This window comes from Lepidochelys kempii, chromosome 16 (assembly GCF_965140285.1).
Source record: "Lepidochelys kempii isolate rLepKem1 chromosome 16, rLepKem1.hap1, whole genome shotgun sequence".
Classification (NCBI taxonomy): domain Eukaryota; kingdom Metazoa; phylum Chordata; order Testudines; family Cheloniidae; genus Lepidochelys; species Lepidochelys kempii.
The window spans coordinates 6,653,578-6,797,756 of NC_136395.1; the positions used below are offsets into that span (position 1 = coordinate 6,653,578).

General features: G+C 47.7%; 1 long non-coding RNA gene across 1 annotated transcript; it reads right to left on the reverse strand.

Annotated features, from left to right (window-relative positions):
- Nucleotides 1-16,992: 16,992 nt before the first annotated feature.
- LOC140899148 (uncharacterized) lies at nucleotides 16,993-106,282 on the reverse strand. The gene is made up of 4 exons (XR_012155236.1): nucleotides 106,154-106,282; nucleotides 40,813-40,959; nucleotides 19,140-19,276; nucleotides 16,993-17,246 (listed from the first exon to the last, which is right to left on the reverse strand). It is a non-coding gene; the product is annotated as an uncharacterized LOC140899148 (long non-coding RNA).
- Nucleotides 106,283-144,179: the final 37,897 nt, after the last annotated feature.

A 144,179-nucleotide genomic window follows, 5' to 3' on the forward strand; every position in this document is an offset into this window, starting at 1 on the left:
CTATAACCTCACTATAACGTTACTGTAACAATTAGTATAACATCACTATAACAACCATGCTCAGTGTATTATGAGCTTCCGAAGACACCCAACATGACAAACTTTGTATTGGATACCACACAATCATTTTATAAAGATGAACACGGGGGTGTAGGGTGTTCCCCCGAAGTACAGAGTGTCACAATAACCATCTCTAGTTCTGTGTTTGTACAGCACCTAGCACAGTGGGGGCCTGGTCCATGACTGTGGCTCCTAGCACTGTGATAAAACAAATAACAGTGATTTCAAACACTTACTGTACTACAGTGAATACACCATCTACCAGCACCCACACACCACACAACAAAAACACTAACGCAGGAACCTATCCTTACAACAAAGCCCATTGCCAACTGTGTCCACATATCTATTCAGGGGACACCATCACAGGGCCTAATCACATCAGCCACACTATCAGAGGCTCATTCACCTGCACATCTACCAAAGTGATATAAGCCATCATGTGCCAGCAATGTCCATCTGCCATGTACATTGGCCAAACTGGACAGTCTCTACATAAAAGAATAAATGGACACAAATCAGATGTCAAGAATTATAACATTCAAAAACAAGTTGGAGAACACTTCAATCTCTCTGGTCACTCGATTACAGACCTAAAAGTGGCAATCCTTCAACCAAAAAACTTCAAAAACTAACTCCAATGAGAAACTGCTGAATTCGAATTAATTTGCAAACTAGACACCATTAAATTAGGCTTGAATAAAGACTGGGAGTGGATGTGTCATTACACAGAGTAAAACTATTTCCCCATGTTTATTTCTCCACCCCCCCTCTCTCTCCCCACCCCCGCACTGTTCCTCACACATTCTTGTCAACTGCTGGAAATGGCCCACCTTGATTATCACTACAAAAGGTTTTTTTTCTCTCCTGCTGGTAATAGCTCACCTTACCTGATCACACTCGTTACAGTGTGTATGGTAACACCCATTGTTCCATGTTCTCTGTGTATATAAAATCTCCCCACTGTATTTTCCACTGCATGCATCCGATGAAGTGAGCTGTAGCTCATGAAAGCTTATGCTCAGATAAATTTGTTAGTCTCTAAGGTGCCACAAGTCCTCCTTTTCTTTTTGAGGATACAGACTAACACGGCTGCTACTCTGAAACCTGTCATTATGCAAGGCACTGCATTTAGCCGTATGGAGTGGAAATCCATCAACTTCATGAAAAAACTCATACCGATACAGACATCATCTTCCTTTCCAAATGAAAACAGATGGACATCGTACCAAAAGGACTGAAGGTAAAAAATCCATTACAATCTACATATCACACAGACTATGCTGACAGCTTGTGCCACACGCTCTCAAAGAAACTGCGGAATCACCTGATCAACCTCCTATACAGCAAACAGGGAAAGATTAAGAATGAGCTCTCAAAACTGGATACTCTCATAAAAAACCAACCTTCCACACAAGCTTCCTCGTGGCTGGACTTTACCAAAACTAGACAAGTCATTTACAACACATACTTTGCTTCTCTACAAAAGAAAAGGACACTAAACTATCTAAATTCCTACATGCCACAAGGGGCCACAACAGTGGTTCCCTTAACCCACCCAGCAATATGGTTAATCTATCCAGCTATACTCTTAGCCCAGCAGAAGAATCTGTCCTATCTCGGGGCCTCTCCTTCTGCCCCTCCACCCCCAAGAACATGATACAGTTCTGTGGTGACCTAGAATCCTATTTTCGACATCTCCGACTCAAGAAATATTTCCAACACACCTCTGAACAACATACTAACCCACAGAGACCTTCCTACCAAGACTACAAAAAGGATTCTGGGTGGACTCCTCCTGAAGGTCGAAACAACAGACTGGACTTCTACATAGAGTGCTTCCGCCGACGTGCACGGGCTGAAATAGTGGAAAAGCAGCATCACTTGTCCCATAACCTCAGCCGTGCAGAACACAATGCCATCCACAGCCTCAGAAACAACTCTGACATCATAATCAAAAAGGCAGACAAAGGAGGTGCTGTCGTCATCAGGAATAGGTTAGAATATGAACAAGAAGCTGGTAGGCAGCTCTCCAAGACTACATTCTACAGACCATTACCCTCTGATCCCACTGAGGGTTACCAAAAGAAACTACACCATCTGCTCAAGAAACTCCCTGAAAAAGCACAAGAACAAATCCACACAGACACACCCCTGGAACCCCGAGCAGGGGTATTCTATCTGCTACCCAAGATCCATAAACCTGGAAATCCTGGACACCCTATCATCTCAGGCATTAGCACGCTGACAGCAGGATTGTCTGGCTATGTAGACTCCCTCCTCAGGCCCAACGCTACCAGCACTCCCAGCTATCTTCGAGACACCACTGACTTCCTGAGGAAACTACAATCCATCGGTGATCTTCCTGAAAACACCATCCTGGCCACTATGGATGTAGAAGCCCTCTACACCAACATTTCAGACAAAGATGGACTACAAGCCACCAGGAACACTATCCCCGATAATGTCATGGCACACCTGGTGGCTGAACTTTGTGACTTTGTCCTCACCATATTATTTCACATTTGGGGACAATATATATCTTCAAATCAGCGGCACTGCTATGGGACCCGCATGGCCCCACAGTGTGCCAACATTTTTATGGCGGACTTAGAACAACGCTTCCTCAGCCTCGTCCCCTAATGCCCCTACTCTACTTGCGCTACATTGATGACATCTTCATCATCTGGACCCATGGAAAAGAAGCCCTTGAGGAATTCCACCAGGATTTCAACAATTTCCATCCCAACATCAACCTCAGCCTGGACCAGTCCACACAAGAGATCCACTTCCTGGACACTACAGTGCTAATAAGTGATGGTCACATAAACACCACCCTATACCGGAAACCTACTGACCGCTATTCCTACCTACATGCCTCCAGCTTTCATCCAGACCACACCACACGATCCATCGTCTACAGCCAAGCTCTACGATACAACCGCATTTGCTCCAACCCCTCAGACAGAGACAAAAACCTACAAGATCTCTATCAAGGGTTCTTACAGCTACAATACCCATCTGCTGCAGTGAAGAAACAGATTGACAGAGCCAGTAGAGAACCCAGAAGCTACCTACTACAGGACAGGCCCAACAAAGAAAATAACAGAACGCCACTAGCCGTCACCTTCAGCCCCCAACTAAAACCTCTCCAACACAGAAGAGACGGCAGCAAGGCACCAGCAGAAGAGGGTCCACTGGCGAGAAGAGCTAATCCACAGCAGGAGGCGCTGGAGTGGTGAGTCACACCCCATCACAGACCTGTCATATAGATTTAACTGTAGGGGCCCATTTTTCAAAATCCTGGCCCTAGAAGATCTGCCAACTAGACATGGAGCCATTGATCACTACCCGTTGAGCCTGACAATCTAGCCGGCTTTCTATCCACCTTATAGTCCATTCATCCAGCCCAGACTTCTTTAACTTGCTGGCAAGAATACTGTGGGAGACCATGTCAAAAGCTTTGCTAAAGTCAAGGAACAACACGTCCACCGCTTTCCCCTCATCCACAGAGCCAGTTATCTCGTCATAGAAGGCAATTAGCTTAGTCAGGCATGAGTTGCCCTTGGTGAATCCATGCTGACTGTTCCTGATCACTTTTCTCCCCTCTAAGTGCTTCAGAATTGATTCCTTGAGGACCTGCTCCATGATTTTTCCAGGGACTGAGGTTGCGGCTGACTGGCCTGTAGTTTCCCAGATCCTCCTTCTTCCCTTTTTTAAAGATGGGCACTACATTGGCCTTTTTCCAGTCATCCAGGACCTCCCCCGATCGCCATGAGTTTTCAAAGATAATGGCCAATGGCTCTGCAATCACATCCGCCAACTCCTGTAGCACTCTCAGATGCAGCTCATCCGGCCCCATGGACTTGTGCTCGTCCAGCTTTTCTAAATAGTCCCGAACCACTTCTTTCTCCACAGAGGGCTGGTCACCTCCTCCCCATGCTGTGCTGCCCAGTGCAGCAGTCTGGGAGCTGACGTTGTTCGTGAAGACAGAGGCAAAAAAAGCATTGAGTACATTAACTTTTTCCACATCCTCTGTCACTAGGTTGCCTCCCTCATTCAGTAAGGGGCCCACACTTTCCTTGAGTTTCTTCTTCTTGCTAACATACCTGAAGAAACCCTTCTTGTTACTCTTAACATCTCTTGCTAGCTGCAACTCCAGGTGTGATTTGGCCTTCCTGATTTCACTCCTGCATGCCTGAGCAATATTTTTATACTCTTCCCTGGTCATTTGTCCAATCTTCCACTTCTTGTAACTTCTTTTTTGTGTTTAAGATCAGCAAGGATTTCACTGTTAAGCCAAGCTGGTCGCCTGCCATATTTACTATTCTTTCTACACATCAAGATGGTTTCTCCCTGTAACCTCAATAAGGATTCTTTAAAATACAGCCAGCTCTCCTGGACTCCTTTCCCCCTCATGTTATTCTCCCAGGGGATTTTGCCCATCAGTTCCCTGCAGGAGTCAAAGTCTGCTTTTCTGAAGTCCAGGGTCTGTATTCTGCAGCTTTCCTTTCTTCCTTGTGTCAGGATCCTGAACTTGACCATCTCATGGTCCCTGCCTCCCAGGTTCCCGTCCACTTTTGCTTCCCCTACTAATTCTTCCCGGTTTGTGGGCAGCAGGTCAAGAAGAGCTCTGCCACTAGTTGGTTCCTCCAGCACTTGCACCAGGAAATTATCTCCTACACTCTCCAAAAACTTCCTGGATTGTCTATGCACCGCTGTATTGCTCTCCCAGCAGATATCAGGGTGTTTGAAGTCTCCCATGAGAACCAGGGCCTGTGATCTAGTAACTTCAGTTAGTTGCCAGAAGAAAGCCTCATCCACCTCATCCCCCTGGTCCGGTGGTCTATAGCAGACTCCCACCACGACATCACCCTTGTTGCTCACACTTCTAAACTTAATCCAGAGACTTTCAGGTTTTTCTGCAGTTTCATACTTGAGCTCTGAGCAGTCATACTGCTCTCTTACATACAATGCAACTCCCCGACCTTTTCTGCCCTGTCTGTCCTTCCTGAACAGCTTATATCCATCCATGACAGTACTGCAGTCATGTGAGTTATCCCACCAAGTCTCTGTTATTCCAATCACATCATAATTCCTTGACTGTGCCAGGACTTCCAGTTCTCCCTGCTTGTTTCCCAGGCTTCTTGCATTTGTGTATAGGCACTTGAGATAACTTGCTGTTTGTCCTGCTTTCTTAGTGTTTCAGAGTAACAGCCGTGTTAGTCTGTATTCGCAAAAAGAAAAGGAGTACTTGTGGCACCTTAGAGACAAACCAATTTATTTGAGCATGAGCTTTCGTGAGCTACAGCTCACATCTGATGAAGTGAGCTGTAGCTCACGAAAGCTCATGCTCAAATAAATTGGTTAGTCTCTAAGGTGCCACAAGTACTCCTTTTCTTTGTGCTTTCTTAGTGTGAGGCAGGAGCCCTCCCTTCTCAAGATCTCCTGTTCGTGCTTCCTCCTGGTATCCCACTTCCCCACTTACCTCAGGGCTTTGGTCTCCTTCCCCCGGTGAACCTAGTTTAAAGCCCTCTTCACTAGGTTAGCCAGCCTGCTTGCGAAGATGCTCTTCCCTCTCTTCGTTAGGTGGAGCCCGTCTCTGCCTAGCACTCCTCCTTCTTGGAACACCATCCCATGGTCAAAGAATCCAAAGCCTTCTCTCCAACACCACCTGCATAGCCATTCGTTGACTTCCACGATTCGGTGGTCTCTATCCAGGCCTTTTCCTTCCACGGGGAGGATGGATGAGAACACCACTTGCGCCTCAAACTCCTTTATCCTTCTCAGAGCCACGTAGTCCGCAGTGATCCGCTCAAGGTCATTCTTGGCAGTATCATTGGTGCCCACGTGGAGAAGCAGGAAGGGGGAGCGATCCAAGGGCTTGATGAGTCTTGGCAGTCTCTCCGTCACATCGCGAATCCGAGCTCCTGGCAAGCAGCAGACTTCTCGGTTTTCCCAGTCACGGCGCAGATAGATGACTCAGTCCCCCAGAGGAGAGAGTCCCCGACCACCACCCGCCTCCTTCTCTTGGGAGCGGTGGTCGTGAAACCCCCATCCCTAGGACAGTGCATCTCATGCCTTCCAGTCGGCAGAGTCTCCCTCTGTTCCCTTCCCTCAGATGTATCATCTGGTCCACTCTCCGCATTAGTACCTTCTCAGTTGACTGGCTTTTTGTAACAGTCAGGCCCACTCAAGGCTCACCTGGAACAAAGCACTCCCAATTCACACTTTTCAAACAACCAATCAAGCACACGGTCAAAGTGTCCCCACAACAGACACTCAGATACTCACCAACACAGCCTCCCTAATGCAGCCCTTAGTGTACCTCCTCTCAGACAGATCCCAGGCAAACTCCTCTGTTAGCCTCTCCGCTCTTCTGGCCCTAGAGTCTATGAATCAGGGATACAGGGTACGGTGTAGTCCTTCTTTGAGTCTATGGCAAGAGTCTTTAAGAAGAATGCCTAGTACCTAGACATACTGAGGGAAGGCCAATCTTTTGAGCATAGCTGTAGGTTTAGAGTGGTGCCATGGTGCATAAGGGCTGTGTATTCAAATAAGAGCCCAGGAAGATTTGTTATGAATCCTACATCTGACAAATGGATCCACTGTTTTGTTCAGTGACCCGTTTGTGAATTGCCAGGTTTTATCCCTCACGAGGAAGTATCTGCTGAAGCATTCGGATTAATAATTTTCAGAGGCAGGGCTGTCTGCAGACAGTTCACTTTTATAATTTGCTTTTCCTCATTCATGCTGTGTGGCTGCTCATGAAGGTCATGGGGTGGTGTTTCCACCCACGGATTTGATTGCTGGATATTTCTTAACAGGGGAATAATGAATAACAAATTTGTGAAGCCGGGAGGACTCAGGGGCATTACCAGAAATCCCAGGGCCTCCTTAGTGACCACAACGGTTCAGGGCCTTTGCTTGATATCTCATCCCATACAGAATGGCCAGGAACACAGCACCCCTCCCACCATAGTGAGGGCTTGATTCCATACTAATTATGGCCCCAGGAAATTATGGGCAGGCTGCAGGGATCTGCAGGCTGAGGCCCTGAGATAAGGGCAAAGAAGGTGATGGGGCGACAGGGAAGTTGCCCAGGGAGATCTACAGAGGAGTCGGAGGGGATGCTGCAAGTGGCAGCCATCTTCAGGGTCCCTGGGCTGGGAAATGGTGGAACTCTGGACTGCAGCTGCCACTGAGGGAAGTGCCCCTGGAAGGGGGGAAGCCAGGGCTGCGTCACTGAAGAGGACACCACAGTCCTGGGAGACGTGGGCCCCAGAGCAGAAGAGACGGCAGCAAGGCACCAGCAGAAGAGGGTGCACTGGCGAGAAGAGCTAATCCCCAGCAGGAGGCGCCAGAGTGGTGAGTCACACCCCGTCACAGACCTGTCATTTTGATTTAACTGTACGTGCCCATTTTTCAAAATCCTGGCTCTAGAAGATCATGAAACGGGTAGTGATCGATGGCTCCATGTCTAGTTGGCAGCCGGTGTTAAGTGGAGTGCCCCAAGGGTCGGTCCTGGGGCCGGTTTTTTTCAATATCTTCATTAATGATCTGGAGGATGGTAAGGATTGCACCCTCAGCAAGTTTGCAGATGACACTAAACTGGGAGGAGAGGTAGATACGCTGGGGGGTAGGGATAGGATACAGAGGGACCTAGACAAATTAGAGGATTGGGCCAAAAGAAATCTGAGGAGGTTCAACAAGGACAAGTGCAGAGTCCTGCATTTAGGATGGAAGAATCCCATGCACCGCTACAGACTCGGGACCGAATGGCTCAGTAGCAGTTCTGCAGAAAAGGACCTAGGGGTTACAGTGGATGAGAAGCTGGATATGAGTCAACAGTGTGCCCTTGTTGCCAAGAAGGCCAATGGCATTTTGGGATGTATAAATAGGGGCATTGCCAGCAGATCGAGGGACGTGATCGTTCCCCTCTATTCGACATTGGTGAGGCCACATCTGGAGTACTGTGTCTAGTTTTGGGCCCCACACTACAAGAAGGATGTGTAAAAATTGGAAAGAGACCAGCGGAGGGCAACAAAAATGATTAGGGGACTGGAACACATGACTTCTGAGAAGAGGCTGAGGGAACTGGGATTGTTTCGTGTGTGGAGGAGAAGAATGAGGGGGGATTTGATAGCTGCTTTCAACTACCTGAAAGGGGGTTCCAAAGAGGATGGATCTAAACTGTTCTCACTGGTAGCAGATGACAGAACAAGAAGTAATGGTCTCAAGTTGCAGTGGGGGAGGTTTAGGTTGGATATTAGGAAAAACTTTTTCACTAGGAGGGTGGTGAAACACTGGAATGGGTTCCCTAGGGAGGTGGTGGAATCTCCTTCCTTAGAAGTTTTTAAGGTCAGGCTTGACGAAGCCCTGGCTGGGATGATTGAGTTGGGGATTGGTCCTGCTTTGAGCAGGGGGTTGGACTAGATGACCTCCTGAGGTCCCTTCCAACCCTAATATTCTATGATTATATGATTCTATGAAACCCTAAGAGCTAAATAGCATGAGTTCAGAACAAAGAAATCTTTCCAGACAAATATGATTGCTTTCTTTGGATACAATTACAAAATTAGTGGAAGAGGTGAATACAACAGATGTTTTCAAATATTTTTGTATTTTAGTACAGCATCATACACTCAGAGACTCTAAGTCCAGAAGGGACTATCATGATCATCTAGTCTGACCTGCTCAGCACAGGCCACAGAACCTCACCCACCCACTCCTGTAACTGGCACATACTCCAGTAACTTAATACCTGAGTTACTGAAATCCTCAAATCTTGATTTTAAAAAGGTACTTAAAGGTACAGAGAATTCATCATTACTCTAGTTCAAACCAGTCTAGTTCAAACCCTGCCCCACTCTGCAGAGGAAGAAGAAAACTCCTCAGGGTCCCTGCCAATCTGACCCAGTGGAAAATTTCTTCCTGACACCAAATATGGTGGTCAGTTAGATGCTGAGCATGTGGGTGAGACCCATCAGCTGGATGCCTGGGAAAGAATTCTCTGTAGTACCTCAGAGCCCTCACCATCTCGTGTCCCAACTAGCTGTAGGAGATATTTGCTAATAGCAGTCGCAGATGGCCCATATGCCATTGTAGGCAGTCTCATCATACCATCCCATCCATAAACTTAGCAAACTCTGTTTTGCTCCCACTGCTCCCCTTGGAAGGCTGTTCCAGAACTTCTCTCCTCTGATGATTAGAAACCTTTGTCTAATTTCAAGCCTAAAGCTGTTGATGGTCAGTGTATATCTATTTGTTCTTGGACCAGTATTAGCCCTTTACTTAAATGACTGCTCTCCCTTTTGGTGTTTATCCCTCTGATGCATTTTTAGAGAGCAATCATATCTCCCCTCAGCCTTCATTTGGTTAGGCTAAACAAGCCAACCTCCTTAAGTCTTTTCTCGTAAGGTAGGATCTCAATTCCTCGGATCATCCTCGTAGCCCTTCTCTGCACCTGTTCCATCTTGAATTCATCTTTTTTAAACATGGAAGACCAGGATTGCACACAGTATTCCAGATGAGGTCTCACCATTGCCTTGTATTACGGTAATAACACTTCCCTGTCTCTACCGGAAATACCTCACCTGATGCATCCTAGGATTGCATTAGACTTTTTCATGGCTGCATCACACTGGCAGCTCATAGTCATCATGCGATAAACCAATACACTCAGGTCTTTCTCCTCCTCTGTTCCTTCCAACTGATACATCCCCAGCTTATACCAAAAATTCTTGTTAGTCCCTAAGTGCATGACCTTGCACTTTATGCTATTAAATTTCATCACATTTCTGTTACTCCTGTTTTCAAGGTTGTTCAGATTTTCTTGTATAATATTTTGCTCCTCCTCCATATTGGCAATTCCTCCAACTTTGTGTCATCTGCAAATTTTATTAGCACACTCCCACTTTTTGTGCCAAGCTCATTAATGGAAAGGTTAAATAAGACTGGTCCCAAGACCAGTCCCTGAGGAACTTCACTAGTAACCTCCCACCTACCTGACAGTTCACCTTTCTGTATGACCCTTTGGAGCTTCCCCTATAATCAGTTCCCTACCCACCTTTACATTCTTTTATTAATCCCCATCTTCTCCCATTTAACTAATAATTTCCCATGTGGAACTGTATCAAATGCCTTACTGACATCCAGGTAGATTAGATCGACTGCATTTCCTTTGTCTAGAAAATCAGTTATTTTCTCAAAGATTGTGCCAGGTCAACCAGGTCAACCATCTACCTTTTGTAAAACCATGTTGTATTTTATCCCAATTACTGTTTACTTCTATATCCTTAAATACTTTTTCTTTCAAAATTTGTTCTATGACCTTCCATACAACTGAAGTAAAACTAATGGGCCTGTAGTTTCCTGTATCACTTCCTGCCCCCCCCCCACCTCTTCAATATGGGTGCTATATTTCCAGTTCTCCTGTCATAGGTTACGATCCCCCAAGTTTGCAGATTCATTAACTATCCTTGCAACTGGACTTGCAATTTCCTGTGGCCAGTTCTTTTAATACTGTTGGATGGAGTTTATCTGGCCCCACAATTTGGCTCCATTATGCTGAGTTTGGCTTCCACCTCGGATGTGGTAAATTCTATTTCTATAACCTTGTTCCCATTAGCTACCATGTGATTGCCCCCAAACTCCTCATTACCCTTATTAAAAACTGAAGCAAAGTAGTGGTCTAGGTGTTGGGCCATACCTACATTATCTTTAATGTCCCCCCCATCCTCAATCCTTAGCGGTCCCACTTAAGAACATAAGAATGGCCATACCGAGTCAGACCAATGGTTCAGTTAGGACAGTATCCTGTCTTCTGACAGTGGCTGGTGCCAGCTGCACTTCTATCCTTGTTTTCTTTTTATTTATGTGGCTATAGAACCTTTTACTATTGGTTTTAGTTTCCTTGGCAACATCCAACTATGCTTGGCTTTTGGCAGGTCTCACTTTTTTCCTACACTTTAGTTTTCCTTGCTGATCCATCCCATCTTCCATTCCTTGGAGTCTTCCTGCTTTCTCTTAATCACCTGTTTGAGATGCTTGTTCATCCAGTTTGGTCTGCGATCTCTCCCTATGAATTTTTCCCCTTGCTTGGAATGCAGGCTCCAGATAGTTTCTGGGATCCCTCATGGCAGATTCCCCCGGGCTGCCTGTGCCCACTGTGATAAGATGCCCACAAGGGCCATGGGAAACATTAAGCTGATCTAGCTGGAAGCTGTCACCTACTTGGAGAAACCCACTGTGCTATTTTCTCTGGGAAATGTAAACAAAACTCAGGAGACAGAAGGACAAACAGATTCATCTGGAGTGATTGTTGGGGTACCAGCAAAATGAGGGGCACAAGCCTGCTCTAGCCACAGACACGGGCTCTGCTTTGTTAACAGCCTTCTCAGGACCCCCTCCAGTGCCTATCTGCTCTCTGGCAAAAAACAACAACAACAACAACAACTAGGCGAAGCGGTAGCAGCAGGAGAGACATGACAAACTCTCCAAGCAGGGCAGAAAAGAGATTCAGGGATTCCAAGGTCAGAAGGGACCATTGTGAACATCTAGCCTGATCTCCTGTATAATGCAGGCCAGAGGCCGGCCCCAAGACAATTCCTAGAGCAGAGCTTTGAGAAAGCCCGGAGGAATTAGTTGTTAACGCTACCTCCAAGCAGTGCCATTGGAGGGCCTGTTGCTGGGGGATGCAGAGGGAAGCTTATTTTCTGTCTGGGGAATGGTTATGAAAACAAGGTCAAACCTTCATAAAATGGTTGAATTTGACTCTCTTTCTACATTAATGTCACCTACGTAGGGTTTTTAGTATATCTCACTCTGCTGTATTGAAAATGAAAATGTCCCTTAATAATGTGCACAGCAGACGCTAATCCTAAACCTTCATTGGGTAACAAGGGAAGATGCTCATCGTGAGAGCGAGGGAGTGCCGATGCAGGCTTCATGCCTGTGGCAAAATATTATCCCCAGCCACTTGGAACATCATTGCTTGGGGGTGGCCCACTGGAAGAGCCAAGGTCAGTGTACAATTTCCTGCAGCCTCCAGCTGCCCTGCCATGCCTGCTGGGAGCACTCAGTCCCAGGCAGGGGCAGAACTGGGGCGTGGGCTGGGGGTACCTTAGGAAAGGAATAGCTAGAGCATTCTGCTCAAACCGGAATGGGCAGGAGCCGTCACTGGGTCCCAGCCAGGGTTGTGGGCTAGAGCAAGGTACTGTAGGAGGCAGCCTCTGATCCAGACTATGGCACTGCGGCACAAGGAGCACACGTCACACTGGCGTGGAGTGGCCATACAGGGGACGGGTCAGCTCTACCTCTCCCCATGCACCTGCCTGATGAGGGGGTGGGCAGGAAGGGGAGCCACCCTGGAGGACTGGGGGGGAAATCCCATCTCTGACTTACTGCAGACAGTCAGCAGTCAGCCTCAGCATTGGAGGGCAGGAATGTCACTCAGAGCAGGGACGAAGGATTGGTTGCAGGGAATGGGCTGGCACAGGAGCAGGAATACATGCTTACACCTGACCATGTTCTGGTTGCTGCATCAGCAGCTGGGAGGAGAAGGTCTGAGCACAGCCCGAACCTGTGGTAAAGGGATTGGACCAGGGTGCAGGATGGGGGCCACAGCTAGGCTGCAGGAGGAGCCCTGGAGGAACCTTAGCTAGCACAGGAATCATGGGGACCCTAAGAGCATCCCTACCAGAAGGCAAGAGGGTCCCTGGTATGTAGCAATGAGATTCTTATATTCTGTACCTAAAAGGGGTCAAGTGATCTGTCAGTGGGATAGCTCAGTGGTTTGAGCATTGGCCTGCTAAACCCAGGGATGTGAGTTCAATCCTTGAGGGGGCCATTTAGGGATCTGGGGCAAAAATTGGGGATTGGTCCTTCTTTGTGCGGGGGTTTGGACTAGATGATCTCCTGAGGTCTCTTCCAGCCCTGATATTCTATGAAGACACTACCTATGCTTATGGGAGAACATCTCCTATTGGCATAGGTACTCTACCTCCCTGAGAGGCAGGAACTGGGTCAATAGGAGACGCTCGCTTGTCGACGCAGCGCTGTCTACACCAGGGGGTAGGTCAGGATAGCTCAGGGGTGTGGATTTTTACAGTCCTGAGCAGCATAGTTATACTGGCATATGTTCCTAGCACAGACCAAGCTGAAAGCAGCACGAATAGCAGAACCCTGAGACATGAAGCTGAGAAGAAGAGGCTCATGAAGCGCATGTTTCCAGGACAGCTTTTCCAGGTCACATTGTCATGAGTGGTTGCTCTAAAAATGCAACTCTGCATTTCCCAGCTTCTAAAATCCTTCCTGGTGTCTGCAGCCCCTTCCCTGGCAACCCACACCCCACTCGTTCCATCTCTATTTCCCTCTCATAACTTCTGCCAGCAGATTATACATGTCCAAACCTACCCCTATAGTTTGAAGTTTATCTGGCCCATCCTATTTCTTCCTACCTCTTCTCCTTCCCTTGGCACCCCACTTGGGCAGTGCTTTCCCACTCAGGATCCCCAGAGTTTTTCCTTGACTGAATCCTGTGGAGAATATGGGGAAGTGGGAGGATTTGGCCCTTTGTGCTGATTAATTTTTGCCTTGGAAGATGCATCTGCATTCAGGACTGCAACATATTTGTGCACCGGGATGCAGAGCAGGCATATCTGACCCAAGAATAATAATGTAAGCAGGTCTGAATGAGCTCTCTGCTGACATCTAGTGATGAGCTGAGGAAGAGGCCTTCAGGAGCTGATCTCATTTGCATGTGCACACCCACCCTGCCTAGGTGCTCAGCATCATGGGAATGCTTGCCCAAATGATCACTTTTGGCAGATGTTGGATCCCCAATCCCCTTGTTATTGGGGCAGGGGTAATAAAAGGTTGTGGTCCTTGTTGTGTGAATCAAGGGCAGCAGAACTGTGCTTCACATACCCTGATTGAGGGACTCACCCTGAACTAAATGGCACTCGCTAGGCAGGAGACACTGTTTCCAAAGCCTAGTGTGTTGTGGTTAGTGGGTTTTGTGTAAGGGTGTTAGAGATGGATTGGGTCTCTTTTAACTGTAATAATGAAGCTAATTTAGACTCAATTGAGAGTCTTGTTAGATAGTGCAAAGCTGAAATCACTGGTGCCTAGGTTTAAGTCTTAGACCTACTTTAGGATAGTTTCTCTGATGGAAGAGATTGTCCAGTATGTACTAGTAGTGAGTTTTCCCCACTAACAGCTGAAATACTTGAGAGCTGTGTTAAGTGGTGGGACCTGATGATATCCTGGCAGATTGGTGATTGGCAGGCAGGGTGGCCAGTGGAGAGGTATGGTAATTAGCTAGCAAGGTAGCTGCCTGACAAGACTGGAATGGAGTTCTGCTGAGAGGCGTGGCCAGCAGAGAGGATGAGAGCGGAGCCTGGTGGAGAGGCGTGGCAGTTGGTTGGTGAAGAGGAGTGGCGAGTGAGTAAGGTGCCTTCTTTCCCCCACCCCCCAGGGTGGAAGGTGAACTCTGTAGATGTACCTCTGAACTCTGGGTCTGCACTGACCAAGGACAGCAAGGGACAGTGAAGGGATGGGCATGTTAAAGGGACTTTTGGTTGCTGGACTTAAGAACCTGAGGGAAAAGGACACTGCCTAACTTACTTGGGGTGGGTATTTTGCTCATGATTTATGTTTATGGACCCTGTTTGCAGTATTTTCCCAAATTAATGCCGAGTTACTTCCCCCCATTTTATTAAAAGTTTCATTTCTACACTTGGGCTCTGCTTGCGAGAGGGGAAGTATTGCCTCTTAGAGGTGCTCAGGGGGTGGTGTGTAATTGTCCCAGGTCACTGGGTCGGGGCTTGAGCCAGTTTTGTGTTGAATTGTTGAAAAGAAACCCCTGGATACTGAACTCAGCCCTTGTTGCTGCCAACTCCGACTCGCAGAAAGGTTATAATAACATTACTTTAGACCTTAATTTTAAAAGTGGTGCAGTATCCCCAAGCACTGAAGTGATGCTGTTGTGGTGCATTGGCAGAGAGCTGCACATGCATGTGTGCAGACAAGTACCAGGAGTGGAATAGCAGTGAGGCTGCATGTCCAGTTTGGAGCATACTGGCATTGCAAAGGGTGCTGCAGGTCACAGTTTAGCTGCTTGGGAGCTCAGGATTGGAGCAGCAGAGGGAACTGCACAACAGGACTGGAATGCATTGACAAAGCTCTGGATGGGCATGCTTGGGACCTGGGCAGGGGGCAGGACTGGAATTGCAGGGATGCTGTGGCTTAGGATTGATGGACTCTGGAGGGCTGAGGGCCCAGGGCTGGAATAGCGGGAGTTGCTACATTTTGGGCTCTTGCCACACCATGCCCGTGTGCTAGCACCATAGGCTGCCAATCACCCACCTCCTCAGCATATGTAGCCAGCATCCTTGCCTGGCCACTGTATGAACCTTCTGCAGCACTGGGAGTGGGGTCAAGAGAGGAGCCTTCAATCCTGCCTTCCTAACCACAACTCTCAGTGGTGCAATAAAGTAGCTGACTAGGAGGAATAGAGGCTTGAAGCTGGGATCTCTCATTATCATGCTGGCACATGCCTCTTTTCACCTGATCCTGAAGCCTGTAACCCAGTGTTGGGCAACTTGCAGCTGTCAAGGTTCCTCCCCCACTCTGAACTCTAGGGTACAGATGTGGGGACCTGAATGAAAACCTCCTAAGCTTACTTTTATCAGCTTAGGTTAAAACTTCCTCAAGGTACAAATTAATTTTATCCTTTGCCCTCGGAATATCCACTGCCACCACCAAACTCTAACTGGGTTTACTGGGAAACGTAGTTTGGACACCTCTTTCCCCCCAAAATCCTCCCAACCCTTGCACCCCACTTCCTGGGAAAGTTTTGGTAAAAATCCTCACCAATTTGCATACGTGACCACAGACCCAAACCCTTGGATCTGAGAACAATGAAAAAGCATTCAGTTTTCTTACAAGAAGACTTTTAATAGAAATAGAAGTAAATAGAAGTAAAGGAATCACCTCTGTAAAATCAGGATGGTAGATACCTTACAGGGTAATTAGATTCAAAACACAGAGAATCCCTCTAGTCAAAACCTTAAGTTACAAAAAAGACACACAGACAGGAATAGTCATTCTATTCAGTCATTCTGTTCTTTTCTCAGCCATTTAAAGAAATCATAATCTGACATGTACCTAGCTAGATTACTTACTAAAAGTTCTAAGACTCCATTCCTGTTCTATCCCCGGCAAAAGCAGCATACCGACAGACACAGATCCTTTGTTTCTCTCCCTCCTCCCAGCTTTTGAAAGTATCTTGTCTCCTTGTTGGTCATTTTGGTCAGGTGCCAGCGAGGTTACCTTTAGCTTCTTAACCCTTTACAGGTGAGAGGATTTTTCCTCTGGCCAGGAGGGATTTTATAGAATCATAGAATCATAGAATATCAGGGTTGGAAGGGACCCCAGAAGGTCATCTAGTCCAACCCCCTGCTCAAAGCAGGACCAATTCCCAGTTAAATCATCCCAGCCAGGGCTTTGTCAAGCCTGACCTTAAAAACCTCTAAGGAAGGAGATTCTACCACCTCCCTAGGTAACGCATTCCAGTGTTTCACCACCCTCTTAGTGAAAAAGTTTTTCCTAATATCCAATCTAAACCTCCCCCACTGCAACTTGAAGGGGTTTTAAAGGGGTTTACCCTTCCCTTTATATTTATGACAGCAGCCCATGAGGGTAATTTGATTATGGGCCACGAGACTTTTTGCTGACGTTGACTGTCTGCAGGCATGGCCTCCTGCAGCTCCCAGTGGCCGCGTTTCACCATTCCCAGCCAATAGGAGCTGCAGAAAGTGGCAGTCAGCACGTCCCTACAGCCCCCCCCCCACACACACTTCCCGCAGCTCCCATTGGCCGGGAATGGTGAACCGTGGCCACTGGGAGCTGCAGGGGGCCATGCCTGCAGATGGTCAATGTCAGCAAAATGTCTCGTGGCCTGCAATCAGATTATCTTGATGGGCTGCAGGTTGCCCACCACTGCTGTAACCTGATGCTTCTGTGCTGCCAGAGGGACGCCACGTCTCCGAAGCGAAGAAACGAAGAGTTTCAGTCATGGAAAACAGCTCTGGGAGACTGATTTATGTCTGCGATGTTCCATTGGTAGCCACTTTGGTTGGATTTAGATGCCGGTTGAGTGCTGCTCAGGATGACATATGCGGCTGGAGAAAGGGAAAACATAAGAAGTATAACTACTGGGCAAGGAGCAGATTTCAGCAGACTGTAACCTGAGTGTGTTGACCCTTTTCCTAAGTAGCACATGGTTATTTATAGATGCAGTAGTTGGAGGGATGGGTGATGTGGCCTCCCTTGTGCTTCTTTCTGTTGGCTTTAGTCCTGAAGCATGTGTGCTGGATGGTCACCAGGATGAATGCCAGGCCAGATACACAAGCTGTGCTGCAGTTCTCCCTGGCTCTCATCCTGGGCAGCCAATGCTCATATGTGAAAAAACAAACACACACACACACACTCACACTCTTTCTCTCTCTCATAGAGATAGCGGGGGTGGGAGGGAGGCAGGCAGGAGGGCCAAGCCTCGAGGAATTTGTTAAGGACATGGAACAATTCCAGACTAGTCTCGCCTCAGGATCTGCTTTTCTAAGAACACTAATTAAGGGTGACAAAGGATGACTCCAAATCAAATCATCTCCAGGACAGCCAGACCAGGAGCAAAAGGCAGGAACTTTCATAGCTGTATGGTCTCAGGAGGGAATTGCAAATGCCAATTGACCAAGCCATGGGCTTCACACCCAGCTCCTGTGGTCTAACTTGCCTCCTTGGCTGAGTGTCACTGGGCTCTGCTGAAATGAGACCCTGACTTCACAAGCACTTTCCAGACTCTCTCTTTTCCCCAGCTCCTCTCACAAGCCCTGAGGAGCCTCCACATCTTCCTCTCTTGGTTCTCCCCACACTTTAGGTCCTGCGTGGCTGCAGCAACCATCTTTCTGGCCAAGTTCTCCTTTGGCAGGTCTCAGGGGAAAGGTGGCTCTTGGGTGGCTCTCCATGTTCCCACCTTCATAAGCAGGTAGTATGAGGCTCTCCAGATCTCCCTCCTCACTCACAGCCCTGCAGAGTGCCATCAACCAGTGCAGCCTGGTGTGGGTTGCAATTACAGTTGGAATCATTGTTGCCGTGGTATTTCAAAAGGGTGAAGGCTGTCCTGGGCTGGAAGGCTGGGCAGGGATTTGAGTGGGTTCTCTGCCCAGGCAGACTGGCCAAGTGGCATCCATGATACAATGGACTGACTGGATGAGCAAGGAGGAGCCATGGCTCCTGTGGGAGTGGAACCTGCAGGACAGGACGGGCGTAGGGGGTCTCCCCTTCACCCAGAGTGTGCTACTGAATCACTGGTTTAGCCAAAGGTGCCCCCAGCAGTGTGCTAGCTCCTGAGGAATCCAGGCTGCCATTGCAGGTCCAGGAGAGAGAAACACAACAGGAGTAGGAGAGTGTAAAAGGTGTGGCTGTGTTGCTGAGGCAGCTGTTAACTCCTGGGGTTGTGATGCAGCCACATGGAACATGTGTGCAAAGAGCCAGCTTTCAGGAAAGCACCAGCCAAAGCAGTGTAGCTTCCCTCTTCCCTCTGTTGGACAAGTGGAGACACCGGGCTTCAGACTCATCAGCATCTCCTCAGCCAGCGTGAGATAATATCAGAAAAATTCAATGTGAAGGGGAAAACATAGGAAGAAACCCTCTAATTAGCCTGCTGCTGAGCATACAGGAGACAGGAAATGGGTTGTGAGGAAGGAAGAGAGACAGTCATAAACTGTGACCCATGAACCCCTCAGTGCCAACTGGCAATGGTGTTACAAGAATATCCTGATTCTGGAAAGAACATTTTGGTTCACCAAAGACTGTTGTGTGAGGTCTTCAGTGAAAGCCAGGGTCATGCTGGTGGTTAATATTGGTGTGAAATGTATGTATAGCTATTATGTAAGGCATTATGTATGTACACTCTTTATCACAGCAGAGGTAGAGAAACAGGTTTTCTGTCCGACACAACCTGTCTCTCTGTAGAATACAAATTAAGCATTGTAGCTAACACAACTGATACTCACTTGATGAAATTATCAAAGGGATGTGAAGTCAACAGGGCAGCAGCACATAGGAAAACAAGTGTGTCCTGCCATTGAGTACAGACAATGACCTTCAGGGATAGAAGGAGAAGGCAAAGAGGATACCCCATATCCTGCACCTAGGAAGTAAACAGAAGTGCGTTTACATTCATGAAAATGGGTTTCAACCAACTTTGGTTGAAAATATAGCAGAGGACGTTGGGGGTAAGTAAATTTCTTCAGACAGGAGGGCTGTTAAGTTTAATCTCTAGAAAGTGTTATGATTTTGCTTTATATGTAGCCATTATCTTTTCTCACTATCTCTTGAATCTTTGATCCTAAACTTGTCAATGTTTTCACAATAAATATATCTCAGTGCTGTGATATTAAACCAGGTGCTGAACCCGAGTTAACTCATGCAAGTGGTGTGTGCACTGTTCCCTGGGGGACAGCAGACCTGGTATTTCTGTGATTGTTCAGTGAATACGGGGCCGGACATTACAGGGGAATGCTCCAAATAGGCTGGGGGGCTGGGGTGCACCTATTGCTAACATGAAAGGCAAAGTAAGGGCTGGCTGAGCTCCGAGGAGACTGCTCGGGTAACTCACAGACACTTGCTGTCATGGAGCTGACATCCAGTTAAGCACAAGCAAGTCTCTCTCATGCTGGAGGCAGGGGGTAACAAAATGATTGTCATGATTTTGTCATAACAAAATGGTACATCAGATGGACTGAGCATGCTCAATAACATCCACTGAAGCTGCTGCCCTCACTCTGTCTCCTCTCCCGCCCCCATCCCGAGGTACTGGTTGTCTCTGTCAAGAGCCGCTGGGTGGCAACAACTGTGTGAAGGGGGATAGAGAAGCCAGTGTTTGAGGAGTAGGAGGGGTGGGAGAGAGAGAAGATTGAAACCCATGGCCTGTGTTATACAGGGCATCCCTTTGGGCCTTAATATCTGTGACTCGCTGTGGGAGTCCTGATCTCACAGAGAAAAGTTACTCCCTTCACGTGGCGCACAGCCAGGGATTGGCTGAACCACCCAGGAGATTCATACCAAAAGAATCACTCATGGAGAACTGATGATTTGAACCTGTTCCGTTTTCCCTTTCCCTTTCCTCCCATTGGAATAAGCTGCTTGGAGAACTGTGCTTGGCTCAGAAGCAATGAGTGTTCTGTGCAAGGTGGGACTCTGTGTGTCCTAACGATGAATGCCCCACACCATCTGCTCCCATGTCCCTGCCCTGAGCTACCTGGAAACAAAACATCAGTTACAGCACCAGTCTCCACATGGCTGGGCTGCGTTAGCCTCTCCCACAGCCCATTATTCTCTCTGTTCAGTGATGAAGCAGCCTCAACGCCATTCCTACTTCCTGGCTTGAAGAGAGAAACAATGGACCCTGTATGGTCTACAACGAGCCACATGAAGCAGGGAGGAGCTTGATATGACTCCTACATCTTCATCTCCAGTCACCTAGTCCACCTTTCTACCCAGGCAGGTTTGGTCTCTAGTGAGTACTTATCAGCATTTTGTCTGAGTTGACTATAATCCCCAAGCCCACCCAAAACAGAATCCAGGTGTGAACAAACCGGGCTCCCCTCCCCTCCATCAGCCCCAGCCTCCGAGTAGCACGAGAAGTGTGAAAAGCAGAGACTGACAAATTTTTAGGCTCTTGCTTACTTTACAATATTGTACTAAAAGGCTATAAAGGTGACATATATTTTCTTTGGTAAGTTACAGCTTTGCGGCTCTTGGGTGAATGACCCAGCTGAGCCAGGTGAGGGATATTCGAGCACATCGCAAATGTTTATTGGGATGTATTTCGATACGCAGCTTTTATGACTCTATTTCTGGACTGGATCTTTAGATCTCTACAGTCTCTGTTTTCTGCTGAGACTGGCAGCCATTTGGGGCCAGGTTTTCAATCGACCTCAGCACCCAACACGTTGGGCTCCTGTGAAAAGCTGGCCAATCCTTTTGGCGTCTGAATTTGAGAGGAGCACATCTGGCATTCTGACAGTTGTGTTCAGCCTGGTGTGAAGGGTCACAGGGCAGACACACACTTTTCATCAAGATTTTACTTTTGATCTTTCTTGTTTTCTTTTTCTCCATCTAAAATAACAGCTGCTTAGGCTCCAAGTTGGTTGCAGTGTGTGAACAAATGCAACCCTAATGACACAAGCTTACGCAGAGACCCAGGTAAACAAAGACTGTAGATGAGGCCTCACAAAAATGCATTCACAACCTCCAGCTCAGAAAACAAAGTGAAACTCCCCACAGGGCCACCAGTGCCTGTACCCAGGGAGGATCCCCTTTAGTTCTCAGTATTCAGAGTAACAGCCGTGTTAGTCTGTATTCGCAAAAAGAAAAGGAGTAATTGTGGCACCTTAGAGACTAACCAATTTATTTGAGCATGAGCTTTCGTGAGCTACAGCTCACTTAGTAGCAGTGCTTATATCCGCTCTTTAGCCCTCTAGCCCCTAGAGAGGAAGGACAAGCAAACAGCCTCCAGGCCTGACGTGTTCCAGCCAGCAGAGTGCAGTGGTGCTAAAATACACATGGACAGTCCATTGCATTGACCAACTGCCCCAGCTCCGCCTCTCTTCTTTGGCAATTGGCATTCACTCCTTTACATCCAGAACTCCCCACCCTCAGCCTCAGCCCCTCTGTGTAGCTGGGTTTCAAAGAGATAGATACAAAACTGAGGCCTATTGCAGCAAAGAGCTAAAGATGACCCTGGCTCTGTGCAAGCACTAGGGGCCTGGACATCATAGTCTGAAGTTACCCAGGGCAATGGTGTGAATCAAGTCATGTCCATGTTGGTGTGTGTATTCCTGCCCAAGACATCACACTCCTAGTGCAGGCCCTGCTTCACTCCTCTCAGCAATGGTCATTTTGTGGACAGGGACCCAGAGCTTTTTTTATAATGCTGCTGCAGGTCTCTGTTGGGTTTGTAGAGTCCCTTGCACACAGGACTTGCCTTTCTTCCCCAGGTACAATTCTCTCTGTCAGAAACGGGGTCAGCTTACTCAGAAATCCTGTTTTTCTCTTTCTGTTTCCCAAGAACAGCAAAAGCGCTGCAGGGCAGCATGAGGCTCCCTGCCTAAGGATGAGTCCATCCCTGGGAGAACTGGACGCTCCATGCCCAGCAATGATCTATGCTTTCCGATGTTGCAGCGTAGGAGTCAGTGCCCAAGTGAGTCTGAAGATGAGATGAGACTTTCCTGGCTCAACTGGGCTCTGATTTAAAGTTTAGTTATCCAAGGAGATATTTTGTGGATCACTTCCCCAAACTTTGAAACTTGCAAGGACTCTGAGTCTCCCTGAATCGCCTGCATTAGAATCCTTTCTCTAGATTTCAAAATGGAATCTGCCGAATCCCCTGCACAGTGCCTAAGGACGTTTACCAGCGTGACAGGTTGCTGGAGAATGAAGTCCTCTGTTTATCCCCAGGACAGATATGACATGGGCACCACAGCTGGGCAGTGCGTGTCGCCTGTGTGCCTGTCTGGAGAGCGAGCACTCTGAAGGAAAGACCCTGAATTAGGGGCAGATTCCAGAGTGCACACAACCACCAACAGCTGGAACCATTCCTGTGGGGAGTATCTTATCTCCAGCGATGGGAACAATGAAGACCAGACCACAGCAACAAGGGAGAAGAGACCATGAGCCAAGAGGAGGGATTGTGGGCTCAGCACCTGAGAGTGAATCTGCCTCTGAAACGCCGTCGGAGACCAGGGAGCCCTGAGGAATGCAGAGTGGAGAAATCATTAAGACCCCATCTGCCTGAGATCAAGGAGCCTTTGCACAGCTCCTTAACTTTAGGTCTCACACCAAGGACAATGCTTGTTGCCAATCCTATCATAAATTATATGAAGATTTATTAAACAGGGAAAGGAAATTTGAGAGTTATTTACAAGGTTAAAACAAGCAAACAGACACGTGAATGAGTTACAGTCTTAAGTTTCAAAAGGTAATAGAGGCTTCTATCATCAGCAAGCTCTATATGTTCTTTAGGGCTAACCCAGGCTAAGCAGCTGGGGATATCTTGCTTATGCCTAGAAACCCTGCGCCCCCTCTCTCCGCTGCCCAGAGTTCAAGCTGCATAGATATATCTAGTTCTTTTTATTTGTGGGTTTTATCCCCCTCCTGCCATGTGCTCTGAGTTGCAAACTCAGCTGATGGGGGGAGTCCACTTGCATGACTCATCTTCATGGGGAGGAGAGCAGAACAACTGTAAGAGTCTTTAGTCCTTTTGTTGATGATTCCTCAATCCAGATGTGGGGAGTTTCCAGGTGTAAGATCCAACCAGAATCTGTTTGGTATGGAGGGGTCTCCTCTTTTAGGAAGGGTGTACACATTTCTGTAGAAGAGCAGCGCTTTACACTAGTTAATGCCTCTCTCCTGTCTGGTGATTTACAGTCACAGAGGCTCACACTACAGCCACTCACATATTATCTTTCAATATGTTACAAATGAGATTAATGCTGGCAGCAACTCACAAACATTCAATTGAGTCTAAAACTAAACACATTCATATAATTCTAATACCTATTTTATCAATATTAGATTCCAGCTCTGTATCTGTCAGTGTCCAGCGGAGACATGGGGATCATGGCATGAGCTGGTGCCTGGCCTGCCAGCGTCACAGGAGCTCCAAGAAATGCGTCCCCGCCCCTGTCGTCCCCCGTCCCCCCCCCCCACACACATACTGTGAGCCAGTCCGAATTTTACTTCAGCTCTTAATGCTCAGAGCGCCTTACCCAAAATGCTCGGATCAGGGGATTGAACATCAAAAAGCTGAACTATAATCAGGAGAATAAAGGTCACTTTACAAGGAAACATTTGTTCTCCATCCCTGCAATTTCCTTTCTCATGTATTATGTTTTCCAGGATGAATCTCTCATGTTTGATCACTGTCCTGGCTCAGGACTGATCATCACCCTCCTGACATACACACAGTCCAGATCTGAGAGCAGGTATATCACAAAATTATACCCTCGGAAGAAAACAGTGTTTTAAGAAGGAGGGGAGAAATCTTGGAACCACTGAAATCAATGGGAATTTTGCCACTGACTTCAGTGGGGCCAGGATGTCACTCTGTGGGCTAGAAATAAACTGAGGAGAGTCCCTGGGATTATAGGTTTCAGAGTAGCGGCCGTGCTAGTCTGTATCCGCAGAAAGAACAGGAGTACGTGTGGCATCTTAGAGACTAATCAATTTATTTGAGCATAAGCTTTTGTGGGCTACTGCCCACTTCATTGGGTGCATAGAATGGAACATATAGTAAGAAGGTGTATATATATATATATATATATATATATATACATACATACAGAGAACATGAAAGGTGAAGTAAGAGGCTAATTAATTAAGATGAGCTATTATCAGCAGGAGAAAAAAACTTTTGCAGTGATAATCAAGATGGTCCATTTAGACAGTTGACAAGAAGGTGTGAGGATACTTAACATAGGGAAATAGATTCAATATGTGTAATGAGCAAGCCACTCCCAGTCTCTATCCAAGCCCAATCCCTCAGACAAACACCTACAAGATCTCTATCAAACATTCTTAAAACTGCAATACCCACCTGCTGAAGTGAAAAAACAGATTGACAGAGCCAGAAGAATACCCAGAAGTTACCTACTACAGGACAGGCCCAACAAAGAAAATAACAGAACGCCATTAGCCATCACCTTCAGCCCCCAACTAAAACATCTCCAATGCATCATCAAAGATCTACAACCTATCCTGAAAAATGGTCCCTCACTCTCATAGATCTTGGGAGACAGACCAGTCCTCGCTTACAGACAGCCCCCCACCCTGAAGCAAATACTCTCCAGCAACCACACACCACACAACAGAACCACTAACCAAGGAACCTATCCTTGCAACACAGCCCGATGCCAACTGTGTCCACATCTTTATTCAAGTGACACCATCACAGGGCCTAATAACATCAGCCACACTATCAGAGGCTCATTCACCTGCACATCCACCAATGTGATATATGCCATCATGGGCCAGCAATTCCCCTCTGCCATGTACATTGGCCAAACCGGACAGTCTCTACGCAAAAGAATAAATGGACACAAATTTGACATCAGGAATCATAACATTCAAAAACCGGTAGGAGAACACTTCAGTCTCTCTGGCCACTCAGTAACAGATTTAAGGGTGGCAATTTTGCAACAGAAAAGCTACAAAAACAGACTCCAGTGAGAAACTGCTGAGCTTGAATTAATATGCAAACTAGATACCATTAACTTGGGTTTGAATAGAGACTGGGAGTGGCTGGGTCATTACACATATTGAATCTATATCCCTATGTTAAGTATCCTCACACCTTCTTGTCAACTGTCTAAATGGGCCATCTTCATTATCACTACAAACGTTTTTTTTCTCTTGATGATAATAGCTCATCTTAATTAATTAGCCTCTTACTCCACCTTTTCATATTCTCTTTATGTTTGTATGTCTATCTATATATATGTTCCATTCTATGCATCCGATGAAGTGGGCTGTCGCCCACGCAAGCTTATGCTCAAATCAATTTGTTAGTCTCTAAGGTGCCACATGTACTCCTGTTCTTTTTCCTGGGATTATAGGTGACATTAACAGTGTATAGGGAAAAAACACCCCAAGGAAAGGGTCATAACTATTTAATAATAATAACATTAAATAATATTCCAACCACTAGCTGGGTATGAATTGTTTCTATATTGCAAATAAAACTACAGACTTATGAACATACTAACAAATAGTAATCAAAAGCTTCAACCCTCAGGATAACTTGGGGTACAATAAAATGAAAAATAATCACAGTTTGTGGGAAAAACATGGGAATGAAGTTCTTGATCTAAAACACTTACTACAGATTAGCCAGAGAGCCCCAGTGACTCAGTGCTCACGAAAGCTTATGTTCAAATGACAGGTTTCAGAGTAACAGCCGTGTTAGTCTGTATTCACAAAAAGAAAAGGAGGACTTGTGGCACCTTAGAGACTAACCAATTTATTTGAGCATGAGCTTTCGTGAGCTACAGCTCACTTCATCGGATGCATACCGTGGAAACTGCAGCAGACTTTATATACACACAGAGAACATGAAACAATACCTCCTCCCACCCCACTGTCCTGCTGGTAATAGCTTATCTAAAGTGATCATCAAGTTGGGCCATTTCCAGCACAAATCCAGGTTCTCTCACCCCCTCACCCCCCTCCAAAAACACACACACACAAACTCACTATCCTGCTGGTAATAGCTCATCCAAAGTGACCACAGAAAGCCTGGATTTGTGCTGGACATGGCCCACCTTGATTACCATGCACATTGTAGGGAGAGTGGTCACTTTGGATGAGCTATTACCAGCAGGAGAGTGAGTTTGTGTGTGTGTTTTTTGGAAGGGGGTGAGAGAACCTGGATTTGTGCAGGAAATGGCCCAACTTGATTATCATGCACATTGTGTAGAGAGTTGTCACTTTGGATGGGCTATTACCAGCAGGAGAGTGAGTTTGTGTGTGTGTGTTTTTGTAGGGGGGTGAGGGGGTGAGAGAACCTGGATTTGTGCTGGAAATGGCCCAACTTGATGATCACTTTAGATAAGCTATTACCAGCAGGACAGTGGGGTGGGAGGAGGTATTGTTTCATGTTCTCTGTGTGTATATAAAGTCTGCTGCAGTTTCCACGGTATGCATCCGATGAAGTGAGCTGCAGCTCACGAAAGCTCATGCTCAAATAAATTGGTTAGTCTCTAAGGTGCCACAAGTACTCCTTTTCTTTATGCTCAAATAAATCTGTTAGTCTCTAAGGTGCCACAAGTCCTCCTGTTCTTTTTACGGATACAGACTAACATGGCTGCTACTCTGAAACCAGTGACTCCTGACATGTATGTCAGTACCAGAAGACAGCAAATGCTACAAATAGAAAATATAGTCAAGGAGGGAATGAAACAGCTACATCATCTCTAGGGCCTGATTTACTGCTTGCTTTGAGCGTTAGTGTGCAGGGGGAAAGGCTTGGGATCCTCACAGATAAAGTTACCATTGTCACTAGCTTTGATGGGAACAAAACCAAAGTTTTAAACCCAAAAGAGCAAAATTCCACACTGAGAAGCAAAAGCCGCTTACCTGGAGCTTGCACACTTTTCAAAATGGCCGAAGTACATGGATTTTGTTTATTTAAGAAATCTTTCCTTGTGTAAGCAGTGTCAGGATGAGCTCCACCCTGACATCTGGTGGTGAGGTGTGGCAAGTTGTGGAAAAGAACTTCAGGGGCCGATCTCATTTGCATAGGCACACCCACCACGCCTAGAATGAGACCATAGCTGCCCAAATGGTCACTTTGGCTGCTGTGGGATCCCCAGTGTCTCTGTTATTGGGGCAGGAAGAATAAATTGCTATTACCCTGATTATGGGAACTGTGCTTGGAACTGTACGTGGCCTTTTGTTATGATGGAGGGATTCACCATCAGTACACTGGCCATTTGCAGTGGTGTTGTGCTGGCTGGCTCCGAGGTTTGGGCTTCCCAAAACTCACTGGCAGCCTGCCTTTCTTCCTCCTCTCGGACCTCTTTTATCAGCTGGGAGTAACTTGGGGGATGTTCCCGTCGTTCTCTTAGCCGGAGATGAAGTAGAATCGGGTTCTGATACTGAGTTCCTCTTACAATTTGAGCCAGTCTGGTCTGATCCATCTGCTCAGCAGTCACTGCTCCCCTCATGATAGCTCTCTGAAGCAGTCTCTCCAGTCTCTGTATGTAGGCTGAAGCCTTCTCGCCCTTTTGTTGTCGGGAATTAAGGAACTTACAGTAGCTGTCTTCAGGGCCCTCTACGCTCCCAAAGTTGTGTTCAAGGGCCTCTAGGCAGTCCTTCACACTGACCCCAGGGTCAATGAGCTTCAGGGTGCGAATCACATCTAATGCTGGGCCGCCAAGGCTCTCTATAAGGCATCTTCGCTTTTCTGCATCTGGTACGGCCCACTCTTGCAGCATTTCAGTGGTATGCTCTAACCAGGGTTCAAACTCCTCCTCCCCAGCAAATAATCTTAACTTACGACAAGAGTCTGACTCAGCATGGGGAAGCACAACCTTTTCCAATATTTGCCCCAGAGCTTTTGTCCAATCATCAGCCGAGGCTGCAGCCTCTGAGCTAGAAGCTGCTGAGCCAGGGCCCAACAAACCTGACATATTAGCCATTATACAAACAGTAATTTCCTCAAAATATAAGCACAAACAAAAAAAATATAAATTGTTTCCCAATGTAGTGGATCACTCAACAGGTGCTTGCGAGGGGTACTGACCCAGGCGATCCCGGACGAGCCCCCAAAAATGTAACCCTTCTGCCCGTCAGAGTTGGCAGCAACAAGGGCCGGGTTCAATATCTAGGGGTTCCATTCCAATAACACAATGCAAACCGGCTCGAGCCCCCACCCAGTGACCTGGGACCAATATATACCACCCCCGCTGGGCGCCTCCAAGAGGCAATACTTCCCCTCTCGCAAGCACAGAGTCTGAGTGTAGCAAAAGTCTTTTAATAACAGAGAGAAACAATGTGGCATTATGTTGGGGAAACACCACCAACAGGATTCATAACACAACCCATGAGCAAAAACAACCCCACCCCAGGCAAATTGGGGCATGCCCTTTTCCCTTTGGTTCTTGAGTCCAGCAACCCCAAATCACCCAAAGTCCCAAAAGTCCAATGCCCCAAAAGTCTCTGTCCCTGGTCAGGGCAGCCCCAGAGTTCGAAAGTTTATCGGTGGAGCTTTACCTCCCAATCTGGGTGGAAATGGGACAGGGGTAAGAGGCACCTTACGTGATCTGAAGCTGACCGCCCCATAGCTCCATAGCGGCGCTCCGCTCCGCCAGCCGCCCCACGAACTCCTTCGCTCAGCTGCGCTCCGCTCCGCCAGCCGCCCCACGAACTCCTTCGCTCAGCTGCGCTCCGCTCCGCCAGCCGCCCCACAAACTCCTTCACTCAGCTCCACGGCCCACAAGCAGCTCCTGCCATCCACACACTGCTCCGCGTCGAACTGCTTCACCAGCCGTCCCGCAAACTGCTCCACAATATATCTTCAGGCTCCCCCACTACTTAACACAACACTCAGTGATTTCAGCTCTTAGGTGAATTCAGCTTATAGTAGGGGAGCCCCAGTGCTGGTGCACTGTCAGCCCAAAGTGAGCTCAGCAGCCTATAACTAGACTTCTAATGAAATCAAAATTAGCTCTGATATTCCACAGTGGAGAGAGGAGGAAGTGCAATCAGCATGTAAGGCCCTCACCAAGGGGCCCATGCCACCAAGTATTAATACTTGTCCCCAGCCTCTCTCCATTCACACAGTTTTGGAACCCATGACCCTTGCCTAGCGAGTGCTACTTAGTTGATGGTGAATCCCTCCATCATAACAAAAGGCCACGTACAGTTCCAAGCACAGTTCCCATAATCAGGGTAATAGCAATTTATTCTTCCTGCCCCAATAACAGAGACACTGGGGGTCCCACAGCAGCCAAAGTGACCATTTGGGCAGCTATGGTCTCATTCTAGGCGTGGTGGGTGTGCCTATGCAAATGAGATCGGCCCCTGAAGTTCTTTTCCACAACTTGCCACACCTCACCACCAGATGTCAGGGTGGAGCTCATCCTGACACTGCTTACACTTGTTATTTCATTCACTGATGTAATGTAGGGGGAAAGGCTTTCACTACAAATTATGATTGCGCACGGGGCGGGGGAGGTGGTAGACTCTCTCTTGCATCATTCTGCAAGAACACGGTGGTCACATTTCCCAGTAGTTCTAATTCCCTGTGGGTTCTCTCGAATTCTCACTAATTCGGGTTCCAGCAAGAGTCTAGGGCACTGCTTCCATACTTCGAAATCAGCTAGCTTTACCCGAGTTTCTTCAATATTCTGTTCTGCTAAATCAGCCTTTTTCTCCAAATCAGATTTTCCTTCAGATACGGAAGTGAGATTTTATCACAAGTGTTTTTCTTAAAGCCCCTGGCTGCTGGAGTCCTGTGAACACTGGAGAAGATGTATCTGGCTGATGAATCTTGCCCATATGCTCAGGGTTTAGCTGATCGCCATATTTGGGGTCGGGAAGGAATTTTCCTCCAGGGCAGATTGGAAGAGGCCCTGGAGGTTTTTCGCCTTCCTCTGTAGCATGGGGCACGGGTCACTTGCTGGAGGATTCTCTGCTCCTTGAGGTCTTCAAACTACAATTTGAGGACTTCAATAGCACAGATATAGGTGTGAGGTCTTTTTTAGGAGTGGTGGGTGAAATTCTGTGGCCTGCGTTGTGCAGGAGGTCGGACTAGATGATCATAATGGTCCCTTCTGACCTAAATATCTATGAATCTATGAATCTATGAATTTCAGCTTTCATTAAAAGAAAAAAAAAGGAGCCCTGCTGCTTGTGGATTAAAGCAGGAAAATGTGAGCCAAGTGAGATCCAAGGAGTCAGAAGGGAGCAGGCAAGTAAAAGCAACGTAAAACAGGTGACTTCTCTAAAAACATCTCCCAGACTCTAAGCCGATCGCATGTGTTTTTAACATAAGGGGCTGATGCGATTTTATAACCCACGCTTGTGGGTGAAGAGCTGTGTCAGGATTGCTCTGCATTGTGGTTCTGTGCTGGGAACACGTAGCTGGCAGAGCATAAGCAGACGGACCCTCCAGGAGGTTAAATCAGTGTCGAGACCAGGCAACAAAAAGCAAATATTGTTTCAGCTGCTTTGTCTCTATTTGCCTTCCTGCTGCTTCAGTGATGAGCCTCCTCCACGGAATTCCTGACCTACTGACGCCGCCCGGCCAGGCACAGACTCCACTGGCAGGGAATTACCGACAGCGCTAGCCCTCCTCTCATTGCAGGGGAAAGAGTTAGGCTCAGCCCTCTCCGCAGAAGGGATTTGTGGATTTCCTCATCCTGGGAATTGAGGGGAAAGTTTCTCTCCCTTCAAGTGACACCCAGCTCTTGACACATGGAAACCAGCTCCTCGGCTCCCCCTTGCAATATGGAAAAGGCCTTAGCACCCCAATCTGTCTGTCCGCCAACAGCAGCCAAACACCATGGTGCCCCATAACTCAATTGCATTTCCCACGATTTCACATGCTGGGCATGGCTCCACGCAGGGAGCCCGGAGCTGCTCAGCAAAGCCGAGGTGCTGTGGCAGCCCACAACTGTGTCACACTAGCCACAGGAAGGCAGCTTGTCCAGTCCCTAACATTTAGCCTCTGAGGTGACCTCCTTTCAATACTTAAACCTTTCTTCACTACAGGGCTTTATAAGGCTTCCTGCTTCCCCCTGCCTCCTCCCTGCAGCCTCTGTTCTCCTGGGATTCCCCACCAGTGGCATTTTAAGTTTTCTTGGGGCCCTGGGCCAGAGCAAGTGGGGGGTCCCTCCCCACCCCTTCAGCCTGAGGTCCCACCCCCATTCCTCGCTCTTCCACCTATGGCCCGCCCATGACCTCACATCATTCTGCCCCTTCCCCCGTGGCCTCACCCTGCTCCACCCAGGGTCCCACCCCATTCTGCCCCCCCCCCTGCATCCCTGCAACCTGTTTACTTGTTTCTGCCTCACCCCACTGGCCCCAAGACCAGAAAAGCTCTGTCCCCACTCCCCCTGTCAGGACACTGAGCCTTAGTGGGGAGTGAGAGCTCCCCCAGCCCTGAGGCCACGGCAGGGAGCCAGAGCTCCTCCAGTCCCAGGGCCACAGCTGGGGTCCAGGCGCTAGAGCTGCTCCCACCTCCTGGCACTTCTCCCAGGGAGCAGGGTCAGGGTACGGGGGCTTCCCCCACCCACCTGGCACTTCTGCAAGGGCTCCAGTCTTCCACCACCCCATAGAGGATGTCTTCTGGGGGCGGGGTGCCCATTTTTCCAGGCACCCCCAATTGGCCAGGGACTCTGGGAACAGACTCCATCAGCCCATTGGTTAATCTGTCACTGTTCCCTAAAGAAGCAGGATCCACCGCTTGCTGCTTGGGAGCTGTGACAGGTTGCCCCCACCCACTCCGGGGTGCCACCTAATGTACTGGGGTACCACTGAGCCTGCCAGTTCCTCCTGTCTGGGTTCCCTTACACTGCCTTGCTGAGCCAGACCCCCAAGCCTCCTCCAGCACACACGCAGGTGGGGAGCTGCCACACCCAGCTGCAGAAAGAGACAGACACTGAGATCAGCTCTGCGTGGGGAGACAGATCAGGAATTGCCCAGCACTCAAGTGCACACCCCCTCTGGAGTGTAAACCCAAAATTGTATTGTCTTGCGCTGCACAGAAAACTGTACAGCATAAGCTCATGAAATTTGCTCCCACCCTCAATGTGGAGGAAGATATGCACAGCTTTTTGGTTCCTTCCCGCCCCCCGCCTCCCCAGTTATGAATTGCACAAACTGGTCTAGAGAAAACAAACACACGTTTATTAACTACGAAAGGTAGATATTAAGTGATTATAAGGGATAGCAAACAAATCAAAGCATATTACTGAGCAAATAAAACAAAAATGGCAACTAGCATCTTCAGAGTTCTATTGTTCTCCCTAATGGCCCATCCAAGCTGATTGCTTTCTGTCTGGTGGGCATTCCCCAGGTGTAAACACAGTTGTAATTGTTACATAGTCAATATTCCTAACTTCACATAAAGAAATGATACATGCATTCAAATAGGATAATCATAGTCAGTATATCATAACCTTTCCAATGATACCTCACATGACCCATCTTGCATAAAACATATCTTAGTTATGCCATATTCCTATCATATATCATATCAAATATCATAACAATATTTCTATGAAGAATATGGGGCATAGTGTCACAGGAGCAATGCCAAGTAGCTTCATAGAATCATAGACTTTAAGGTCAGAAGGGACCATTATGATCATCTAGTCTGACCTCCTGCACAACACAGGCCACAGAATCTCACCCACCCACTCCTGTAACAAACCCCTGACCTATGTCTGAGCTATGGAAGTCCTCAAATCATGGTTTAAAGACTTCAAGGTGCAGAGAATCCTCCAGCAAGTGGCCCATGCACCACGCTGCAGAGGAAGGCAAAAAACCCCCAGGGCCTCTTCCAATCTGCCCTGGAGGAAAATTCCTTCCCGACCCCAAATATGGGCATGTGGGCAAGACTCACCAGCCAGACACCCAGGAAAGAATTCTCTGTAGTAACTCAGATCCCACCCCATCTAACATCCCATCAGAGGCCATTGGGCATATCTACTGCTAATAGTTGAAGATCAAATAATTGCCAAAATTAGGCTATCCCATCATATCATCCCTTCCATAAACTTATCAAACTTAGTCTTGAAGCCAGATATGTCTTTTGCCCCCACTGCTTCCCTTGGAAGGCTGTTCCAGAACTTCACTCCCCTGATGGTTAGAAACCTTCATCTAATTTCAAGTCTAAACTTCCTGATAGCCAGTTTATATCCATTTGTTCTTGTGTCCACATTGGTACTGAGCTTAAAAATTCTTCTCCCTCCATGGTATTTATCCCTCTGATATATTTACAGAGAGCAATCATATCTCCCCTCAGCCTTCTTTTGGTTAGGCTAAACAAGCCAAGCTCCTTGAGTCTCCTTTCATAAGACAGGTTTTCCATTCCTTGGATCATCCTAGTAGCCCTTCTCTGCACCTGTTCCAGTTTGAATTCATCTTTCTTACACATGGAAGACCAGAACTGGAAATACCTTACCTGATGCATCCCAAGACTGCATTAGCTTTTTTCACGGCCATTTCACATTGGCGGCTCATAGTCATCCTGTGATCAACCAATACTCCGAGGTCCTTCTCCTCCTCTGTTACTTCCAAGTTCTTGTTAAAAATTCTTGTTATTAATCCCTAAATGCATGACCTTGCACTTTTCACTATTAAATTTCATCTTATTACTATTACTTCAGTTTATAAGGTCATCCAGATCTTCCTGTAGGATATCCCTGTCCTTCTCTGTATTGGCAATACCTCCCAGCTTTGTATCATCTGCAAACTTTATTAGCACATTCCCACTTTTTGTGCCAAGGTCAGTAATAAAAAGATTAAATAAGATTGGTCCCAAAACCAGTCCCTGAGGAACTCCACTAGTAACCTCCTTTCAGCCTGACAGTTCACCTTTCAGTATGACCCATTGTAGTCTCCCCTTTAACCAGTTCCTTATTCACCTTTCAATTTTCATATTGATCCCCATTTTTTCCAATTTAGCTAATAATTCCCCATGTGGAACCGTATCAAATGTCTTAATGAATCTGAGGTTAATTAGATCCACTGAATGCATTCCACTGAATGCATCCGATGAAGTGAGCCCCACTAAGGAATAACTGGGAAATCGCAACCCCACCCCCGCATGAGCTGCGAAAAGCACTGCGAGAGTTTTTAGAAGACATCCATGGCTCCCCCATCAGGGTACAGCTGGCTCTCCAGCCGTGGGGGGACTTTGACCAACTCCTCCAGGCCACAAGGACCTTTATAAAGGAGGGTAGAGGGAAAGGAAGGCACGGTGCTGTGGCCTACGGGCGGGCCTGCAGCTTCCGTGACGATTTACTCATTTACGGGATGGGTCACGTATTGTTGCGTGACCTGCCAGGGGCCGCGAACATCCCTGCCAACAAGGAACCCCCACCCCCCCCAGCCCTCCACATGACGCCTCTCATTATCGCAACTTTGAACACCAGGGGCTGTAGGATGGCTCTCCGCAGGTCCCAGGTGCTCTCTTACCTTCGGGAAGGGGGGTACTCTGTGATTTTCCTGCAGGAGACCCATACGGATCCGACCGCCGAGGACAGCTGGCGGCTGGAGTGGGGGGACGGGGTCTACTTTAGCCACTTCACGATTTGACAAGCTGGAGTGGCGACCCTGTTCTCCCCCAACCTACAGCCCGAGGTGCTAGGGGTCACTGAGGCCGTGCCGGGCCACCTGCTGCATCTCCGAGTCCGTATGGAGGGGCTCGTGGTCAACCTCGTTAACATCTATGCCCCGACAACGAGCCCGAAGCGGCCGCAATTCTATCGGCGGGTGTCTGACTTCCTCGGCACCCTAGATTCTCACGAGTGCCTAGTTCTGGGAGGGGACTTTAACACCACCCTCGAGGAACAGGACTGCTCAGGGGCTGAGCTGAGCCCAGCTGCCGTGAACATTCTCCGAGGAATAGTCGAACATCACTCCCTAGTGGACGTCTGGCGTGACCACCACCCAGATGACACTTCCACGTTCACCTTTGTCTGGGTGGAGGCCCATCGGTCACACCACTCTCGGTTGGACCGTATTTATTTATCCCGTTTCCATCTTTCACAAGCCCACTCCTCCAACATTCGGCCAGCCCCATTTTCCGACCATCATCTAGCCACCATAACAGCCTCCCTCAGTGCAGAGAGGCCAGGGCCGGCCTATTGGCATTTTAACAACAGCCTGTTGGAAGATGAGGGCTTCGTGACATCCTTCCAGGAGTTTTGGCTGGCCTGGTGAGAGCCGCGGCGTGCCTTTCCCTCAGCGCGGCGATGGTGGGATCTAGGGAAGGTGTGCGCCAAGCTCCTCTGCCGTGACACCCGGGGCACCAGCCGACGGAGAAATGCAGCGATAGAGCAGTTGGAACGGGAGGTCTTAGCGATGGAGAGGCATCTGGCCAACAGCCCCAAGGACCCGTTCCTCTGCGGAGCGTGCCGGGAGAAGCGGGAGGAGCTCCGGGCCCTCGAGGACCATCGGGCCTGAGGTGCCTTTGTTCAATCCCGCATCCACCTCCTTCGGGAGATGGATCGTGGCTCTCGTTTCTTCTATGCCCTGGAGAAAATGAGGGGGGCCAAGAAACATGTCATCTGCCTTCTAGCAGAAGACGGCACCCCGCTCACGGGTCCGGTGGAGATGTCTGGGAGGGCCCGCGACTTCTACACAAGCCTTTTCTCCCCGGATCCGACCAATCCTGGCGCTTGCAGGGTGCTCTGGGAGGAACTCCCCATGGTCAGCGTGGGCGACCAAGACAGACTAGAGCTGCCTCTCACCCTGGCCGAGTTCTCGGAAGCCCTCCATCGCATGCCCACCAATAAATCTCCGGGCATGGACGGGCTGACCGTGGAGTTCTACCGCACATTCTGGGACATCCTTGGCCCAGACCTAGCCACTGTCTGGGCTGAGTCTTTGCAGGGCGGGGTCCTCCCTCTTTCGTGCAGGCGAGCGGTGCTCGCCTTGTTGCCAAAGAAGGAGGACCTCTGCAATTTACGAAATTAGTGCCCCATCTCGCTCCTTAGCACGGACTACAAAATCGTAAGGAAAGCAATCTTGCTGTGGCTAGGGTCCGTGATGGCGGATGTGATCCACCCAGACCAGACCTACACTGTCCCGGGCTGCAGCATTTTTGACAACCTATTTCCAGTCCGAGACCTTTTGGAACTCGGGCACAGAGATGGTCTGTTGTTCTCCTTGATCAGGAGAAGGCGTTCGATAGAGTGGACCATGGGTATCTCCTGGGCACTCTGCAGGGATTTGGATTCGGACCTCAGTTTGTGAGTTTTCTCCTGGTGCTGTACGCTTCCGCGGAGTGTCTGGTTAGGCTCAACTGGACCCTGACCGAACCGGTCAGCTTCAGGAGAGGAGTACGGCAGGGGTTCCCCCTCTTGGGCCAGCTGTACGCTCTGGCGATCAAGCCCTTCCTCCATCTCCTCCAAAGAAGGTTGACAGGGTTGGTGCTGCGGGAGCCGGAGCTGCGGCTGGTCCTGTCGGCGTACGCCGATGACGTGCTCCTCGTGATCCAGGACCCGGGCGACTTGGCACGGGTGGAGGCTTGCCAGCCCATCTATGCGGCAGCCTCCTCCGCCTGAGTCAACTGGGTCAAGAGCTCTGGCTTGGCGGTGGGGGACTGGCGGCAGGTGAACTCCCTCCCACCCGCGCTTCAGACCATCTGGGTCCACTGCTCTACCTAGGCATTTACCTTTCTGCCATGCACCCTTCTCCGCTGGAGAACTGGCAAAATTTAGAAGGCGGGGTGATAGAGTGGCTCTGGAAATGGACGAGGGTATTCCGATGTCTCTCCCTCCGAGGAAGAGCACTGGTGCTTAACCAACTAGTCCTGTCCACGCTCTGGTACTGGCTCAACACCCTGGTCCCGGCCCCGGGTTTCCTGACCAACCTCCAGACATCGATTCTAGAGGTCTTTTGGTCAGGAATGCACTGGGCCCCTGTTGGGGTTCTTCATCTACCCCTGAAGGAAGGAGGGCAGGGCCTGAAGTGTCTGAACACTCAGGTCCGTGTCTTCTGCCTCTAGGCCCTGCAGAGGCTCCTTTATGGTGCAGGTAGTCCGGCTCACTGTTTACCCCTTTCTCCAGATCATTTATGAATAAGTTGAATAGGATTGGTCCTAGGACTGACCCTTGGGGAACACCACTAGTTACCCCTCTCCATTCTGAAAATTTACCATTTATTCCTACCCTTTGTTCCCTGTCTTTTAACCAGTTCTCAAGCCATGAAAGGATCTTCCCTCTTATCCCATGACAACTTAATTTACATAAGAGCTTTCTGGAAATCTAAGTACACTATGTCCACTGGTTCCCCCTTGTCCAAATGTTTGTTGACCCCCTCAAAGAACTCTAATAGGTTAGTAAAACACGATCTCCCTTTACAGAAACCATGTTGACTTTTGCACAACAATTTATGTTCTTCTATGTGTCTGACAATTTTATTCTTTACTATTGTTTCAACTAATTTGCCCGGTACTGATGTTAGACTTACCAGTCTGTAATAGCCAGGATCACCTCTAGAGCCCTTCTTAAATATTGGCGTTACATTAGCTATCTTCCAATCATTGGGTACAATAGCTGATTTAAAGGTCAGGTTACAAACCATAGTTAATAGTTCCGCAATTTCACATTTGAGTTCCTTCAGAACTCTTGGGTGAATGCCATCTGGTCCTGGTGACTTGTTACTGTTAAGTTTCTCAATTAATTCCAAAACCTCCTCTCGTGACACTTCAATCTGTGACAATTCCTCAGATTTGTCACCTACAAAAGATGGCTCAGGTCTGGGAATCTCCCTAACATCCTCAGCCGTGAAGACTGAAGCAAAGAATTCATTTAGTTTCTCTGCGATGACTTTATTGTCTTTAAGTGCTCCTTTTGTATCTCGATCGTCAGGGGCCCCACTGGTTGTTTAGTAGGCTTCCTGCTTCTGATGTTATTTTTGTTTATTTTGTAATTTTTATATTATTTTGATGTTATCTTTTTGTTATTACCATTTGAGTTTTGGGCTAGCTGTTCTTCAAACTCCTTTTTGGCTTTTCTTATTACATTTTTACACTTAATTTGGCAGTGTTTATGCTCCTTTCTATTTACCTCACTAGGATTTGACTTCCACTTTTAAAAAGATGCCTTTTTATCTCTCACTGCTTCTTTTACATGGTTGTTAAGCCACAGTGGCTCTTTTTTTAGTTCTTTTACTGTGTTTTATAATTTGGGGTATGCATTTAAGTTGAGCCTCTATTATGGTGTCTTTGAAAAGTGTCCATGCAGCTTGCAGGGATTTCACTCTAGTCACTGGACCTTTTAACTTCTGTTTAACTAACCTCCTCATTTTTGCATAGTTCCCTTTTCTGAAATTAAATGCCACAGTGTTGGGCAGTTGAGGTGTTCTTTCCACCACAGGGATGTTAAATGTTATTATATTAAGGTCACTAATTCTAAGCGGTCCTGTTATAGTCCCCTCTGGGACCAGATCCTGCGCCCCACTCAGGACTGGATCGAGAGTTGCCTCTCCCCTGGTGGGTTCCTGTATCAGCTGCTCCGAGAAGCCGTCATTTAAAGGATCGAGAAATGCTGTCTCTGCATTTCGTCCTGAGGTGACATGTCCCCAGTCAACAGGGGGATAATTGAAATCCCCCGCTATTATTGAGTTCTTTATTTTGATAGCCTCGCTAATCTCCCTTAGCATTTCATCGTCACTATCACTGTCCTGGTCAGGTGGTCGATAATAGATCCCTACTGTTATATTCTTAGTAGAGCCTGGAATTACTGTCCAGAGAGATTCTATGGAACATGTGGATTCATTTAAGATTTTTATTTCATTTGATTCTACATTTTCTTTCACATTACTTGAATCCATTACTTGAGGTTTTTCAGCACATTCTAATATGACGAGTCACAATTATTTATTAGATTAAGTAATTCTAGACTAGATCCTCAGCGAATGTTAATCGGTGACATTCTATTGGAATCAATGGAGCTATAGCTATTTGCACTACTGAAGATCTAGCCCTTTGTCTTTTTTTAGTATTATTAGTGCTTCATAATAAAGTAATTGTCAAGTCAGTACTAAATACATCACTCCTGAAAGTAATTACATTCCTGAAATCGAGAAGAGCCGACAGGCTTTTAATTTATTTTAAATTATGTAGTGAGCAGGGAAATCTATAACCCGATACAGCAAAAAGAGTACTTTCAATCCGGCAGCTCATTTCCTATGACAGATACTAGGAAATAGCTCTCTGGGTTAGAAGGACATTTAATAATAGCTGTCAGTGTTGCTGCAAAGCTCAGGATGCGATCAGTTTATGAAACATGGCCTAACTACAATGTCTCTGGGTTTCCCTAGACAGGATGCTCTGACAGCAGCACACTAGGTACTAGCCTGCTGCTCTGGGAGCTGGGTGCTGCTGCATGTCAGACACATTTATTGGTTTCGCCAGGTGCAAGGGCCACGGGTCAACAGCTCCAGTTCTGTTTAGCCTTCTCTGAGCAATGTGGATTTCTCTTATAGCCCAGCCTTGCTTCAATCAAAAACTTCCCCCAGGTACAGAATAAATCAGTGCCACCTACTAGATACTTCCCAAGCTATTTTCCTTGGTTCCACATTACTAGACTCCATTCAGTGTCTAGGTTTGCAGCCCTGCTGCAGGCGCTGCCCACCTGCTCCCTGACTCAAACCCAGATTCATCATCTGGTCGATTAAAAATGCAACAAAGCTCTAGAACAGCACAGACCGGCTCCTGAGCTGGTGTAAATCAGCACAGCCAGTCACTGACATCAGTGCAGTGACACCAGCAATGAGCTGCACTGTGAATGACTGTCTGAAAGTCGCAGATCACCTCTCCCTTGCAGAGAGTGCTAGCACACACGCCAGGAAACAAGGGAAACAAAGAAGATTGCAACAGCATGAGGCCAGTTTGCTGTTATTCTAGCGCTGGGAGGCCCCAAGGAGGACTGCAGGGAGGTGAGGTGCCCTGGCATTGCCATGCTTGTGACCGTGCACAGTGTTACTGCCGCTGCAGGATGTCTGCAAGTCCCAGCTGCCTCTCTGATCATTTCTAAGATAACTGCTCTTCTGTTGAGCTCCTCCAGATGAAGTGTTGTGCCGAGTCCTTGTTGCTAGACCTTGCTCCTGGGTTTGGTACTCTCCGATGAAGTGAGCTGTAGCTCATGAAAGCTCATGCTCAAATAAATTGGTTAGTCTCTAAGGTGCCACACGTCCTCCTTTTCTTTCTATGACCTTGGACTCCCTGCCTTGCAGCTGTCACCCCTCCAGTGACTCATCCCCCTCTCCAGCTGCTGTGAGCTCTCTGTCAGTTCCTGTTGGCGTGTCCATCTGAAGGGCTGTTCCAGAGGAATAGGGTGGTGTGCTTTGCACCTACAAGTAGTCCAGCAGCCCTGCAGTTCCTTGGCTAATTGGAACCCTTCCTCCTGCCCAGGATCCCAAACCATACTAGTGCTGTTCACCTACCTCCATGTCCGCTGCAAAGTGCTGCACTCCTCTGGGGACTTTTGTGAATTTCCTTTCACAATACTTGGCTGGGCAGCTGAAGGGCTTTTCCGTTCACAGAGCTACGCAGTGTTTCTGGGTAGCTTGTCTCGTATATTGCAGTGGCGCCTGAAATTGAAATAAGAGCAGGGCTAAGCCAAAGAGAAAATCAAATCCGGCCGTCTGTTCCTGCATACTGCCTCGACTTGCGTTCCAGCTGTGCTCTGTGCACACTGGTTTCCCATCTGGTTCCTGTGCAATTCAAGGGGTTGGTTTTAATCTATTCAGGGACCACTTGGCTGCAAGGACCTTCTCCCCTACTTTGCACCATCACAACTAGCATCACATTAGGGACTTTTGGTGGCATGGGGAGGACCGGGTCAGAAAATTGTTGGGGGGCTGGGGGTTGCAGAAAATTTGGATGGAAACAATTTTTTTATTTTCACCAACATTTTCTGTGGAAAAAAATGACTTTTCATCTGAAAATGAAAACCCCAACCCCAAAGTTTTTCTGTTGAAAATGGAAGTGTCCAGGCGTTGGATTTCTGGTGCAAAAATCAAATGTTTTCAAGGAAAGCTGACACTTTTGATGCAAATTTTCATCTTGTTGGAAATCCAGTTTTCCATAAAAAGAAAATGTTGATGGAAAATTTTCAGGCTGTCCTAGCAACTCACCTCTCATAGAATATCAGGGTTGGAAGGGACCTCAGGATGTTATCTAGCCCAACCCCTTTCTCAAAGCAGGACCAATCCCCAATTTTTGCCCCAGATCCCTAAATGGCCCCCTCAAGGATTGAACTCACAACCCTTGGTTTAGCAGGCCAATGCTCAAACCACTGAGCCATCCCTCCCCTGGGTGCATGAGAGTAAATCCACTAAACACTGGGAGGGGCCCAGATAGTGCAGTAATGGAGGCCAGCTAAGGGCCTAGTATGGATAGATGGATTCGATCAAGGCCTCACTCCTACATCTGTTCTTCCCAGTCTCCTTATGTCTGAGTCCGAACGGATACATGTCGCATGCCTTTGGCTTCCCAGCAGTGGGTGCACTATGGAGGTAGTGGAATGAAATAGGAGCTACTTAAACGTTTTCAATACAATCCACTGTTTTATCCAGTCTGCCACCTGCTGGTGAAAGGTATGTTTGGGAAGGTTAGTATCGGAATCCGGTTAAAAATCCTATGTAAGAAATGTTTCTCCCTTCTGTTACACATTGGGCCTCATCTGATCATACTGATCCTTTTTACGCCATCAGCTGAGTTACCCTGAATTTACACCGGTGTAAGCCATCGGAGAGTCAGGGCCATTATCTTTACACTCTTTGGGCCACATCCTAAGTGCTCTGCCCTGCTGCTCTGGGTGCCTTGACAGCACAGACACGGAAGTGACAAGCTTCCCACTTTATTGATTGACTTGCAATGAGTCATGGAGAGGAGTCCAATCTTCAATTTAACAATTTAACCTGTTTTTGTCACTCTGGCCCTCTCTTCCCTTTGCTCCCTCTACTGGTCTTTCTGGTCTCACTTAGTGCATCTTGTCTCCCATTTGTCTATGTACCAGATACTGCTTTATCTATAAGGGTTTAGTTAAAGTGGGACCACCCTCCCCCCATCGTGGCCCCTGTTGCATTGGTATATAGGTGCTTATACTGGTCTAACTATTCCTGTAAGGCAGTGGTCCCCAAACTGTGGGGAGCATCCCCTTAGGGCAGGGGGGGCGTGATGGGACCCGGGCCAGCCCCCATGGAGGTCGGGGAAGAAGTGCCTCCCAGCCCCGCTCTGCCCCCAGCTCCGTTACTGCCTCACCACCTGTCCCAGTCACACCTCCCAGTCCCAGGCCCTGGCCTTCCTCCCGGCTGCAGCTCTGGCCCCGGCCTTGGCCCCCAGCTCCAACTGCAGCTTCGTTCCTGGCTGCAGCTCTAGCTGCGACCTAGATCCCTGGCTCCCAGCCTTGGTTCCTGGCTGCAGCCCCGCTCATGGTCCCAGACCCAGCCATGGCTCCGCTCCTGGCCACAACTTCAGCCACAGCCCTGGCATCAGCTGCCAGCTCCGACCCCACTCCTGACTGCAGCCCGTAGCCCAGCGCCCGACTGCAGTCTGCAGCCCCGGCTCCTCACCCTGACCATGGCTCTGCTCCCAGCCCAGCTCCCAACCATGGCTGCGGGGGGGCGCGGACAGATTCCATTCCGGGCAAAGGGGGGGCATGACAGAAAAAGTTTGGGGACCACTGCCATAAGGGAAGGGGACTAAGCTGTACCTATATGAGGCAGCTTTCTACCAACATTACTGTGGCACTTTAGGAGTGGTGCTGATTGAACTATTTCAGGAGGAAATCACAAGTCAGGACAAAAACAGAGTGTAGAGCAGACCTCAGCTTGGAGGCACTTTGGGAAGGTCCCCGTCTGTCTCATTAGTATCATTAGCGCATGATAAATGCAGTTCACCATGTTCCTGGCACAAGCACCCTGCACTGAAATGCAGCCACTTCTGGGGTGAACGGCAGCTCCAAAACATGTTTGGGGCCGAAGGGGATGAGATTGTATCCAGCTGAAAGTGGAGCGTGCAGGCGAGTAAAGAGAGTGTCATTACCCAGTGGGAATGTGTCCAAGTCAATAACAGTGCAGAAGAGAGCATGACTCACTACAAAGCAGAGTCCAGTTCCTGGGGTGGGGGCGGGGGAGATGGAAAATAACCTGTCTGTGTTCCTGCCAGCTCTGAGGATGGCGGCAGGAGGAGTTTTTTGTCCAGCTCCTAAAACGGTGAATTTTCTTGTCACTTCTGCAGGGGTCCAGCAGAAAACCCGGCGTGTTGATTACTACCTGCCCCTATGATCAACAGCCTGTTCCGCCCCAGCAATTTGCTGCTAGTTTCCCTTTGTTTTCCCTGCTGTTTTCCCCTTGGCAGACCAGTGGGACCACGTCTCTCTCTGCCGAGAAGCTATAAAGACATTAAAATTGCCTTCTTGTTCCCAACTCAGCAGAATCCTCCTCATTCGCTCTTTGGAAAAGCCAAACCACCCGTAAAAAAGCTTCACCGAGTTGACTCAAGGAAGCAATGACTGGGCAGTTCAGATCTGGGATTGGCAGCCAACTCCCAGACAGCTCCAGCACACCACAGTGCCCCCCGCCCAGAGTGCCCCACCTGTGACATCACTGCAGGAGCTCTCCAGCATGCAGATATTTTCCCTCCCCCAGAGCACACAGGATCCTCACTGCTGGACTGTGCGGCAGGGCATCCCAGCCCAGCCGCTTGTATACCAGCCCAACCGACTGCATCCCAGCCCAGCCCCCTGCATCCCAGCCCAGCCGCTTCTATCCCAGCCCATCTCCCTGCATCCCAGCCCAGCTGCCTGCATCCCAGCCGAGCCACCTGAACCCAGCCAAGCCACTTGTATCCCAGCCCAGCCCCCTGAATCCCAGCCCAGCCATCTGAACCCAGCCCAGCCGCCTGTATCCCAGCCCAGCTGCCTGTATCCCAGCCCAGCCACCTGAACCCAGCCCAGCCACTTGTATCCCAGCCCAGCCCCCTGAATCCCAGCCCAGCCATCTGAACCCAGCCCAGCTGCCTGTATCCCAGCCCAGCTGCCTGTATCCCAGCCCAGCCACCTGAACCCAGCCCAGCCGCCTGTATCCCAGCCCAGCCGCCTGTATCCCAGCCCAGCCGCTTTTATCCCAGCCCAGCTGCTTGTATCCCAGCCCAGCCCAGCCACCTGAACCCAGCCCAGCCACTTGTATCCCAGCCCAGCCCCCTGAATCCCAGCCCAGCCATCTGAACCCAGCCCAGCCGCCTGTATCCCAGCCCAGCCACCTGTATCCCAGCCCAGCCGCTTGTATCCCAGCCCAGCCGCTTGTATCCCAGCCCAGCCACTTGTATCCCAGCCCACCCCCTGCATCCCAACACATCCCCCTGCATCCCAGCACAACCCCCTGCATCCCAGCCCAGCCGCCTGTATCCCAGCCCAGCCGCTTGTATCCCAGCCCAGCCGCCTGTATCCCAGCCCAGCCGTTTGTATCCCAGCCCAGCCGTTTGTATCCCAGCCCAGCCACCTGAACCCAGCCCAGCCGCCTGTATCCCAGCCCAGCCCCCTGCATCCTAGCCCAGCCCCCTGCCTCCCAGCCCAGCCGCTTTTATCCCAGCCAGCCCCCTGAATCCCAACCCAGCCGCTTATATCCCAGCCCAGCCGCCTGTATCCCAGCCTTGCTGCCTGTATCCCAGCCGCTTGTATCCCATCCCAGCCCCCTTCCTCCCAGTCCAGTCACCTGTATCCCACACAGCCCCCTGCATCCCCGCACAAGCTCTGTGTTCTCTATTCTATTCTATCAGCGATCATGAACCACCTTTCCTGGAGGTTTCCTGGGCGTGTGGGTGGGGAGTCAGAGAAATGGACTGGGAGCGCGGGAGCCCTTAATGGACAAGTGTTTCTCCCAGCTGTGTGTCAGGCATTTGCACCAACTAGGTTTAACCAGTCTGACTAAAACCATCATGCCCTCTCGCGTCGTCAGGCTGGTGTCTGTGAGGGCATAACCTCGCTAGCTCTCCCCTCATCCAGAGAGACTACAATAAACACACTGGACGCCACTTGATTTTCCAGCGTAAAAATAGAAAAAACCTACTCTTCAAAGGCTCAGACAAATCCCCCTTGCAGGGCCCCTTCACCCTCCAGCCAGAGGCAGTACAATACAACACAATTCTTCTTCACCCCTTTGCAGGCCACCTTTACCAAGTGACAAGAGCAGAACTGCATTGAACAGCCCAATGAGAGACGCCTGCTGCAAGGTGAGGAATAACCCAGGTTGCTGCTAGCCTAATCTGGAGCCACAGCCCCCCCTTGGGAACAGACTGCTGCTCGGTATCTCTGCTCGCTGGGCTAGACAGACCCCTTAAACTTCGCATTTACCAGTGGTATTAGAAACTGAGGGGCCACAGTGGAGCTGTGGGCTATATTCACTTGGCTTACAGACGAGGGCTGTTTGGTCTGAGGAGCTTCTGTGCAGGGTCAGGAACTGAGTCTTGCCTTCCTATGCTCATGTCTAAAGAGAAGTGGGGCAGTGCTAAAAGCAGAAGTAACCTAAACTCAACTCCATAGTCCCCAGCTGAGAAGTGGGTGAACTCTGGTTACCCGTCTTCACCCTCAACTCCACGACTGCTGCCTGGCTTCATTGGCAGGTCCTGCTGGCTCAGGATGGCGCAGTGCGAGAGTGGTCAGCTGGCTGCACCATTCGGCATGGCTCTGGGTTGCTGGTTAATACATAATGCTCTGCCTGTCCTTTTGCCTCTCTCATATAGCTCTGGCCGAGCACTCTGTCCACAGACCTGGGACAGTTCTCAGCTCTCCTACTGGACCTTTCCCACAGCATGGATTGAACATTCATCTCCCTGATGGCCATGTAAAAACTCGGAGCGATTTCCAGGGTCACAGGCTGCTGTCTAATGACCCAGCATTAGGCTGGGAGCGCTTGATGGGCAGAAATTCCTCCCCTGCCTTTTGGCCTATGCACCACTGAGAGCTGATGGGGGGAATCCCATGGAGAGCTAGTGGGTCCATTAGCCAGGCCCCCTTTCGTCAGCCATATGGCTTGTGTTTGTTTGGCTCCCGTCATGTCCTCACAATTAAAGAGCACTGTAAGTAGCCAGCACATTTGCTTCCAGCAGTCTCAGAATCGGTGGGTTTGCTGCAGGAAGGCAAGCATTCCTGGGGGCAGGTGGGAGCCTCCGCTCCCAAAGGAGAATGGCTAACGGCTGCCAAACAAGAAATGAGTCTCTACATCCCTGGCTTAGGGCTGATGAAAGGCACTGTAGTGGCAGTCCTGGATACTGATGTTCTTTATTCACAGGACAGGCCCAGCATGGGCAGCAGCAGTGCAAACATACACATCCCAGCCTCTCACTCCTTTAGGGCCTAGCTGCCCCTCTGACTAAACCTGGCTTCTTAGTCACAATGGCAACTCTGTGACACCACACTTATGACCATGGCAACAGCCGGTGGACTATAAGGTGGATAGAAAGCTGGCTAGATCGTTGGGCTCAACGGGTAGTGATCAATGGCTCCATGCCTAGTTGGCAGCCGGTATCAAGTGGAGTGCCCCAAGGGTCAGTCCTGGGGCCAGTTTTGTTCAATATCTTCATTAATGATCTGGAGGATGGTGTGGTTTGCACCCTCAGCAAGTTTGCAGATGACACTAAACTGGGAGGAGTGGTAGATCTGCTGGAGGGTAGGGATAGGATACAGAGGGACCTAGACAAATTAGAAGATTGGTCCAAAAGAAATCTGATGAGGGTCAACAAGGACAAGTGCAGAGTCCTGCACTTAGGACTGAAGAATCCAATGCACCGCTAAGACTAGGGACCGAATGGCTAGGCAGCAGTTCTGCAGAAAAGGACCTAGGGGTTACAGTGGACGAGAAGCTGGATATGAGTCAACAGTGTGCCCTTGTTGCCAAGAAGGTAAACGGCATTTCGGGCTATATAAATAGGGGCATTGCCAGCAGATCAAGGGACATGATCATTCCCCTCTATTCGACATTGGTGAGGCCTCATCTGGAGTAGTGTATCCAGTTTTGGGCCCCACACTACAAGAAGGATGTGGAAAAATTGGAAAGCATCCAGCGGAGGGCAACAAAAATGATTAGGGGACTGGAACACATGAGTTATGAGGAGAGGCTGAGGGAACTGGGATTATTTAGTCTACAGAAGAGAAGAATGAGGGGGGATTTGATAGCTGCTTTCAACTACCTGAAAGGGGGTTCCAAAGAGGATGGATCTAGACTGTTCTCCGTGGTAGCAGATGACAAATCAAGACGTAATGGTCTCAAGTTGCAGTGGGGGAGGTTTAGATTGGATATTAGGAAAAACTTTTTCACTAGGAGGGTGGTGAAACACTGGAATGCGATACCTAGGGAGGTGGTGGAATCTCCTTCCTTTGAGGTTTTTAAGGTCAGGCTTGACAAAGCCCTGGCTGGGATGATTGAGTTGGGGATTGGTCCTGCTATGAGCAGGGGTTGGACTATATGACCTCCTGAGGTCCCTTCCACCCCTGATATTCTATGATTCTATTATCAGCACAGGATGATGACTTCACTCCAGCCTATGTGCAAGGCAGGGAACCAGAGAGAAAACTCAACGACCTCCATAGCAGCAAAGGGAATCCAGAAAAAGCTGCATTTGGGAAATACTCTTCTTTAGTTACACCTGCTGCATGGCGAGTGTCTCACTTGAGCTTTACGCTCCTTGTCCCTTACTATTATTTCTTATTTGTTTTATCACAGTGCGTAGGACTCACAATCATGGATCAGGACCCCAATGTATTAGGAGCTGTACAAACACAGAATAGGATGGTGGTCCCTGCTCCAAGGGGCTTACAATCTAAGTATAAGACAAGGCACAACAGCTGGGTGGAGACAGACAGACACGGGAGGAAAAGGACATGATGAGACATTACTGCTCAGCATGACAGACAGCGGTCTCAGCACACCAGTGGCCCAACAGTTATCAGGTTTGTTGTTGGGATCATGTCAAAGGAGAGCTTAAGGAGGATCTTGAAGGAGGATAATGAGGCGGTTTTGTGGACACTGAAAGGGAGCGTGAGGGACAGCAGTGGAGAAAGCACGAAGGTGTTTGAAAACGTAGCAAGCAGGTGATGGAAGCTGACGTCAGAGGCCAATCAGAAGCAGGAGCTGACTTTTTGAGAGTGAATGAAAACTGATAGGTCAGGTAGGGAAGGGCCACACCGGGCCTTGGAAGTGTAGACAAGCAGCTTATTTTTGATATGGCAGAGAAGGGGGAGCCAGTAGAGGAATGCAGAGAGCGTGACATGATCAAAGCAAGGGGACAGGAGAAGGATCATTGCAGCAGCATTGTGAATGGATTTGAGCAGGGCAAGACTGCATTTGTCAGGGCTAATCTCTGGCTTAGAAACTGTCAGTCACCCAATCAGGGAGTGGAGACAATACCAGGTGACTCGGGCGACCAGCCCACGACATGACTCATGAGCAGCAAAGTGAACACTCTGTGAACCCCCCACAGAGCCTTTGGCAGACACATGATTCCAGCGCAGAGAACTTGGGCTAGTTTGTAAACTAAACAGCAACCAAAGCAGCAGCCAGTGTTATTGATAAGGAGTAGCTGAGCCAGCGCCATTACCCTTCTCAGCTCTCCTTAAGCCCTGTCCTCACCAGGGCTTGGAGCCAGGAGGGAAAGGGTCAGGAGGACTGAGGGTTTCACATGATTTGCTTCCACACTCAACAGAGCTACCACCAAGGGTCATAGCCCTCCCCACTGTGGTGCAGGTACCCTACTGGGCTAGGACAGTGAGCACAAGCCACCACAGCAGCTGAGCACCCATCTCTGCCATGCTCTTGAGCACTTTCAAGCAGAGGGCTGGCCAAACTGCCCACTCATTCTCTGTTGACCTAGGGGTGTGACATGCCAGCTCAGGGGCATAGTTAGGTGTCCAGTCCCCTGCACACAGGCTGCCTTGCTTAGCAGCCAGATCCACTCCACTCAACACCGCTGGGCAGGGTTTGGTTGCCCATTAAGAATGATGCTAGACCCCTACTCTCCAGGCTAGCCTACAGCATGGCTTTGGCTAGTGCAAGTTGAAACATGTTCCTGTCCTCACTTTAGCACTGGCTATCACTGTGCTGGCTGCAACCCCATTTGGGACTCCACCTGGCACTCCTAGTGCTCACTGCCCCACCTACACTGTAAGGGATTATTTTCACAGGCCTTTCCCTGGCCATGTGGATTCCTCACTTCTGCAGGTTAATGGAGCTGCTGTGACCCCTGGTGCCCAAAGTCCCTAGCGACGGCATGAGTCTTTGCTATCTGGAGTGGGGCTTTTTCCTTGGCCAGCCACTTTCCCCACTCCTGTGGCACCTGCTTTTCCTTGGGTTTCAGGTGTGCTAGGAAACCTTTCGATCCAAGACTCTAGTTCTGTCTCGCTCTGCATTCCCATCACACTCGTTCCCACGTTACTGACGCACAAGCAGGACTGTGCTGGACCTGGCTCTATGCTCAATTTTCTTGGCTGGGTTTTTAATACCAGAAGAAATTAGATCAGGTTTTGGAGCAATATTGACTCTGTTATTAGTAACTAGCTGTTCTCCCTTCAGCTGTCCAAGCCAGTGCTGGCCATCAGAGACAGGGTGAGTGTAGCAGGAATGCTGGAGCCCAAAATATTTGTTGTAGAATTCTGTAAAAGGTGACTGGAGGTGGTTTATTTTATTGTATTTTAATTTTTTTTGCCAATCAAAAGGGCTTGTGACAGGAGGGAGCCAGCTGTGGGCCAAGGGAGCAGCTTGAAGGGTGCTAAGTGCTCCATTCAGGCTTTATGTTTCCCATCTCAGCAGGCAGGAGCAATCGCTGTCCAGTACGGGGAAGCAGGAGGCCTACACTGGGCCCCATGATTTCTGGCAGCGGTGGAGTGGAAGGTTTCCTTTGCGCTGGCCATTATACAGGCTGACTGGGGCAGTCCCAGGCAGCAGGATACACACTGGGCTTATTTGCATTTGTCCTGTTGTGGGCTGTGCTTGAAAACATTCCCGATGGAGTATGGGAAAGAGCACAGCTGCAGCCAGCTAATGGGAGAACATTGATGTGGCTCTTTGGTTTAGTTCACTGGCACATCCCCTGCACGTAGCACAAGAGGGCTATAAAACTGTGGTGTAGATGTTCGGACTTGGGCTGGAGCCCTCAGGGTCCCAGAGCCTACGCTTCCACCTGAGCCTATAGGCTCCCTACTTGAGCCCTGCGAGCCCAAGTCAGCTGACAGAGGCCAGCTGTGACTGTTTTACTGCAGTGTTGACATGGCCATAGGACAAGTCCCTGAAGAATTCACCTAGTTCCTACTGAAGGGACAGTCTAGAATGTCCTATGTTTGTGAGAGGCAAAACTGAGACACTTTGGGCTTGTACAGTGTTTGGCTTGGAAGAGATACTATTGGAGGAGAGCACTGTAGCCATGTATGCTGCCAGCAGCATTAAATGCCGTGTAACAAGCACAGAACATTTGGTTGACCTGCCAAATCCCGCTAGTCTGTGCCAAGCAAGTGCTTACAAATTACTTCACTGGATGAGCTTTTATTAACGAGAAAATCTCCTAATTTTTCCATTGCCTCTTTAGCTCATTGTTCTTTACAAAATAAAATTAAAAAGTGCAAACCAAAGGGCATATTTTCTCACTTGCTAACCAGTGCAATGCTGTGACCAAAATGGCTAATGTGATCCAGGGATGCATAAAAATGGGAATCTCAAGAAGAAGTAGAGAGGTTATTTTACTTCTGTATTTGGCACTGTTGCCACTGCTGCTGGAATAGTGTGTCCAGTTGTGGTTTCCACAATTCAAGGAGGAGGTTGATAAACTGGAGAGGGTTCAGAGAAGAGCCACGAGAATGATTAAAGGATTAGAAAACATGCCTTCTAGTTAGAGATTCAAGGAGCTCAATCAATTTAGCTTAACAAAGAAACGGTTAAGGGGTGACTTTATCACTGTCTCTAAGTACCTAGAATCATAGAATCATAGAATATCAAGGTTGGAAGGGACCTCAGGAGGTCATCTAGTCCAACCCCCTGCTCAAAGCAGGACCAATCCCCAATTAAATCATCCCAGCCAGGGCTTTCTCAAGCCTGACCTTAAAAACTTCTAAGGAAGGAGATTCTACCACCTCCCTAGGTAACGCATTCCAGTGTTTCACCACCCTCCTAGTGAAAAAGTTTTTCCTAATATCCAACCTAAACCTCCCCCACAACAACTTGAGAACTTTACTCCTTGTCCTGTCCTCTTCCACCACGGAGAATAGTCTAGAACCATCCTCTTTGGAACCACCTCTCAGGTAGTTGAAAGCAGCTATCAAATCCCCCCTCATTTTTCTCTTCCGCAGACTAAACAATCCCAGTTCCCTCAGCCTCTCCTCATAAGTCATGTGTTCCAGACCCCTAATCATTTTTGTTGCCCTTCGCTGGACTCTCTCCAATTTATCCACATCCTTCTTGTAGTGTGGGGCCCAAAACTGGACACAGTACTCCAGATGAGGCCTCACCAATGTCGAATAGAGGGGAACGATCACGTCCCTCGATCTGCTGGCTATGCCCCTACTTATACATCCCAAAATGCCATTGGCCTTCTTGGCAACAAGGGCACACTGCTGACTCATATCCAGCTTCTCGTCCACTGTCACCCCTAGGTCCTTTTTCGCAGAACTGCTGCCTAGCCATTCGGCCCCTAGTCTGTAGCGGTGCATTGGATTCTTCCGTCCTAAGTGCAGGACCCTGCACTTATCCTTGTTGAACCTCATCAGATTTCTTTTGGCCCAATCCTCCAATTTGTCTAGGTCCCTCTGTATCCTATCCCTACCTGCCACCGTATCTACCACTCCTCCTAGTTTAGTATCATCTGCAAATTTGCTGAGAGTGCAATCCTTACCATCCTCCAGATCATTAATGAAGATATTGAACAAAACCGGCCCAAGGACCGACCCTTGGGGCACTCCGCTAGATACTGGCTGCCAACTAGACATGGAGCCATTGATCACTACCCGTTGAGCCCGACAATCTAGCCAACTTTCTATCCACTTTCTACCCTGAGGTAAGTGGGCAAGCGGGATACCGGGAGGAAGCACAGGCAGGAACGTCTGTGAGGGGAGGGCTCCTACCTCATACTGAGAATGAGGGGTGATCAGCAGGTTATCTCAAGTGCCTATATACAAATGCACAAAGCCTTGGAAACAAGCAGGGAGAACTGGAGGTCCTGGTGATGTCAAGGAATTATGACGTGATTGGAATAACAGAATTGGTGGGATAACTCACATGACTGGAGTAGTGTCATGGATGGTTATAAACTGTTCAGGAAGGACAGGCAGGGCAGAAAAGGTGTGGGAGTTGCACTGTATGTAAGGGAGCAGTATGACTGCTCAGAGCTCCGGTACGAAACTGCAGAAAAACCTGAGAGTCTCTGGATTAAGTTTAGAAGTGTGAGCAACAAGAGTGATGTAGTGGTGGGAGTCTGCTATAGACCACCGGACCAGGGGGATGAGGTGGATGAGGCTTTCTTCCGGCAACTCGCAGAAGTTACTAGATCGCACGCCCGGGAGACTTTAATCATCCTGATATCTGCTGGGAGAGCAATACAGCGGTGCATAGACAATCCAGGAAGTTTTTGGAAAATGTAGGGGACAATTTTCTGGTGCAAGTGCTGGAGGAGCCAACTAGGGGGGGAGCTTTTCTTGACCTGCTGCTCACAAACCGGGAAGAATTAGTAGGGGAAGCAAAAGTGGATGTGAATCTGGGAGGCAGTGACCATGAGTTAGATGAGTTCAGGATCCTGACACAGGGAAGAAATGTAAGCAGCAGAATACAGACCCTGGACTTCAGGAAAGCAGACTTCGACTCCCTCAGGGAACTGATGGGTAGGATCCCCTGGGGGAATAACATGAGGGGGAAAGGAGTCCAGGAGAGCTGGCTGTATTTCAAGGAATCCCTATTGAGGTTACAGGGACAAACCATCCCGATGTGTAGAAAGAATAGTAAATATGGCAGGCGACCAGCTTGGCTTAACGGTGAAATCTTTGTGGATCTTAAACATAAAAAAGAAGCTTACAAGAAGTGGAAGATTGGACAGATGACCAGGGAAGAGTATAAAAATATTGCTCAGGCATGTAGGAATGAAATCAGAAGGCCAAATCACACCTGGAGCTGCAGCTAGCAAGAGATGTTAAGAGTAACAATAAGGGTTTCTTCAGGTATGTTGGCAACAAGAAGAAAGCCAAGGAAAGTGTGAGCCCCTTACTGAATGAGGGAGGCAACCTAGTGACAGAGGATGTGGAAAAAGCTAATGTATCAATGCTTTCTTTGCCTCTATCTTCACGAACAAGGTCAGCTCCCAGACTGCTGCACTGGGCAGGCAGAACAGCATGGGGAGGAGGTGACCAGCCTTCTGTGAAGAAAGAAGTGGTTCGGGACTACTTAGAAAAGCTGGACGAGCACAAGTCCATGGGGCCGGATGCGCTGCATCCGAGAGTGCTAAAGGAGTTGGCGGATGTGATTGCAGAGCCATTGGCCATTATCTTTGAAAACTCGTGGCGAACGGGGGAAGTCCCGGATGACTGGAAAAAGGCTAATGTAGTGCCCATCTTTAAAAAAGGGAAGAAGGGGGATCCTGGGAACTACAGACCAGTCAGCCTCACCTCAGTCCCCGGAAAAATCATGGAGCAGGTCCTCAAGGGATCTATCCTGAAGCACTTACACGAGAAGAAAGTGATCAGGAACAGTCAGCATGGATTCACCAAGGAAAGGTCATGCCTGACTAATCTAATCGCCTTCTATGATGAGATAACTGGCTCTGTGGGTGAGGGGAAAGCAGTGGACATGTTGTTTCTTGACTTTAGCAAAGCTTTTGACACGGTCTCCCACAGTATTCTTGCCAGCAAGTTAAAGAAGTATGGGCTGGATGAATGCACCTACCTGTAGAGCAAGTATTTAATAATGGGCTCTTCAGTCTAGCAGAGAAAGGTTTAACATGATCCAATGGCTGGAAGCTGAACCTAGACAAATTCAGACTGGAAATAAGGTGTACCTTTTTAACAGTGAGAATTGATCACTGAAACAACTTACCAAGAGTGGTGGATTCTCCACTGCTGGCAGTTTTTAAATCAAGACTGGATGTTTTCCTAAAAGATCTGCTGTAACCAGAATTTATTGTGGGCAGGTCTCTGGCCTGTGCTATACAGGAGGTCAGACTGGATGATCACAATGGTTCCTTCTGACCTTGGAATCCATGAATCTTTGAATTGCATTATCCAGAGATTGAATTCCCTTCTCCCATCCAGGGACCCGTCCAGGTCAGGGTAGAGGGGCTCTGACAGGGGCTTCCACTGGGTAGAGCACCTTGTTCTCCAAGGCTATCAAGCCAAGAGGTTTGTCCAGAACAAATTCATTCCCTCTCTAGCCACAGGAGCCTCCTCCCTTGGAATTCCTGATTATTTAGGAATAGCTTCAGCTCACTCTAATGGTGCTGAAGTTGGATTCCTGGCAGACTGGCTGCCCCATGGAAAAGCACCTCTAGCAAATAGGGCGTACAGTCCCAAAGAAGTGCAAGAGCTGTCATCAGTGTGTTTATGGAACACAAGCATTACAAATGGCTATGGGCCACAAGCCCGTACACTGAGGACACACAGACAGCACTAGGGCTGTGCTCATTATGAAGATAAATCTTTCTTTCCACTCGTGGTGCATCATCATTAGCCATCTGTATAAATACCATGTAGCTCTGCCATGAAAACAACAGGGAAGCATGGGATACAGAGCCTTGTGCCTGTAGGTCACCAGTTCACGTGGGACAGAGCTGAGAGAGATGGACTGATTGAAAGCTTTTACCATCTTGGGCAGCCAATGTGACATGAAGCAGGTGGATCTAGTTCGGTTGCTAGTGGACTGGTGTCCATTTCACTAGCCTGCCTTGCCCTGGGAGCTTCCTCAAGGGAGACTCCAAATCCTGGAATTACTGTACGTCTCAGCGGATAAGAAAAGTTAAAGCTGCTTTTTCAAATGCTTTATTTACACATGGATTTACTGGCCATTTTTATATCTGCACAAATAAGGGCCAGAGGCTGGTGATGTACAAAACAGGGCTGTCTCTACTCCTCCATAGATGTGTTCAGATACCCTGGGGATGGGCAGCTTTATGAACACCTAAACTTCAGGCTGCCTTGTGCTATTTGAGTTACTCTAACTGTTAAAGCCATGGAATGGTGTATTAGTTCCTAAGACGTAAAAATAGAGACACAGGATATAAAAAAGCATGGTTCTAATTTTAAACCTCTGTTGCAAGCTAATTTAGGCAGCTAATTAAACAAAAAACTTGATGAGCTTCTAATTTGCCAATTATATCCATCTGCTTTATTGCTGCTTTGAAAAGCAATCTGCATTAGGTGCCACTGTGTGAGTCACTGCGATCCGACAGAGAAAGCCCCAAGGGCAATATATATATATATATGCTAGGGGAATAGCTAAATGCAGCCCTTGGGAATCTGTCTGGTGGGCTTGTGTTAATTGTGGGCCTTGAGGGGATTACCCTGGGGGGAGATTCATGCTTTGTCTACACGGGGAATTTTACCAGCACAATTATACCGGCATCATTAAACTGCTACAGTTTTAGCAGGCTAACTCCCCCTGTGGACGCTCTCTTCTGATTTATCTTAAACCAAATCCAAAGAGACATAAACTAAACCCGGGAAAAGGCCCAGAATAAGAGTTTCCAGAAGGGGAGTTATACCGGTGTAACTAGACAGGTGTAATTACGCCAGTGTAAGCATGCTGGGGTAATTCCTCATGTAGATAAGCCCTTACTTCTTTAGCAATACAAGGGCTGCATGGTCATTTTGTACCCAGCTACTAGCGTACGTCCGCACTGCAGCTGGGAGATGCAATTCCTAGCTTGCATAGCTGTTCCCGTACTAGCTGTACTCAACCTAGTGCCTCAAAATAGCAGTGTGTCCATGGCAGCACAGGCCCAGGGCTAGCTGCCCTGAGTACAATCCCACCGGACGCACTGGGTATGTAGGCAGAACAGCCAGTCCAAGCCACTTCCCAGGCTGCTGCAGACACACTGCTGGCTTTAGGAACTATCTATGCAGGCTGGGAATCCCCGCTCCCAGCTCAAATGTAGATGTACCCAAAGCAGCACCCTGTATATAGGTAACAGGCTCTCATGGTCCTAAGGCCCACACCAGCTGTGGCTGTGACTAATAGAAGTACAGGTGTTTGCAGAACAGCTTGTGGGGCAAGGTCTAACAACCTGGATACAGCAGGGACAAGTATGGCAGACTCACTCATGCTGAGGGACATATCGTGGAAACCTCAGGCCCGCCAGTGCCTGACAAACGACCAAAACGTGAAACATCTCTTGGTTTTGTTGCATTATAACAAATGAACAGATTACAGGTTTTTAAAAAGCGAGTTTTATGCCTTTTTCCTCACTGTGTAAATGAAAAACTGGTTGTGTAAAAAGCCCCTGAAACTCCCCACCGTTCCGTCATGTACAAATGTGCTTGCTTCTGTAGCTGGGTTTGAATTCTGACTCTTCAGTTGCCCAGGACAGAGCTCTCCTACCGGAGCTAATACAGGGCTGTCATCCACACAGCCAGACTCTAGCAGGGAATATGACACACACTCGACCATTCAGTTACACACCCATGTTCTAAATAGAAGTCAACGTTAGGGTCAGGATTCCTGGGTTGCATCCCTGCCCAGGGGAGAAGAATGTGGTCTAGTGGTTAGAAGAGTCAATTACCATAGCACCTAAGAGTCCTAGTACTTAGTCCTAGTGTGCTAGGTGCTGTACAAATACAGAACAAAAAGAGTCCTTGTCCCAAGGAGCTTTCAATCTAAGTACCAGAGTAGCAGCCGTATTAGTCTGTATTCGCAAAAAGAAAAGGAGTACTAGTGGCACCTTAGAGACTAACCAATTTATTTGAGCATAAGCTTTCGTGAGCTACAGCTCACTTCATCAGATGCATTCAGTGGAAAATACAGTGAGGAGATTTATATACACACAGAACATGAAAAAAATGGGTGTTATCATACACACTGTAAGGAGAGTGATAACACCCATTTTTTCATGTTCTGTGTGTATATAAATCTCCTCACTGTATTTTCCACTGAATGCATCCGATGAAGTGAGCTGTAGCTCACGAAAGCTTATGCCCAGATAAATTGGTTAGTCTCTAACGTGTCACTAGTACTCCTTTTCTTTTTGCACTCTAAGTATAAGACACAAGACAACAGATAGATATAGTCAGCATGATACGCCGTGGTCTCAGCACACTAGCTGCCTAGCAGTTGTCAACTTTCATGCAGGCATCACAGCAAAGGACACGTTTGAGAGGGGACTTGAGGGTGGAAAATAAGGGAGCTTTATGGGGCACTCCTCCCAAATATGAGGCCGGTTTGGAGAAACCACAAAGGCGCTTGTTTGAAAATTTAGTAAGTGATGGAGGTGAGACAGACTGTACCCCTACGTTCATGATTTTTACAAAACTATGATCAGTTTTGTGCAAAGTATGTCTCATGAGGTTTTATTGTCCTGGTAAAAATATTTGTGGCCAACATTGTATATAAAGTTATAAAATTCTACTGTATGATGTTACTAAGGCATATTCCAAATCTAGGGAGAAGCCCAAAACAGTTCCTCAGAGATAAAGTCAAACTGATGCTGTTGACAAAATCAAATGAACTATCACCTGGTTAAGCAGCTACTCTTTGACAGAAAGAAGGGTGTGAGCAAGAAATTTACATCTGAGAGGGAGGTTCCTAGGTAAACAGAGTGACTGTTCCTTTGGAGAGGATTCTCAAAGATGAGGAAGAGATATAAAAATGAGGAACAGAGGACACAAGTCACCTCTTTCCCCTCATCTCTACTCACTGTCTCACCAATGTTTGAAAGACCAAAGAAGCATCACTGAACTGGGGGAGTGGCCCTGCCTGAGGGAATCCAGGCAGACTGCTGTGAGCTTGTGGTGAATTGCGTTAAGTTAGGTATTAGATTATATTTTACAGTTTATTTCTTCGAAACCAATTCTGGTTTTTATGTCTCATTACTTGTAATCACTTAAAATCTATCTTTCTGCAGTTAATAAATTTGTATTATTGTTTTATCTAAACTAGTGTATGTTTGAAGGGCTAGGAAACTTCCATTTGCAATAACAGGGTTTGTGCATATCATTTTCTATTAATGAAAGGATGGACTTTCTATGAGCTTGTGTTGTCCAGAAGGAAAGAGCTGGGCAGTACAAGACCCAGACAGTCACACCTTTCTGGGGACAAGAGAATTTGCTAGTGTCATTTTACAGTATAATTCAGGAGTGGCTGGCTAGAGCACTCGTATCATTCAGCTGGGAGTGATTTTGCATGCTGGAGGTTGAGTGGTTTTTCTCACAGTGAAGTAGTGTAAAAGGCTCCCCAGGTTGGAGAGTTAAGAGGACATAGCTGTTCAACCATCCTGATTGTACTTGGGGAACGTCATAGGAGGCTAGTGTCATGGGCCGCTCGGAGGTGGGAGTCTACCTCTTGATAGTAAATGAAAGATGACAGGTAGGGATGATTGTGAAGGGCCTTAAAAATGAAGACAAGTAGCTTATGTTTGATGTGATAGAGAAGGGTGAGCCAGTTGAGGGATTCAAAGAGCGGGGGCTAAGCAAAAGGCTAGGAAAATAATCTTTGCAGTAGCATTTCAAATGGATATGAACAGGGCAAAATTGTATTTGTCAAGGCCGAAAGAAGGTTGTTGCTGTAATCCAAGTGTGAGATGAGAATAACCTGGACAGGAGTTCAAGCTGTGTGGGAGGCTAGGAAAGGCTGAATCTTAGAAATATTCTGCAGAAGGAATTGGCAAGATTTAGACATTGCCTGGATGGGAGACCCTAGCTAGAGGTCCAGGTCAAAGAGGACACCCAGGTTACAGGCCTGAGTGACAGGTAGAATGATTGTGCTGTCTGTCCCCAGTGATTGTGAAAGCAGATAATCAGGAGGGTGTAGGGGAAGATTAGGAACTCTGTTTTAGTCAGATGCATTAGCAGCTAGACATTCACACGGAGATGTCAGAGCCAGGCTGAGATTTTAGTTTGGACAGAAAGAGACAGGTCTGGCACAGAGAGGTATGTGCTGCGTAGAGATGGTGGTTGAATTTGTGTTTGTAGATGAGATTACCCAGAGATAAAGTGTGAAGGGAGATGAGAAGGGGGGACTAAGGACAGAGCTCCATGGAACCCCACAGAAGGCTGGAGGGTAGATGAGGAGAATCCTTCAAATGACAAGCTAATGGAGCAATGAGAGTTAAGAGGAGAATCAGGAGAGGATATAAGTGAATAGATTTGGCACATTCCATTTAGAAAGCAAACAAACCAACAGTATCTTCAAAATAGAGAGAAAGGAATATTCCTAACTCTCCCATGCATCCCTCATTTAGGAGCCATACTTCAGAGTGGAAGGGTGACTTATCAAATTATTTTTAAGTTAAATGTAAACTAATTATCCGAAATCTGGCTCCACCCTGCAAACAGGACGGCTCACATACATCAGTACTGCACCTGTTCAGCGCCTATATTAGCAATAAATAGGGCCCTCCCAAATTCACAGCAGTGAAAAACACGTTACGGACCATGAAATCTGGTCTTTTGTGTACTTTTACTCTATACTATACAGATTTTAGGGGGGAGACCAGCATTTCTCAAACTGGGGATCCCCTACCCAAAAGGGGGTCGCAATGTTATGGGGGGGGTTGGTATTGCCACCCTTACTTCTGCATTACCTTCAGAGTTGGGTGGCTGGAGAGTGGCAGCTCTGAAAGCTGCAATACAGCAGTAGCGGTGGCTATACCAGACCAGGCCACCCTTCCTTCTGCCCCGCTGCTGGTGGCCATGCTGCCTTCAGAGCTGGGTTCCCGGCCAGCAGCTGCTGCTCTCCAGCCACCCAGTTCTGAAGGCGGGGCTGCTGCTGGTGGCCGCACTGAAGTAAGGATGGCAGTACGGCGACCACCCCTGCCAGAACCTTGCAACCCCCCCACAACCCACCTTTGGGTCAAAACCCTACAGTTACAACGCTGTGAAATTTTAGATTTAAATATCTGAAATCAAGAAATGTACGATTTTTAAAATCCTATGACTGTGAAATTGACCAAAAGGGACCATGAATTCGGTAGGGCCCTAGCCATAAGCCACTTCGGGGCTGCAATAGTTGGCTACTCACGCACTTCTTGTGTGGCGGAGGCGATTCAGCCACACCACACCCTGCACTGCTCCCCTTGCGGTGCTTGCTGCTGTTGCAGCATTCTGCATTAGAAAATTGCTGTAACGTTCAGCACTTGAGTGTGCAGGTCTAACCCATGCCTATTTGGTGTAGCTCTGGGGAACCTAACCTAGCTAGAGACTGATGAATCTGCTACAGCCTTAGTTTAGAGCCATGTGGCTTTTAGCTCATGCAGCATAAACTCATAAACTAAGCTTCAGAGGTCTTAGGTTCAATCCCACCCATCAGCGACCGGGGTCTGTTGGCATTACGCAGGCAGCGGCCTACAACATTATGCTTCGTTTTTGTTTTGATTTTGCTTAGTTCTAATTGCCACAGCTGCTTATTTGTCAGTCTCACAGCTGCAAGGCTTCAGCTTTCTTTGTTCCCCCACGGCTTTGTCTGCTCAAGTGCTTTTACTCTGGCCCCAATTGCTTTTATCATCCCACAGTCCTGTTTGTTTCACTTTCAGCCAGACAGAACACCTGGACATTCGCTCTGTTCATTACCCTCCAGAATTAACACAGGTTGTTGCGGCTGGCAGAGGAGGAACCACCATGATGTCATTAGCTACAAAGAATGAAAGTCACTCAGTGAGAATGGTATCTTTCTTATCAAATGAGAAAGGAAACCAGTCTGATAGGCAAAACAAGGGTACATTGTGATTTGCCTAGCGAGTGGGAAGTTCATCATCTCATTGACTGAGCAGTGATATAATAATATCTGTAGTGCTGGACAAATCAGTTTGAGAGGTAACACGCACATGTACAGGTCAGAACACAAATTGTCGACTATCTCCCTTGTGCTGAAGAGGCACGTATATTAACCCAGAGCAATCAGCTGCTGGTCCTCAGAGCCCCAGGGCAGCAGCTTGTCACCTGAGTTGCTGAACTGCAGGAATGAAGAGCCAGAACTATTGACCAAGAGAACACAAAAGGCTGTGATAGAACAGGCTTCCCTCTGAACTGGCTGCCCACTTCCTTCACCTGAGGAACCTGCTGGCTGCAGGGGAGTAGAGTGATAGCTTCCCCTGGGAGGGGGCATAGCTCTGGTAGAGGTGGAAGTGGCTGATCATGCTCCTTGCTCCCAGGGCTTCGAAATGAAGAAATTGAGGGGGGAAAATAAGGAACTCCTTGGGAATTCTCCAGTGATACAGTTTAGGTTTGCAGATCATGCATCTCACAGCAACTGTCTTTAGGGAAAGAGCTTGGTATCTTTGCCTGATGCAAATAGGGTTGTAAGGGAAAGCTCCATAGCTGAGGAGTTGTATAATGCAGCAGTTGTGAGTTTAAATCCCAGTGAACTAGCAAGAGCCTTCTCTTTCTTGAAAATTCACCAACCTCTTTGAAGCAACTTGGTGGAAGGTGACAATGTGCAGTTCAAAGGAACTTGCTTTTTTTTTAAACGCAAAATGTAGAGAAGAGTAGCTATCTCACCTAGCTGGCAGCGCAAAAATAAAATAATTTGTATTTGAATTTCACTTCTGTCAGACATCGGCACTTATTCCAACCTCTATGATTCTAGTTGCTATGCACCCCTCCCTTAGGAGGACTGATTAAATGCCTGGGCCTTCTCCAAGGCAGAGGCGTTCAATAAATAGTCTGTGGTGGGGGGAGGGGGAACCAAAACAGATGATATCATATGATGGAACACTTTCCATTCCAGCAATAACTCAGGAGGATGTTAAACAGTAGCTGCTAAAGTTAGACATTTTAAAAATAGCAGATCCAGATAATTTACATCCAAGAATTTATAAAAAGCTGTCCAAGGAGCTCTCTGGAACTTAATGTTGATTTTCAATAGGTCTTGGAAGGCTGGAGAAGTTCCAGAGGACTGGAAGAAAGCTAATGTTGTGCCATTACTTACAAAAGATTAAATGGGACAACATGGGTAATTCTAGCCCTGCCAGCCTGACATCAATCCTGGGCAAAATAAAACTTGGTGCCACATGACATTTTGATTAAGAAATTAGAAGGATACAAAATTAACATGGCACACATTAAAATGGATCAAAAACTGTCTGACTGATCTCACAAGAAGAAAAGGAGTACTTGTGGCACCTTAGAGACTAACAAATTTATTTGAGCATAAGCTTTCGTGAGCTATAGCTCACTTAAGTACTCACTTAAGTGCCACAAGTACTCCTTTTCTTTTCTTTACCTGATCTCACAAGGTTATTGTAAACAGAAATCTATTTTGAGTGTGTGTTTCTAGTGGGGTCCAGCAGGGATTGATTCTTGAACATAAAAATGTTAAATTAGTATATCACTGACCCAGAAGAAAAACAAGATCATCACTGAACAGCATGATTAAAGGATTAGAAGAAACATGCCTTACAGGGTTGAATGCTCAAAAAGAAGTTAAACTCCTAACTTCCTAGGAGCCTAACAGCCATTGGCATCAATGGCTGTTAGGAACCTAAACTTCTTTTGAGCATTCAGCCCATAGAAAGTTGATCACAGTCAATAAATACTAATATGGGGAACAAAATTTGATAAGGCACTCTATAATCTAGCAGAGAAAGCTCTAACAAGATCCCATGTCTGGAGGTTGAAGCTAGACAATTTCAGACAAGAAATAAGGTGCAAATTTTTAAACAGGATAATTAACCATTGGAACAACTTATCAAGGGGCATAGAATCATAGAACAGGAAGGGACCTTGATAGTCATCTAGTCCAGTCCCCTGCACTCAAGGCAGGACTAAGTATTATCTAGACCAACCCTGGCAGGTATTTGTTGAACCTACTCTTAAAAATCCGAAATGATAGTGATTCCACAACCTCCCTAGGCAATTTATTCCAGTGCTTAACCACCCGGACAGTTAGGAAGTTTTTCCTAATGTCAAATCTAAATTGCCCTTGCTGCAGTTTAAGCCCATTGCTTCTTGTCCTATCCTCAGAGGTTAAGAACAATAATTTTTCTCCCTCCTCCTTGTAACAACCTTTTATGTACTTGAAAACTGTTATCATGTGCCCTCTCAGTCTTCTCTTCTCCAGACTAAACAAACCCAATTTTTTCAATCTTCCCTCATAGGCGCGTTTTCTAGAACTTTAAACATTTTTGTTGCTCTTCTCTGGACTTTCTCCAATTTGTCCACATCTTTCCTGAAATGTGGCTCCCAGAACTGGACTCATTACTCCAGTTCAGACCTAATCAGCGCGGAGTAGAGTGGAAGAATTACTTCTCGTGTCTTGCTTACAATATTCCTGCTAATACATCCCAGAATGATGTTTGCTTTTTTTCCGACAGTGTTACACTGTTGACTCATGTTTAGCCTGTGGTCCACTATGACCCCCAGATCCCTTTCCACAGTACTCCTTCCTAGGCAGTAATTTCCTATTTTGTATGTGTGCAACTGATTGTTCCTTCCTAAGTGGAGTTCTTTGCATTTGTCCTTATTGAATTTCATCCTATTTACTTCAGACCATTTCTCCAGTTTGTCCAGATCATTCTGAATTTTAATCCTATCCTCCAAAGCACTTGCAACCCCTCTCAGCTTGGTGTCATCCGCAAACTTTATAAATGTACTCTCTATGCCATTATCTAAATCATTGATGAAGATATTGAACAGAACCAGACCTAGAACTGATCCCTGCGGGACCCCACTTGTTATGCCCTTCCAGCATGACTGTGAACCACTGATAACTACTCTCTCGGAACGATTTTCCAATCAGTTATGCACCCACCTTATAGTAGCCCCATCTAGGTTATATTTCCCTAGTTTGTTTATGAGAAGGTCATGCAAGACAGTACCAGAAGCCTTACTAAAGTCAAGATTTTCCATATCTACCACTTCCCCCCATCCACAAGCCTTGTTATCCTGTCAAAGAAAGATATCAGGTTGGTTTGACATGATTTGTTTTTGACAAATCCATACTGACTGTTATTTATCACTTTATTATCTTCTAGGTGTTTGCAAATTGATTGGTTAATGATTTGCTCCATTCTCTTTCCGAGTACAGAAGTTAAGCTGACTGGTCCCCGGGTTGTCCTTATTTCTCTTTTTATAGATGGGCACTATATTTGCCCTGTCCAGTCTTCTGGAATCTCTCCCATCTTCCATGACTTTTCCAAGATAACTGCTAATGGCTCAGATATCTCCTCAGTCAGCTCCTCGAGTATTCTAGGATGCATTTCATCAGGCCCTGGTGATTTGAAGACATCTAACTTGTCTAAGTAATTTTTGACTTGTTCTTTCCCTATTTTAGACTGTCTGTAATTCCTTGGGTTGTCCTTATTTTTCATTTTATAGATGGGCACTATATTTGCCCTTTTCCAGTCTTCTAGAATCTCTCCCGTCTTCCATGACTTTTCCACCCTTGTTGAGTAACAGGCCTACTCTGTCCTTGGTCTTCCTCTTGCTTCTAATGTATTTGTAGAATGTTTTCTTTTTTCCTTTTATGTCCCTACCTAGTTTGATCTCATTTTGTGCCTTGGCTTTTCTAATTTTGTCCCTAGATAATTGCATTATTTGTTTATATTCATCCTTTGTAATTTGACCAAGTTTCCACTTTTTGTAGGACTCTTTTTTGAGTTTCAGATCATTGAAGATCTCCGCTTAAGCCAGCGTGGTCTCTTGCCATACTTCCTATCTTTCCTATGCAGTGGGATAGTTTGCTCTTTTGCCCTTAATAATGTCCCTTTGAAAACTGCCAACTGTCTTTAGTTGTTTTTCCCTTTAGACTTGCTTCCCATGGGAAGCTAACTCTCTGAGTTAGCTAAAGTCTGCCTTCTTGAAATCCACTGTCTTTATTGTGCTGTTCTCCCTCCTACCATTCCTTAGAATCATGAACTCTATCATTTCATGATCACTTTCACCCAAGTTGCTTTCCACTTTCAAATTCTCAACCAGTTCTTCCCTATTTGTCAAAATCAAATCTAGAACAGCCTTCTCCACCTTCTGAAATAAAAAATTGTCTCCAATACAGTCCAAGAACTTGTTGGATAATCTGTGCCCTGCTGAGTTATTTTCCCAACAGATGTCTGGGTAGTTGAAATCCCTCATCACAACCAAGTCCTGGGCTTTGGGTGATTTTGTTAGTTGTTTAAAAAAAGCCTCATCCACCTCTTCTTCTCCGGCACAGGCAATTTTAAAATCAAGACTGGATGTTTTTCTTAAAAAAACAAAACAAAACAAAAAAGCCTGCTCTAGCAGGAATTAATTCAGGTTAGTCTTATGCTGTACCAATGTCAGACTAGTTGGCCTCTTTTGGCCTTATATTTTACGAATCAGTTGCATAATTTAGGTTTGCAGTTCTTGCTTGATTCCAAAGCAAATTTCTTTAAGAAAAATTGTATCTAGACATGATGAGGAAGACTGGTCTTCTCAGGCTCCGTAGTGGAGGATTTAGAGTGCTGGTTTTTTAAAGGTTTCAGAGTAACAGCCGTGTTAGTCTCTATTCGCAAAAAGAAAAGGAGTACTTGTGGCACCTTAGAGACTAACCAATTTATTTGAGCATGAGCTTTCGAGGCTGAGAGTTTAAATTTTCCTGAAATCTTATGAAGGGCTCCTTTACTGGAAGACCATTGTCCTTGTGATTTGTGTAAGCAATCTGGTTGTCCATGGTGGTGTCTTAGACACCTACTTTATTTATCCAATTTTTTTGCCATGTGTAATAGCAGCCTCGCTGAGCAGGCTGTGCAAAATGATAGCAAAGGTTCCAGAAGTGGGATTCAAATCCACACAGTGATGCTCATTATCACTTGATCCCAACACCTGACCCACTCAGTAACTCTAGTTGCCATTTCAAGTTTTATAAAAAACACATTTTAAGTAAACTTGACGTCGAGATATGCAGGCCCAGCTTGACTCCTCTGTGATCTTTGTGTCCCCTTTGAGGGTTAGCAGTGACTTTTGAGGTTCTCTCCTGCAAGAGTTAGAGCAGTGTTCTTAAAACCAGTTATTGCAAGTTCAGATCTCAGTGCAGCATTTTGAAAGCTTCTCTTTCTTGCAGGGCCAGATTAACCCATAATAAGGCTGTAGCCTTAGGCCCTGATATTTTAGGCCCTACTGTAGGCCTTCCATTCCATAATGAAGTAACAGCTGAGTGATGATAGCAGGGCAATTGGAATTTTTTTGTCTCATTAGATATTTCCATCAAGATTGTGAATTCAATTTATGGTGGTTGTGATTTTGTCTTTGTAGGCTAAGTAAGTGTTTCTACACAGTAGGCCTACACTGGACAATAGAAAGCCTGTCGAAGAAAGGAGGATGTTTGTATATGTGAAGCCTAACAGATTGGCAAGCGAGAATGGCTCATGTATTCACCTTCTAAAAAGAAAGTGAACTGTTTTTATTGCCACCTGTTTTCTGATATCAAAAAGTGGGGAATGTTCTGTGAAGGCTTCAATGATTGGAAGAATACTACATATTATTACCAATTATGCAATGAGTGACCAGCATACATTGTCAGTTAGCAGCTACCATGCCCGAAAGAAAGTTAGTGGCAGAATTGATAACCAAACGGAAAACCAGTTTTTGGAAGCTTGTGCTTATTGGAAGAATGTTCTTGGATGCCTTGTTGAAATGATAATTTTTCTTGCTGAGCACGGTCTGCTATTCCGTGGCTCAGATGAAACTGTTGTATCCAAACACAATGGCAATTACCTTGGCATTCTAGAGCTAATCACTAAGTTCACCCTTTCTTAGCTCAGCACATCAATGAGCACACAAATCAAAGACTATTTGTGATGAATTCATTGCACTGCTGGGAAAGATGACATTATCAGCCATTGTAGATGAGATCAAAGATGTGGGAGATTTTTCAGTGCCTGTTGTCTCAACACTGGATGTGTCATATGTAGATCAGCTGACTATCATCTTGCGTTATGTGTTACCCAGAGGACCAGGTGAGCATTAATGCATAAGAGTTACCTCCAACATAGGGTTGATAGGACTGCTAGAAAAGATGGGGTGCACCTGGCCAAGAAAAGGGAGAGAGTCTTTGGACACCCACAAGTGAGGAAGTCTTTAAATGAGGTTCAAAGGGGGCAGGTGGATATAAAAAGGTGGCTTTGACAGAAGGATAGATGTCAGAGAGGCGGGTAATGGAAGATTATAATAGGGCCATAGGAGCAACAAGAGAATATAGTGGGGGAAATCTGTGCAACATCTTCAATGTCTGTGCACAAATGCAAAGTGTCTGAGGAACGGACAGGAAGTCTTTGTACACAAGCTAAATTATGACTTAATTGGCATCACAGAAACTTGGTGGGATAAATCTGATGACAAATTGGTGTAGAGGGATACAGCTTGTTCAAGAAGTGCAGGCAAGGAAAAAGGGAAGAGGTACATCAAGAATATAGACACTTGTTCTGAAGTCCAGAAGGAGGTGAGAAGCTGACCAGTTGAAAGTCTCTGGGTGAAGACAAAAGCGGAAAACAAACAAACAAAAAAACCCAGGGGTTATTATGTGGTAGGGGTCATCTATAGACCAAATTAGGAGAAGGAGGAGATGAATGAGGCATTTCTAGAAGATCAAAAACGTAAAACCTACTAGTAATAGGGGTCTTTAGCTACCCAGATATCTGTTGAAAAAGCAATACAGCAAAACAAAGTCTCCAGTAAGTTCTTGGAATGTGTTGAAGACAACTTCTTGTTTCAGAGGTGGAAGTAGTAACCAGAGGGACAGACATTTTAGACTTGATTCTGACTAACAGGGAGGAATTGTTTTGAATCTGAAGGTAGAAGGGAACTTGGGTGAAAGTGATCATGAAACGATAGATTTCATGATCCTAAGGAAAGGCAGGAGGAATGAGAGAAGAATAACAAGAACAATGGGCTTCAAAAAAGCAGACTTTAACAAATGTAGCAAACTGGTAGGTAAGGTCCCATGGGAAGAATATCTGAAGGAAAGAGGAGTTCAGGAGACCTGGCAGTTTCTCAAAGAGACAATATTAAAGGCACAACAGCAAACTATCCCTCCATGAAAGAAAGATAGGAAGAATAGTAAGAGGCCAATATGGCTCAGTCAAGAGCACTTTCACAATGTGAAAAAATCAAAAAGGAATCCTAAAAAAGTGGAAGTGTGGACAGTGCCATGGTTGTGTAGGACTTAGATATTGCTACTTCAATTATACGAAATGGTGCACTTTACAGAAGCACTCTCATTCAACAGGTAGGGAAAAAAATAACAGTGTTACCACAAGTTGAATCCAAGTCAACACAGACACTTGCTCATTGGTGCTACAGTTCAATGCCTTACTCACTCCTCCACTGTGGTTACCATGCTCATTTTCACTGACCAGAAATGAGGTAATCAGGAGCTCTCTCCAATGGCACAGTGCAATCTGCAGGCCTTGCTTGCTACCATAGCAATGATTAGCATCAAGTCATCCTAATGTGGAAAGTGACACAAAACCCTGTAGCTCAAATGTTAACAATACAGGGATTATGCTAGAGCTTTGGGAGGCCACTTCTGATGAGGTCCTTGTGGAAGTTTTCCTTCCCTAGAAACTGCTTCCATCTTTGTTTCAGTAGCTTGATGGCTGGTAGTAGCACTCTTGTGAATGAAACCTGCTTTAAGTATCAAAAACTGAATCAATAATTCCCTCATCTGAGAGGTGATGCTAGCATAGTTACCCAATTTTGAACTCAAACCCATAGGCACATGCCCATCAGGGTATAATGCCCACATTGTAACCACTCTTCCATTCCAAAAAGAAAAGGAGGACTTGTGGCACCTTAGAGACTAACCAATTTATTTGAGCATGAGCTTTCGTGAGCTACAGCTCACTTCATCGGATGCATTCCATTCCATTCCAGTTACTATGGCTACATGGCTTGAAAAAGAGAAGATGATTCTTGCGACTTCTCCATGTCCTACCTTGGCTTTGTGGTCTTGCTTAATTTAACGATGATCTTCTTGATGAAAGCCAATGCTCACGTGTGTTGTGGGAATAAATTTTGCAATAAAAGTAGAAAAGATAGCTGAAGCCTCATGGAAAGAAACTAATAAGCTGCTTATTTAGAATATACTTACTATTCTTCCCTCATTTTTTATTAATAGGGACATTTGTTTGAAAACAGGATCTTTCCTGTTTAAGCAAACATGGACTTGGGTTGAAGTGACCAGTGGAAACTTAAAGCCAATATTTATCTTGAGTGTTCCTAAACCCAAACATTTACAGTAATGCAAAGTCAAAGCACCTGATCTGGAAATCCTCTTGCAAAAAAAACCTCTTCTCCATTCTTGATTTCAATGGTATTGGGCCCACTGCTTCCACTGGTGCTTGCATTTTGGATGCCTTCTTTTGGAACGATCTGGAAATCTCTCCACTGTGACCATGAACTTCTTAAGTTCAATACGAATTTGTTTTTAAATTAACATTCTAAAAAGAGGAGAGTACATTAAAATGGCAAGAAAAAACAAAACCTATGTGTCTCCAGGAATCTGATCTGTATGGCTGGTTGGAGCATGAGCGGATTCAGAGGAATAAATAAAGAAGCACCCTGACCCCCATTTTACAGACATGAAAACTAAAGCACACAGAGCGAGGAAATTACTTGCCCAAAGTCACCCAGAGGGAGAATCAACAGGAGTAGCCAACTCTCATGAGCTCTTGGTTTGAGTTTGTCTCTGGGAAAGGGCTAGTCAGTTGTTTCTGGTCTGCTATCTTCTTGGTTGATTGGGTCATCTTCTCTTTCAAAACATCTCTATTTTTAATTTATTTTTGTACAATGCTTGGATCACACACCTGTAAGCAAGTTATAAACAAAAGTCCTGATCCTCCACAGGGATCTGTGAGCCTGGATTCTTAGCATTGCACAGAGACTGCCAGAGGGATTCCATGTAAGAATAAGTGCCCAGACGGGGGAACGTAGAGCCTTGATTCCTTCTTCCCCTTGCCCCATTTTCCAGTACAGGGCAACTTTGTATGCCCCTTCCAATCTGGGCACAAGTAATTTGGAATGAGTGGCACCTCTGCCCAGGAGACATACCAAGACTGGCATTGCAGACGGTACAGCAGTAGAGCTGGCTGAAAAACATAATTCCCATTGCACAGGAAATTCCAAGATTTTGAAGGTTTTGGGTTGCCTTGAATTGGGATGAAAAGCAGACATCTCAGAATTTTTCACAACACAAAATATTCCAAAGTGTTTCATTTCTACCTTATTGAAAAATTGTTTTGATAAGGTTGGAATGTTTCATTTCAGTAGTATAATGTCAATGATTATATATTAAATTAATAAAATTTGAAACAATAGAGTTGAAAAGAACTGTTTTGACCTTGTCTTAATGTTCTGATAACTTCCCAATGAAATTTGACAAACAGTACATTTCCAAAAATGTTTCAGTTCTGTTGAATCAGAATTTTGCAGAGGTAAGATGTTCCATCATAAAATTTTCAACCCATTCCGGCACTGAAGTGCAGTCACTGGTTACAGGGTTGTGGAGGAGATGACCAATGCATTTTCATATTATGTCCAGCTCTGGCCAGTGCTGTTATTCTTTATGCTCATGAGCACTAACTATTCACCCCATGAAAACAGATTGATCTAACATTACTCATAAATGACCAAAAAGAAAAGGAGTACTTGTGGCACCTTAGAGACTAACCAATTTATTTGAGCATGAGCTTTCATGAGCTACAGCTCACTTCATCGGATGCATACTGTGGAAACTGCAGCAGACTTTATATACACACAGAGAACATGAAACAATACCTCCTCCCACCCCACTGTCCTGCTGGTAATAGCTTATCTAAAGTGATCATCAAGTTGGGCCATTTCCAGCACAAATCCAGGTTTTCTCACTCTCCACCCCCCCACACACAAACTCACTCTCCTGCTGGTAATAGCCCATCCAAAGTGACAACTCTCTACACAATGTGCATGATAATCAAGTTGGGCCATTTCCTGCACAAATCCAGGTTCCCTCACCCCCCTCCAAAAAACACACACACAAACTCACTATCCTGCTGGTAATAGCTCATCCAAAGTGACCACTCTCCCTACAATGTGCATGATAATCAAGGTGGGCCATTTCCAGCACAAATCCAGGTGGAGAGTGAGAAAACCTGGATTTGTGCTGGAAATGGCCCAACTTGATGATCACTTTAGATAAGCTATTACCAGCAGGACAGTGGGGTGGGAGGAGGTATTGTTTCATGTTCTCTGTGTGTATATAAAGTCTGCTGCAGTTTCCACAGTATGCATCCGATGAAGTGAGCTGTAGCCCACGAAAGCTCATGCTCAAATAAATTGGTTTCAGAGTAACAGCCGTGTTAGTCTGTATTCGCAAAAAGAAAAGGAGTACTTGTGGCACCTTAGAGACTAACCAATTTAGTCTCTAAGGTGCCACAAGTACTCCTTTTCTTTTTGCGAATACAGACTAACACGGCTGTTACTCTGAAACCTGTCATAAATGACCACAATCCATTAGCTGGGATGTGAGCAATATGCCATCACTGCTAGATTTGTGATCACATGCATCTTGCTATTAGACCCAATCCTAATGTGTTTTTTTCTTCCAAAAGTTAGACTTCAAAAACAAAAAAACCATGAACACTATACACATCTTGGCTGCTACCCTACCCATTCTCTGCAAAAAACAGTCTGAGTTCATAGAATCATAGAAAATTAGGGTTTGAAGAGATCTCAGGAGGTCATCTAGTCCAGCCCCCTGCTCAAAGCAGGACCAATCCCCAACTAAATCATCCCAGCCAGGGCTTTGTCAAGATGGGCCTTAAAAACCTCTGAGGATGGAGATTCCAGCACCTCCCTAGGGAACCCATTCCAGTGCTTCACCACCCTCCTAGTGAAATAGTTTTTCCTAATATCCAACCTAGATTTCCCCCACCACAACTTGAGACCATTGCTCCTTGTTCTGTCATCTGCTGCCATTAAGAACAGCCGAGCTCCATCCTCTTTGGAACCCCCCTTCAGATAGATGAAGGCTGCTATCAAATCTCCACTCACTCGTCTCTTCTGCAGAGTAAATAAGCTCAGTTCCCTCAGCCTCTCCTCATAAATCATGTGCCCCAGCCCCCAATCATTTTCATTGCCCTCCACTGGACTCTCTCCAATTTGTCCACATCCGTTCTGTAGTGGGGTGCCCAATGTGGCCTCACCAGCACTGAACAGAGGGGAATAATTGCTTCCCTCGATCTGCTGGCAATGCTCCTCCTAATGCAACCCAAGATGCCGTTCGCCTTCTGGGCAACAAGGGCACACTGCTGACTCATATCCAGCTTCTCGTCCACTGTAATCCCCAGGTTCTTTTCTGCAGACCTGCCACTTAGCCATTCGGTCCCTAGCCTGTAGCAGTGCATGGGATTCTTCCGCCCTAAGTGCAGGACTCTGCACTTGTCCTTGTTGAACCTCATCAGATTGTTGACAGTTGTCAGATGACACTGTAACCCACGGCACCTTACCTCGTCCAGGGGCTTCACATAATGAGTGAACAAAAGAGGAAGTGTTTGAGAGCTGATGGCAGCTTGTCCTCTTCAGATATTAACAAACAGCTGCTGCTTTTCACTAGCGCTCACCAGATGCGAGGGGGAAGGGTCCCGATTCCCAGGTGGTTGGATGGATTTTCGCCAGCACATCTAGAATTTCTCACTGGGACACCCTTGTGCCTTGAAACAACTATCACAGCTCAGGGATGGGACCTGAGCAGCTCTCTTATCTGTGAAGTAGGCTGAAAGCAACGGTCGGGAGTTGTGTGCCCCCTCATCCCCCTCTCCTTTGTTCTAGGCTCCAACCTTTGCTTCCATGGGAAGAGCTCTGTGCCTCCCCATTCCTCTCTTTTACCTCATGCCTCTATTTCCCCTCAATTCCCCCTGCCAGGGGCTCCATCTGCCTCCTTCCTTCCCCACATGCTAAGGGCTCTGTGTCCCCACTGCCCCCATACCAGAGTCCCCATTCCCCCCACACTAAGGATCTATATGCCCCCATCCCTTACCCATTACATGTTAAACTCTACTAGGAGGATGAGCAGAAATGAGATGGAGTGTTGTTATGCTGGAAGACATTCATGGTGCCATCGCCCAGCTGTCTGAGCTCTACAGAATTGTAGAAGTGCTTGAAGCTGTGGCTCTGCTAAACAGATTGCAGGAGCTCCACATGGCCTCTGCTTTTCCCAATTTAGTCTTCACATTTTCCCCCAAATCAATAGGGTTTCTGCCACTGATGCCTAGAACATTCCCAGAACTGATCAGCTGTGACGCTCAGAAGTTATTACAGGTTTCAGGGTAGCAGCCGTGTTAGTCTGTATTTGCAAAAAGAAAAGGAGGACTTGTGGCACCTTAGAGACTAACAAATTTATTTGAGCATGAGCTTTTGTGAGCTAATGCTCACTTGGATGCATTCAGTGGAAAATACAGTGGGGAGATTTATATACACAGAGAACATGAAACAATGGGTGTCACCATACACACTGTAAGGAGAGTGATCACTTAAGATGAGCTAATACTAGCAGGAGGGGGGGGGACCTTTTGTAGTGATAATCAAGGTGGGCCATTTCCAGCAGTTGACAAGAACATCTGAGGAACAGTGGGTGAGGGGGGAATAAACATGGGGAAATAGTTTTACTTTGTGTAATGACCCATCCAGTCTCTATTCAAGCCTAAGTTAATTGTATCCAGTTTGCAAATTAATTCTAATTCAGCAGTCTCTCACTGGAGTCTGTTTTTGAAGTTTTTTTGTTGTAATATTGCGACTTTTAGGTCTGTAATCGAGTGACCAGAGAGATTGAAGTGTTCTCCGACTGGTTTATGAATGTTATAATTCTTGACATCTGATTTGTGTCCATTTATTCTTTTATGTAGAGACTGTCCAGTTTGACCAATGTACATGGCAGAGGGGCATTGCTGGCACATGATGGCATAAATCACATTGGTAGATGTGCAGGTGAATGACCCTCTGATAGTGTGGCTGATGTGATTAGACAATATGATGGTGTCTTCTGAATAGATATGTGAACACAGTTGGCTACAGGCTTTGTTGCAAGGATAGGTTCCTGGGTTAGTGGTTCTGTTGTGTGGTGTGTGGTTGCTGGTGAGTATTTGCTTCAGGTTGGGGGGCTGTCTGTAAGCAAGGACTGGCCTGTCTCTCAAGATCTGTGAGAGTGATGGGTCGTCCTTCAAGATAGGTTGTAGATCGTTGATGATGCGTTGGAGAGGTTTTAGCTGGGGGCTGAAGGTGATGGCTAGTGGCGTTTGTTATTTTCTTTGTTGGGCCTGTTCTGTAGTAGGTGACTTCTGGGTACTCTTCTGGCTCTGTCAATCTGTTTCTTCACTTCAGCAGGTGGGTATTGAAGCTGTAAGAATGCTTGATAGAGATCTTGTTATTACGTTACAGACAGACATAGAAATGCCATCAAGCTGAATACAGGGGCCTTGCAAGCTTGGTCAATGCCATGCCTTGCTGAGTGAACCCCAAACTTATCTGGAGCTCAGCACCTCTGCGGGGACTGCATCAAGTGACTGCCACTGTTTAGCAAATCAGAAGATCTTCAGTTTTCTGGTGGTTTCATCCTGTCTAGCCCCTATTTTCCCATATTACAAAACTACCATGCCATTCAGAATGACAGAACCCTCCTTAGGAGAGCAGCGAGAAAGACTGAGTTGTCTGGGTGTTCACAACTAAGCCGGCAGGGGTGCTGTTGGTCAGTACTGATATGCATTTATAGGGCTGTATATTGGGTTGAAAATTTTCCACCAAAGCCTTTTTTCCAATCAGAAAATGGGATTTCAACTAAATGAAGATTTTTGCATAACTGCTTTCCTTGAAAAGTTTTGATTTGTCAGAAATACAAAGACCTGACAACTGAAAAATTGTGGCTGAACAACATAATTTTTCAGTTTCTGCCAGTTTTCAGATAAACATTTTGGTTTTTGGAAGTTTTGGGTCAAAATTTCTCAGTCGCCAAAAATGGAAGCATTTTTGATGATAGAGTTTTTGGTTTCATAGAAATCATAGAATATCAGGGTTGGAAGGGACCTCAGGAGGTCATTTAGTCCAACCCCCTGCTCAAAGCAGGACCAATCCCCAATTAAATCATCCCAGCCACGGCTTTGTCAAGCCTTACATTAAAAACCTCTAAGGAAGGAGATTCCACCACCTCCCTAGGTAACACATTCCAGTGTTTCACCACCCTCCTAGTGAAAAAGTTTTTCCTAATATCCAACCTAAATCTCCCCCACTGCAACTTGAGACCATTACTCCTTGTTCTGTCATCTGCTACCACGGAGAACAGTCTAGAGCCATCCTCTTTGGAACCCAGGTAGTTGAAAGCAGCTGTCAAATCCCCCCACATTCTTCTCTTCTGTCGACTAAACATCCCAAGTTCCCTCAGCCTCTCCTCATAACTCATTTGTTCCAGTCCCCTAATCATTTTTGTTGCCCTCCGCTGGTCTCTTTCCAATTTTTCCACATCCTTCTTGTAGTGTGGGGCCCAAAACTGGATACAGTACTCCAGATGAGGCCTCACCAGTGTCGAATAGAGGGGAACGATCATGACCCTCGATCTGCTGGCAATGCCCCTACTCATACATCCCAAAATGCCATTGGCCTTCTTGGCAACAAGGGCACACTGTTGACTCATATCCAGCTTCTCGTCCACTGTCACCCCTAGGTCCTTCTCTGCAGAACTGCTGCCGAGCCATTCGGTCCCTAGTCTGTAGCAGTGCATTGGATTCTTCCATCCTAAGTGCAGGACTCTGCACTTGTCCTTGTTGAACCTCCTCAGATTTCTTTTGGCCCAATCCTCCAATTTGTCTAGGTCCCTCTGTATCCTATCCCTACCCTCCAGCGTATCTACCTCTCCTTCCAGTTTAGTGTCATCTGCAAACTTGCTGAGGGTGCAATCTACACCATCTCCAGATCATTTATGAAGATATTGAACAAAACCGGCCCCAGGACCGACCCTTGGGACACTCCACTTGATACCGGCTGCCAACTAGACATGGAGCCATTGATCACTACCCGTTGAGCCTGACAATCTAGCCAGCTTTCTATCCACCTTATAGTCCATTCATCCAGCCCATACTTCTTTAACTTGCTGGCAAGAATACTGTGGGAGACCGTGTCAAAAGCTTTGCTAAAGTCAAGGAACAACATGTCCACTGCTTTCCCTTCATCCACAGAACCAGTTATCTCATCATAGAAGGCAATTAGATTAGTCAGGCATGACTTGCCCTTGGTGAATCCATGCTGACTGTTCCTGATCACTTTCCTCTCCTCTAAGTGCTTCAGAATTGATTCCTTGAGGACCTGCTCCATGATTTTTCCAGGGACTGAGGTGAGGCTGACTGGCCTGTAGTTCCCAGGATCCTCCTTCTTCCCTTTTTTAAAGATGGGCGCGACATTAGCCTTTTTCCAGTTGTCCGGGACTTCCCCCGATCACCATGAGTTTTCAAAGATAATGGCCAATGGCTCTGCAATCACATCCGCCAACTCCTTTAGCACTCTTGGATGCAACGCATCCAGCCCCATGGACTTGTGCTCGTCCAGCTTTTCTAAATAGTCCCGAACCATTTCTTTCTCCACAGAGGGCTGGTCACCTCCTCCCCATGCTGTGCTGCCCAGTGCAGTAGTCTGGGAGCTGACCTTGTTCGTGAAGACAGAGGCAAAAAAAGCATTGAGTACATTAGCTTTTTCCACATCCTCTGTCACTAGGCTGCCTCCCTCATTCAGTAAGGGGCCCACACTTTCCTTGTGCCAAACTTTTGGCTGGTGTTTGATTACAAGTCACTCTAGTGTTTGATTGCAGGGGTAGTGACATGTCGTTATCCTAACTGTATGAGTAAAGGGCAGGCCTGTGCTTAGCCTGCCCTGACTGAGGGGATCCCCTCAACTGAGCCTCAGTTGCTAAGCAGGGGGTAGGGGTGCCAAATCCAGCGAAGAGGAGAGTAGGGACAGGTGTTTCTACCTGGTGGTGTGGATGCTGCCATTTGACATGCCTGTCTCCACTCTTTAGAGACAGCTGATTACATTGAGAGTCTTGGTTTCTGGTTGGTGGAGCTGACCTCACTACTGAGCAGGCCTAGGGTCTAAGCCTCAGGCTTTGTGTGGGGACAGTGCTGGAGTGAAAGACAACACAGGAATTACACTGGCAGTGAGGCTCCCCACTACCTGCTGACCTCACTGAGAGCTAAAATCATCAAGAACTGGGCTAAGTGGTCAAGCCTCAGAACATGACGTGTCGAGAACAGCGGCAGAGAAATGGCAGTGACAGCAGCAGCTGGGAGCCAGTTGCAGAGGCAGCAAAGGCATTATTCACTTCCCCCCTGCTCAGGGGTGGGAGGTGAACCCCCATGAACACACCTCTAAACTCCGAGTCTTCACTAACCAAGGACAGCCAACTGGGGGTGGGATGCCACAGAGGAAGAGTGAAGTGGCCTGTTAAAGGGACATTCATTCATCAGATTTCCCCACTGCAAAGTGGGAAACTGAGGCAAAGGACACTGCCCAACATGCTGAGGTTTGGTTCACTTATGGTCACATGCTTTTGAATGTGGTTGTGTTTTCCCCAAACTAATGCTGGGTTCCCTTCCCCTTTTATTAAAAGTTCTTTTTTGTTACACACAGTCTCAGTGCTCATGAATGGGGAAATATTTCCTCTTAGAGGTATAACCTTTGGGTGGGCTAGAGTTCACTTCATTGCCCTTCTCCAATCCCTAAAAACCCCAGCTCCCCTAGAAAAGTAACTAGAGATCCAGAGTTCAGTCTCTTTAAGGATTTCCAGGAAGGATTGCAGAGGGTCAACATCTCCCCCTTCAAGTCCCCAAAAGAACTAAAGAAATGAATTTAATTAAAAAACTTGATCAAATCTTATGATAAAGAAACAAATAATATAATTTTACAGCATAACATGCCTATTTTATAATCCATAGATATTACCTTCAGTTATACATAAAGAAAACAAATTAGAATCTGAACTATTCAGACCCCACAGAAACCCAGTGAGAACAAACAGAGAGTTCCCAAAAACTTAGGTTTAGTTCACCTAAGTCTCAGTTAGAGACTTTGATCACCAAATCTAGACAGTGTGCTGAGTCTAAAACAACACCTTCCCTCCACTTGCTTGTTGGAATCTTCAGTTGGATCCAGGCAGACTCTTCCTCTGCTGAAATCACTGCCAGCCAGTCAGCTGATGGATTAACCAAGCCACTCAGTTACATGTACAGATTTAAAGAAAACCCAGCTGTAAAATGCTTCAGAGTTAGGGACAACAGCTTGCTTTCTGCTCCTGCATTCAGCTTCTCCCTACTCACATGGCCCTTTTATAAAGCAGCTGCCCTGACCTCTTGCACTTGTAACCCATCTGCCTGTCAGAGTTGGCAGCAACAAGGGCCGGGTTCAGTATCTAGGGGTTCCATTCCAATAACATAAGGCAAAACCGGCTCGAGCCCCCACCCAGTGACCTGGGACAAATTTATACCACCCGCGCTGGGCGCCTCCAAGAGGCAATATTTCCCGTCTCACAAACTCATGGCGATCGGAGGAAGTCCCGGACAACTGGAAAAAGGCTAATGTCGTGCCCATCTTTAAAAAAGGGAAGAAGGAGGATCCTGGGAACTACAGGCCAGTCAGCCTCACCTCAGTCCCTGGAAAAATCATGGAGCAGGTCCTCAAGGAATCAATTCTGAAGCACTTAGAGGAGAGGAAAGTGATCAGGAACAGTCAGCATGGATTCACCAAGGGCAAGTCATGCCTGACTAATCTAATTGCCTTCTATGACGAGATAACTGGTTCTGTGGATGAAGGGAAAGCAGTGGACGTGTTGTTCCTTGACTTTAGCAAAGCTTTTGACACAGTCTCCCACAGTATTCTTGCCAGCAAGTTAAAGAAGTATGGGCTGGATGAATGGACTATAAGGTGGATAGAAAGCTGGCTAGATTGTCAGGCTCAACGGGTAGTGATCAATGGCTCAATGTCTAGTTGGCAGCCGGTATCGAGTGGAGTGTCCCAACGGTCGGTCCTGGGGCCAGTTTTGTTCAATATCTTCAAAAATGATCTGGAGGGTGGTGTGGATTGCACCCTCAGCAAGTTTGCAGATGACACTAAACTGGGAGGAGAGGTAGATATGCTGGAGGGTAGGGATAGAATACAGAGGGACCTAGACAAATTGGAGGATTAGGCCAAAAGAAATCTGAGGAGGTTCAACAAGGACAAGTGCAGAGTCCTGCACTTAGGATGGAAGAATCCCATGCACCGCTATAGACTAGGGACCGAATGGCTCGGCAGCAGTTCTGCAGAAAAGGACCTAGGGGTTACAGTGGACGAGAAGCTGGATATGAGTCAACAGTGTGCCCTTGTTGCCAAGAAGGCCAATCGCATTTTGGGATGTATAAGTAGGGGCATTGCCAGCAGATCGAGGGACGTGATCGTTCCCCTCTATTCGACACTGGTGAGGCCTCATCTGGAGTACTGTGTCCAGTTTTGGGCCCCACACTACAAGAAGGATGTGGAAAAATTGGAAAGCGTCCAGCAGAGGGCAAAAAAAATGATTAGGGGACTGAAACACATGAGTTATGAGGAGAGGCTGAGGGAACTTGGGATGTTTAGTCTACAGAAGAGAAGAATGAGGGGGGATTTGATAGCTGCTTTCAACTACCTGAAAGGGGGTTCCAAAGAATCATAGAATATCAGGGTTGGAAGGGACCTCAGGAGGTCATCTAGTCCAACCCCCTGCTCAAAGCAGGACCGATCCCCAACTAAATCATCCCAGCCAGGCCTTTGCCAAGCCTGACCTTAAAAACTTCTAGGGAAGGAGATTCCACCACCTCCCTAGGTAACGCATTCCAGTGTTTCACCACCCTCCTAGTGAAAAAGTTTTTCCTAATATCCAACCTAAATCTCCCCCACTGCAACTTGAGACCATTACTCCTTGTTCTGTCATCTGCTACCACGGAGAACAGTCTAGAGCCATCCTCTTTGGAATCCCCTTTCAGGTAGTTGAAAGCAGCTATCGAATCCCCCCTCATTCTTCTCTTCTGCAGACTAAACATCCCCAGTTCCCTCAGTCTCTCCTCATAAGTCATGTGTTCCAGGATGGCTCTAGACTGTTCTTAGTGGTAGCAGATGACAGAACAAGGAGTAATGGTCTCAAGTTGCAGTGGGGGAGATTTAGGTTGGATATTAGGAAAAACTTTTTCACTAGGAGGGTGGTGAAACACTGGAATGCGTTACCTAGGGAGGTGGTGGAATCTCCTTCCTTAGAGGTTTTTAAGGTCAGGCTTGACTAAGCCCTGGCTGGGATGATTTAATTGGGGATTGGTCCTGCTTTGAGCAGGGGGTTAGACTATATGGCCTCCTGAGCTCCCTTCCAACCCTGATATTCTATGATTCTATGAGTGTAGCAAAAGCCTTTTAATAACAGAGCGAAACAATGTGGCATTATGTTGGGGAAACACCACCAACAGGATTCATAACACAACCCATGAGCAAAAAACCCACCCCAAGCAAATTGGGGCGTGTCCTTTCCCTTTGGTTCTTCAGTCCAGCAACCCAAAATCACCCAAAGTCCTGAAAGTCCAACAACCCAAAAGTCTCTGTCACTGGTCAGGGCAGCCCCAGAGTTCAAAAGTTTATCTGCAGAGTTTTACCTCCCAACCTGGGTGAAGATTGGGAGGGAGGCGGGTGAAGGGGCATCTTATGTGGTCCAAAGCTGATGGCCCCACCTCTCCATGGGGCTCCGCTCTGCCAGCCGCCCCATGAGCTGCTCTAGGCATCTGACAAACTGCTCTGCTCCACCAGCCGCTCTGCTCGCCGTCCCACAAACTGCTCCGCCATATGTTTTCAGGCTCCCCCACTACTTAACACAACGCTCAGTGATTTCAGCTCTCAGTAAGTTCAGCTCTTTTGTGATTTCAGCTTGTAGTAGGGGAGCCTCAGTGCTAGTGCACCATTAGCCCAAAGCGAATTCAGCTCAGCAGCCTGTAACTAGACTCCTAATAGAATCAAAATTAGCTCTGATATTCCACAGTGGAGAAAGTGCAATTAGCATGTAAGGCCCTCACCAGGGGGCCCATACCACTAACTATTAATATCTATCCCCAACCTCTCTCAATTCACAGAGTTTTGGAACCCATGTCCCTTGCCTAGCGAGTGCTACTTAGTTGATGGCGAGTCCCTCCATCATAACAAAAGGCCAAGTGCAGTTCCACTGTCCTTGATTCACATAATCAGGGTAATAACAATTTATTCTTCCTGCCCCAATAACAGAGACGTTGGGGATCCCACAGCAGCCAAAGTGACCATTTGGGCAGCTATGGCCTCATTCTAGGTGGGGTGGGTGTGCCTATGCAAATGAGATCAGCCCCTGAAGTTCTTTTCCACAACTTGCCACACCTCACCACCAGATGTCAGGGTGGAGCTCATCCTGACTCTGCTTACACAATTATGGAGCCTGACCCCAGCAACAGGGAACCTACTGGAGCAGATCCAAAACTATTACACCCAATTCCAGAAACTTCTGAATGTGGAGTGCTAAATCTGCCTAGCAACAATGACCCAGACCCAACTCACTCCTACCTTAAAGGGATATCTCCCTATTCGGCACATGGGTTACAGAGGCACTCAGGGTGGTGTTAAATTGTCCCAGATTCCTGGGTGGGAGCTCAAGCTGGGTCTGTTTAATATGGTTAAGAGGAACCCCTGGATCTTGAACCTGCCCCTTGTTTTTAGCCAACTCCACCTGGCAGAAGGGTTATGCACATGGGGGGAGGTCTCCAAACCAACCAAAAGCAAGCTCTTCTCTCTCTTTCCCTTGCAAGAAAGGGGAATCAGAGTAGAAGAAAAGAAAGGTAAACATGGACTGGCTCTTATGCAGTCTTTCTGGGGTCAGCCCCTTGGGCCTTTCCTTATCAGCAGGTCTATGTTCTTATTTAGGGTCTACCTCCAGTCCCTCCTCTTGGGGCACCCTGCTTCATAGCTGGTCCATGCAGCTTCAGGGGCAGCAAGGCCTGTGACTATCTCCCTCATAGCTGAGCTGTCTCTGTGGTTGGTAGGCTCTGAGGTACAGCAGTCTCCTCCCTGTGGCAGGCTCCCACTCCAGAAGGAGCAAGCCTTACAGCTGCACGTTGTTAGAGCTGGACAAGCCCAGGAGAGGTCTTTAATCTCCTCTTCAGAGTAAATTACTTTAATTGATGCTGGGACTCTGCAGCTAAAAGTAGGTGCAATTTCCAGAGATGGCAGAATGAACAATATGACTGTGGCCATAAATTGAGGTGTCCCCTGCCTACTCTCACCCTGGGAAGAAGAGCAGGTTGGGAGAGGCCCACCATTCAGGTGAGACATTCACCCTTGGACCTTGGCAGCTAGGCCACTCGTCCTCAGCAGGCACTGAGGAGTATGCTTGCCTTGCCCCCACCATAAACCCAATGGCCACACTTTATACCTCTACAGTATAAGGCCTCTCCTAACACACTAACCTCCCTGCCTGAGCCACTCCCGTAAGTGCTACAGATCCTCATTCTCTCTTCTCGCCTGCACTTTAGTATGGAGCTGCCATCAGCTCAAAGCCAGCATAAGGGGACTGTTGCCCCTTCCTAACATTCAGTGGGGGTGTTTTAGTTGCTAGCTCCCAGTACTAAAAGGGGGAAGGGTCGATGGGGAATCAGCACCCTGAGACTGACAGCCCCCAGGAACAATGGGGAGAGGCCAATGACAAGGCGGGCAGGCTAATCGGGGAGTCAGGAGGCCAGGGAGGTCCTGTCCTCCTTGTGAGCTGGAATGGTCGGGGTCAGACAGAGTGGGGCCGAGCTAAGGAGAAAGCAGGGGTCTGAGCTGAGCTGGGGGGCAGAGCTGTGCCAGATCCAGAGGGATCAGAAAAGCAGCCCAGAGAGAGCAGACCCTGTGCTGGGAGCAGAGCTGCAGCCCCAAAGCCAGAGGCACAGCCCAGAGAGAGCAGACCTGCCCTGGGAGCAGAGCTGCAGCAACCAGAACAAGAGGGGCCAGAAAAGCAGCCCACGAAGCAGGTCAGTGCTGGGAGCAGAGTCACAGAAGCAGCCTGCAGAGCAGACCTGTCCTGGGAGCAGAGCTGTAGCAACCAGAGCCAGAGGGACCAGAGAAGTGGGCCAGAGAAGCAGCCCAGGGAGCTTGGATCATAACCCCGACAGGGTGGGGGCGACACTGGGCAGAAGGGTCCTACCACTTAGAGCCTGAGAGCGTGTGGCCACCACCAGAGCAAGCGTCCAACCCCCAGCATCCCTGCAGCACGGCCAGGGCCGGAGACGGGGCCTGGGACTTACAAGGAGCAGACTGTGAACTGCCCTGACATTCCAGAGACACTGTTTGTGATGTTCCCAGCCACAGAGCGGGGTGATGTGTTTCCTTTAATCTTTCCCATTTTTCCTTATTCTTTTTAAAATTAATTGTTGATTAAATAACTTGCATTTGCTTCAAATTGTATGTAGTGGTCAATGGGTCAGAGAAGAACCCAGGGCAGAGAGAGTACCCCGGAGTGGGGACACCCTGGCCCTGTCCTAGGTGACTACAGCAGGGTTGGGAGTTGAGCCCCCCAGAAATCCTGGGCCCAGCCTTGTTGGGATTACGAGGACTCTGCCAGATGGGAGAGTGGAAGGGGAGTCCTCAAGGGCAGGGAGGCCCCTGGGTAAAGGAAGTGGGAGCGAGGACTCAGATCCTTTCGCTAGCTCACTTCACCGGGGTCGTGCAGGAGCCAGGAAAGTTCCCCACAATAGCGGGACTATTCCCCCGCTTACACCAGGGAAGCCTGCCCTTTGAGCTGCCTTCCCCTGCTGGTTCCCCACATGAGGCGTGTGGGAGTGGGTGTGTGTAGGTGTGTGTGTATGTAGCCCCAGCCCCATACAGGGACTGGCAGGGCAGAATGATAGTGCAGGCAAAGGGAGAGGGGTGGTTTCCAACCTGGAGGACATATAGCCAGTCAGGACATTAAGTAGGAATCCTGAGCCAGTTACCTAGAAGCAAAAACAGACCCTCTTTCTCTGTCAAAGCACCCCCAGGAAATGGCCAATCCCATTCCCGGATCACCATCACCTCAGAAGTGGTCTGTGTCCCAAGGGTTAAACTGAGGTCTCTTCTAAGGACTCACATGACACTTCTGAAAACGACTCATGGACAATCACGGTGGAGGGGAAATGAGGGGGAATAGGAGTGTTGGAGGGGCTTGGGGACATCTCCTGAGGTAAAAACACAGATTGAGATATGGGAGCCATTGTCTATAAATCACCCTGGGATTCTGGGAGCAGTGCTGGACAAACACACCCCAATTTCTAGTCCCTCTGCTGTTCCTTCTCACCCCTTGCTTGTGGCAACTCTTTACTAGCAGAAGGTAGGGGTAAAGCCACTAAATGCTTAACACTGTGTCTGCCCCACATCCAGACGCTAGACCTCTCACAGGATGGATGGACAGAAGTAGCTGGTTTTGCACTTCCCCAGGGTAGTAAAGGACACAAGCACTCTTTGCAGATGCCTGAATTAGCACATCCAGGCAGTGAGTGCTGGCACAGCTCTCCTCCTGATGCCATCTTGTCTTTGTCTTTCAAAAGAACTGAATCCCTTCTTGGAGCTCATTTGCATCCCCATCCAGCCTCCTGGAGATGTACCCACACACAGCACACTCAGCCGGCTGCTGCGTGGAAGGTGGGGATGACACATGCAGCAGCTCAAGCTAGACACATGGGGAATGTGAAGAGCTCAGAAGAGAACAATGTGAGCCACACAGAAAGAAACATTCCTGTTTCCACCCTTTACTCCCATCCACATCCTCATCCAGACCCGGGGACTGAGACTCTTCCTCTCCAAATTGCCAAATAACCCTCTGATCTCACCTGGGATTGGTTACTGAAAGGCACAGGAGTTGGTTTTTCTCATTCCTCAAGACCCACAAGAACAATGATTAATGCTGAGTCGGTTGGGATGGTTCTGGATTAATGGGAGTTTGTGAGGAAAGATTACTGAGATTTCTGTTTTAAGGGTTTTTGTCTTTAAGTTGTGAATATATTTAGTACTGACAGCTGACACAGAAGGACTACCGGGCCCTGACTCAAACCAGGCACAATGCAAATGTTTTCTGGACAAACTTTCCCCACCTTGCACTACAGACAGTACACAGTCCTGACCAGGACCACACCCCACTATGCCAGTCCTGGACCCCCAGTCAGTGCTGGGTTTACAATGGGTCCAGTGGCTCCATGGAGCTGGTCCCATGCTGAGAAGGGGGGCTTGCTCTGCTTGTACTGCACCCCGAGACCCTGCTGGCTCCCCCCACCCACCACTTGCTCCTCTCGGCCTGCCCGCTGGCTGGCCGAGGGTTCCTCTCTACTCCCTGGCCCCACCCCAGGCTGCTCCTCTCAGCCCCCTGGCCGGAGCCCAGCGCACCCCCGGCTCCGGGCACTCTCTGCTTCCCGCCACCTGTGGGGCCCTGCCTGTCTCCCCGGAGCTGAGCCGCCTGGGACTGGCACAGAAGCCTGGCCAGTCTTGGCCAGTTGGGGGACAGATGGTGTGCAGGGCTTGGCTGGGCCCCTCCAGGCAAGTGCATCTTGAGGGAGCCCGGCCAGGGCACGCCCTGGCCTGGCTGATCGTGCCTGAGGGGCCAGAGCGATTCCTCTGTAAAGGGTTAAGAAGCTAAGATAACCTCGCTGGCATCTGACCAAAATGACCAATGAGGAGACAAGAGACTTTCAAAGCTGGAGTGGGGGAGAAACAAAGGGTCTCTCTGTCTCTGTGGTTTTTTTTGTCAGGAACAGAAAAGGAATGGAGTCTTAGAACTTAGTAAGTAATCTAGCTAGATATGCGTTAGATTCTGTTTTGTTTAAATGGCTGATAAAATAAGCTCTGCTAATGGAATGTATATTCCTGTTTTTGTGTCTTTTTGTAACTTAAGGTTTTGCCTAGAGGGATTCTCTATGTTTTGAATCTGATTACCCTGTAAGGTATTTACCATCCTGATTTTACAGAGGTGATTCTTTTACTTTTTCTTCAATTAAAATTCTTCTTTTAAGAACCTGACTGCTTTTTCATTGTTCTTAAAATCCAAGGGTTTGGGTCTGTGTTCACCTATGCAAATTGGTGAGAATTTTTATCAAGCCTTCCCCAGGAAAGGGGGTGTAGGGCTTGGGGGGATATTTGGGGGAAAGACGTTTCCAAGTGGGCTCTTTCCCTGTTATATTTGTTAGACACTTTTGTGGTGGCAGCATAAGGTCCAGGGACAAAAGGTAAAACAGTTTGTACCTTGGGGAAGTTTTAACCTAAGCTGGTAAAAATATGCTTTGGGGGTTTTTCATGCAGGTCCCCACATCTGTACCCTAAAGTTCAGAGTCGGGAAGGAACCTTGACATGGTGGTAGCCGTGGGATTTTAAAGGTGTTTACCCTTCCCTTTATATTTATGACAAATGCCAATCTATAAAAAGGGTAATAAGGACTACCCAGGGAATTACAGACCAGTTAGCTTAACTTCAGTGCCTGGAAAGATAATGGAGCTAATAATCTAGCAATCAATTTGCAAAAACCTAGAAGATAGTAAGATAAGTAACAGTCAGCATGGTTTTGTCAAAAACAAATCATGTCAAACCAATCTAATAGTTTTGACAGGAGAGGAAGACTTGTGGATGGGGGGAAGTGATAGATGTGGTATATCTTGACTTTAGTGAGGCTTTTGATACTGTCTTGCATGACCTTCTCATAAACAATCTTTCTTCTTCATGTAGAGAGCAAGTGCCCCAGCAGGTGAAGTAGATTTATGGATGAAACCTTTGGCCAAATTCTACTGGAGGTGACAACTGAGGTGCATTGGAGACTCAAATAGTAGATGGCATAGTTATGTGATTTGACTGAGACTTGATAAGTTTATGGAGGGGATGGTATGATGAGATTGCCTTCAATGGCATGTGACCCAATGGCGACTGCCAGTAGCAAAAATCCCCAACTGCTGGAGATGGGACTCTAGATGGGGAGGGCTCTGAATTACTACAGGGAATTCTTTCCCAGGTAGCTGCTTGGCGGATCTTGTACACATGCGCAGGGTCTAACTGATTGCCATATTTGGGTTGGGAAGGAATTTTCCCCCAGGTCAGATTGGCAGAGATGCTGGAGGGGTTTTGCCTTCCTCTGCAGCATGGGGCACTGGTCACTTGAAGGTTTAAACTAGTGTAAATGGTGAATTCTCTGTTACTTGAAGACTTTAAATCATGATTTGAGGACTTCAGTAACTCAGCCAGAGGTTAGAGGTCTATTTCAGGAGTGGGTGAACATCTGTGACCTGCAATGTGCAGGGGGCCAGTCTAGATGATCGTGATGGTCCCTTCTGACCTTAAAGTCTATGAGTCTAACGTTGCACTTGTGGGATGCCTTTGCCAATACACCTCAAAGCCTGACGAGCAGTATTCCACTCCTGGGTCTCATCACAACCCTACTGAGGCACCTGAATCAGAGCCCTCTCCCCCCACACTACTTCTCTTTAGCACTGTCTGTCTATTATTGTTTAATTGTGACAAACTGTATGTGGGTGGGGAGGTGTTTGTGATATGCACAAATATTTACTAAGGACAAGAATGAGAAACCCTGAAAGCTCATGTCTCTTAGAGCCAGGTTCAGTATTTGAACATAAATCTCCCCGAGTGAAAGACCAATGTTTCCCCCAGAACTAGTCTCCTGTCTTTGCTGCAACACAGTCAACTGTCATTTTGCCCCCCACATTACAGCTGTGGGACCCTGTCTCCTCCCTGGGCCACACAGTATTCCTGTCTTGCTTTCTTATCTCTCTTTGCTTCCCCTTTTAAAGATGCCATGGGATATGCATCCTTTTAATATTTCCCTGCTTTGTTGCTTGAGATCACAGGTGCATTTGTAATACGTGGCGAGGCAAAGTTTGTCAACTAGTTTTGGAAACAATTAGTTTTTGTTCACTCCAGCTGCAGTTATTACATTTGTTTCCTGCCTGTATGGAAACTATGCTCTCCCTCCTCCATACACACACCATGAACTCCATCAGCCCAACCAAACATCCATCTATTCCACCATGACAAACAAACAGCATTCCCACTCAGGTCCCTCTGATAGGAGCCATGGAGCATTTTCTCTTCTGGATTAAGCTGCAGTTTATATACAAATTATATGTACCGAAGAAGAAGAAACATCTTCACAACATACACCAAGGAAACCCAACAGCCTCCACTGAAATAGGAATACAGTGATATCATAGATTTCCTATTTGGTTTACAAGGAAAACAGCTGTTTATGCCTCTTTGTTTTGTTTGGATAACAAGATTGTGACAGAGTTACTTTGCTGGCTGCAGAGTGAGGGAATGTTTCTTGGCACAGTTCTGAACTGATTTGGGGATGACCACCTGTAAAGAAGCATCCAGGGAGAGATCTCAGAAACTCTGGCTAAGGATGGAAGCAAATCCTACCCACAAGGTAGTTATGGTAAATAATGCTAGAGCAAAGGGCATGATGGAGACATCACTGGGAAGGTCTGACCTGCTAGTGGCATTCTCTTTTGGAATCACACAAAAGGCAGCAATCCTGGTGAAGAGACAGGTCTTTAATGGTATTAGGTGCCTGAAAATCCCACTAGGTGCCTATCTGCATCTTTAGCCACCTAAATACCTTTACAAATCTGGCCCTAGAAGCTCATATTTTAAAAGTCACAATAAGCTAGGGGAGTCTCCTAGTTCTGAATATAGGGGAATGGGAAGTGATGAGGGAAAATAAATAGGAAGGCTCCAAGAAGCTCTGGGATATGAAGTAGCTAATGGAGGCACTGCAAGTGAATGAAACCAGTGGTCACAAAACAGATTCATTTCAAACAAGCTGGAACAGCATACTGCAGTATTTAGCCAGCAGGATTTGGATGAGGTGGGAGTCAAATTAAACCGATACAGCATCACAATAATACTGATAATGGTCAGTAAATAACAGTGGGTCCAAGAAGGGTACCTATGCACTTCTAGTCTGCAGTTGAGGGGACTGAAAGAGAAGCAGGCACACCCATGCTTTCATCTCAGAATTACTTCCTGAGCCTGGAGTTGTTCCCACATAGATGGAACCACACCTTTTTGGGGGCTGCTTGTGTGTGTGCATCAGTGGAAACTCAGTAATCAGCTGACAAATAAGAAAAGGTTCAGGAAATGTTTTGAGGTCTGAAATCCTGCCCTACAGTAAGAGACTTAAGGAGCTCAGACTAATTCATTTATTCTAAAGAAGGTTAAGAAATCACTTGATCACAGACTATAAGCACCTCCATTGTGTGATTTCTAAAGGTAGAGGGATCTTGATTTTACCAGACAAGAGCATAATAAGATCCACTGGCTGGAAACTGAAACTAGGCAAATTCAAGCTGGAAATAATGTGCACACTCTTAACAGTGATAGTAATTAGCCATTGGAACAACTTACTGAATGAAACTTGGAGGGAGGAGCACAGGTTGCAAGAGGGAAGAGTTTGGAGGAGGCACCAGAAGTCAGTCTGTGTACACCTAGCTGTTGCAGCCCCTCTGTAAATAGTTCTCTTAATAAAGAGCCAGTTTAGTTTTAGAAACATGTAATCCTCTCGTTTTATTATCCAGTGCATAGTACATGAACCATGGTGGCAGCAGTCAGAACTAGTGACATCCACAGCAGGGAAGAGAGTGTGATTAACAGGAAAACAAGGCCGCATCTCTTTCTTTCTTTCTTTCTTTCTTTCTTTCTTTCTTTCTTTCTTTCTTTCTTTCTTTCTTTCTTTCTTTCTTTCTTTCTTTCTTTATGATTTCTCTATATCACGGACCCCAACGTGCTAGCTGCTGTCCAAACGTAGAACCATAAGATGGTCCCTGCCCCAAAGAGGTTAAAATCTAAGGATAAGACAAGAAACAACAGATGGATACAGACAGACAGAAGGACAGCTGTGGGAATATAAGGAAACAATGAGACAAAGATTGATTTCCAGACCAAAAATCTGCAGAAGCATGGAAGCTGCCGAAGCAAGAATTAAGTCTGTCTACCGAGCTAATCCAGAGGGATAAAGGGGAGAAAATAAAGATAAAGCTTTTTTAATCTCTCATTTGGATGAAAGGATGAGAAGTGAGTGAGTCACTGTTGCCAGAAATAATACCCGAAACAGCTGATAAATGTGTTGAGTACTGTGACCCCAGACAGAATCAAACTGTGGAGAGATACTGTTTATTTTAGCCAAAACTAAGAAGTAGAAGAGGGAATAGATACTTATATTACAGAGCAGGGAACTTTGGTGTCCACATGGAACTTCCAAAATATTCAAGATTCTTTGATTAGAGACATGATCATTTGTGGGACATGTGATTCCAGTTTACAGGAGAGATTGTTGAGAGAAACAACTCTAACCCTAGAGAGATGCCTCCAAATAGCAAGGGTGGATGAACTGTCCAGAGAAAGGATCAAAACAATTGTGCCGAACAAGTTCACAGGCTTAAGCTAAAGAAACTTATGAAACAGGGCAGAGACAGACTGATCTATAATGCAGGCATCACTGTCCAGTGGATATACTGTGGAAAGCAACATGAAAGGTGGAAAGAAAAATGGCCAGTCTATGGGCAACAATGCAAGCAGTGTCAAAACCAGAATTACTTTGTGTGCCAATATCACAGCTACCTCAGGAAGAAAAAAAGCAGCAGTAGATGCAGTGATTGAGAACTGAAACTTCCTATGGGGAGGAGTGTATGTGCTGTGTGACTTCAAGAGACCAGAGACTCTCAATATGCATGCATTGCCAGCCATTCAACTGCCCTACTTCCAACTGTGTGACCAATTTGATTCCAAATGATTTGTGGAGCAAGTGGCAATGTAATCCCAGAAACTGATAAGCAGCAATATTACACTGGAGGAATGTAACCAAGCACTAGTGATGAACAATAACATCATTCTGAGGCCTCTGGGCCAATGCAGGCTGTTGATAAGAAATCCACAAAACAAACAATAAGTAATCCCAGAATATTTAAGAGTTGGCATCATAAGACGGATACATGCTTCACGCCTGGGCATAGAGACATGCCTGAGATGAGCGAGGGAGTGTACCTACTGTTTCAGAGTGGTAGCCATGTTAGTCTGTATCAGCAAAAAGAATGAGGAGTCCTTGTGGCACCTTAAATTTGTTAGTCTCTAAGGTGCCACAAGTACTCCTTGTTAAAATAGCAAGGTTAGTAAGAGAAAAATAACCCTATTTCATTGCAATGTGAGGCACTGGAAATCTGAACGCAATCTCCTTACGTAACACACAAAGATCCTTGCCTTTTCTCTCCCTAGGAATGTATTAATCTGGAAACTGAGTATATAAATAGGCCCAGAAAAACTATATGAGTCAATGAAAACAGCCAGTTGTTGAGCATGTTCCCTCAGGGGCAACTATGCAAATTCTTCCCATCTTTCTTTTTGTTGTAAAGAAAGTTACAATACTTTTTTCTTAAAAACCATTTCTGGAATTTCTGCAAACAGTTGTTCCAAGGAACTGCCTAAGGGCCTCAGCTGTGGACGCTACAAAGAATCACAGAAACATGCCTAGGAATAGACACATTAGTTCATCCAGTTCATCTCCCTGCCAAAGTGGGATTGATCTCTACAGTATATTCTTGTCAAGTCAGAGCTCCCTCCAGACACCCCTGTAAGGGGTCCAGGCCTTGGTCGGAGCTCCCTCCACACAGCCCTGTGATGGGCCAGGGGCTGGGGCCCAATCAGAGCTCCCTCCAGACACCCCAGTGAGGGGCCAGGAGCCAGGGGCCAGTCAGAGCTCCATCCAGCCACCCCTGTGAGGGGCCAGGGCCTGGTCAGACAGTGGTGCTGGAACAATTTGTATAGTGGTGGTACTGAAAGCCATTGAACCAAAATATAAACCCTGTATAGAATGGAAACTACTTTAAGCCAGGGGTGCAGCAACACCGCTAGTTCCAGCACCTATGTGGTCAGAGCTCCCTCCAGTGTGTTTTTTTCACACCCCTGACTGACAAAACTCTCACTGATAAAAGTGTACTGTAGTGTAGACAAAGCCTAAGTGCGAAAGGGATTTTGAGGTCCTCACAGATCTTGTGTCTTCTAGCTTCCAATCCCAGCTTCATAGACTAGCACCCACTAAATCACTGATTTCAAAGTCCAGAATCCTAACTATGACACTATGGGACCAACAGCCAGCTGTGGGCAGAAAGACACACTAAGAAGCAGCAAACAGTTTCTTCACGCACAAGAGCGAAAAGCATCCAGGCTCCAGGAAGGAATTAACCCCATTTCTTAGGCTCCGGAATCCTAAGTGAAGTCCTTACCTGCAGAGGTCTGTCCCTTAGCAAGAAGAAACTCCAGTCCCATGAAAGGAGAAATATCACCCAAAGGCTCCTTCCTTGTGGCTCCAGTGTTTGACACCAATTCCACTCGGAGAGAAAACACTGAGATCCTGCAGTGGAGGTCATGGTGCAGGCCTGTGTGAGGTCACTTCAAACAACTCCTTCACTGATCTCGTAGGATGTTGTGCCTCCCCATCACTTCCGCTGCTTTCTTGCCCTGGGCTTCTCTGAGGTCATTGCCTCATTGGAGAGCTGCTGTCCTGCAGGCTGGGCTCTTCCTGTGGCAGGGTGGGTACTTCCTATGGATATCTCCTTTGTGTCTGATGGAGCTTGTGCTTCATTCCTGTGGAGCTAGCACAGGGGTGGGAAAACTTTTTGGCCCGAGGGCCACATCGGGGTGTGAAACTGTATGCGGGGCCGGGTAGGGAAGGCTGTGCCTCCCCAAACAGCATGGGCCCCGCCCCCATCCGCCCCCTCCCACTTCCCGCCCCCTGACTGCCCCCCTTAGAACTCCCGACCCATCCAACCCCCGCCCCGTCCTTGTTCCCTGACCACCTCCCCTGGGACCCCTGCCCCTGATCGCCCCCCAGAACCACATCCCCTATTCAACCCCCCTGCTCCCTGTCCCCTGACCCCCCCAGAACCTCCACCCCATCCAACCCCCCCTGCTCCCTCTCCCCTGACTGCCCCAATCCCATCCACATCCCCACCCCTAACCGCCCCCCCGGGACCCCACCCCCTATCGAACCCCCCCACTCCCTGTCCCCTGACTGCCTGGACCCCTATCTGCACCCCCACCCCTTAACAACTCCCCCAGGACTTCCACACCTATCCAACTGCTCCCTGTCCCCTGACTGCCCCCGGGACCCCTTACCCCTTATCCAACCCCCCCGCTCCCTGCCCCCTTACCATGCTGCTCAGAGCAGCAGGAGCTCGCAGCCCCGCCACCCGGCTGGAGCCAGCCACACCACCCGTGCTGCCCAGCAGGAGGGGCGGGCCAGAGCACTGGTGGCATGGTGCACGGAGGCTGTGGGGGATGGGGACATCAGGGGAGGGGCCTGGGGTGAGCCTCCCTGGCTGGGAGCTCAGGGGCCTGGGCAGGATGGTCCTGTGGGCCAGATGTGGCCCGCGGGCCATAGTTTGCCCACCGCTGAGCTAGCAGGATGCCCTCATGGCAGACAATAGCTACTATCCATGCTGCTGAGTCCCTGCCTGAGCACCAAATCTCCTCATATCCACGACTATCAGCAGAGCATAGGAAGTGCCAGCCTGGATGGGACATGTGGTCCATCTAGCCCAGTATCCTTTCTCTGACAGTTGCCAGCACCCGCTGCTGCAGAGGAAGATGCAAGAAACCCCATTGATGGGCTGATGTCAAATAATCTGTCCCCCCACAAAGGTCTCATCCTAATCCCTAAAGGCTAGAGATAGTTATAATTATAATTGTTAGTGCTAGCAAAAATGTTTGGAAGGGATATGTAAGTTTAAAACAATTATATAACTCTGGATATTCTTGTTATCCATGCAAATGCTCAGATTCTCTGAATCTTGCTAAATTCTTGGCTTTGATGATATCCTGTGGCACTGTGCACCACATTCTAATTATGTGTTGTGTGAAAGGGCAAGATAATAGGACATGTGGGACGGCTTGTAGCAGATAATAATACCCACATTTTCAATTCCTCACACAGCTTCCCTTTCTTGACTCCTGTCCCTGTGCCATCCATACACCAAGATCTAGCTTCTTCTCTTGCCTTTCCACACAATTTCTCCACAGAGGGTGCAATAGCTTTCTTCTCTGAATCTCATACCCTCTGCAACAGCCTGCCTGTATCTATGCAAATGGGGCAAGTCACTCGAAGCCTGTGTGTGGCATTTTCTTCATCTGAAAAATAGGGCTAATAAAAGTGAATGCCTCTCAATTCCGTATGTCTAATTCTACCTTCCATCCCCACATAACTTTGTGAAGGGGAAGCTGAGGGTGCAGATAGATATGTGTGGTATGAATGAATATGACCTTTCCAGGACCGTTGCACTAAAATAAATAAATAAATAAAATAAGATCCCATGACAACCAGCACTGGTTGGGAATTTTCCATTGAAATGATTTTCTGATAGAAAATGTAGTTTCCATAAAATTGAAATTTTCCACAGGAAAATTTTGATTTTGTGGAAAAACTTTGATTTTCTGTCAGGAAAGTCAAAATGAAATATTTCATTTTGGCTTGGTTTGATCCAAACTGTAAAATATTTTATTTTGAACTGATCTGAAAGGTTTTGTTGAGTTTCTCCTTTGGCCATGCAAGTTGTCAGCACAGCACATGCCACGTCATGATGACTTTATACAACACACATCAGGCCATGTAGCATGTACACAGCAAGCATCGCCATGCCAAACAGTGAGGCTGATTTTTGTAATTTTTTTTATAAATTGTTTACTATTAGCATATGTCCTAGATTTGAATAGTAGTTATTTGTATGCAAATTAGGCTATTCTTTTCACTTGAGAAGCAGTTCCTAATCTATTTAACAGTGTGGGCCCCATCTTCATAATAATTATAATAATAATTATTACACCCCTACTTCACAGGGGCGTTGTGAGGATAAATACATTAAAGATTGTAAAGCAGTTTGAGATGTTGAAAAGCACTATATGAAAGCAAGACATTATTATTATTAGTTAGCGAGATTATCTCATGGACCACTTGCCCTTCCATTGCTATCCCACAGATTACCTCCCTTTATACTTGTGGCCCCTTCTGTCAGGCTCTGTGGGCTGTCTGTCACTACTTCACAGTTGTCTTTGCTTTCATCTCCACCACTGTCCTGAGTCTGTGACCTGAGAATCCCACTGCAGCTTGGACTGTTGCCTTTTGCCACTGCTTGTGTGGCTAGTTGATGGTTGGACCCAGAACTGCTCACCTGTGCATAGTGGCCTTAGGACCTTGTCTCCTTTGTTGTAGTGGGCTGCCTGCTTAGCTTGGTGTTCTCTTAACTGCTTCTTTGTCCTATCTGCATTCCTCCACTGGGCTGAAGGACACTATCCCTCATGGAAAGCAAAGTCTTAGCTCTCCAGTGCATTAATCTCTGTGCTGGGAGGCTATATTGCAATGGTCCAGCGTTGCTAGGTAGGGATCCCTTCCTCTCTGTTTGCATTTGCCATCAATCTCTTGGCTGTTTATACTGCCAACTGTGCCTCCATCTTGTGCTCAAGTTCCCCTTTGGTTCTGAATCGTTTGAATTTGGCTGCAGTGTGTGTGGCTCATTGTCTGACCGTAGCATATCAGATATGTCTTACCTTGCAAAATGTGCCTTCACTTGCCTGATCATAGTTCTTGCCTCCCACAGAGAGTCCAACTCCCAGAAATCGGAGAAGTAATGTACTATAACCCTGCGGCCAGCTAACACTACAGTGTGATGCCTCAGAAGGAGGCTTAGGATCAGCACTGATGCAGCGCCAGCAGCCCATAGCATTTGCTAGTAGGTCCCTCACAGACACAAAGAATGCTAGCTGCAGTTACAGCATCTCTGTAAATAGTTCTCATAATAAAGAGCCAGTTTCGTTTTGGAAGTGGCACATGAAACACAGACAAACTTTATACATTTTTCCCATGTTGAGAGATTCTATTGGTTTGAGATGTTTCTTAAAATAGAGAATCCTAGCATAACTAGTCGTAACTCCAAATGAAACGTTGTAACTGCATATCTCAGGGTATCCACAGCCCTCTGTGGAGATAGAGGTGGTTAGGGACTATTTAGAAAAGCTGGACGTGCACAAGTCCATGGGGCCGGATGAGTTGCATCCGAGAGTGCTGAAGGAATTGGCGGCTGTGATTGCAGAGCCATTGGCCATTATCTTTGAAAACTTGTGGCGAACCGGGGAAGTCCCGGATGACTGGAAAAAGGCTAATGTAGTGCCAATCTTTTAAAAAGGGAAGAAGGAGGATCCTGGGAACTACAGGCCAGTCAGCCTCACCTCAGTCCCTGGGAAAATCATGGAGCAGGTCCTCAAAGAATCAATCCTGAAGCACTTGCATGAGAGGAAAGTGATCAGGAACAGCCAGCATGGATTCACCAAGGGAAGGTCATGCCTGACTAATCTAATCGCCTTTTATGATGAGATTACTGGTTCTGTGGATGAAGGGAAAGCAGTGGATGTATTGTTTCTTGACTTTAGCAAAGCTTTTGACACGGTCTCCCACAGTATTCTTGTCAGCAAGTTAAGGAAGTATGGGCTGGATGAATGCACTATAAGGTGGGTAGAAAGCTGGCTAGATTGTCGGGCTCAACGGGTAGTGATCAATGGCTCCATGTCTAGTTGGCAGCCGGTATCAAGTGGAGTGCCCCAAGGGTCGGTCCTGGGGCCGGTTTTGTTCAATATCTTCATAAATGATCTGGAGGATGGTGTGGATTGCACTCTCAGCAAATTTGCGGATGATACTAAACTGGGAGGAGTGGTAGATACGCTGGAGGGGAGGGATAGGATACAGAAGGACCTAGACAAATTGGAGGATTGGGCCAAAAGAAATCTGATGAGGTTCAATAAGGATAAGTGCAGGGTCCTGCACTTAGGATGGAAGAATCCAATGCACAGCTACAGACTAGGGACCAAATGGCTAGGCAGCAGTTCTGCGGAAAAGGACCTAGGGGTGACAGTGGACGAGAAGCTGGATATGAGTCAGCAGTGTGCCCTTGTTGCCAAGAAGGCCAATGGCATTTTGGGATGTATAAGTAGGGGCATAGCGAGCAGATCGAGGGACGTGATCGTTCCCCTCTATTTGACATTGGTGAGGCCTCATCTGGAGTACTGTGTCCAGTTTTGGGCCCCACACTTCAAGAAGGATGTGGATAAATTGGAGAGAGTCCAGCGAAGGGCAACAAAAATGATTAGGGGACTGGAACACATGAGTTATGAGGAGAGGCTGAGGGAGCTGGGATTGTTTAGCCTGCAGAAGAGAAGAATGAGGGGGGATTTGATAGCTGCTTTCAACTACCTGAAAGGGGGTTCCAAAGAGGATGGCTCTAGACTGTTCTCAATGGTAGCAGATGACAGAACGAGGAGTAATGGTCTCAAGTTGCAGTGGGGGAGGTTTAGATTGGATATTAGGAAAAACTTTTTCACTAAGAGGGTGGTGAAACACTGGAATGTGTTACCTAGGGAGGTGGTAGAATCTCCTTCCTTAGAGGTTTTTAAGGTCAGGCTTGACAAAGCCCTGGCTGGGATGATTTAACTGGGAATTGGTCCTGCTTCGAGCAGGGGGTTGGACTAGATGACCTTCAGGGGTCCCTTCCAACCCTGATATTCTATGATTCTATGATTCTATGTCTTCACGGCATTGGCAGGTGTGACAGCAGCTCATGCAGCTCGCTTTAGTCTAGCTCACTTGGGTACCAGGGTAGTGAAGCCACTCTGCCTTCAGTCTATACAAGCTGCAATAACAGCACTGATTGCAGTGCAGACATTAGGGTGACCAGACGTCCCGATAAAATCGAGGCTGTCCCGATATTTAGTTGTTTGTCCTACGTCCCGACTGATGTATGGTCGGGACGCCATTTGTCCCGATATTTTGCATCGGCTGCACTCCGGCTTTTTTTTTTTTTTTTGCGCCTGGGGAGGCAAAAAACTGAGAGCCGGCCCTGGTGTGGGGTGAGCCTGTGGCTGCCACCCCATTTGTCCCAATATTTTGTTCTTGTCATCTGGTCACCCTAGCAGATATATTCTATAGCCACACCATCATCTTTAGAGGTAGTCAATGTTTTCAAATTTTGAAAAAATTTTTTGCAAGAGGTTTGCTGCCTTTTTAACCTGCTTTCTGTGATGGTGTAAATGAGGGATAGATGTTTTACTGGAACACGTTTGTGATGACTGCGCTACTTGTGAGTGGCAAGACCAGAAGTGCATTATGTAGGTCATCTCAGATGATGACCAATAAAACCTTTACGCCTTGCCATGCCATCAAGCACTGGGTGTGTACCCCATAATGCTGTCAAAAATGTTGCAGGGAGCCTTAAAACAAAAATTAATTGGGATTATTTTATAGCTCTCCTATGATACGTTATCGCTCTCCTGAGATATGTACATGCAATTTTTTCATATGGCATTTTATTCCACACCAAAATAGTTGTATTACACACAACTAGCGTACTTTATAAAATACAAAATATACTAGTTTAAATGTTGCCCACACAGCCTTAATTCTGTCCCTTTATGCATATGAATTATGATACAGACTTTAATTGCATAATCATGTACTATTATTTCTGCAGGCTAATTGGAAGTATTTAAATCTTAACATTGTTAACCACAGAGAGCTTCTCTCTCTTGTTCTTTTTTAAATAAAACCAAGACAATGAAATGCAAAACAGTGTGCTAATGCACCAGTTAGGTTGCACAGTTGAAATAAAAAAAGGCAGAAAATGCAAAAGTTATGGTTCCAGTATCAATGGGAACACCTCTTCATTCCAAATCATATTTTTCATACCCATTTTTCATGTTAAATGTGCAGGCTAATATATTACAATCTATGTCATAAAATTTATTCCATAAAAATGCAGAATGTGAAATGCACACAAGTTAGAAACTTAGCTATTAGAATCTTAGCTTTTGTATTTCTTGTTCCTTGTGATATTACCGTAACTATTCAACCTTAACATTGCATGAATGTAGTTTTTTGCAGATAATATCTATAAAAACTATTCAGAATAATGAATTCATAGTTAGTGTTAGCTTTATTTATAGAACCTCAGACATGGAATAGAAAATAGATTTTGAACTATCAAATAGTTCCCCTTAACATTGATATGGCTTCACTAGTAGAAACACAAGCAGCTGCTTCTAGCATTATGGGAACAGCCTTATTAACTGGAATTGCTTGTGATGGATGGGAAACTAGACAGCTTTCAACATGTTATAACCTAAATCACCTTCACTTAGTTGTTCTCTTTGTCTCATTTAATAAAAATATGGATTGCAACCAGAATATGATCTGTATTTGTTACCTTATATTTATAATAAAGCTTAAATGCTTTTGGCCTGAGAGAGCCATGGATTTCTTATTTATGAAACAATAGCTCTAAAGTTCATCAGGAACTGCCTGGCTTCACTCCATGAATTTGATTTTGAATCTGTTTGGTGCTCATAGGTTCAAATTTAGGCAGAAAATGGAGTTTTCTACTATGGTACAGGTTCCAACCACATTTGGATCTCTGGTGTGGCTAATAGCAGCTGCAGCAGCTCAGAAATAAGGTAGGTCGCTACTTCGAGCATTCCTACTCCCAACTGCTAGGAGTATGGGGAAAGGTCCAAAAGCCCTTTCCTTAGGGACTGGGGGAGAACAGCGGAGATGAGAAGTGTACTTGGGAGTCCAACCCCCAGACAATGTAGTTTGTGTTTGTGTGTGGGAGGAGTAGACTCTCTCTGGAGAGCTGAACCTGCAGGTGGTGGAGTGGGGACAGAGAGAGGAGACTGTCTCTCAAGAATGCAAACCCTTGGTAAAGGGTTGAGATGGAGACAAGAGACCTACATCTTGAATGGCTAATCCTCATGTAGGGAGAGAAGAGACCCCCTAACCGCACCCGCCTAACTAGCCCTGGGGTGGGAAGAAAGAGAAGAACTCCCACCCTGGCAGACCACACTCCAAATAGGCTCCCACATCCAGCAATCCAGATCCTAATTCCCACATCCTGGCTTGCCTTCCCTTCCCTCCTGCAGTGGCCCTGGGTCCTTGCTCAATCAGAGACCTAATTCAAAGACCTCAACTATGTCCCACATGACCTACCTGCGAAGTATTTGGGGGAATGTCCCAGTAGCTTGTAAATTACACCCCCACACACACGTCCCTTCGCACACATCCATGTAACCAGTCAATCCTCACAGGGCTCTCTGGCAGAGCACAAGGCAGGGCCACGCCTCAGCTCAACAGGATGCTGGTTTCTCAGAGGGACACCTCCAAAAGGCAGGGGTGGGGCCACAGCGGCTCAGTTCCCAGCTGGTCCTAGCTCCATCAGAGGGAGAAGGGGACAATTATCACGTCCATGTGCATGCATTTGTGTGTGTTCTTCCAGTGCTGACTGAATGCTATAGAGCCAGACACGAGATGTAGGCGCCCCATGGCAGCGGGAGTGGTCATGGGGCCCTACAGCACCACTCCCGCACCCCGACGAAGTGACACTGGGTCAAGGATATCCCTCTGCAGTCACTGCAATGTTGTCGCAATATTGTGACATATTCATCATGACAGCAAGCAGCTCTGAGGACATAGGCTGCCTAAAGCATAAGAGACCTATGCATGTCCTGGTTTCCCCCCTTTATTACTGAACCCTAACTCTAATACAGAACAGTAATCCTAACCTTAATCTCACCCTAACATACACCCTTAACCCTAACACTAATTCTAGCCCAGTTCTAATTCTACCACTCGCCTCCTCTGATCTAACCCTAACCGTGTGCCTGAAATTAACCACAACTCTAACATGTAACCCTAACACCACCCTTAATCCAAACACAAGCCTAATACTAACCTTGCCCTAATTTTAACCTTAACCTTAACCCAAAGGTAATCATAGAATCATAGAATCATAGAATATCAGGGTTGGAAGGGACCCCAGAAGGTCATCTAGTCCAACCCCCTGCTCAAAGCAGGACCAATTCCCAGTTAAATAATCCCAGCCAGGGCTTTGTCAAGCCTGACCTTAAAAACCTCTAAGGAAGGAGATTCTACCACCTCCCTAGGTAACGCATTCCAGTGTTTCACCACCCTCTTAGTGAAAAAGTTTTTCCTAATATCCAATCTAAACCTCCCCCACTGCAACTTGAGACCATTACTCCTCGTTCTGTCATCTGCTACCATTGAGAACAGTCTAGAGCCATCCTCTTTGGAACCCCCTTTCAGGTAGTTGAAAGCAGCTATCAAATCCCCCCTCATTCTTCTCTTCTGCAGGCTAAACAATCCCAGCTCCCTCAGCCTCTCCTCATAACTCATGTGTTCCAGTCCCCTAATCATTTTTGTTGCCCTTCGCTGGACTCTCTCCAATTTATCCACATCCTTCTTGAAGTGTGGGGCCCAAAACTGGACACAGTACTCCAGATGAGGCCTCACCAATGTCGAATAGAGGGGAACGATCACGTTCCTCGATCTGCTCGCTATGCCCCTACTTATACATCCCAAAATGCCATTGGCCTTCTTGGCAACAAGGGCACACTGCTGACTCATATCCAGCTTCTCGTCCACTGTCACCCCTAGGTCCTTTTCCGCAGAACTGCTGCCTAATCATTCGGTCCCTAGTCTGTAGCTGTGCATTGGGTTCTTCCGTCCTAAGTGCAGGACCCTGCACTTATCCTTATTGAACCTCATCAGATTCCGTTTGGCCCAATCTTCCAATTGGTCTAGGTCCTTCTGTATCCTATCCCTCCCCTCCAGCGTATCTACCACTCCTCCCAGTTTAGTATCATCCGCAAATTTGCTGAGAGTGCAATCCACACCATCCTCCAGATCATTTATGAAGATATTGAATAAAACTGGCCCCAGGACCGACCCTTGGGGCACTCCACTTGATACCGGCTGCCAACTAGACATGGAGCCATTGATCACTACCCGTTGAGCCCGACAATCTAGCCAGCTTTCTACCCACCTTATAGTGCATTCATCCAGCCCATACTTCCTTAACTTGCTGACAAGAATACTATGGGAGACCGTGTCAAAAGCTTTGCTAAAGTCAAGAAACAATACATCCACTGCTTTCCCTTCATCCACAGAACCAGTAATCTCATCATAAAAGGCGATTAGATTAGTCAGGCATGACCTTCCCTTGGTGAATCCATGCTGGCTGTTCCTGATCACTTTCCTCTCATGCAAGTGCTTCAGGATTGATTCTTTGAGGACCTGCTCCATGATTTTTCCAGGGACTGAGGTGAGGCTGACTGGCCTGTAGTTCCCAGGATCTTCCTTCTTCCCTTTTTTAAAGATTGGCACTACATTAGCCTTTTTCCAGTCATCCGGGACTTCCCCGGTTCGCCACGAGTTTTCAAAGATAATGGCCAGTGGCTCTGCAATCACAGCCGCCAATTCCTTCAGCACTCTCGGATGCAACTCATCCGGCCCCATGGACTTGTGCACGTCCAGCTTTTCTAAATAGTCCCTAACTGCCTCTATCTCCACAGAGGGCTGGCCATCTCTTCCGCATTTTGTGATGCCCAGCGTAGCAGTCTGGGAGCTGACCTTGTTAGTGAAAACAGAGGCAAAAAAAGCATTGAGTACATTAGCTTTTTCCACATCCTCTGTCACTAGGTTGCCTCCCTCATTCAGTAAGGGGCCCACACATTCCTTGGCTTTCTTCTTGTTGCCAACATACCTGAAGAAACCCTTCTTGTTACTCTTGACATCTCTGGCTAGCTGCAGCTCCAGGTGCGATTTGGCCCTCCTGATAACATTCCTACATGCCCGAGCAATATTTTTATACTCTTCCCTGGTCATATGTCCAACCTTCCACTTCTTGTAAGCTTCTTTTTTATGTTTAAGATCTGCTAGGATTTCACCATTAAGCCAAGCTGGTCGCCTGCCATATTTACTATTCTTTCGACTCATCGGGATGGTTTGTCCCTGTAACCTCAACAGGGATTCCTTGAAATACAGCTAGCTCTCCTGGACTCCTTTCCCCTTCAAGTTAGTCCCCCAGGGGATCCTGGCCATCCGTTCCCTGAGGGAGTCGAAGTCTGCTTTCCTGAAGTCCAGGGTCCTTATCCTGCTGCTTACCTTTCTTCCCTGCGTCAGGATCCTGAACTCAACCAACTCATGGTCACTGCCTCCCAGATTCCCATCCACTTTTGCTTCCCCCACTAATTCTACCCGGTTTGTGAGCAGCAGGTCAAGAAAAGCGCCCCCCCTAGTTGGCTCCTCTAGCACTTGCGCCAGGAAATTGTCCCCTACGCTTTCCAAAAAACTTCCTGGATTGTCTATGCACCGCTGTATTGCTCTCCCAGCAGATATCAGGAAAATTAAAGTCACCCATGAGAATCCGGGCATGCGATCTAGTAGCTTCCGTGAGCTGCCGGAAGAAAGCCTCATCCACCTCATCCCCCTGGTCCGGTGGTCTATAGCAATCCTGTCCTCAATTGAATGTTAAATTTGTCACTAACTCTAACCCTAACTCTAAAATCCTAACCCTAAATTTAAAGCTAACCCTTATCCCAAATCTAATGCTACCCAAAATCTAACCATAACATTAATCATAACATTCAATTTTAGATGTAAACCTAAACTCTAACCCTAAACCTAACTTTTAACTTAACCCAAAACCTTAACCCAAATTAATCCCTGACCCTAAACCACAACCTTCCCTATCCTTCACCCCTTAACCTAACCCTAATCTAAACATAACATGAACCCTAACCTAACCTTCTCCCTAACCAAAGAGAACAAAACAATGGGGAAAGAGACAAGAAAGAGAGAAAAGGAAAGAATTAAGACAGAGAAGATGAGAGAGAGAAACAGAAACTGGAAGACAAAGTGAAGGAAAGTGAGGGAACATTGAGAAACTGACAGAGAAGGAAGAAAATTGGAGTGCAGGGAGAGATGAAGAAAGAACAGAAAACAGAAGACATGGTGACTTAGTGCCGAGAAAAGTGTGGGGTGGAGGGAAGGGTATGTCTAAAATCCACTGTATACACATGTATATATACATGCCCAAATGCACACACTTAACTGCATATGCACACGTGAATGCACACACACTTTTCTGTGGAATTGTGCATGGAAATTCAAGCTTGTACACATCTTGTAGTTAATACGTGGGCATGTTGTGAGGCCCCTGTTTGCTGGTGGATCTGGGTCGCATTTCATCTTGACCCATCCCTATCTTGACTCATTCCTTGAAAAGGGGCCTCTAAAACACTAATGCTACCTCTTCTCTAGTCCCTTTTTAGTCAGGGGTGGTATCAGCCTGGCACTCAGAAGAACAAGCCTGGCAGTAAGGTCTTGGGTGGGCACAAAGAGGCTGAAGGCTCTATTCTTGGCTCTGGAGCCTTGAATGTGATTATTTAGCAGTTGTGTCTGTTGCTCTCAGCACATTGAGTTAGAATAGACTGTCACCGCAGCATGGGTTTGAACTCTTGTGGAGTCAGCCTATCTAAAATGGAGAACAGACAGGGCAAGGGCTTGTTGCTATTACCAGCTAAGAAATTGCATCTCAGACAAGGCCAGAGTCCTGTATAGTTGGAGTTGGAGGATCAAGGTTCAATTTCCTGTCCCAGGTATGTGTGAAATTTGTCTGATTAACCTATGTATTTCCTGTAGCCCATGTATTCATTATGAGGCACACATATCTCTCTCATTTCTCTCCCCCGCTGCTTTGCTTCCTTGGTGAGGTTTTGGTTAGGGTGTATAGCTCTGGGAAGCACTGTGGGAGACCCTTTGTATAGAGAAAAATCCAGCACACAGATCTGCATTATATTCAGATGTGCCCTTCCACCTCCATTCTCAGAATTGCTCAAGGAAACAGCAACGGTATTTGCTCTTGCTAGCACCAGATTGCCCCTTGCCACTGTGGGGCAAAGTCCCAGAATCTTACCGCCTTTGGCCTGAACAAAGTCTCCTCCAAAGGCAGGGATTACATCTAGGGCTGCCAATTAATTGCAGTTAATGCAAGCGATTAAAGCAAAACAAATTAACTCGATTAAATAAAAAGTCACGATTAATGGCAGTTTTAATCACACTGTTAAACAATAATAGAATACCAATCGCTAAGACAAACAGGTTTGTTTACATTTATGGGAGATAATGCAGCCCGCTTCTTATTTACAAGGTCACCTGACAGTGAGAACAGGCATTCACATGGCACTGTTGTAGTCAGCATTGCAAGGTATTTATGTGCCAGATCTGCTAAACATTCGTATGCCCCTTCATGCTTTGACTTGTAGTCTCTAAAGTTTTACATTGTTTTGTTTTTCAGTGCAGTTATGTAAAAGAAAATTTCTACATCTGTAAGTTTCATTTTCACGATAAAGAGATCTCACTACAGTACTTGTATGAGCGGAACTGAAAAATACTACTTTGTTGTTTATCTTTTTTACAGATCAAGTATTTGTAATCAAAATTAATAATATGAAGTGAGCACTGTACACTTTGTATTTTGCATTGTAATTGAAATCAATATATTTGAAAATGTAGAAAAAACATCCAAAAACATTTATAATCAATTTAACTGGTATTCTATTTTTTTTAACAGCGTAATAAAAACTACGATTTATTGAGGGTTTTTTTTTGGTCATTTGACTACCTGTGTGCCTCTGGAGGAGCAAGTCACCCAAAGGGTGAGGTGGAGATGGGGTCTTGGGCAACTCACCCTGTACTGGCTTATGGAGCTGCCCCTGCCCTGCATGGAGCAGGCTGTCCCATCCCTTTGCCTCGGGAAGTATAGTTCCACCAGCGGATCTGCAGGGAGTAGTGTGGTCCTGCACTGCCAGCCACGCAGGTCATTGTGTAACTGGACTAGGCTTGCCCTAAGAGTGGGACATTCCATTCTCTGAGCAAACACTCCACATGGGACATTCCTATCATTCCTCTTCCTCGCTCTGTACCACTGCAAGGCAATAACCCAGAAGCTGCCTAAACGGATTACACTGTTATTAGCACCAGAGCACAATCAGTGTGGAGCTGAAGGCAGGCAAATGTGGGAATAAACCATCAAGCCATTGAGTTTCTGGAAAGAGCACAGGATGGGAACAGAGGCAATCAATGCTGCCTCAGCACTTTGCACAGGCTGGAAGGAAGCAGCCCAGCCAGGAATGTGAATCTGCTCTGTAATAACAACTCATTACTGCACTCTGCACATGGGAACATACCAATTAACACGCTAGGTCCGACCACGGCTCCTGTGTCCATCTTGCTCACAAGAAGGCAACTGCCAGCCAGGGGATGTGTGAACGGATTTGTTCCATTTAGCTTCTGATAACGTCTCCCCAGTCTGAAGGGAGCATTTGATCCAGTGATGGGCAACTGGGGAAGCTACACAGGTTGGGGTTTTCAACAGCACCTAAGTGATTTAAGAGCACTATTATATTGACTTGCAATGGGATTTGAGTCCCTAAATCACTCAGGATCTGTTGAAAATCCCATTTTGTTTCCCATTTAAGCTACAACCTTTTCTCTGAACCATCACCAAGGGCAGAAGAGGAATCACTTCATGGATGGCAGTGCTGATGCTTTGTTCCTGTGTAGGGTCTAGCCCAAAGTGCAAGGGGTTAATGTTTTCCAAAACACTGTACCTGTCATTTAATGCAACCTGGGCCATCCCAAGGATGGAACCATGTGTTCTCCAGCAGTACGGGCTGAGCCCAGAGCTAGGTGACTGTTGGCATGGAGGTCCTAGCAGTATTCAGAGAGGGGATGAGTCCATCCAGAGGCAAGGCAAGGCAATCACCCCAACCTTCTCTTCCACTTGGGGGCAAGAACTGTAGCCCTCCCAGTCATGCACTCAACTGATTGCGCAACAGAGAAAAATGTCCTGCCCCCAGCAGCAGTCAGTTTATGCCCAGATGCATGAGATTGGATGGCCCTGAGTTTAAAAAGTGTTATTATTAGCCATGAAATTGTCCAGCTCCTTAGCCAGCTGCTCTTGCTAGCTGTCTGCCCTCAGCAGATGTGAATCCCATGAACTGATGAGGTATTATACTAAGTGCCCTGCCCCTTACTCTGTGGGCCCGGGGAAAAAGGAGGAAGGCTGATCATTGTTCACTGTCCTCCTTACAATCTATTAAACCCTGCCAATCCCCTCCAATAATTCTTCTTCCCAGGCTAAATCATATTTTGATTCCCTGAGGAGTCAAGGCTTCGCCTCCTTTATCATGGCCTTGTCTGGCCATAGGCTAGCTCCCCTCTCTGGCTGTGCAAATGGAGGCCTCTGGCCACTCTTCCCTCTTTCACAAACGTAGCCACTAGATCGGAGCCATTCCCTGGTGAGCAGCCCACCCTCTGTAGCACATGGGATAGACTGGTGGTGAGGGGAGGAAGCTGGCGCCCTGCAGCTTGGGCCTTGCCGAATTGCTCAGACTGGCCCTGTGTAGATAGGATTTGCCTTTGGCAAGATATTTAAATGTCAGGGTTATTTAGCCCTAACCCCCATGTGGAGTTTGCCAGCTCCTGCATCTCTGGACTGGGGCTCCCACCCCATGGACTACAACAATAATGGCTACCAGCACCGCCCTTTGACACCATCTCCCAGCCTGTGTGGAGTCGGGGGGTGGGGGGAGGTGGGGGCGGAACACACCTGGGCTAGAAACTCCTGCTGAGGCCAGTAGGAGGATTCTCCTTGGGGTGATACAGTCAAGCAGTTTGCTGGGCCAGTGATGAGGCCGGGCCGCTCAGCCCCTTAGGGGAGGGAGTAGCCTGGCTCAGAGACAAAGGGTCTCGGGGTAGTGTCAGGTTGGATCTGGCAGCTGAGCGAGAAGCAGAACAGCTCAGTGAGTCTCAGAGGGGGTCTTTGCACTGCTGGCGGATTCCAGCCCTGCAGTTCCAGCCCTGCAGAGACCTGCTGCCAGAGTGGCAGAGATCTGACCCAGCGCCGGCTACTGTGAGAAAGAGGAGGTCCCCACAGGACTTCAGGGAACCAGGAGCCTGCCCCACCCAGAGGTGAACATGCTGTAAGGGGACCACTTTTTTGTGTAAGCTGGCCATTGTTTACAGCACGGCAGCACTCCTCCCCAGACTCATCCCCAGCATACCATCTGTCTGGGAAGGTGCCAGAGAGGGAGCTGGCAGTGTAAGCAAAGGATGGGAGGAAGGATCCTCCCTTTGCTTTTAGCTGTGCTGCCATATGGTTCCCCCCTCCCTTTAACCCCTGTCCTGCATCTCCTTCTTGCTGGGCTGATGGCAAGGGCCAGGTGATCGCGAGGTCACTGGGTCCTCACCTCTGGCTTCCTGGCTTTACATGGATTCCTAGATGTCTGAGGCTTCTGGCTGAGCTGTTCTGCTTTGCTAGGGTAATGTCAAGTCTCTGAAGTCCCTATCTCAGCAGCTCCAGCTGGCTGGGCAGATGTAATGTTCACTAGCTCAGCAGCTTTACTGAGCTGGGCTGAAGCCAAGACAAAGCTCAGCCCTTTGAAAGGCCATTAGTCCAGCTTCTGTGTTGCACCTCTCAGGAGGCGCCTGTCAGGTGGCAGAACCCAGGTAGTGGGAGCCCGGTGTTGGCATTAAGCCACCTTTTGGCCTCCCTAATTCTAGGCTTCTCTGAGGCCTGTACAGCTGCCGATGGGCTACTTTGCTTCCCAGATTTGTTAGAGCACAAAGCACTCCAGCTGTTCCACTTCCTGCCCCTGCTCATATTTCTGGGGTGTCCTTGCACTGGATGCTGCACTAGAAGGAGTGAGGTGTACCCTATGCCAGCCCTGTGCCAGATGGATTCCCTAGAGGGGCACTTTGCCTGCTTTGCACACCTACACAGGGCACAGCAGGAAATAGGGAATGTTCAACTGACTGAGCATCTCTAGCTTCCAGGTCAGTTTTCAAGGCACAGGCCTCTGCTGCTGTCACTGGATCAGCACCTCTAGCTTGCTGGACTGATGTGAAAGCCCAGGTTTGGGAGGGCTCTGGCTAGTGACAACTGTGAAATTCCTGGGTCGCTGGGATTTGTTACAACATAAGGGCCTGATGAAATCCATGGTGAAAACTTCCACTGAGGGCACTGGGAGCAGTGTCTGGATCCAAGCAGCCAGCGGTGTGCAGTACTAGCCATGGATGCTGCTTGGAGGATAATTTAACTTGTGCACCTGGTATTTCCCCAAAAGATGCAGCATTTCCTGACCTGCATTAGCTCTCTGCCCAAGCTCAGGGCACTGCTGCATTTCTTCCTCTCTGCACCCTTTGCTGACTGACACAGCACACCCCAGCACCAGCACCATGTCCCAGCCAGGAAATGCTCTCCAGGAATGCCCTTTTAAGGAGCAGTTAGATCATGCAAGCTGAATGGCGGAGGAAGTATAGACAGGGCCTTTCCAAGCAATATGAACTTATTTGTAACCGAAAAACAAACAAACAAACCCTCTTCTCTTACAGGGTACTATCTTCCTTGCAACTCTTGAGAAAACTGACTGCAATTTTGTTCACAATGCTGCTCTGTCCACCATTCTGTACCCCTGGAAGCTGGAGGAATGGCATGTTTGAGAGGCATAGACCAGCAAGCACCAGTGCACAGGTGACACTGCCCACATAAAGATGCCGGGGCTGTCCCTTTCCCATGTTTGAGCATCTCCTCCTCATCGTTCCAGTTGCATCCGCTCCTAGAACCCTTCCTCTCCCATCAGGAGACCAAGACAAACTGGTGTGCTCTCTGACACTCATGCTAGTCCCCAAGTACTACCTGGAACTGGAATGAACTCTGCTCCTCAGGGAACTGAGTAAGCAGGAAATAGACTGGAGACGGCACAGCTAGAAAGAGAACTCTCAGCGTGGGAGGAAAAGATTTGGCACTTGGGCAGTTCAAACAATCAAGTTTTGGCAGTTCCTCGGCCTAGTCCCTGAAGGACAGTTAGTGTATTTGTGCACATACATATCAACAACATGTAGCATAATTAGCAATCTCAGTTCTGGCATAACAGGGTGGGGCAGGTCACAAATGAGGGATATTCATGGATTCCAGGGCCAGAAGGGACCATGGTGATCATCTTGTCTGACCTCCTGAACAACACAGGCCAGAAAACGCCCCCAAAATAACTCCTTTTGAACTAGAACAGATCCTTAAAAATAACCATCATCCAATCTAGATTTTAAAACTGCCAGTGATGGAGACTCCACCCTGATGCTTGGTAAATTAATCCAATGGTTAATTAACCTCACTGTTAAATTATTCTCTACTGCTGATATTGACAGAGCTGTTGGGGAGCTCATGAGTACAATAGCCAGTCAGGACTGAGGAACATCAGCTTGTCTAGGGCAGGGGCCAGGCCTGGAATCATGGATAATAATAAAGTCATGCAGGACAGGATTAAAGTGCACTGGGGGAGTCATACTTACAGGTGTGCAGAGCACTTCCCTCTGTTATTGCTGGTTCTGACTAGTGCTGTCAGCCCTGGTCTTCTGGAAGCACTAAAATCCACCCCCAACAGTAAATATCAAATAGAGGAAGACAATATGAGTATTTGTCCACTTACAGCGAAACTTGCAGCTACATCAAGGAGTCAGAGTGTCCCCTTTGAAAAGCACATCCTGACCACTGTGGTGGGTTTGGATCCCATCTCTGAAATAACACACTGAACATCTCTCAGTAATTAAAAGTGAGACTCAACCTTGTGGCTCAGCTTCCTCAGGTGGGTTTGAAATGTCAGTAACAGAGTCAAATGTACTTTCCAAGTATGTGTTGAAAAGGTAGCAGGGCCAGTCTCTGTTACCCTACATCCCAGTGGCACAGCATGTTCTGATTGTTCAGACTGAGGGAACAATAAATGCTAAAGAAGTGGGTCGGTATACGTCTGTACATGTCTGTATTGAGATGTGACCTTCAACTGACATTGTAACTACCATTTTGAGTATGTAAGGGCGGGTTTACACTTGAGTCTTGTGAGTTTTCTGTATCCATGTTAAGTTTTTTCCTAACAACTGTTGTGTGAGCATTGTGTCCCATCATAAATGTAAAGGGAAGGGTAGCCACCTTTCTGTACACAGTGCTATAAAATCCCTCCTGGCCAGAGGCAAAGTCCTTTTACCTGTAAAGGGTTAAGAAGCTCAGGTAACCTGGCTGGCACCTGACCCAAAATGACCAATGAGGGGACAAGATACTTTCAAATCTGGAGGTGGGGAAAAGGCTTTTGTCTGTCTGTGTGATACCTTTGCTGGGAACAGATCAAGGATGCAAGCCCTCCAACTCCTATAAAGTTAGTAAGTAATCTAGCTAGAAAATGCGTTAGGTTTTCTTTGTTTTGGCTTGTGAAATTCGCTGTGCTGGAGGAAATGTGTATTCCTGTTTTTGTGTCTTTTTGTAACTTAAGGTTTTGCCTCAAGGGATTCTCTGTGTTTTGAATCTGATTACCCTGTAAGATTATCTTCCATTCTGATTTTACAGAGTTGTTCTCTTATCTTTTTTTGTTCTTCTAATAAAGTTCTGTTTTTTAAGAATCTGATTGGGGTTTTTGGGTCTTAAAAATCCAAGGCTGGTTTGTGCTCATCTTGTTTATTCTCAAGCCTCCCCAGGAAATGGGGTGTAAGGGCTTGGGGGGATATTTTGGGGAAATAGGAACTCCAAGTGGTCCTTTCCCTGATTGTTTGTTAAATCACTTGGTGGTGGCAGTGTTTACCTAATCCAAGGGCAAAGACTTTGTGCCTTGGGGAAGTTTTAACCTAAGCTGGTAGAAATAAGCTTAGGGGGTCTTTCATGCGGGTCCCCACATCTGTACCCCAGAGTTCAGAGTGGGGAAGGAACCCTGACATGTCCACACCACATTGTAATCCTGTGATTAAGCCACTTTCCCTTCCTGCTTTGAAGCTAGGGGCCCTTGGGAACAATGTATATGTGTGTAAGGCTTTAATACTGATTTCTGCACGTGTTTATGTGTAGGGATGCAAAGAATTGATTACGCTGCATATGTGCATTTTATCAATACATGTAGATATTTTACTATACATTTTGTGGTGGTTTCACTAACATTTGTGTGGATTTTAATATGGAGCATATGTGGATTTTATTATAGTACTTGTGGATTTTATGATAATGAAAGGGGGGATTTTAGTCAATTATGTGAGACTCAAAACCATGAATGTCAAGACAGTTTGAATGGCTTGTTAATAAATTAGTTACTACACCAAGTTGAACACTGTGAGTAAACGTAAAAAAATTTTATTGAACATATGTAACATTGTGCAAAGTTAACACCCATTAAAAATTAATAAACTGTTGCATGCAGACAAGTTTTTGCTTTCAAGGTCACAAATTTGTATATGTGTGTGTGCAGGGTTTCAAAATGTCCCCTTTATCTTGGGGGATGGGATGTCCCCTTGCAAGTTAGGGGGATGTCCCAGTGCTTGCTGTTCCCTTAGTTATCTTGTGGCATGGTTGTGCTGAGAAAAGAACCTGTTTCTGGAGCTGTAGCAGTGACAGGTGTATCCCAGAATGCGAGGTGTCAGAGGGAGAGGGCTGCAAGGCATACACAGGTTGCAGTACAGTCCTTGACCATAGAGCGACTATGTTTTCGAGAAGGTCTGCTTGCCTCTCCATCATCCCCAGCCACTGTGGCTGAGGGATCCTAGCCATTTCCTGGTCCTTCCCTCTCTCTCGCACTTTAGGAAACCTTCCCCTCACTCCCCTAGCTGTTTGTCACTCTGTTAGGATGTGCACCTGAGTTCTTTGAACATGTCATCTCGAGTTCCTCTATCTCCAACATGGATTGGATGGGCTCAGTGCTAGCAGCTCCATTCGTGGTCAGCACAATGTGTCAGGTGCTCAGGGGAAAAAGAAAAAGGACAACTAGCTATTGACCAAGTAGCCGCCTCCATGCCAACAGTGATCAAATGTTGCCTTTTCCTTGATTTTGGCATTCCATTCCCAGTCCTGGGTAAGCTGGGAGATGGTAAGGCATTTGCACATCTTTCCTGTTTGTGTAGGCCCCCTTGGCCTATGGTGGAAGGAGAGTGTCTGGGGGAAGGGGATGGGGTGGGGAGGTTGTTGTGGCAACTTGTGGGAAAGGATTAATAAATGCCTGGCTGGACATCTGTGCAGGCTGTGGGTGCTAAGGGGGGTGGCCAGCTAAAGAGGGGGGAAAAGAGTTAGGCATACAATTGCATGGATGCCTCTGCAGGGGGCAGCAGCAGAGGGCTGGCGGGGGCAGGGGCCTAACACATCACATGTGCATCTCTACAGGCTCTCCTTACAATGCGGGATGTTACCCTGACATGTGTCCCCAAAAGGCCCAGAAGGGGGGAAGGATAGCTCAGTGGGGGGAGGGATAGCTCAGTGGTTTGAGCATTGGCCTGCTAAACCCAGGGTTGTGAGTTGAATCCTTGGGGAGGCCATTTAGGGATCTGGGGAAAAAACTGGGGATTGGTCCTGCTTTGAGCAGGGGGTTGGACTAGATGACCTCCTGAGGTCCCTTCCAATCTTGATATTCTATGATTGATTCTGTTCAAAAAGGCAAGGAGCAAAGCAACGAGAGATGTCAGGCCGCTATTTGACAGGAGGGTGCCTCCACAGAGGGTGCAGGAATGGAAGGGACCCAAAAGCTATTTGGCAGTGCTAAGAGAGATGCACTGTCATGCCATCTCTGTTCACAGTCATAGCACTGTCTTTGGCTTAAGTCCTCTTTTTTAACCCCTGCGGATCAGCGTTAAGTGCACTGCAAAATAAATACAGTTCTGCAGGAGCACAAAGGGGAGTGATTACCTTAAAGTGCCTTGTGATTCACAACTGTGTGCTGTTTGACATGTCTGGGCAGCATGACATAGGCAGTTTACCCCATAATACCTCATGTTGTCTCAAAGCTGAGGGTGTTAATGAAACTGTGAGGCAGGACAATGTTTCTAGTGGTTTTTCTTTTCTATGTCTGCCTTCCTTCAATTCCTTCTTTCCTTCAAACTGTCTCCATGATAACCCATGCGATGCCACCATTTTGGGTGGGGGAGGGGAGTTTGCGTGTGGAAGGGGTTTGGCCAGGCAGGAAAGAGAGCAGGAAGTGCTATGGTAGGGAAGTGTGGGGCAGGACCCCATAAGCGTAGGCCATGGCTTTATAGGCCCTCCCTGTTCCTGCCCAGCTGAGCCTGCAGAGATAATTGGCCTGTCTGGCCATCTTAACCCCTGTCAGTCCTGTGTGAGGTGGACATGCCATCACGTGGTCACACAGCAATTCAGCTGGGTTTGGAACAAGCTGAAGATGCCACCTTGTTCTTTGGTACGGAGCACCTTGATCATCTCTTCCACATAGGATCTCAGGATGCAGCTATGCCCAGTGACAACAGCTGCTGTTGGTCAATGCTTTTCTTCATCCAGCTCTGACTCTCCTAGCTTAAACGTGGGCGAGCTAACAGCTGCTCTCCAACAGTTAGAGAAAAGCATCTGAGACCCATTAGAGCTGGCAACTCTCAGTCTTCTATCCTTGAAGCAGGGCTGCTCAGCACAAATATTTACCTCTACGACTGGCAGCGAATGAGTTCAAAGAACAAAAAAATGTACAAATGTCACAATCTGCTGGCGAATATTTTGCAGAAGCAGCAGTGATATGCAATTATTTGTTGAAATTATTCCTGAGCTCCAGCCATAACTTATCTTAACCCCCATTTTCCTTAACAAAGGGAGTGTCTGGGACACCATATTGGGTCAAACACTAGTGATGTTTGAAGGTAATATACATGTGCACAGAGTCTGTAGTGGACATTTTTTAACACAGTAGCGAATAAATGAATCAATGAATTACATTTATTTCCCTGTTCTCATTAGAGTCTGCTGCATGGAGATTCCTTTTGCTCCTCTGTTTTTGCCTGGGGCTAAGCTCAGTATTTGAGAGCAAGTCTATCAGGCTAGCTGGAGCGTGCCTTACCAGCTCCCTGTTCCATGATTGGTGCTTGGAGCAGCCCATGCAAAGTGCTGGGTTAGAGGTGGAGGAGAAGGGACACTGAAAGTGCACTGGAACCTAGCATGGCAGGTCAGGATTTACCAACCGTCTATTTCTTTTCTTGGAGCTCATACCCAAACTGGGCCCTGGCCAGGTCCAGGGGTCACAGCTGCTGTGTGAGGCAGAGGGATTTGTGACAGATCGATGACATTGACACAAAGGAGAGAACAGATGTGAGAAGTGGAATAAAAAGGTGACTTCTTGTATTGGGATTTCTCAAGGTACTGGCAACTTTCCTTCAGTCTGTCAGCTTCATCTGAGCTTAATGATCTCCCATCAATCCTTACATAGATCTCAGTGTCTCCTCTGCTTCCTGGCAAACATGCTTCCACCCTCAGATGGCCAGGACACCTTGTCCTAGCAGCAGCTGCCCTGCATTTGCTGTACAGTTCTTTGTGAAGAGCCTGTGGGGAATTTTTTTCAAATCACATAATGGTTCTGTAGCGATTTCAAATGCAGATACAGGATAATTCTGTATAAAAAGCAAACACGTGTTTGAACAGCATAAGGCTGAGACAGCGCACAGGGATATTTACCTAGCCAGAGGACTGCCCCGTCAGAAACCAGTGCCTTGCCACCAACCTGCAGCTGCTCAGCCTTGCCATTGCATTAGTCACAGACACAGAGAAATAGTGGAGGACTTAGTATAAAAAGGACAGGGTAGAGGATGGGAGGCCAAAAACATGACCTAGCTTCTGTGTCCAAGCATCCTCTCCCATACGGCCCACCCAGTGCTTAATTTGTAATGAAGGAGGTGTTGGGGCTCAAGCAATTTTTTTACTTTCATAACTGATGCAGCAAGCCCAGATGTGCTGGGGCTCTGAACTGCCAGGCCCAGAGGTGTCCGGGCTCTGAGCTGCCAGGCCCAGAGGTGTCCGGGCTCTGAGCTGCCAGGCCCAGAGGTGTCCGGGCTCTGAGCTGCCAGGCCCAGAGGTGTCCGGGCTCTGAGCTGCCAGGCCCAGAGGTGTCCGGGCTCTGAGCTGCCAGGCCCAGAGGTGTCCGGGCTCTGAGCTGCCAGGCCCAGAGGTGTCCGGGCTCTGAGCTGCCAGGCCCAGAGGTGTCCGGGCTCTGAGCTGCCAGGCCCAGAGGTGTCCGGGCTCTGAACTGCCAGGCCCAGAGGTGCTGGGGCTCTGAACTGCCAGGCCCAGAGGTGTCCGGGCTCTGAACTGCCAGGCCCAGAGGTGTCCGGGCTCTGAACTGTGAGGCCCAGAGGTGTCGGGGCTCTGAACTGCCAGGCCCAGAGGTGTCGGGGCTCTGAACTGCCAGGCCCAGAGGTGTCGGGGCTCTGAACTGCCAGGCCCAGAGGTGTCGGGGCTCTGAACTGCCAGGCCCAGAGGTGTCCGGGCTCTGAACTGCCAGGCCCAGAGGTGTCCGGGCTCTGAACTGCCAGGCCCAGAGGTGTCCGGGCTCTGAACTGCCAGGCCCAGAGGTGTCGGGGCTCTGAACTGCCAGGCCCAGAGGTGTCGGGGCTCTGAACTGCCAGGCCCAGAGGTGTCCGGGCTCTGAACTGCCAGGCCCAGAGGTGTCGGGGCTCTGAACTGCCAGGCCCAGAGGTGTCCGGGCTCTGAACTGCCAGGCCCAGAGGTGTCCGGGCTCTGAACTGCCAGGCCCAGAGGTGTCCGGGCTCTGAACTGCCAGGCCCAGAGGTGTCCGGGCTCTGAACTGTGAGGCCCAGAGGTGTCCGGGCTCTGAACTGCCAGGCCCAGAGGTGTCCGGGCTCTGAACTGCCAGGCCCAGAGGTGTCCGGGCTCTGAACTGTGAGGCCCAGAGGTGCTGGGGCTCTGAGCTGCCAGGCCCAGAGGTGTCCGGGCTCTGAACTGTGAGGCCCAGAGGTGCTGGGGCTCTGAACTGCCAGGCCCAGAGGTGTCCGGGCTCTGAACTGTGAGGCCCAGAGGTGTCTGGGCTCTGAACTGCCAGGCCCAGAGGTGTCCGGGCTCTGAACTGTGAGGCCCAGAGGTGCTGGGGCTCTGAGCTGCCAGGCCCAGTGGTGTCAGGGCTATGAGCTGCCAGGCCTAGAGAAGGTAGGGCTGAGCCCTGGCACAAATTAAGCACTGTGCCCACCCAGAGGATGCAGCTTGAAGCTTGACAGGATTGTCACGATTGCACCCCAAGGGTACAGAGTCTTAGTTGTCTTGCAATGAGCTACAAGTCTGAGAAAGGAAGGATGGTGTTGCAGTTAAAGCACTAGCTCAGGCCTTGGGAGATCAGGGCACAATTCACAGCTCTGCCAGAGACCTCCTCTGGCCCCCAAGGCAAACCACTGAAGCTGGGTTGTTAGAAGAGCCCAAGGGGGTTGGGTCCCCACATTCGATGACAGCTGGATCTTTCAAAAATCCCAGCCTAAACCTCTGTTTTCACTCTCCATCTCCTGAGGAGGTGGTGTTCCATCCCCCACCCTTTGTGTTTCTTTTCTGTTCAGAGTGCAAGCTCTTCAGGGAGCGGGGGGTCTCCATGCAGTGCCCTGAACAATGGGGCCCTGATCTCAGTTGGAGCCTACATGCTATGATCATGATAATAAATAGGTTTTGCTACGCTCTGCGTCTCTGTTTCAGATGCTCATCCAGCCTGGCTAATTGGGTCAGGCCGATGTAGCCATACTTGACAGCTTATCTGGGTCTCAGGTCTCCAAAAGAAGTTTTGAGAAGATGTGCCCTTAAATATGATCTAGGAAGGATTTGTGTGATATTTATTATCATTATATACAAACCCTAAAGTCATACGGCAGCAGGATCATGAAATAAGGAAACAGTCACAGCACTGCTGAAACGACCGTGTTTCCTCATGCTGTTGGAACATTTGTTACAAAGAAAGAGAAAAGATCAGCTCAGCAACACTTACCTGCCTACTGCCTTTGCCAGACTGCCCCTCAGAGGCTGCCAACATCACCAGCCACTGTGTGTGAGACTGAGATGTGATCCCAACCCCAAGTGTTCAGAAATCATGAGTTCAGCCAAAAAATCACAAGTTTTTTTTTTTAAATACTACATATTCTTCTGCTTTGCCTTCTGGTTTCTGAGCCTTCATCACACCCAGACCATATTTTCACGTGTTTCTCTCCAAGAAGGAGTGCTAGTACCCTTCTTTCCTAATGCAAGCTGAGACTTTCCTGCATTCACATGACTCCAGGAGCTGGGACTTAAAGAATACTAATAAATATTGTGAAACACAATAAAACAGTGAGCGATATGTGACAGGGTCAGGCCAGATGGCTACAGGAGAGTGTTCCCATTGGGATCTGGGAAGTGGGCGGGCAAAGCCCACTGCTGAAAGATCCCCCCCCTCAGCCTAAGAGGGGGGTCCACAGAACCTGGACACCAAATGGGTACGGGGGGCAACTAATGAAACAACAGGGACAGGAGTGTAGTCAAATTGTCAAACAAAGGGAACCAGACTGGGACACCTAGCAGAGAACCCCAGACAGCGCCCACTGCTCCTCAAAGGAGTCAAGGGAGTCAGTGGACGCCGCCCAGAGGAACTCTGCCCGGATACATGAATGGATGGAGGATCAGAAATAGGTCCCACAGTCACAGGAGACTCCATCGGCCAACCTCCTCACCCTGGTTTTATAGATGGCCATTTTTGCCAGGGCCAGGAGGAGGCTGACCAAGAGATCCCGTGACTTTGTGGGGCCACGGATAGGGAATGCATAAATGAAAAGGTGAGGGGAAAAGTGCAACCAAAAACGTAATAAAATATTCGTGAGGAGCTGGAATAGGGGCTGCAGCCTGGCGCACTCCAAGTATATGTGTGCCAGGGTTTCCCTCACACCGCAAAAGGGGCAGGTGTCTGGGATGGGGTGAACCGCGCCAAGTGCTCATGGCTCCATGAAGGAGCCGACAACTGATATCCCCAGTGGGCCTCGGGACCAAGGTGGAGTACAGACTGACCCACCAGGGCTCCTCACCCTCCAGAGGTGGCAGGAGGTCCCACCATTTTGAATCGGGGTGGGATGCGAGGGTGAGAATGTGAAGGCCGTGGAGCATGAGCGTGTATAGATGTTTCCTTGGCGTGGTCTGGAAGCAGGCCAGCTGCAGCTCGTGCAGCCGGCTCACAGTGAAGGGGCGGGGGGGGTTGGTTGGGTCCACGGGGCATGGGCCCGATGAAAAAGTCCGGCACGGGCCTGGGGTGGAGGGTGGGCGGGGTGCGCCCTCGAGCAGGACCCGGTCTAGGTAAACTCAAGCAGCGGGCAGCAAAGCGGCCCTCACCTCCTGAAGTACACGCCAGGGAATACGAGATCTGGAGAGCCCCATGCACTGAGCAAGCATCAGGGGATCCAGCCAGTCTCCCCAGTCATAGTCCAGGAAGGCTCCGACTCTTGTGACTTCTGTCAGGACCAACCTCTGGCACACCGAGGGGGACTCCACCACCTGCACACGGAGCTGGAGGTTGTGTAGCAGGGGCTCCGCGAGGATATCTGCCCCCTCGGTGTCCGCCACAGAACTGGTCGTTGAAAGCAGTTTCCAGGTCTGGAGGAGGTCCTGGTAGAAGACCGGCAGCCCGGAGTGGTCTCGCAGAAGACCTCTCGGATGGAGATAAAGGAGCTGCCGATTGTATCAGAGCCCTCGGAAGCGACGCAGAAAGGCATGGGCCAGTATGCTCCACGCCGGACTACCTGCACCATAAAGGCGCCTCTGCAGGGCCTGGAGGCGGAAGACATGGACCTGGGTGTGTAGACACTTCAGGCCCTGCCCTCCCTCCTCCAGGGGTAGATGGAGAACCCCTGCAGGGACCCAGTGCAGTCCTAACCAGAAGAACTCCAGAATCTATGTCCAGAGGTTGGCCAAGAAACCCGGGGCCGGGACCAGGGTGTTGAGCCAGTACCAGAGCATGGACAGGACTAGCTGATGAAGCACCAGCACTCTCCCTCAAAGGGAGAGGCACTGGAGTAGTCCTGTCCATTTCCGGAGCCGCTCTATCACCCTGCCCTCTAAATTGTGCCAGTTCTCCGGAGGACAGGGATACATGGCAGAAAGGAAAACGCCAAGATAGAGCAGCGGACCTGCGCTCCACCGAATGGCCTGAAGCACGGGTGGGAGGGAGCTTGCCTGCCAGCCGTCCCCGACCACCAGGCCAGAGCTCTTGACCCAGTTGACCCGGGCGGAGGAGGCTGCAGAATAGATGGCCTGGAAAGCCTCCACCCGCACCAAGTCGCCTGGGTCCCGGACCACGAGGAGCATGTCGTCGGCATGCTCCAACAGGACCAGCCGCAGCTCCAGCTCCCGCAGCACCAACCCCATCAACCTCCTATGGAGGAGACAGAGAAAGGGCTCCATCGCCAGAGTGTACAGCTGGCCCGAGAGGGGGCACCCCTGCCATACTCCTCGCCCGAAGCTGACCAGTGTTAGGATATAGATATTCAGGCCTGTCTGTAAAGGCCTATACTCTAAGAATTTAGGTGTATTCCTATCACTTGGCTAGTTAGAGGTATAAAAGAAAGAATCAAAATCACTGTCTGCCAGTGTAAGGGCCTTCTCTTACTGTGACAGTCTGAGGCCCTGTTCTTAGGCTAAGGCCTTTGGCTAAGCGACAGAGGCAGCCATAAGCTGGGAAGTGAATGGTCACATCCTCACATTCCAAACTAGTCACATTGAAATAAGGTGCTATTGGGCTGTTAGGAATTTAATCCTGTCCTTATAGTGCCTATCACCTCCAGAGAAAGGGAAGTGCCTAGAAGCTGTAAAAGGAAATTGAGGTTGATAGTTTTCTGTCTGGTAAGAACTCACTTATCAATAGACACAGCTGGGAAACTCTTATGTCTTTACAGATGTAGTTGTGAAATCCTCACTTCTGTATTGTTTTGTCATTATAGTTCCCACTTTGCTATTGTTTATTGGCATGGTCTCTGTCTGGTTCTGTGATTGCTTCTGTCTGCTGTATAATTAATTTTGCTGGGTGTAAACTAATTAAGGTGGTGGGATATAATTGGTTAGCTAATCCATGTTAGGATTGGTTAGTTAAATTTTAGTAGAATGATTGGTTAAGGTATAGCTAAGAATATTACTATATAAATTAGGGGCAAACAGGAAGTAAGTTGGGATTCGAAAATAAGGAAAAAAGGAACTTGTATTTAAGCTTGCTGGAAGTTCACCCCAATAAACATCGAATTGTTTGCACCTTCGGACTTCGGGTATTGTTGCTCTCTGTTCATGCGAGAAGGACCAGGGAAGTAAGTGGGTGAAGGAATAAGCCCCCTCACAACCAGTTCGGTCAGGGTCCAATTGAGCCTGACCAGACACTCTGCGGAGGCGTACAGCACCTGGAGAAAACCCACAAACTGGGGTCCGAAGCCAAACGCTCGCAGAGTGCTCAGGAGATAACCGTGGTCCACCCTGTCGAATGCCTACTCCTGATCCAAGGACAGGAGGGCAAACAACAGACCGTCCCTATACCCGAGTTCCCAGAGGTCCCGGACCAGATACAGGTTGTCAAGGATGGTGCGGCCCGGAATGGTGTAGGTCTGGTCTGGGTGGACCACGTCCGCCAGCACGGACCCTAGCCGCAGCAAGATGGCTTTTGCCATGACTTTGTAGTCCGTGCTGAGGAGCAAGACGGGATGCCAATTTTGTAAATTGCGGAGGTCCTTCTTCGGCATTAAGGTGAGCACGGCTCGCCTGCACAAAAGAGGGAGGACCCTGCTCTGTAAAGACTTGGCCCAGACGATGATTAGGTCCGGGCCGAGGACGTCCCAGAACACGCGGTAGAACTCCATGGTCAGCCCGTCCATGCCCGGAGATTTATTGGTGGGCATGCGATGGAAGGCTTCCGAGAACTCAGCCAGAGTGAGAGGCAGCTCTAGCCGATCTCGGTTGCCTGCACTGACCATTGGGAGTTCGTCCCAGAGCACTCTGCAAGCATTAGGATCAGTCAGATCCAGTGAGAAAAGGCTTGCGTAGAAGGCCCTGGCCCTCCCGCACACCTCTGACGGATCCGTGAGGGGGGTGCCGTCCTCTGCCAGAAGGCAGGTGACATGTTTCTTGGCCCCCCCCCCTCCTTTTTTCCAGGGCATAGAAGAAGTGAGAGCCGCGATCCATCTCCCAAAGGAGACGGATGCAGGATCGAACAAAGGCGCCCCGGGCCCTATGGTCTTCGAGGGCCCGGAGCTCCTCCCGCTTCTCCTGGCATGCTCCACAGAGGGGTGGATCCTTGGGGCTGGTGGCCAGATACCTCTCCAGCTCTAAGAACTCCCATTCCAACTGCTCTATCGCCGCATCCCTCCATCAGCTGGCGCCCCGGGTGTAGTCACTGCAGAAGAGCCGGGCGTGCACCTTTCCCAGGTTCCACCACCGCCACGCCAACGGAAAGGCACACCTCTGCCCTCGCCAGGCCAGCCAGAACTCCTGGAAGGATGCCACAAAGCCCACATCCTCCAACAAGCTGTTGTTGAAATGCCAATAGGCCGACCCTGGCCTCTCCATGCTGAGAGAGGCCGTCACAGTGGCTAGATGATGATCAGAGAAAGGGGCCAGCCGGATGCTGGAGGAGTGGGCCTGTGAAAGATGGAAACGTGATAAATAAATACTGTCCAACCGGGAGTGGCGTGACCAATGGGCCTTAACCCGGACAAAGGCGAACATCGAAATGTCATCCAGGTGGTGGTTGCACAAGACATCCACCAGGGAGTGATGGTCAACTATCTCCCAGAGGACGTCCGCAGCGGCCCTGCACCGCTCGGTCCCCGAGCGGTCCCGCTCTTCGAGGGTGGAGTTAAAGTCCTGGACCAGGACCAGGCACTCACGAGGATCCAAGGTGCCAAGGAAGGCGGACGCCTGCTGATAGAATTGCAGCTGCTCCGGGCCCGATGTCGGGGCATAGACGTTAACAAGGTTAACCACGAGCCCCTCCATATGGACCTGGAGGTGCAGCAGGTGGCCCAGCACAGCCTCGGTGACCCCCAGCACTTCGGGCTGTACAAACTGTGAGATGGCTAAAGTAGACCCTGTCCCCTCATTCTGGCTGCCAGTTGTCTTTGGCGGTCGGATCCATATGGGTCTCCTGCAGGAAAACCACAGAGTACCACCCCATCCCAAAGGAAGGAGAGCACCAGGGACCTGTGGAGACCCATCCTACAGCCCCGGGTGTTCAACTTTGTGAAGATGATTGGTGCCATGAGGAGGGCTGTGTGGGATCCTCACCAGCAGGGACGCTCGGGGCCCCCATTGGGCCACGCAGCAAACCATGACCTACCCCATAGATGAGCAACGAGTCACGGAAGCTGTGGACCCGCTGGTAGGCTGTGGCGGCCTGCTTCCCAGTCCTTTTACCCTCCCCCATAAGGGCCCTTGCGGCCCGGAGGATCTGATGAAAGTAACCCCCATCACTGGAGAGCAAGCTGTACCTTGTTGCATCTTCAAGAAACTCCCACAGCTCCTTTTGCAGCGCATGGCGGTGTGGGATTACTGGCTCCTGACCATCCTCTGATGGGGCCCCTGACACAGCCCCATGGCCCACTGAGACGGGCAGGCAAGGGGCGGACTCCCAACGTGGTGCCCGATGGGCTGGTGCCACGCAGCCCACCTCAAACCCCAGCTTTGTAGGGGGCAGCGGAGGGAAGATAGCAGCCCTTAGCGGGTCGGGGCAGGGAAACACAAAGGCCACTCCCTGGGGGTCATCTGCTGGAAAAGGGAAGGAGACAGTCCCAGGGACGGCAATAACATTGCAGGAGATGGAGGGGATTGGGAGAGGGTCGGCATCAGGGGCAGGGCAGGGGCAGGGGCAGAGGTGAGATTCTGGGCTCCAGAAACCAAGCAACTGGCCAGTTGCATCTCTCGGTCAAGTTCAAGGGTTCGGAGGGTGGGGAGGGGGCTCTCAGCGATGCTGGGTGTAGGCTCCATGATGGGTTTGGCAGCCACGGCACCAGGAGGTGGACTATCTTCTGTAGGGCCCCCGCCCAGGAAGGAGGTTGATTGCTCCACACCAACGAGGGGTGCCCCTGGTGGCTCAGGCCCCGGCCGCGTGGCACTGGCCGTCACTTCAACGGGCTCGGTGGCCAACAGCGGGGTGCCATCTGGGGCCTTCCTGGTCTTCCGGGGGGCCTCCGTGTCTGATGGAAGGAGCGGAGCTCGAGCCTTCCGCTTGCCCCGCTTCCCCTGTACTATGGCCCAGCCCTCCATGGCATCATCTGGGGGCTGGCTAGCAGTGGTCAGGTCAGGGGGCAGAGGTGATGGCTCAGGGACTCGGGGGGGTAACGGTGGGGCAGCACGAGGGAGGGAAGATTCCCCCTGGGGCAGGCCCTCTCCCATGCCCGGCGGTGGCCCTGCCCCTCCCTCCTCCACAGGAGACGAACCAAACTCTTCTGTTGCTGTTCTGTGGCTCTTCTGTTGGCCCATCCTGTCAGCAGATGTTAGACTCCCTGTATAAAGCTTGTTAACTCTGCCCAGGATATAAGGCAGGTGGGAGTGATTCTTGGGGGTAGGGGGAGCCAGAAAAGGAAACAAATGAACAGGAACTAGGAGCGGGGAGGCCTTGTAGGGAGAGCCAGGCTATAGCAAAGCTCAGGGAGGAAGCTTCTCAGCCGCTGTTACCAATAACCCCAAAGCCCAAGTCAGGGGTGAATTTGGACACTAATTAAGGGCCTGTGTGCTCTGGTGGGGGTGGTGTTGTGGGGCACAGTCACTATTAGAGCACCCCATTGTATCAGAACATAGTGTTCCAGGTATTCTTGGCTCCATTGTGTCCACAGGCCGGCCGCCTCAGTCTGGGCCTTGTGTGCTAAGTCACAGAAGACTTCACAGTTCAATCCCCTCCTGGGGTCCTCAAAATCCCAACATAACAAAAAGTCCTTTGCCCCTTCTGAGCTGAATGCACAGTACTTCCTGGGCTTCTCTTCCTTATAGGCCCAGGTTCCCCAACAGGAGCCTCCCCTGCTCCCTGTGAGTTTTTTCTATTCTGTGCTCCCTTCTGGATCACCGGCCCCATGACTGTCTCCCAGGTGGCCTTGCCCCAGTTCCAGGGCCCCACCACAGGACTTAGCTCCACTCTCTGGCTCAGCTCTCCAGCCCCAAACTGCTAGGCTTCCCTAGTCTGCATACATGGCCCAGGGGGCCTAGTGGTTCATCACCTAATTCTGCCCCCTCTGGCCAGGAGGTAGTTATCCCACACCTGTGGAATATGTCCCCCTTTCTAGCAGATGATGGGGAAACCCCACCCCAGATGGCTTTGGGACTGAGCCTATTCATACCACCCTCTCCAAGACCCACAGGAATTTTTGTTCGTCCAGTTCTCCTTTGAACAAAGTTTTTCAGATTAGAAGAGCAAATGAAGCGCGACATCCATGTTAGTCCCGTGCCGACCTGCCAGTTATTTCAACACTGATTTCAAAACAAGCAAAAACTTGGGGCTGAAACCACCAGTTATTTGACAGCCACTATGGTGGCCTTGCTCTCTGCACTGCAGTAACAAAGCAGCCCCTGTGTTTTCACCACGGCATTGGGCATTCACCCAGCTCTGCTCAGACCTCACTGTGTCAGGTCCAGTTGCACTGAAATCTGTTCTCTGGCCAGTATCACTATTTTCACTCCCATCCAGCAGACAACAGGGAAGTGGTAAGGCCCAACCAAGCATTGCCCAGAGCTCAGGCTGCCCTGTTGTGCCTGTAATTAAACTGGTGACTGGGCTTTCTGGCCGACGGGCCAGGACACCGTCCTCCATGTGATCACATCATGGCATCCTTGCCCAAACCTCCCTGCTCCATTCAGTGTTGAGTACATGCATTGCGAACAGGGCTCTCTATGGAGTTCTGCACGTGGTTCCTGCTGAATTCCCTCTCTTGTCGTGTTTCTTTTCTTCAGATGACTGGAATTCAGGGTCCTTTATGCAGCAGTGTTTTTTGCATATCTGATTTGGGGTGTCTGGGGCTCCAGGATACACCTGGCAAAATCCTTCCCTACTCCTTCCCCCGTAACTGTAAGGCATCTCCTGATGCCTAGTCTTGCTGGAGAGAGGAATCCACAGGCACTTCAGTGTGCAGTTTGGGGAGAGAGTGGCAGGTGTCTGGCGTTGTGCATGAACCTGAATAGCAAATACCAGACTGCACCAATGAAGCGTTTTTCAGACCCTAATGAAAGGACATTTAGGCCCTAATTATCTATGCCCTGCCTCCCCTCCCTCTTCTTTCTGCCTGACCATCCAATTGTTCATCCTGGCTATCTCATTCCTCCCTCCCATGGTCCACCCTGTTTAATACAATCCAATGGTCCATCTCAGCTCCCTTCACTAATTTCTTCTGGCTTCCTTCCAGCCCTCTAATATCCTCAGTTCTCTGCTGTCTCCTTCCTGCTCCCAACATTTAAAACCCCACCGGCTGGCCCAGCAGGTCTAGCAGCCTCTCTGGTTTTCTAATTGTTTCCATTTGCACATGCTCTGGCACAGGACATTGCAGTCCCCACACAGCCTCTGTTCCCAGACAGCAGGTGTTTTGTGTGCAAGCTCCCATGGGCTGCCCCAAGACAGAAAGCTGGTCTCATTTCCGTCACAGCGATTAACAGGATCTCTTTGAAGTACATGGTTACAGGGTGTTCCTGTGCTCGCAGGGGAGAAATACATGTCTACACCTCCCTCGGGAGCTGACCTCAGAGCTGGGTCTGAGAGACCACAGCCAGCGACCTTACCAACCCTCAGGCCCAGAAAGAATTAAACATTTGCATGATGCACCGTTTGGAAACATCCTCAAATGGCTGCAGGGCCTGGTCAAGAGCCTCCCTGTGCAGACAGCAACTGAGCAAAGATGTTCATCTGCTCCTGCAAACAGTGTGGAAACACAGGCCCGCACACAGCTCGCAGCTTTGGAGGGCATATCTACACTAGAGCCAGAATGTGTCACTTCTGGCTGGAGCAGATGTACCCATGCAAGGTCTGGTTGAGCTTGTGTGCTGAAAATAAAGTGTAGCCATGGTGGTGTGAGTGGCAGGAGGGACTAGCCATCCCAAGTATGATCCTGTCTAAGATTACCTTCCAGTTCTAGAGTAGACATACCCTAAGTGAGGAAAGCAGTGTCTGTGCTGGGTTCCACAGAGAAATGACCCATATTTGTTCACAGTGCATCGAGAGCTTCCTCCATCCCTACTGCTGTGAGAGAGGCTTTTGTGCAGGAGTTTCAGAAGGAAGGTGGACAACAGATCTGACCCAGTCTGGAATCCCTGTGATGATCCTGTGGGCTACACCTGGGAGCACTCAGGTGCTGTAAATTCCTCCCTTTAGCTAATTAGCAATGGAACAGCAGAGCTAGAAAGAGGTTGCTAGACCAGTATTAAGGAAAACTTGCTTAGAAGGAAGCGGGTGAGAAAAGGAGTTCTCTCTAGAGAATCCCTGCAACTGGTGCAGGCTGGAAGGAGCCCACAGGAGGTGGAGGAGGCCTGCATGAGGGCTTGGAGTTGACAGTGAGAACCCCAAGGGCACTGTTAGGATCTCAGGGGGATGGGAGTCAGTGTTGGAGCTCTGCTCAGTAGGCACTGGAAAGAGAACTGACACAGATCTCCAGCTCGGAGAGTTCTACAGGTGGAAACAGACTCTGGGGACTGGAATATGAAGGAGAGAGGTCTAGCAGAATAAACCCACAGGGACCAGAGTAGACTCCTGCAGGGAAAGCCCTGAGTCAGGGCCTACAACAGGTAGAAGAAACCCCCAGGGGAGTGGGTTAGGCTCTTGTGGGAGAAGTCTTGTAAGTGGGAACAGGGAGAGCCCACATGTAAACTTCCAGAGGTCTGGGGGGAGGGAGGCAGCGTGTGGAATCCTGCTGGAGAAGAAGTGGGGGGGATGGGGCTGAAGAAGAATTGTTACTTTGGATTTATTAGGTCTTTGGTTTGGCCCTTTTTATTACCCCTGAAGGGGTTTGGACTGCACGTGACTTGGCCCAAGCTCTGAGCCATAGAATCATAGAACCACACGGTTAGAAGGCACTGCAATGGCCATCTAGTCTAATCCCCCTGCCAAGATGCAGGGTTTGTTGTATCTAAACGATCCAAGACAGATGTCCATCCAGCCTCCTTTTGAAAACCTCCAGTGAAGGAGCTTCCACAACCTCCCTAGGCGTCTGTTCCATTGTCCTACTGTTCTGTAGTTAGGACGTTTTTCCTGAGATTCAATCTAAATCTGCTATGCTGTAGTTTGAACCCCTTGTCTCGTGTTCTGCCCTCTGTGGCGAAAGAGAACTTTTCTCCTTCTTTTTTACAGCAGCCTTTCAAGTATTTGAAGACTGCAATTATGTCCCTCCCCAACTTAATCTCCTCTTTTCAAAACTAAACATAGCTAGTTCATTCAGCCTTTGCTCGTATGGCTGCATTCCATCCCTCCGATCATCTTTGTCGCTTGCCTCTGGATCCTTTCCAGTTTCTCTACACCCTTTCTGTATGTTGGTGACCAAAACTGGACAGAGTCCTCCAGCTGAGGCCTAACCAGCACTGTGTAGAGTGGTGTCACCTCCCATGACTTGCATGCCATACCTCTATTAATGCAGCCTAAAATTGCATTTGCTTTTTTTGCAGCAGCATTGTGTTGCTGACTCGTGTTGAGGTTGTGATCCAGCACACCTCCCAGATCCTTCTCAGCAGTGCTGCCAAACGAGCTGCCAAGGAAAAACTGCTAAGCCAGTTGTAACCATGTCTCAGTGGGTCACAACTTGTAGGCATTACCCCAGGAGTAAACATTTGAAATCCAAGTATAGAGTCAATACTTATAACTTCACATACAGAAATGATACATGCATACAGATAGCAGAATTATATTCAGTGACTCATAACTTTTCCACAGACACCTCACTTGACAGCCTTTGTACAAGATTTGTTGCAAATATATAACAGTGGTTGCAACAATTATCTAGCTGGTCATATTTTAATCAGATAATGTCACACCAGTTGTCCCCCATTTTGTATTTGTGCATTTGGTTTTTCTTCCCTAAGTTAGCACCTTACATTTGTCTTTGTTGAATTTCATTGTGTTGTCTATAGCCCAGTTCTCCAGTTTATCAAGATCCCTCTGAATTTTAGCTCTATTCTCCAGAGTGTTGGCAACCTCCCTAGCTTTGTGTCATCTGCAAATTTGATCAGTATGCTCTCTAGTCCTACATTCAGGCCATTAATAAAGATGTTAAACACCAGACCCAGAACAGATCCCTGTGGAATCTCACTTGAGACCGCCCTCCAATCCAACATCATTCCATTAATGGCTGCTCTTTGTTTGTGGTTGTTTAACTAATTATGTGGAAGACCTGGCAAGAGGCAGACAGCCAGCAGGAGGCATCAGGGATGAGGACCCCTTGCAGCATTGCACCCTGACATTAGGGGACACTATGGGTGGTGAGCACAACACCCTACACTGTCATGCAGGTTGGGAACCCAAGATTATGAACCAAATTCAAAATTTTTGGCCTTGGCAACCAGTTGGTTATTTGGGGAGAGCCAAACTTTAAAGAAATGTCTGATACAATAATAACTAATTAGAGCAACTGGCCATCTCTGTGTGGCCCTTAAGACTTTTCTTATGTAAAGCAGCAAATCTTTGGGGTTTTCCCCTTCCATGTCCTTGGGAGTGCAGTCAAGTTATGCTTATACTGTCCCATGTTATGAAACATTCAGGTTTGTTTGGTTTGGTTTTTCACTGTAATGTTCTTTGTGGCTAAAATCCAAACATTGTGGTGGAATCTTCTAAATCAATAAGAACATTATTGCAAGGCAGAGACGATTTTCTGCCGGTGTCCTTGGGGCTGAAGGGCTCCTTTGCAGGCAGAACCGGCAGAGAGGAGCTTACAGCCTTCTTCACATTCCATCCCTGTAGTCCTGCACCTTTGCTAGCTCAGTGTTAACACTAGAGCCGGGACTTGCAGAGTGGTGGGTCGAATGGCACTGTCAAGTTGTCCTGCAGTGGCTTAAGAGCATGAGCAGTAACCTCAGGGCAGACTGTGAAGAACTAGGGCACAAACCCCACAATGGCTGTGAGCTCTATACTTAGATTTCACCAACCAATTATCAAGTGTAAACTCCTCAGGCACCACAACAGCCTAAACCTGGAGTCACAGACAGAGAGTCTCCTTGGACACTCTGATCAGCCGCACCACCCAAGTGAGCCTGGCTTTGTGACAGACAGTCCCTTACACCAAATATCACATCAATATTCAGGTTACTCCCAGTCCCGAAGGATCAGTCACTTACCCAGGTCAACAGCACTTTAGACCTCACACCAATGACAATGACAGTAGCCAATCCTATAATAAATTAAGATTTATTAAATAGGGAAAGGAAACAAGGGAATTATTTATAAAGTTCAAGCAGGTAAACATACATACACAAATAAGTTACAATCTTAAATTTCTAAAGGTAATAAAAGCTCTTATAATAAGCAGGCACTGGATGTCCTGGAGGGCTAACCCAGGCTAAGCAATTGAGATCCCTTGCTTATGCCTAGAAAACCTTGCCCCCAGAGTCCAAGCTGCATAGAGATCTAGTTCCTTCTTTTTAAGGGTTTTTATCTTCCTCCTGCGTTGTGCTCTGAGCTGCAAGCTCAGCTGATGGAAGGAATCCACTTGCATCTTCATGCGGGGGAGAGCAGAGCAACAAAGTCTTTTGTCCTCTTTAATGTTCCACAATAGTCCATCTGGTGTCGATGGACCTTCCTTGTTGGCCAGGACATAACCCCTTCCTTTGGAGACCAGCATTTTATGCTAGTTAATGTTTCTCTCCTGTTTGGTGATTTGCACAGTCAGAGAGGCTGGCAATCCCAATGCTCAAATATTACCTTAAACTATGGGGTGCGGATGTTGTAAGTGAGAGTAATGCTGGCAGCAACTCACAAGCATTAAATAAAGTCTAAACACTAAACACATTCTTATAGTTCTAATACCTGTTTTAACAACTTCTAACAGACAGGTGAGCCAGACTGGTTCCAGCTAGGTGTTTGTCAGTGTTCAGTTGAGAGAGGGGAACTTTAGCATGAGCTGGCACCTGGCCTGAATGCAAGAAGACAGGAAGAGGCAGTGCAAAACATTCAAATTCCTCCTGATCTGCAGAGAAGTGAAAGAGGTGGAGGCTGTTCCAGTGGGTTGTGACGCACTGTGAAATTGCACCTAGGTTCCACTCCTCAAGGTGGTGCTGAGGAACAGCCAGAATGCCAGAGCGACAGTAGCTTGACTAGCTAGCTACTCTCTTTTCCACTGCTCAGGAAGCCTCTTCTTTTCCAACTTTATAGACAACTTGCGTCAACTCAAAAGTTGGGATAACTATACACAACTTCATTTCTGTGCAATTATCCAGTTCCAGGTCCCTGCAGAGGCTTCAGGCAGAACAGCTACAGTACCACCAGAGAGGCTAGCTTTGCATGTTGTCACCTGACCAGAAGCAGTAATCTCAGGAGACAGCCTGTTCCCACAATATCCCCAGGCCCTTTTGAAGCCTCAGGAAGTCTGACACAACTGTTTGAATCAGCATCATAACATCTTCTTGCTAGGGTGAGCCCAATGTTTGGTAGCATTTCCATATCTAACTCCAAGCACAGACATCAGTTACTGTCTCAGCTCATTCACCATCACTCTCTGATAGGGGGTGGGGATGGGAAGGATGTTTTGTAAGTGCCAACATGGTGATCATGAAAGCAAGCATCTGATAATGCTCAATGCCTAGATACTGCAGTGTTCAGGTCTATAGAAACCCCACACTCTGGATAGATTACACCAGGGAAATGCTTATCTCTAGGGCACATGCTGCTGCACCATAGTCCAGCCTCATGTCATCTGTGCTGTTCTAGACTCTCCAGGACACATGTGGCCACCTGTGACTGAATTGATTGGTGGTTTGTATTGTGGATGGATGGCCAGCAGTAGCTTGTCTGAGATACCACCAGGCTCTCCTCGGTTTGAAACCACAGTAGGTGGAAACCATTAACCTGAGATTCTGTTTGCTAAACACTATTTGCACCTTATCCATTTGTCTTCACTCTGCTCGACCGTGTTCAGACTTGGCCTAGATCCAAACTTCTGTCCCTGCTTTTGTTTAACTTGGCAGCCTTGGATGTCTACATGATGCTAAATTTAATCACATTGTGGTTGCTCGACCCAAGTGGCTGAGGCCCTTTGAATAAGATACTGATATCTTTCCCTTTTGAGTTCAGTTTTACATTTCAGGAGGGCTAGGTCCAAAAGTAACACCTTCCCTGCCTTTACCAAGGGTCACTAGCTCAGTACTTGGTAAATACTGTATTTCTGAAACTGTGTCCAAATCAGACAGCTGGAACCCCCAGAGGAGAGTTATGGCACTCCATACGAAATAATAGAATAGCCATAAAACAGAGCTTAGATTAACATAATGGGGCCGAAAGAAAGGGACTTAACCCATTTGCTATCACTGAATCACACAAGGTTGGAGCTTTGAAATTACTGTTGCCTTGCTGGATGTCCATGTCTTTTCCTCAGGAACTCAATGTAACTCAATTGAACACACGCAACAGAGGCACAGGTATAACATATATTTCCATCCAACACAGTTTCCAATGGAACATCTTGCCATTGGAATTCAATGTCTGAATGGTTTAAGAACTGTATAATTAACTCTGAATGAAATGTATAGTAGACGGACCCCAGGGGGAAGGGGGGCCAGTGTCCAGCAAGGAGAATGATGCAAGAGAATTCTGCTTAAATTCACAAGGATCATTCCCTTGTAAAACATAAGCCTGGAAAAGGTAGGTAGTCACTGGAGGGACTAGCAAGACTTCACTGTGCAGAGGATTAGCATAAAGCATATGCAATACTTAAGCTGTGAGGGGCAGAGCCTCAGAGTAGTTTGTCATAGCTCCATTGAGTTTACTTTGCACCAGCTGAGGAATTAAGGGGACTTAAACGGAGTCTAAACATTGGCCGTCTGCTCAGGGGTGAGATTTGCTCTTGTAAGCAGAGTCAGAATGAGCTCTACCCTAACATCTGGCGGTGAGTTGTGGTGGGTTGTGGAAAAGAACTTCAGGGGCCAATCTCATTTGCATAGGCACACCCACCCCGCCTAGATGGTCACTTTGGTAGAAGCCCCAGTTTCTCTGTTATTGGGGCAGGAAGAATAAACTGTTATTTTCCTGATTATGTGAATCAAGGACAGTGGAACCGTACTTGGCCTTTTGTTATGATGGAGGGACTCACCATCAACTAAGCAGCACTCACTAGGCAAGGGTCCTGGGTTCCACAACCCAGTGAATTGAGAGAGGTTGGGGATAAGTATTAGTACTTGGGGGGATGGGCCCCAGTGAGGACCTGAAACACCAATTGTACCTTCTCTGCTGTAGAATATCAGAGCTAATTTTGATTCTATTAGGAGTCTAGTTACAGGCTGCTGAGCTGAATTCCCTTTGGGCTAATGGTGCACTAGCAGTGAGGCTCCCCTACTGCAAGCTGAAATCACTAAAGAGCTAAAATTACTAAGAGCTGAAGTTACTGAGTGCTGTGTTAAGTAGTGGGAGGGGCCTGAAGATATCTTGCGGGATGACTGGAGTGGCTCACGGGACAGCTGGTGGAGCAGAGTGATTTGTGGGATGGCTGGAGTGGCTCATGGGACGGATGGTGGAACAGAGTGGATTGGCTGGCAGAGCAGAGTGACTCATGGGATGGATGGTGGAGTGGAGCCCCACGGAGAGATGGAGCAGTCAGCTTTGGAACACGTAAGGTGCCCCTTAATCCCCCCATTTCCACCCAGGCAGAGGGGGTAAAACTCTGCAGATAAAATTTTGAACTCTGGGGCTGCATTGACCAGGGACAGAGTCTTTTTGGTTGTTGGACTTTTGGGACTTTAGGTGACTTTGGGGGTTGCTGGACTCAAGGACCAGACTGATTGCAGACTGATTGCACTCCCACTCAGTCTCACTCTTACTGCATTCTGTTAGGGGGCTTATTCCTTCACCCACTCACTTCCCTTGTCCTTCTCGTATGAACAGAAAGCAACAATACCCAAAGTCCAAAGATGCAAACAATTTGATGTTTATTGGGGTGAACTTCCAGCAAGCATGATTCCAGTTTCCTTCCTTAGTGTTGCCCTTCCCAGCTCTGACACTACAGAGCATTACCTGTGTCCCTGTTCCCGTTCCCCCCCCTTAGCAAAACATGATTCCAATTTCCCCACCCCATTCCCTGTTCCCATTCCCCTCCATTACTTCATGATTGACTGCAGACTATATAGTAAAACTTGAGCTCTGCTTAGCTATACCTTAACCAATAATATTCCTGAAATTTACCTAACCAATCCTAACATATTGTAACATAATTATTTAACCAATTATATCCCACCACCTTAATTAGTTTACACCCAGAAAAAATAATTATACGGCAGACAGAAACAATCACAGAACCAGACAGAGACCATGCAAATAAACAATAGCAAAGTGGGAACTATAATGACAAAACAATACAGAAGTGAGGATTTCACATCCCAGCTATTGATAAGTGAGTTCTTGCCAGACAAGACGCTATCAAACGAAGTTTCCTTTTACATCTTCTAGGCACTTCCCTTTCTCTGGAGGTGATGGGCACTATCAGGACAGGATTGTATTCCTAACAGCCCAATAGCACCTTCTTTCAATGTGACTAGGTTGGAATGTGAGGCTGTGACCGGTCGCTTCCCAGCTTATGGCTGCCTCTGCTGCTTAGCCACAGGCCTTAGCCTACGAACAGGGCCTCAGACTGTCACAGTGAGAGAAGGACCTTACACCGACAGACAGTGATTTTGATTCTTTCTTTTATATCTCTAGAACTAGCCAAGTGATAAGAATACACCTAAATTCTTAGAGTCTAGGCCTTTACAGACAGGCCTGAATATCTATATCCTCACAATACTAGCATGTGAGGAAGCGCTTGGTCTCAGGCAGGCAGGTGCTGCACACTTCCATTGCAGATTGGCTCACACTGTTCACTGTTAAAGGGGGAGGGGAAGAGGGAAATAAACCCAAATAGAAGTAAATGTGTATCGCAGGTGGTGTGTCCTTCCCAGGGACAGGACTTTACCATGTAGTGTTCATTGCTTGGGAATGACTTGGATAGTCCAGTGGTGGGTGTTAGAGAGAGTACAAAGACAGGCACGCAAATCTGGATTGGGGCATCATTTCAGAAAAATTATTGGGTAAGGAATTTGCTTTTCAAATGGCCCCATCTAAAATCAGGGGCATGGGGAACCAGTGGACGCCCATATGGAGCATATAGACCTGTGAAAAGTGGGGGGGGGGCAAGGTTTGGGGGCAGCAGTTGCCACCCTTGCCCCATAGCCAATGACTCTGCTGATCTAAATCCATATTCACTGTCCCATTTCCCAGGAAACCTTTGAGTGACTTGTTTCAAACAGGCAAAAAAACAAAACAAAGCACAATTCACCTCTATCCTGGGAAGAAGCAATATAATTTCTGGGCAATGTGGAGCCTTTTTATAAAGTTGGAAGAATGAGGCAATAAATACACACCTTGTCACGGAAGCTTGGTTGTGACTTAGGTATGGGCACTGACCAGGGCCCATGAAACTCTCAGCTAAATCTTAGAAGCTTGAGGAAAAAGAACTATTCTTGGAGACTGTGCTGAGTATAAACGTTAGACCTGCTTTGAGACAATGTCTCTGCTGCAAGAGACTGCCCAGTGTGCACCAGCAATGAGGCCCCCCCACTAACAGCTGAAATCCCTGAGAGCTGTGTTAAGTGGTGGGACCTGAAGCCGTGGCGGGGAATTGGCAAGCGGCTGGCAGGGAGGCTGGCGAAGAGGAGTGGCGAGCGAATGCCCAGGCAGTGGAGCGAGTGAAGTGCCTTCTTCCCCCCACTCCACCCAGGGTGGAAGGTGAACTCTGTAGATGCATCTCTGGACTCTGGGTCTGCACTGACAAAGGACAACAACTGTGAATGGGGAGCAGTGAAGGGAGGGGCACGTTAAAGAGACTTTTGGTTGCTGGATTTAAGAATCTGATGGAAAAAGACACTGCCCAACTTACTTGGGGGTGGGTCTTTTGCTCATGGTTTATGTTTATGGACCCTGTTTGCGGTGTTTCCCCAAATTAATGCTGGGTTAGTTCCCCCCCTACTTTATTAAAACTTTCTTTTCTACACTCAGACTCTGCTTGCGAGAGGGGAAGTATTGCCTCTAAGAGGCATGCGGGGGTGGTTTGTAATTGTCCCAGGTCACTGGGTGGGGCTTGAGCTGGTTTTGTGTTGTATAGTTGAAGAGAAACCCCTAGATACTGAACCCAGCCCTTGTTGCTGCAAATTCTAACTGGCAGAAGGGTTACATGAGTGTAATCTGGATGATCTGATGCATCTTTGTGGGAAGCACAGAATCCAGTCTGTCATTCAGAAAGGGATCAACATTCAATCAGATTGCTGCTGCCTCATGGGAAATATGCTAGCTCCCAAAATCTGAATTCAAATGGTGAGAGGTCGGTTCAAAGCCCTGAATTTCGGTGCCCATTTGAAACTGACTTTAAGAAGCCACCAGAAAAGGAATAGTGTACAGTAATGGTATTTTGCAGTTTCCTTCTGTTCTTTAAGTGCATTTTAATGCAGAAATTATTGTGTGCGCAATAGCATGGAGAGGACAAAGTGTATGGCACAAACAATACAGCATGGGTGTTATACAGCCTGCCCTGGCCTTAGTGGAGGAATAGCATCTCCTTGTGGTTCCTGTACAGAATTCATTGATACAACACTGAAAGCATGCACGTGCTCCTGTGCAGTCTATCAGTGAGATCCTTCAGGTGTCAGTTTAAACATCGACGCTCTGATCAACAGCAGGAATAATCTGGACTCTGATGTCTGTGATTTACAACACGTATCAAAAGATATTTAACAGCAATGAAGGGACATCCAGTGGGAAGAGGAGCCAAAGGGAGCTGCTGGAAGGCAAAGCACAGGGAACAAGGAAAAGAGAGGGACTGAGAGAGACGCAGGCACAGTGCAAGGGACATCTGGGAGTGAGCAGAGCAGGGGAGGGGGAGGAGAGCCTGAAGCTAGTGAGGGAATGATTGAATGCTCCTGGCTGTTGAGAAGCCCCAGCAGCAGCTCTGAGGGGCATGGGGACAGCACCCTGGGGCAGAATCTGAGAAGACACCATGGCACTGTGAAACTGAGGCCTGGAGACACCAAATCCCACTGCCCTCTCACTCAGGGATCTATTTTGTGACAGAACAAAGCCACAGCTTCAGTGATCAAGGACAGTTCTACAGGCCTTGTGGTCCTCCCAGCAGGGCTTCTGAGAGCAGAAGAGGCTCTTGGCTAGCCAGCATAAATCAAAAAGGAAGGGGGAGTGCAGGGACCTCGATATTCTGGCAGACAGACTTGAACTCCTGAGTGGCCCTGGAGCAGTCCCACCAGTGGGATTATGCAGGGTTCTGCCCTGTACCTCTCTTATCCAGTGTGTGTCCAACCTCCAGGGAAACACCTGAGATACAGTGGGCTGGACATGGCACTGGGGCCTGCTGCTCTTTTTCAGATTCACAGGAATGTTCTCCAGCTGTCCCAGGCACTGAAGGAAATAAGCAGCTTGACAAAAAGAAGCTGGGTCAAGCAGAGCCACGGTACAAAAGAAAGAAGCTTTTTTTGTTGTTGTTGTTGCTGTGGGGAGAGATAGCTCAGTGGTTTGAGCATTGGCCTGCTAAACCCAGGGTTGTGAGTTCAATCCTTGAGGGGGCCATTTAGGGATCTGGGGGGATTGGTCCTGCTCTGAGCAGCAGATTGGACTAGATGACCTCCTGAGGTCCCTCCCAACCCTGATAGTCTATGATTCTATGAGTGATGGGAAAGATAAAGCATTCTGAGGAGTTATGTCCTCACCCCTTGGGTCTCCCAACCGTCAATGTGAGGTGGAGTCTCTGGGTTCTGTTAGACTCAGTGGTCACTTCAGCTGGCTAGGAGACTGAGCCCTTCCTGCTGGAGCCTTATTGATTGTAGCTAGAGGTCGAAGTAGGGCTGTCAAGAACGATCATCCTAGTCACTGAAAAGGCACACATTCAGGGAGGCTTCTCAAATAGCCTGGATCCACCTCACCTTATAACCACCAAGTGACAGCCCACCTGCATCCCCAGTTATTTAGGAGCCTCAGTCCCATCCTGGCAGATGATGGCCTGGCCTCAGTTATTAAGGCTTCATCAACTCTTGGCTGGACTAAAGCAATCCAGTATACCTGGGCATGAAGCACAAAGTGCATAGGCAGCTCCACCTAGAACAGATTGCTGCAGCGCATGTCCTCAGCAACACAGGTTACTGCAAACACATCAGGATCTTGGTCCCTGTCTTTGAGACACTCAATGGAATTCTCTAGTGTCAGGGTAAAGCTCGACAGCACTTTCTCAAAAGCTGGCCTGAGACTGTGGAAAGATCCCTACCATCCCCAGAACTGAGGAGCATCCCAGACCTCCTCACCTCCTGTCAAGGTTCCTTCCCCACTCTGAACTCTAGGGTACAGATGTGGGGACCTGTATGAAAAAACCCCTAAGCTTATTTCTACCAGCTTAGGTTAAAACTTCCCCAAGGTACAAACTGTTTTACCTTTTGTCCCTGGACCTTATGCTGCCACCACAAAAGTGTCTAACAAAAATAACAGGGGAAGTGCCCACTTGGAAACGTCTCCCCCCAAGCACTACACCCCCTTTCGTGGGGACGGCTCAATAAAAATCCTCACCAATTTGCATAGGTGAACCCAGACCCAAACCCTTGGATCTTAAGAACAATGAAAAAACAAGCAGGTTCTTAAAAGAAGAATTTTAATTGAAGAAAAAGTAAAAGAATCACCTCTGTAAAATCAGGATGGTAAATACCTTACAGGGTAATCAGATTCAAAACATAGAGAATCCCTCTAGGCTAAACCTTAAGTTACAAAAAGACACAAAAATAGGAATATACATTCCATTCAGCACAACTTATTTTATCAGCCATTTAAACAAAACGGAATCTAATGCATATCTAACTAGATTGCTTACTAACTCTTTACAGGAGTTCTGACCTGCATTCCTGCTCTGGTCCCGGCAAAAGCATCACACACACAGAGAGGACCCTTTGTTCCCCCCCCCCCCGCCCAACAGCTTTGAAAGTATCTTATCTCCTCATTGGTCATTTTGGTCAGGTGCCAGAGAGGTTATCTTAGCTTCTTAACCCTTTACAGGTGAAAGGGTTTTTCTTCTGGCCAGGAGGGATTTAAAGATGTTTACCCTTCCCTTTATATTTATGACACCTCCACTGAAAGGTGCACTTCTTCAATTTTGCCTTCTCTAATGTAAATAAAGAGCAGCCCTACCAAAACAAAGCACTGCACTGCACAGACTTCTCCCCATGAGGAGACGGTGAGAGAACAAACGCTTAACAAATGTTAGTCAGTGTGACCGAAAGCACCACTGTATTCACACCCTACACACTACTGTAATAATTGTTGTGCAAAATAAGACTTGTTAGGTACCATTTAAAAATAACACACTGATCATCAATATTCTTGTGTAATGGGTGTACAAAATATGTATTAAGAGTTATGAACATAAGCTGAAACTATGACTGCCATGTGTTTACCAGACAAGCCTGGGGAGGAGATAAGTGGTTTCTCAAAGACAAAGGACAAGCTGATGCCTCTAGCCAGGTGTCATCAAAGTTTATTGGCCATCATCTGTCAAGTGGCCATTCTTCAGCAAAGAAGTGGGGCAAGAACAGAGTGAACTGCATTTTTGTAAGCCACAACAGGGAACCTCTTTCATTCCGAGACGCCATGTCTCCTTCCTCACAGCTGGAATGAACTTTATCCTGGGGTAGCCCTCAGGAAAATGCATTTCAGTGGGTGACTGGACTAGAAAAGGAAGGGCCAAAACCACCCTAGACACGCTCTCTCTCCCTCCCCCGCCCTTTTACCTAAGAAGACAAAGGAACAAGCCCTTTGATTTTGGGGTCAGGGGGTGGATCCTGACCTGAGAATTTGGTCAGCTATGTTGCTGGGAACATGTGTAAAGATTCTACATCAAACCAAGTCTAGCTTGTTAAGTTTTAGCTTAACCATTTCTGACTTTAATGCCTTATCATAGAATCATAGAATATCAGGGTTGGAAGGGACCCCAGAAGGTCATCTAGTCCAACCCCCTGCTCAAAGCAGGACCAATTCCCAGTTAAGTCATCCCAGCCAGGGCTTTGTCAAGCCTGACCTTAAAAACCTCTAAGGAAGGAGATTCTACCACCTCCCTAGGTAACGCATTCCAGTGTTTCACCACCCTCTTAGTGAAAAAGTTTTTCCTAATATCCAATCTAAACCTTCCCCACTGCAACTTGAGACCATTACTCCTCGTTCTTTCATCTGCTACCATTGAGAACAGTCTAGAGCCATCCTCTTTGGAACCCCCTTTCAGGTAGTTGAAAGCAGCTATCAAATCCCCCCTCATTCTTCTCTTCTGCAGGCTAAACAATCCCAGCTCCCTCAGCCTCTCCTCATAACTCATGTGTTCCAGTCCCCTAATCATTTTTGTTGCCCTTCGCTGGACTCTCTCCAATTTATCCACATCCTTCTTGAAGTGTGGGGCCCAAAACTGGACACAGTACTCCAGATGAGGCCTCACCAATGTCGAATAGAGGGGAACGATCACGTCCCTCGATCTGCTCGCTATGCCCCTACTTATACATCCCAAAATGCCATTGGCCTTCTTGGCAACAAGGGCACACTGCTGACTCATATCCAGCTTCTCGTCCACTGTCACCCCTAGGTCCTTTTCCGCAGAACTGCTGCCTAGCCATTCGGTCCCTAGTCTGTAGCTGTGCATTGGGTTCTTCCGTCCTAAGTGCAGGACCCTGCACTTATCCTTATTGAACCTCATCAGATTTCTTTTGGCCCAATCCTCCAATTTGTCTAGGTCTTTCTGTATCCTATCCCTCCCCTCCAGTGTATCTACCACTCCTCCCAGTTTAGTATCATCCGCAAATTTGCTGAGAGTGCAATCCACACCGTCCTCCAGATCATTTATGAAGATATTGAACAAAACCGGCCCCAGGACCAACCCTTGGGGTACTCCACTTGATACCGGCTGCTTATACTTGTACTCACTTAATCTATCTCTTTGTAGTTAAGTTAACTCGTTTTGTTTTTTAATCAAAACTAATCCAGTGTTGTGTTTAAACTGAACTGCTTGATAACTCTGGCTAAAGTAGCAAACTGACACATGTTGACCCTTTACAGGGCAATGGACTTCTATATCTGAACTGTCCAGGAGAGGGCCAGACAGTGCAGAATGTACATTTCTGGGGAAAATTCAGGAGTGGGAGTGCATTGGGGTCACCCTACAGGTAGTAACCAAGGCTAGTGGAAGCCAGACGTGTGGCTGATGTGTTGCTGACAGGCTGCTGGGGTCAGAGTTGCTGAACCAGAGCTGTGACTATATACAGATACTCAGGGGGTGACCTGCGTGCTGGCAGGCTGTTTGTGAGCAGCCCTAAGTTGGGAGCTACCGCAGCGAAGCATTTTGAGGTACCTAAGGTTGCAGGGCAGGCCGTGACACAAACCCTCGCTGGTCTGAATTCTTTTTCTTCAATGCTTAGCTGAATGGTTGGCTGTAGCGATTGTTTGCCATTTGGTCTGTTCCTGTGCAGCCGCAAGGGCTTGATGGGCCAAGAGTCCAATGTCAGAACAGACTCGATGCACCCATGTGGTAGGGAGTCGGCCTCTGGGACACCTCCACCCCTCAGTTGGTGGAAATTTATCCTGAATGTTACAAACCACCCAGAGAACGGCATTCGCCGGAACGTCTGGTGACGTGTCCAAAAAGCATAAGATGCCATCTACAGACAATGGCTCCAATAGTCTGTAGACCAGAGCGACCATAAACATTGTGTTACGAAAGTTGTTCCACTTTCTGCCCAATAAATGACTTTGGCATTTTGTGTGGAAAGACTCCAGTTTCCCCAGTCTCAGTGACATAGTGTGCATGTTTTGCAACCGTACAGCAGTACGAGGAGGATACAGCTTGAATAGATCCCGAACTTGTTGTCATGCTGAAATTATTAGTTGTAAACAACCCATGGCAGATGCTGCAATGCCAATCCAGTGAAGAACCTCTGTGTGAGAGTCAGAGGAACTGGTGAGTATAGAACCCAAATAGCAAAATCTGGAGACTGCTTTCACAGTTTCATTATTCAAAGAGATTGGAGTCACAGATGGACCTGATTCTAGGTTTTACAGCTTTGTCTTTGACCATGAAACATGGAGACCAACCTTGGCTGACTCCTCCTCTATTTGCTGGAGTGTCTTGCGAAACCTGTCAGGGCTCTATACTAGAAGAACGACATCATCAGCACAGTCAAGGTCTGACAGCAAGAGATCACTGATCTTAATACCTATGGACTTGATGGAATGCAGCATTAGAAAATCTATTGCCTGACAAAAGAGTGCAGGGGCCAAGACCCAGCCCTTCCTGACACCGGACACTGATTTCAAATGTGCTGACATCTGATCCCCATGGTCTGGATTGTCACATTCCAGGGTGCAATCACGTCACTTACTGCACTGCTGGAAGGTGCTCAGATGCTACAGTGATGAATGCAGTGTCAGAGCCTCTAGAGAACAGAATTGAATTATTGCATCACCTAGTCCATTTCCTTCTGGCCAGCACAGGACTGTGCCTGCTGTGACATTTTCAAATGTTTTACCCAGTCGAGCTTTGTAAGTCCCCAGCAATGGAGTATCTATTCACGGTCCCTGCATTCATCACAATGTGGGTTGGACAGGCCAGCTTTCCAGAAGCTAGAAAATAGCCCAAATTCTTGGTGAAAACAGACACTGCACATTGGCACCTTCTCCAGTTCCAGGTCAGCTTCAGCTCCTGGTTCTAATCTTTAAAGCTGTCACTGGTCCAGATCACCCACCACTGCCACAGCCATGATCAATGTGTACTTTGCCTCTGGTTTCGAGGGTGAACATTCAGATGGCTTCATTCGCAGTGCAAGGACCTTGGCTGTGAAATTCCTTAGCACCAGAGGCCAGGGTAGGTCAAGTCTCGCCACATTGAGGGCGCAATGTATGTTCCATTTCTTTGCTCAGACCTGGTCTCAGCAACTCTTGCTACAGGATGGCCCAGTAGTGACTTATCCTGGAGGCAAGAAACAAGAGTAATCCTACTTCAAATTAAGAAAGCTGCAGAAAATAAAGGAGGGTAACGATCCTGTCTGGTTGGATGAAAGTGAAACTATTCTGCCCCTAGATACCTGGGTAATAATAGACAGATGAGTAGAAAGGCATATCTGGTGAGAGACATGTCAGGTAATGACAAAATGAGACACTCCCAAATGTCAGCCCTTCCTGTTGAGCAAATTGTGATTTTCTGCTACATGCATTGTCACCAACCACAAAAGTTGTGGATGCAGAGGTTTGCTGGAAATTGTGCTGTTAATATTTGAGGCTAAATAGAATCCAACTTGTTTTACCCCAGCTCTGTTGTTTCCTTATGGGACATATGGATAAACCAAGCAGCTCTGCCTCAGACAGTGGAGAGGGCTGCAGAAATCCGAGAGGAGTGCTAAACAGTCACGAAGGGGCTATTAGAGTCCAGAGGGTTTTCTCTGAGCACTAACAAGTGGCCATTATTACAATCATTTTTCTGAGTATAGCAGCTATTTTCACCAACACAGAAGAAGAAGAATTAAAAATAATAACCTGTTGAACTCAAAGGAGCATCTTGCAGAAGCTCTTTGACATGAAATCAATTATAAAAGGCTATAAATAGATTATTACTCTTACAGCATTTGAATTATATAACTGGACCGGCTGTACGGGAATAAACTGCTTCAGTAACAGACAGAAGGAAGGCAGAGGAAACGTGGAGGTCATTGGGTATTACATATACAC